The sequence below is a fragment of the Erinaceus europaeus genome, chromosome 4 (assembly GCF_950295315.1).
Source record: "Erinaceus europaeus chromosome 4, mEriEur2.1, whole genome shotgun sequence".
NCBI classification, from domain to species: domain Eukaryota; kingdom Metazoa; phylum Chordata; class Mammalia; order Eulipotyphla; family Erinaceidae; genus Erinaceus; species Erinaceus europaeus.
The window spans coordinates 131,749,002-131,893,180 of NC_080165.1; positions in this window are offsets into that span (position 1 = coordinate 131,749,002).

Genomic DNA, 144,179 nt, shown 5'->3' on the forward strand with positions numbered 1-144,179 from the left:
AGTCCCAAGTTCAGTCTCCCACACCACCTTAAGCCAGCGATGAACAGTGTTCTGGTAAAAAAAAAAAAAAATTAATATTGCTTACCTGGGTATCTGGAAAAAAATAAACACAAAACAATACCACATGATTAATGAGTCTGAAATTTCTAGCTTCATGAAAACAAGCTTGCAAGTCTTTTCTTTTGTCGTTTTGCTTTGTTTTGCACCAGACTCAGCGAATTCAGTGAAAAGGGGGGGGTATAATATGATGGTCTTGCAAAATCCATTTCTATAATTATGCAAATTGTATGAAATTATTCTGGATAGTCTAGGGGATACTATAAACAACTTCACAACTAATACTGGAGAGATGAGGTCAAAATCTATAGGAAAGTTTAGAGAAGTATCATTGCTACTATTTCTATATATGTAACTTATAAACAAATTGTAACCAGTAACCATAAGTTGCACAACAGCAACAATTTAGATGAATTAATTTGGTTTTTGATAATACATTTCTAAATATTATGACAAATTTTATTACATTCATAAAAGTAGTATTAAGATTATTTCTACACAAAGTATACCTTGGCTCTTGTTTATAAATGTTCACCTTAGAAAAAAAATTGCCCAAATCACAATAGCATTTGACTAGAGTATGTTGAATACAAAATTAGGTCAAGTGAATGAAGAATTTAAAAAATATTTTCAAGACTACCCTGTGCATATTTCTTTGCAGAAACTGAACTTCTTCATGTTATTGAATATCAAGCAATATGTTGCCTTTTTAAAGGTCTTATTTGTTTTCTACTGTGGACAGGATTAATATTAATTGGTCCAAATCACTTCGATCTTATACTTTGAGGCACATTACATCAAATTATTATTGTTATTATTATTATTATTATTATTATTATTACCTCCAGGGTTATCACTAGAGCTCAATGACTGCACTAAGAATCCACTGCTCCTGTGACCTTTTTTGATAGGACAGAGAGAAATTGAGAGAGGAGGGGAAGATAGATTGACATCTGCAGACCTGCTTCACTGCTTGTAAAATGACCCCTCTTGCAGGTGGGGAGCCTGGGCAGGAATATGGGGTCCTTGAGTAAGTCCTTGTGCTTTGTACTATGTGAGCTAACCTGGGCATCCATCACCCGCTGGCCCCCTATTGTGTCAAGTTCAAAGGAGAGTTTGCAGGACAGTTTTATCAGCCTCTTTTTAATGACAAAAACCCTGAACCTAAAGTGTCTATCTATATTATTGGTAGTAGTGGTAGTGGCAGTGGTAGTAGTAGTATTTGGAATTCCTATGAGTAAAGATATAACTTTCCCTGGCAAGGAGAAATTAATAGTTTTCTGTGTCCTGAAAACAAGGCAAGTGCATGCTCATTATCACAGAAAAGGGAGTCTAGAGCAAAAGTTCCCATAGGAAAAAGCCCGACCTGTACCTTCTGCTGATAACCATACCTCACCAAGCAAAGGGTCATGATAACTAGGTGGATGATAAGTAGGTTAATATATGTAAGATTTTTTGATATATGGTTTGTATGATTAGATCCTGTTTGTGGGTGGGAGTCACATACAACATATCTCATGAAAGCTAGCTCATGAAAGCCATGTCTAACACACATTCCTCATTGAATTGTGTTGGCTAACTTGCTTTGAACTTCTGCTTTCTCTGATGTAACTGTACTAAAAAACAATAAAAGGAGCCCATACTTTTTGTTTGGGCTGCATTTGGGTTTTATCTGTCTGTGCAGAACCTTCCTGGATGTAGTCCCTCTAGCCAAGATTCAAACACACCATTGCATGTGTATGTTTCACTTTAGGGAGATGTCAGAAACAGAAACCCCACATTTTGGCATCCGCATGCTGGAACAAGGATTTGTCTACAGAAGCTTCAAATGCCCTGGGGATAGGGGAACAGCTGGCCAATGTCATTCTTTAAAGGTAAGGAATCCCAAGGAGTTCACAAATTTCATTCTCATACATTCTCATTTGCCAGATCAATTGACAGAGAACATCTATTGGTAGATGGAACCAGAAATGTTCATTCCTGCCCATTTATTTGCCTGGGAAGATTGCCTTTCCCACTGATAACGGACTTACTTAGAAGTTAACAGGAGTAAAGCAGCACCAAGTATCAGGAACTTCTTGTACTGACTCCATTCCTTATTTAATAGCCTAAAAGGAACACAACCTTTGGACTATTCTATTTTTTAAAGGAATTTCTTTGTTTTCTTTTGTTTAATATTTATTTATTAATTTTCCCTTTTTGTTGCCCTTGTTTTTTATTGTTATACTGATTATTGTTGTTTTTATTGATGTCTTTGTTGTTGGATAGGACAGAGAGAAATGGAGAAGAGAGGGGGAGAGAAAGATAGACACCTTCAGACCTGCTTCACTGACTGTGAAGCGAATCCCCTGCAGGTGGGGAGGTGGGGGCTTGAACCGGGATCCTTATGCCAGTCCTTGTGCTTTGCGCCACCTGCGCTTAACCCCTGTGCTACAGCCCGACTCCCTGGACTATTCTATTCACCCCAAGGGGGGAAAAGTGAGAAAATGAAAGAGCTAGATATAAATAAGAGATCCCAAGTGGCATAAGTGTGAGTTTGGAAAAGAGAGACATATGTACCCCTCTTATCCTATGGTCTTGTTAGTGTTTCCATTTTATAAATTAATTTAAAAAAAGAGGAAAAAAAAAAGGCCAGGAGACCTAAGATCTCAATTATTGAAATCATTGCCTTGAGATGAATTTTCTTTTTTAAAATTCTTTTATATGTATTATTTTTTATTATTGGATAGAAACACAGAGAGAAATTGAAATGGGAGGGGAGATAGAGAGGGAAAAACACAGAGAGACACCTGCAGCCCTGCTTCACTACTCATGAAACCTTCCCCCTGCAGGTGGGGATCAGGGGCTAGAACCCGAGTCCTTGTGCACCTAGCCACCAAGATGAATTTTCTTATGAGCACTTTAGTAACCTAAAGACAAGATCCAGAACCACAGATTTTTAAATACACAATGCAGAAGGTGATTGAGGAGTAGTTTGCCAGCTATATCCTATAATTCCTGCTTATTCTATGCAATATTTTCATGTGGCTGTGTTTGAGAGATAGGAAATGAAAACAAGACGTTAACAGTGAAAATTAGCAGCTAACACATTCTAATGTTCTGTATGAACTAAGCACACTGTTATTTTTATTTTAAAACTTGATATTAAATTATGAAGTTTAATATAATCCCTATACTTATCTATTTTAACTCTAACAAGCACTAATAAAATTATTGTTTCTAAATCATTTTACTATTGTAATGCGTAAAAGTTTCTGAAGTAGCATAACATTGGCAATTAGGCAGTCTATGCATTATCCCCTCATTCACAATATTTTATATTCATAAAATATGTCGTCCTCACCGTGGGGGTTGGCTTGCCTCCTCCTGATCTTTTTCCATTGAGCAGTATTTGTAAAAGCTAATTAGGCCAACAGGATGGGAAAACGCCTCTCTCACCAGCACTAATTTCTCAGGCTGCACACATCCCACAGGGACAGTCTAAGATACGTGCTCTTTTAGAGAGGCAAAGTATTAAATCCACTAGATTACCTAGGAGAGAAAAACCAGTTTGTTTCTACACTAACTGAGGTTTCTCTATTTGATTAAATATACTTCTGGCAATCAGTCATGGACAGGACCTGGAAACAAACAAAGTCATTTGCTGGAGAGATGAGGTGACAGATGATACAGTAAATGGTCTTTACTAAGAAACCATCAGTGGCAGGGAGACTGCAGATGAAAGGACATGGGGGAACTAACAATGACATCAAGAATGATAAAATGAACAATATTCCTTACTCAACAAATTTCCTCAGAATGTCCTGTTAAACAGTGTGAAGTCTGATATGGTGCAATGCAAAGTATAAATTAAACCATACCTGGAGATGGGAAGTAGAGAGGTCAAATAATTTGACCCTTTCTGTGGCAGATGCTTAGAGAAAAACATGGCTTTGTGCTTCAGAATAACTCAGCAAGAAAATGACAAAATGCAACATATTTAAGTTTAAAATCCCTTTCCTCCTTCTCCCTCTTCCCCCCTCCCCCTCTCTTACACACATACACACATACACTCTTAAGGGCTACTATCACTAGAACCAATAGCTGGAATAGGAAGGAAGAATTACTGAGATTGGCTTAAGTGAAGTCATTGGAACTCAACCTAACCCAATTCCATTTTAACATCCACATTCACTCCAAATCAAATGTCCTATTCACAAGTCAATGAGAATTATTCAAGTCAAACCAGCTAGAGTCTATTATATGCTACATTAACTTTTACCAAGTTATTAAAACAGAAATGCCTCATATCCATACTGTGTTGTGGTTAAGGCCACAAGGGGGAAAATGAAAATGAAACCTTCTGCCACTCTCATCAGAAGTCCAGTACATTACAAAAAAAAAAAAGAATTTTTTCCTGAATTTGAGATGACTAATCTGAAAAGTGAATTAGTTGTTTGTTTCAGTGCTGTAGTTGTCAGTTCAATCCATAAGTTAGTAGCAAATGTATATTTCTATCTTTCTATTGATCTCTACATAGTCATTATGTAATGTTTTTCCCAAATAATATTTTCTAAAAATCATACTTATAAATATAAAAATGAATTTTAATTAATTAATTTATTTATTGTATAGAGACAGTCAGAAATCGAGACAGAAAGGAGTGATATAGAGGGAGAGAGATAAAGAGACACCTGCAGCCCTGATTCACCACTCACAAAGTTTTTCCAGTGCAGGCGGGAAACGGGGGCTCAAACCAGGGTCCTTGCACACTGTAACATGTGCGCTTATCCAGGTGCACCACCACCCGGCCCCTAAAAATGAAATTTTTTATATTTATTTATTTTCCTTTGTGCTGACCTTGTTGCTTTTTATTGTTGTAATAATTATTGTTGTTGTTGTTAAGTGTTGTTAGTGATGCCATCGCTGTTAGGACAGAGAGAAATGAGAGAGGAGGGGAAGACAGAGAGGGAGAGAGAAAGATAGACACCTGCAGACCTGCTTCATTGCCTGTGAAGCAACTCCCCTGCAGATTGGGAGCTGAGCCAGGGGCTCGAATCAGGACCCTTAAACCAGTCCTTGTGCTAGAAATGAATTTTAAACCATAATTATGTGTTATTATATCAAATGGAAAACATATCACAAACTTTCCAAGTTGGACAAACAATCAAACATCATATGTGAGTCAGAGATATGGCATGGTGGCTATACAAAAGATGTTGATTCTTGAGGCTCAGTCCACCATCAGCAAGATTTGAGTAGACTTATACACTTCTTTCCACCCTAAAATTCCCTATTTTCAACTTCTTTATGCCTACTTTTTGGTTCCTGTTTAATATTTTGTCCTGTTTTCCTAAAAGCAGAGGAAGAGAAACCCAAAGATCTCAAGAGAAGAGGCAAGGAAACTTAAAAGACAAGTATACATCTGTCTTGTGCAGGGCTTGATATTCCTGCTCTAAGGGTACAAGGCTACTGAAAACACTGTAAAAATAACAACCAGGAGTCTGGCCAGAGTATTCCCTGCCATAAGAACTTCCGGAACACTGACCCTACATGCTACCTGCCTTTTAACTCTCAGTCACCCCAGGTTACAAACTTCTTGTCTCCTGCAATGACAGGAGCCTTTGCCTGTTGCCCGGCCTCAACATTTGGCACCCTAAAGGAACCAGCTACTGAACACACAGGGAGTCTTTTGGATTCTTCATTGAAACTAGGTCAACCAAAGTTCTAGTCAGTGTCCTCTCTGACACCAGAGTCCCATGGGCAACAGTTGTCCACCACAGGAATCTTCAACTGCCCCGAGACCCAGCTCTTCAAGTATTCATCACACTGAGTACCTTCCTAGCAGACACACACACACACACACACACACACACACACACACACACACCCCTAATATCTGCATAAAGCAATGGTATTGAAAGAATGAAAAACCTTCACACAAGTGAATGGATATCAAAAAACAGCAGGTACATTCATACTTGTATGAAAGTTTTCCAGCCTATTTTTGTTCTGTCAGGGGGAAGTGAGTCTCCTGCAGGAAGCATATGATTGTGTCATGTTTCTGGATAGACATTCCTACTCTGTGCCTTTTGTATTACTATCAATGTATCTTCTCAGCAGTCTCTATCTGTTTTGCATATTTTACTCAGCCATCAAAAGGCACAGAGACATTGAAAGAAGAAAGGGAGAGAAGGGGCAATAGAAAGACATGTGCAGCACTGCTTCACCACTTACCTGCAAGTAGGGACTGGGGGCTTGAACCTTGGTCTCTGTGCATGGTCTCTACTGGGTGTACCACAGCCCCAGAATATATATTATTCTCAAGTCCACATCAAGCATTCTCATGAATAGAGGATATGCTAGGCCACAAGGTAGCATCAATAAATTCAAGAGCATTAAAAACATTTCAAGCCCCTTCTCAGATCACAGGGGAATTAAAGGAGCATTCAACAGCAAACAGAAAGTTACCTAACCAACGCAACGATTGCCACCTCAACATGCTTCACCTCAGACTGTGTCCAGAGACTTCACGTGTGGAATGACAACCCTTCAGCTTCATTACTCAGGTGAGACCTTTCCCTTTATAGTACACTCTAATTTCATCTCAGGTGGTTCACTTTCTAACAAAGTCCCATAACCTAGATATACACCAGTTTCTGTGAGAGAGAGCTTATGTGCACACGTATCCATAAAATACTGCAAAATATATACCTGAAAGCAGAAGTACGCTAGAGTTTGCAGTGAGTACCTCCCTAACACTTCCTCTCCACTATTCCAAGCTTTGGGTCCATGATTGCTCAACAATTTGTTTGGCTTCATATGTTAACTCTCTTTTCAATCACCAGGTTCCAGATGCCACCAGGATGCTGGCCCGGCTTCCCTGGATTGAAGACCCCAACAATGTGTCCTGGAGCTCAGCTTCCCCAGAGACACACCCTACTAGGGAAAGAGAGAAGCAGACTGGGAGTATGGACCGACCAGTCAACACCCATGTTCAGCGGGGAAGCAATTACAGAAGCCAGACCTTCTACCTTCTGCAACCCTCAATGACTCTGGGTCCATGCTCCCAGAGAGATAGAGAATGGGAAAGCTATCAGGGAAGAGGGTGGGTTATGGTGATTGGGTGGTGGGAATTTTGTGGAGTTGTACCCCTCCTACCCTATGGTTTTGTTAATTAATCCTTTCTTAAATAATAAAAATAAAGAAAGTTAGAAAAAATTCCAAAATATGGAAACTGAACAGCACATCACTTAATAAATACTGGATCAAAGAGTAAATTAAAATTTTCATAGAAAAAAATTAAAATATCCCTGATGACCATAGATGTTAAGATACTAGACAAAATTGTTTATATATTTTATTTATTTATTTTCCTTTTTGTTGGCCATGTTGTTTTCTTGTTGTAGTTATTATATTGTTATTATTGATGTCATTATTAGATAGGACAGAGAAATGGAGAGAGGAGGGGAAAACAGAGAGGGAGAGAGAAAGACACCTGCAGACCTGCTTCACCGCCTGTGAAGCGACTCCTGTGCAGGTGGGGAGCTGGGGGCTCGAACCTAGATCCTGATGCTGGTCCTTGCGCTTCAGGCCACATGCACTTAACCCACTGCACTACCACCTGACTTCCATTAGACAAAATTTTAACCAACAGGAAACAGCAGTGCATTAAAAAGGTCATGACCAAGTGTGTTTTTTCCCCAGGAATGCAAGGTCTGTTCAATATATGTAAATCAATAAATGTGATTCTCCTATTAACAAAAGGAAAACCAAAAATGACATAAATATTTCAATAGATTTAGAGAAAGCCTTTAATAAGATTGAGCATCTTGTAATGACCAAAACATTAAAAAGAATATGGAGAGATGGGACATTGCTGGCACTAGCTGAGTCTATATAAAGCAAACTCATAGCCCATATCATGTTTAATGGTGAGCAACTTAAAAAGTGTGCTCATCAATCTGAAACAAGGCATGGTGTCCCACTATCACCATTACTATCCAATATAGTTTTATAATGTCTAGCCATATAAATTAGGCAAGAGAATGGCACTAAAGGGACAGAGACTGAAAAAAGAAGCGCACGTGGCGCAAAGCGCAGGGACCTGCATAAGGATCCCGGTTCAAGCCCTCGACTGCACACCTGCAGGGGAGTCTCTTCATAGGCAGTGAAGCAGGTCTGCAGGTGTCTGTCTTTCTCCCCCCCCCCCGTCTTCCCCTCCTCTTTCCATTTCTCTCTGTCATATCCAACAACAACAACATCAATAACCACAACAATGTTAAACAACAAGGGCAACAAAAAGGGAAAATAAATAAATATATATATAATTTTTTTAATGACAAGAGTAATAATAACCACAAGAACAGTAAAACAACAAGGGCAACAGAAGGGGAAAAAAAGCCTCCAGGAGTAGAGGATTTGTGGGGCAAGCACTGAGCCCCTGCAATAACACTGGAGGCGAAAAAAAAAGAAAAAGAAGTGACACTGTCACTATTTCTAGAACATACATATATTATATACACACACATATATACATATACACATATATATGTATATATACATATATATTTGTGTGTATGTGTATTTATGCATGTATATATTCCAAACTAATCTAGTAGAAAATCATTGAACAATATAGTAATCTAACCGGCTACAAAATCAGTATACAAAAATCAGTGGCAAGCTTCTGTTCAAACACTAAACTAGAAGAAGATATCTGGAAATAATTTCCTTTTACTATAGTAGACAAAAACCAATAAATTATTTAGGAATAAAGTTAACAAAGGAGGTAGAAGACTTGTACCTCAAGTTACTTACTACTCAAGGAAACAGAAATACAAAGATATCCCATGTTCATGGGTTGGAAGAATTAACACAATAAAAATGACCCAGAGCCATATACAGATTTAATTCCATCTTATCAAGATACCATAAAATTTCTTTGAGGGGATAGAAGAAAAGCTAAAAAAGTTTATCTAGAAACAGAAAATACCTAGACTTGCCAAAGGAATCTTGAGATAAAAACAAGACTAGAGACCTCAAATTATGCATGAAGTGGAGAAAGGAGACATAAAAGTTGAGATGGAAGGGGGAAATAGAGAGGGAGAAAGAGAAACACGTACAATACTGTTTCACTGCTTGTGAAGCTTCTCACTGTAGGTGTGGGCCTGGGTCTTTACACACAGCAATGTATGTACTCAACCAGGTGTGCGGCCATCCAGTTTGCTTGCTTGCTTCCTTCCTTCCTTCCTCCCTTCCTCCCTTCCTCCCTTCTTTTCTCTTTCTTTCTTTCTTTCTTTCTTTCTTTCTTTCTTTCTTTCTTTCTTTCTTTCTTTCTTCCTTCCTGTCTGTCTCTTTCTTTCTTTTTCTCCCCCTTTCTCTCTCTCTCTCTCCCTCCCTCCCTCCCTTTTTTCCTTCCTTTCTTTTTTTATTTCTCTATTTCTGCTTTCTCATTATCAGGTCCTCACTGCTTTGGGATGATTTTTTTCAGATTTGTAAACAGAAACAGAGACAGAGAAATAGGAAAGACATCATGTGGTGGAGACCTGACTTAAACCAAGTGAACTCTCTTGTTCCTCCTACAAGAAAACTAAACCAGTACCTAGGACCGTCCCTAAGTCCCACCTTTTAATAAATACCATCACCTGGCATGTTAGATTTTCAATATGAATTTTAGGAAGGTGAAAACACTCAATCTGTAACGATATGTATGAGAAAGTCACTCTTTCAAATGTATAAAATATTCAGGTGTATATTCTCTCAACACTTTCATTCGGCAGAGAAAATATTATATCCTTCCTAAAAATAAGGAGTGGGGTGTGAGAAGCTAAATGGGAGGTATGCATCTAACAAGTATAAAACAAAGTCTAATTTTCTGACTCCTCCAAGATTTAATAACATATGAACAAGAATGAACCCTCAAGGCACTACTTTATACTTCTTTAGTTTTTGATCCAGTTTTTGCAGATGAAATAAAATTTCTTTTATCCTTATTTTGTATTTCTTATACTTATTTTTTTAATACTTAACTATCTTATTCTTCAATACTGATCATCAGAGATGCCCTGTAACCAACAGAAATTAGGATTTTTTTTTCATCTTTCAGTGATGGTGTGAAAGGCCCAGTAAATATTTGTGTTGAACTGAATGAGTCTCAGATTATTCACCAGATATTTTGCAGCATGGAGGAGCGAGCTGAAAATAACCACTGCAGGTCAGTGAGAGGTTTTGTTTAACTGAGAAAAATCTATGGGCATTAGTTTCATCCCATTTTAGTTAGCATTTGTTTTATTTTTTTTATCCTAATTATAACTCATTTCATTCTACTCAACTAACATGCAGAAATTTTGCTATTATAGAAAATCTAATGGGGTCTTCTACTCCTGCAAACATTCAGTTTTACTGTAATGCACACAACTGTTTCACTGGAGATTATAAATTTAAAAAAAAAATTATGTTATATCTTATACTATGTTTGGTAAGCAATTATATTCACTGAAAATTCAAGAAAAAATTATTGAATTGTTACATGATGGAGGAAAATCCTCAATTAGTAATTCAGTAATTTGAATATTCTACATAATGTGAAGGTACAAATGCTGACACAAAACATCATATTTAATGTTTGTGTTCATGAACTTGAAGGTTGGTCATGTGAGGCTTTTTATGGTCAACACTTTCCATAGTAAATAATTCATAGTTGGAAACACATGCTGACTAATTTGATGATGCCCTAAATAAAATTATGTTAAGGGTTTTCTCCAACAGTTCCCAGCTAAATAAAATCACTATTGGACTTTCTTCCACACGGCTTCTTCCATTTCATTTTTTAATGTGACTGTGCTTTTCATTTTATTTAATTAATCCTATTGAGGGCCATATTTACTGCTGCCACCTGAGTGAGGAGGTATGAAGAGACAGACTTTTACAGTCATTCTTGGCTCAGAATTTTCTTTTCAACATTAGCAGCATATGTGCACTGCTGGCTGCTGAAGATCAAACCCATCTGCTCAAATAGTGAAAAATCTTCAGGGAATTTGGTTGCTTCCTTGCCTTAGGGTTTATGTGCCATAAACTGATGTGTGTATATGAAAAAGCTCTAAGACCTTTGACATTACTTCCATTTCACCTAGATGAAAGTAGGAGTCTAAATTCCTCCTGAAAAGCTGTTCTTCAGTATGTGTCAAAATATGCTAAGGAACAAATTGATGATGATTTTTGTTGCCAAGAATAATGCTAGCGGTGCCTAGGAAACTTAGTTGAATCCTAAAGCTCACCCAGGTGAAAATAAACACCTAATGTGGGGAAAAGAGTTCAAGTCAAACATACGTTGTGAACACTTATTCCAAAGGAGCTTAAATCTCCTGTGAAATTACATGTACTTCCACGGGTAGATCTCTATCCATAATAGAAAATTGCCATTAAAAAGAAGCAGGAAAGAAATAGAGAAACTCTGACTCCTGACATAGAGAGAAAGCATTCCCAAATTCCTAACATTAACATTCCTAAACAGTAGGAAGTTACTACTAAAGTATTTGCGTATGTTTTACACATCCAGTGAACAATGTATATAAGCCAATACATTCAACTAAAATGTATTATTAAATAGAAGTGGTTTAAGATCTAAAGACTATAAGGTAGTAGTACAGTTATGGTACTTCAGACCAATCTACCTAGTCACCATGTCCTGCACCTTCACCAATTTCTCATATCATTTCATCTTCAAAGTAGACCTTCTAATAACTATGCTCCACTTCTTTTAATATAAATTGACATTCCATTGAGTCCAGTAATGAGAAAGAGCTCTCTTCATAGATACATACTTAATATTCATACTATTTGTTTGATCATATTTGCTCAGAACTCACAGCAAAATCCATTTTGATGCATGTAGTAATATATTCCAAGATTCTACATCTGTACCAATAAACCCTAAGTAGACTAGGAAAAGACCTGAGATTTAAATACCTATGAAGATACACAAGGACACCAAAATGCATAATGCCTGGATATTTCTAAATCTCTTTAAAGTACATAGAAATATTTTTACTACTCATATGCAAAATAAAACACTGTCACTTGCAACATTGATGGAAGTGAAGAGGGTCATACTATATAATTTTAGTAAAAATGAGAAAGCTACGTATCACATGACCCTAGGTATATGTGAATGAAAGAGAGGAAACAGACACATGCAAATTAAAACTAACTCTTGGATCTGGATCTTAGAACTGAGGTTGCCAAGAAGTAAGGGGTGAAGGTGGAAAAGAAAAAGATCTGGGTTATAGCTGAAGGACAGCTTACTTTGATGGTGTGTTGACACATTTTGAAAAGGTACAAAACTGTGCCCCTGAAACATATACAGGTCTTAATTACAAATAAATAATGTATGTGATTATTCTGTAAGGTCTATATGTGACTCATATAAGCCACCCATATGTTGGAGAAGTAGGAAAGAGATTGTAGGTTGGGGAATAAAATATCTGGAACTACTAGCAGTAATATTGTTCCCAACATGTTATTTTTGATTTAGTAATTCTTTATTAATGACAACACAGTGCTTCTACTGTCTCAAAACAAATAATATGACAATTGAAGTAATTGAGCACATTAATACAATTCTACACAGTATCATTCAGGGGTCCACAGAAACAGGATCAATAGGAGGTGGCAGATGAGATTAAATAGATAGATAATGACAAAGAGAGAGAAAGAGAAAGAGAGAGAGAGAGAGAAAAGGAGGGAGAGAGAGAGAGAGAGGAAGAGGAGAGAGAGAAGGCAAGAGGGGGGGAGAGAGGGGAATTTATTGTGTGGAATTGGTGAAATTTGCTCATAATAATGGATTCATGGGAAGTCACACCATCTGTCATTTACAAGGTGGAGATCCAGAAAGACTGAAACACAGTTAGCCTGAGAGTTAAAACTCAAAATTTAATCAGCTGATTCAATCCCAGTTTGAAGGTATGAGAATTTCTCTGTACTCTGCATTTTGTTCTTAATTAACTGTCAATGAATTGAGTGATCAACCAATTTGGAGAAGACAACCTACTTCTACTGAGTCTATTCAAACACTAGTCTTACTTGGAAACAATTTCAGAAATGATGGTTAATCTGGGTACTCTGTAGCTACTTGGTTAACTGTAGCAGTCACATTCCATGCATTTTTTTCTAAAATGTCCTGGTTCTGTATTACATGATTTCTGGGAGTAAATGTTGGATTATCCCCCACCTCCACAAATACACCAAATACTGAACAAATTTCCTGACAATTATTCTTTCCAAGTAGACCAGTAGCTCTCAGAAAAGGGAAGAAAGAAAGGTAGTTCAATTATATAGCCAAGAAAGACTAGAGATATTAAATAAAACTATTAAAAAGATGGCATGCTTCTCTCAAGTCATACCAACTGATACTGCATCTGGTGATCCCAGCCTAATCAATGCAACCAGTACCACCTCAGCATGCTTCACTTCAGACTGTGTCCAGACATGTCAGGCAGGGAACGTCAACTCTTCAGCTTCATTACTCTCCCACCAGGTTCCAGATGATGCCATGATGCCAAGCCAACTTTCTTGGACAGATGACCCCACTATATGTCTTGGAGCCCTGTCTGCACAGATTCCTGCCCCACTAGGGAAAGAGAAAGACAGGCTGAAAGTATGGATCAACCTGCCAACACCCAGTTCACTGAGGAAGCAATTACAGAAGTCAGACCTTCCACCTTCTGTACCCCATAATGACCCTGGGTCCATACTCCCAGAGGGATAAAGAATAGGAAATCTATCAAGGGAGAGGATAGGATATGGAACTCAGCTGGTGGGCATTATGTGGAAATGTACCCCTCTTATCCTATAGTCTCTTTAATATTTCCATTTTATAAATAAAAAAGATGGAAATAGATAGCAGTTGACTGAAAGAATATACATTTTGGAGTTAAAGATTGCTAGGTTTTGGCAATGGATAAATATTGGTACCTTTAGCTGAACTTGAGATAACAAAATATACACAGATATTATAAGACATATATCTTTAACTCTCTTAAACTAAAGATGCTTTGAAACATTCACATGAAAATGTTTACTGCCAGGACCAGCGGCCTGGATTGTATAAAGCTCTTTGGCAAAGCCTTTTCTTCTGAAAAACTTAAAGTCTTCTTCCTGACAGGTGTTGAACTGGCTCCCATGTGTCTTTGAAAATGTAGAGTAGGAGAAGTTCATGGAATCTCCTAGTCTGACAGATCTGTACATCTAATTAGGTAGTTTTAAAGGGAACTGTTGTTAAATCCTACTTGCTTAAGATCATTGGTTAATTAAGAGTTTGCTTCTGTTTAAAGGAGTTACTTTTTGTGTTCCCTGCCAGAAGTCACTACAAAGAGAACTACAGATTAGTGAGTATATCCCATTCTTTGCACTGACATCCTGGACACTATGAGAGACCACAAATAAGACCACAGCAAACTTAGTTCATGAACACATGTGTCAAGTAAAAAAAAAAAGTCCTGTGAATTTGAGGTAAATGATTAATAAGAAGCATGAATAAATGTGGTCTGATTTGAGTAGTCTTTCATATGAGATTAAATGCCTTAAATGCTTAATTTAATGCCTAATAACCAGAATTGATTTAATCCATTCAAACTAATATCTATTCTGGGAAGCCAAAATGGGTTACATGTTAGTTTTATCTGATACAGAGGTAAGAGAGAAAGCATGGGCTCTTTGAAGGACAAGAATAATTGACACCAAAATGACAAGATCAATACATATAGATTTAAAGATCAATACATATGGATTTATATTTATTCACATAAGGTATAATACAAAGAAGTGATGTATTTTAATATACTCTCTCACTTGAGGAGGACAGATCCTGAATGCAGCGTAGAATGTTCCTTAATATGACTACAGAACTCAGACCTACAGGGATGCAAAGGTTACACAGGCTCGTATGCCAAATATGAGACCCAGATCAGATCTATGGGGTTTATAGTTAACAGCATCTATATAGTTTTCCCATTTTGGGAGCTACTATTTTCAGAAAACTGATCCAGTTTTCTGACACCATATGCCTAGACAATACCTGACACTGTCAACTCTGACACCATCTTCCCAGACAATACCTGTAGCCCACCTGCATGTTAGCTGTCAGGCTCAGACAAAAATTAGTAAAGTCATGGGCCCCTTGGAATATACCTATAATAGACCTACTGGCTTTTTCCAAAATGGAGACCCCCAAATATTACCTGTGCTATTCTTACTTTTAGGCTCCTGACTATTAAACAATTTTTTCTGCTTTATATTTTAATGCTTTTCAGCCACAAAGTTGCAGATGCTACTACGACGCCAACCTGACTCCCCTGAACAGAGGACCTCACCAATATGTCCTGGAACCTTGCCTCCCCAGAGCCCTACTTCATTAAGAAAAGATAGAAACAGGCTGGGAGTATGGATGGAACTGCCAATGCTCATATCCAGCAGAGAAGCAATTACAGAAGCCAGACCTTATACCTTCTGTACCCCATAATGATCCTGGGCCCATGCTCCCAGAGAGATAAAGAATAGGAAAGCTTCCATTCGAAAGCTTCCATTGGAAAATGGAGTGGTGGAATACAGACCTCTGGTCACAGAAATTGTGTGTTAATTGTACCCCTCTAATCCTATGGTCTTGTGGATCATTATTAAATCAATAAAAAAGTGGTATCTTTCTCTGAACTGTTTCTCTTAGTATAATGTACTCTTTTTCAAATGACAGGAATTTTTTTCCTTATGATCTACTAATATTCTACATATACATACATGGATTTGCTATGTATATACATGCATATCTATACACAGAGATGGACACACACACACACAATCTTCTTTATTCTTTTTCTGTTGATGATCATGTAAGCTATTTCCCGATGTGGCATACAGTGAATAATGTTGCAATAAACACAGGAGTGGGGGTATCTCATTAATATTCTTTTTTTCATTTTATATATAGTAAGAAGTGGAATTGATGGATTATATGGTAGTTCTATTTAGTAGGACCTTCCATACTGCTTTCCATGGTAGATGTATAAATTAATAGTTCCATGAGCAATGCACAGGGGCTCCCATATCTTCAAGTTCTCTAAACATTACTTCTCTCTCTCTTTTTTTTATGATAGCCAGTTTCCTGATGATCAGTAACTTTTCATGAATCTTTTACTCATGTGTATATCTTTTTTGGAAAAAAGTCTACTCGGTTCTTCTAAACATCTGAAGTTTTACTGTTAGATTATTTGCTCTTGGTTTATAATACATTTTAAACTATTTTGGATACTAAACCACCATCATATATATAATATGAATATACTTTGTTGTCTTTTAATTTTGTGGTTTCCTTTGTTGTACAGAAACTCTTTGGTTTGATGTAGTGATGTGTATTTACTTAATTTTTGTTTTTTTGATATCAAATTCAAAAACATCTTCAAGACCACTGCCAGGGAGATTCATCTTTATGTCATTCCCTGGGGAATTTATGGTTTCAATTTATGACAGAGCTGTGTGTGTGTGTGTGTGTGTGTGTGTGTGTGTGTGTGTGTGTTTCAACACAACTCAACTCTAGTTTATAGTAGATTGAACCTGAGACCTTTGATGCTTTAGGAATGAATGTCTTTTGCATAACCATTACTCTTTCTCCTATTCCTTGTGCTCAAGTATTTATTCTATTATAAGGTAAGTGTTGTGAGAAACAGGAGAGAACATGGATAGAATATTCACTACAGAAATCTACAGGGCCAACAAACATAAAAAAAAAAGCTCAAAGTCACTGATTATAAGCATAGGAGAAATACAAAAAATCAACTGAGATACCACTTCACTCTTGTGAGAATATCATACAACAGAAAGGATATTAACAACAAATGTTGGAGAGGTTGTAGTGGTGGTAGGGGGGGAGGAAGAATCCTTCTGCACTGTGGGTGGGAATGTAAATTGATCCATTCACTGTGGAGAGCAGTCTTTGGAACTCTCAGAAGATTATAAATGTGCATAACCTATGACTCAGCAATTCCACTCCTGGGATAAATCCTAAGGAATCAATCACACCCATCCAAAAAGGTCTGTGTCTACCTATATTCATAGTAGAACAATTTGTAATAGACAAAAACTAGGAGCAACCTAGGTGTTGAATAACAGATGAGTGGCTAAAAAAAGCTGTGGTATACTTAATGGAATACTTCTCAGCTATTAAGAATAATGATGTCACCTTCTTCATATCATCTTGGATGTTGTTAAAGAAATCATGTTAGGTGTGATGATCCAAAAAGAGAAGAATGAATGGAATGATCTCATTCACAAGCAGAACTCAGGAAACAAGGTCAACAAGGGGAAATGTAAAAGTAAAACATGGATTGGTTTAGTGTACTGCACCAAAGCAAAGAACTCTGGGAATGGAGGGCAGAAGGAAGTTTAGGGGCTTACATGTCCTGGTACATGATGATTGAAATAATTTGGGGGTGAGTGTGTTTTCCAGATGCCTATCTTGTCAGAAGCAGTAAAATAAAGTAATTTGTAAATATATAATATTTCTCAGTTTTCCAGATAACAACCTAACCCCACCCCCAGGTCCTGAAATAAATTATTTGAAAGTTTAATTAGTAATGAGATGTTTACATATACTCAAATTACCTCATCACAAAAGACTCATTAATTGCAAATGGAATAAGAATAATTTACAATGGAGATATATATATGTTAGCACCTTAAGTGATCAGTTCAGATATCATCAATATTAGGATAAAGTGATGTTGTGAGCCATGGACAGAATGTCATGTGATGAGCACAGACTTATGTCTAATGGGAATAATGTAGACAAACTAAATTGAGATATTTTATATTCAATATAATCTACCTCTACTTTTTAAATACTAAGGAGGAGTTATTAGATTAAATTAATCTATAGACATAAGTAAATATGATGCATTAAGGAAATAAAAACACTTGACTGATATTTATTTTGCTTCATCTTTAAATGTAGCATTAGAACATATGACTATTCCATATGAATTATCCAACATGCCAAAGCAAAGCAGATTACAGAGCTATCTTTGTTGGAAAAATAAAAATTCACTTTTTTCCAATAGCATTGTTTACAGAACTGAACAGTGATACTTATCCTACAAACATCTAACTGTATATCACCTATAGAATATTTCTGGCCCTAGAATATAGACAAAAGAATCAAGACAGAAAGAAAGAATCTGTAGGGGCAGGGTTCAGGTGAAATGGGAGAGTACAATTTGGCCAGAAGTATACCTAATAGCTAGGGCTAAGCCAAAGTGACTTTTGGATGGGGTGTTTTATTTAATTGATGGCACTCTTTTTCTTGTGAAATATAAAACAATGTTATCTTCTGACTATAAAGTGCTTAAAATAGCTAAGGGGGTGTTAAACTATAAACCAGAGGCGAGTGGTGCAGCCTTGAAATTAGAATAGAATAATCCAGATAAGGATCTGACTAGGCAATCTAACGACATAATGAGAACTTCGTGACTTTGCCCACTGATCCAGACTTCATCTAGGGAGAAATAGATAATTTCCTTAAATCTATCCTCAGACTGTTTATGCAGCCCCAATCATCTTAACTCCTTAAATCTACTTTACAGAACAGCAATTTTCTCAAAAATAAAGGACTTGAATGAAATAAAGCAATAGGCCTGAAAGAAATGCATCATAGCCTGACACACCTGGCAAACCTGCTCAACTTTATGTGAATATTTATATGAATATTCTAAGTGAATAGGATGACAATATGCACTTTGTTCTCTCAGACTAACACTGTGAGGAAGAATAGGAGGTGTGGTAAGTTACTCCTGGAAGGAATAGGGGAGACAATTTTGCCTGTGTTTTTAGACTGCTTGTATAGTTTCTGACTAGAGACTAATTCTGTTTTCAAAACCAAGTTTTGGTAATAATTTACCAGCAAATTGTATACTACATAGATATTTATTAACTGATATGTTAGTCTAATCAGAATTCAAAGTTCAGAACAACTTTCTAAATCAGAATGTCAACAGTGAAAATTCAAGATTAGATTAAAAATGTATTGAGGCATCCTGGGATTCAATCAATTCAATCCTTCTCTTAATGTTTCTCATCTCTTACGACAGGCATAATGATTTCATTCTTCTTCTAGCGTTTGCCCTCCTTCCGTAGCCAGTCAACAGCGTCAGGTTGAGCCTGATGTAAAGTTTCGAGACCTCCTTTGAATCTGGAGAGGTGGCAGTCGTTGACTATGTGGGTCATAGTCTGTCTGGAGCCGCAGGGGCAGTTCGGGTCGTCTCTGGCTCCCCAGCGATGGAACGTAGTGGCGCACCGGCCATGGCCTGTTGGATAGCGATTGAGGAGGGCCCAATCATAACGTGCTAGGTCAAAGACGGTTTGACGCTTGCAGGGGTCTGTAATGAGGTGTTTGTTCTTTACCTCAGCTGACTCCCAACTCTGTTTCCAAGAGTCTGGAACAGAGAAGTTCAGTAGGGGACCAGATTGGGTGACGAGACGTCAAGCGTTGGACAGGGTGGGCGAAGATATCCGTGTATATTGGCAGGTCCGGTCGAGCGTAGAAGTGGGAAATGAACTTAGATGATGCCGCATCCCGACGAATATCTGGCGGGGCGATGTTGCTAAGAACTGGCAGCCATGGAACCGGGGTGGAACGGATGGTTCCAGAAATGATCCTCATGGAGGAACATAATTTGGAATCGACCAAGTGTGTTGTTGTGGTGGTCTGGTGTCGGGCTGCACCGCGGAGAAGAGAGCGGACGTCCAGAGCAAAGTGGTACACAAATCTTTATTATAGGATGGGGGGGGGTTGTTTCAGACCACGTGGAGCCAGCCGGCAATAGCCGTCCCCACTACCTGACCACGGGGGGAGAGCAGGGAGCGAGACCTCAGAGAGGGAGAGCTGAGAGTCCAGAGAGTGGGGGGGGGGGTGAGGGGGCTTTTTATTGGGCGACAACCAGGGGTGACGTGTAGGGCCAGGATTGGTTGAAGGGGGCAATGCTAGGGTTTCACGCGGAGCGTAGTGAAACCTGGGGGCGGAGACTGCATCAGAATAACTCCTCAGCAACACAAGTGGACATGGGGGCTACGGAACCATACTGCGGCACAGTATTCTGCAGTGGAATAGCATAATGCCAGAGATGATGATCGTAGTGTGGAAGCGCTTGCGCCCCATGAGGAGCTGGCCAGTCTTGCAATGATGTGATTCCTCGCGCCCACCTTTGCTGCAGTTTTTATGAGATGTTCGCGAAATGACAGAGTGCGATCGAGAGTAACGCCAAGATAGACTGGCTGGGCTTCATGCCGGATTCTCGTATCGTCAAGCTGCACATTAAGCTCACGCGAGGCCGAGGCATGGTGTAGGTGGAAAACAGATGATACCGTTTTTGCAGTGCTAGGGATTAGTCGCCATTTTTTACAGTCATCAGATATCAGAGACATGTCTTTCGTGAGTTGAGTGTTTCCTCGAGGATGTCGAACTTGGATGCCTGAGTTGCACAGCAGATGTCATCGGCGTAGATGAACTTCCTTGAAGAAGTTTCTGGAAGGTCATTGATGTAAATTGATCCACTGGAACTCTGCTCTAACTCAATGGTCTCCTAATTCAGTGTTCCTCATCATGTAAGAGTCTGTATACTATAAGTTAAACGGACTAAGTATGCCACTTTGACTAAAATTCAGAATATCACACACAACTAAGACTAGATTTATGAAATTTCTGAATAAAACATCTCATTTCTAAATTAAACTCCAATATTGTTTCACTCCTTCAAGCAATGTGTGTTCCTAACAGTATAAAATGGTGAGTGCATTTAATTTCATTACTCTTATGGGCATTATGTAATGGGAACAGAAAGAAAGGAACACTTTATTTCTGATGTGTATTCAAGCAAACAACTCAATGATATCACAGGAAAAGCCATGTATTAAAGCTGCAACAAGGGCTAATCTAGGAAATGGTAATTGAGTGTTTTCCTTCAGGTACACATTTCTCCAGAGTTGCAGTTTATGAATTTGCTTTATTTGAGGTTTTCTTTCAGTTTTGTTGCATGATTTGGAAAACTTCAAGCAATTATTTTTATATAGCCAGTTTGAAAACCATACATTTTTGTTCTAATCTTTGAAAACATACAGAATTGAGAAAAACAGAGCTTTCTCCCCCCCCCCCAATATCATCAGTTGCAGAATTACATGGTTCTATTCATTTAAAGCCATCAAACCATATGTGACTCAGAAGATTGTTTGCTGTTTTCTGCTAAGTCACATTATGGAGCCAGACAACTTCCTTTAGAGTGTGACATAACTATTGACCTGAATATATGGAGATTTAAAACAGTCCTCTCAACAGATACAGATGGACTCACACCCAGGCAAGTGGGAGGAACTCATGAAACCAGCTGTCTAGAAGTGAATGACAGATTCTCCTGGACTGATCTCTTCTTCAGTATGAGATAAAATTCTTCAGATGGTAGCCTAACTTATATTTAGCAGCTGCAGTAAGTTTTAAAATTCTATCATGAAAAATGTAATTGCACATTACAACACTTAAGATACATTCTTCAAAAATTACTGGAAGCGACTGCTAGCAAAGGGTCGGGGGTGATCTTCAGTTATTTATAAGAGGGGGCACTGAACAAAGTTCAAGATTTAGAGACAGGCAAACACTTCAATGTTAAATTTTCTACCTAAACTGCAACCTCAGCTTATGCTTTTGTTCTCTCAGGGCAATTAAAAACTACAGAATCACTGCTAGCAATCAGTGTTATAATATATGAACAATAGGCCTATCTGTGATACCCAATAATTGGTAGATATTTATTTTTAAGAGGGTCAAATTCATCTTGTTATCAGTTAACTCATATTACCAGGTGTCATATTCTCTGTAAGTTAATGTATAACTCAAAGACTGATAGTGGGTTATACTTAGCTAAGTTAAAAACAATTCTTATTGAAAACATTTCACAAGTGAATCCAGAAATAAAAAAATAAAGAACTTAGCCTGTCCACTCACAAACAAACATTGATACAACTGAAATATCCCAAATAAGATGTTTCTGAATATTGTCTAGAATGCAATTGCAATTAAGCAAGCTGTAAATCATAAATCTCCTTTTCATTTTCACTTGCTTCTATTTATTATAAGAAAAATAAAACATGGAGTCAAAGTATTTTAGAACTGAAGATTAAATGTAGTAGTATCTAACAGACTCCTTCATTTTACAGATGAAGAAACGAAAGCACTAGGAGAGAACATGAATTCTACATTATCTTAATACTGGAACCATGATTAGAAATCAGGTCACTGAAACCTCACTGCAATTTTTATTCCAGGTTACACTGTGTCGATTTAACAGAAAGTATGGTAAGATTCTTTGATGTTGTCTGTGAAAACTGTGGGCGGGGCAAGCAATGGCTCACCTGGTTAAGCACACAGACTACCAGGCACAAGGACTAGTTTCCTGGTCTGTGGGATGGCTTCAAAAGCAGTGAATGAGCTCTGCAAGTGCCTCTTTCCCTCCCCCCCACCCAATTTCTCTCTGTCCTGTAAAATACAAATACAGAAAAGGAAAACAAATAAAAATGAAACAAAAAATTGAAAAAATGGCGGCCAGGAGTGGTGGATTCATAATGGTGACTCCGAGCCCCAGTGATAACCCTCGAAAAGGAAGGAAGGAAGGAAGGAAGGAAGGGAGGGAGGAAGGAAGGAAGGAAGGAAGGAAGGAAGGAAGGAAGGAAGGAAGGAAGGAAGGAAGGAAGGAAGGAAGGAAGGGAGGGAGGAAGGGAGGAAGGGAGGAAGGGAGGAAGGGAGGAAGGAAGGAGGGAGGAAGGAAACTCATGAATTCTAAAGTAGTAAATGACACTAGGATCAATATAGCAAGTGCAAACAAGTGAGAAACACTACAATCAATATGTTAAAGAATTAATATCACCCCCTTTCAATCTGTTGACATAGCTTCTTTGTGCTATTTTAACATAAACACTAGGTTCTAATGAACTTGGTATTAAATTCAAGTTGGCATTAAAAGCATGTTTGGAGAATGAGGAGTGGTTCACTAAGTAAAGTGCACCTCTTCCATTCATGAGGTGCTTGGCTCAATCCCTAGCACCACACAGGAACTCCAAGGAGACTATTAAGGATGAAAATTAGAGAAACTCCATGAATAGTAACATAGTGTGCTTTGGAGTTTCTCCCCACCTTCTCTAAAAATATAGAACTAAAAATTGTAGGTCAGCTTAGTAACCCAGTGGTAAGGTGCAAGCTCCAGGCTTTGGCTCCTTTTCCTGACATAACATATATACTTTTTAATGTGTTGGCAAATAAGTCACTCCAAGATGATTACAAATGATTATCTTTAACAAATTAAAGATACTGGATACAATTTCAATGAGTTCCACTTTTTGAAAAAATTTTCAGTTGTGTACAAACATACCAATACATCTTTTTTTTTTAAAAAAAAAGCAGAGCAGATTAGCTTCAACACAACAGCTACTTAACTGGTATGTGCTTAAGTTTGTACTTCATTTATATTATTATAGTGATATCGGCTATATAATTAGTGTGGGATTTAATTGAGATAGTAGATGTCTTAGAATAGGGCCCAAGCGCTGGCTCACTTAATAAGCACACACTTTACTATGCATAAGGGTGTAGGGTCTAGCCTTTGCTCCTATGTGTAGTAGGAGTGGCAGAACAGTGCTATAGGTGTGTCTCCTTCTCTCTGCCTCTCTCCATTCCCTCTTTCCATCTTTGTTTCTCATCCTCTATTAGAAAATAACATACAATAAGCAAACAAACAAACAAACACCCAAAATTCAAAAAGGCTGCCAGAGTAGTAGAGTCTTTGTATAAGTCACTGAGCTCCAAAGATAACCCTGGTTGCAAAAACAAAACATAAAGACACATAGACTGAAAGCATAGCAGAAAAATTTAACAAGCTCTAGATGCTACTGTTATTGTTCAAATTATCACTATTATCATTACCTCACATTAGAAAAATAAATAATATTCACATATAAGGACATTAGATTTAATAATTTTTCCTTCAATTTTGTGAACATAGTTCATCCATGTAAGGTCCCCCTGTCACCTGAGAGGATGATGCTGCAAACTGAACATAATTCATGTGGTGCCAGACATCATCCATAAATATATTAAAATCAGGGAAAAAAGCCCTTAGTCTACCTTTTTTATTGTTTTGTTTTTGGACTTAAATGCTCAGTAGAAAGTGGCAACTAGTACTCACTTTTGCTTCAAGAAACACTTACTGTCTTTGAAAAATCCTCTTATTCTTTTATTATTAGTATATTTCCAAATAAAAAAATACTTCCCAGTTCATTTGCCTAAAAGCAAAAATAAACATAAAAAGAAAAACTTGTAAGAGATTCAAATAAAATTAGAAGTAATTTGAACACAAGAAGTTCCTACAACTGCAATTTCACTTGCTTTAAATGGTTATGTGTAACTTTTTCATTTTAAGTAATATAAACTGAAAAATCCTTTTTGTATTTCCTACTTTACCCATAACTGAATTACATATTAATGAAAATATAAACTAATCTAAGTATAAAAACACTTCATAAACTAGTTTTAAAGTCATGGAAAAAATTACATTAGTCAAATATTTGAGACTATAACATTTCTTCAGGCTAGCTCTTTTATCCTATGTGTACTTAGTGACAAAAAACTGAAAGAATTAAGTCCTATTTCCTGGCCAAGACTTATAATGTGTTTATAATTCTTTGTCACCTCTAAGTGGACAACTATTGGGTATTCATCATCCACACATTACTGTAGTTAATTACCCTGGAGGCTGTGCTAAATAAAATTCACTTTCAATGCATTCACAACAGATTCAGAACACTAAGATTAATTCATTTCTCAAATGCAGTGTCCATTTATTTTTAAAGATAAAATTTCAAAAGTTAGATCATAATATAAAAACCCAAGGTCATGGTTGAAATTACATTAAAAATGGACTGACTGAATATACACAACCTATTATTTTTAATTCTGTGCATTTATCCATAACCAACTAAAATTATATAATAAAACTTGGAAATAGAATCATCTATTTAGTAGGTGTTGATATAGTATAATATTTAGACAAATCCATTTAGCAAATGTAACTAATATCAATATGACAGGGAAAAATAGATGGAATATTTTAAGTTCTTTAATTGTCTAGTTTTTATTTCTAAGTATATATTCCTTTAGTCTAAGAATTTAATATGTCAAATTTGTAAATTGATGGACTACGATGCTGAGCTTAAATTGTTAAAGTATTTCTAAAAATAAAGTTTTAAAGTACTAACTTACTTACAACCTTAGACCACATAGACCAGAACCATTTGCTCCTGTCAGTATCTAAGATATTGTTACTATTTGACATCATTAAATGACATAAAACATAGTGAAGACAAATATCTTATGGAAAATCCTAACCATGGAATTTTCAAAGAAAAAACAGACTCTCAACTAATTTGGTTATAATAATTATTTATTACCTTTTTAAACTCTAAGACCACAAGGAACCTTCCCCATTCTTTTCAAAATATATCTTTTTCCCAGTCCTGGAACCTCTGTGACTTTGCTTGTATTTCTTGATACCTTTCCTCTAGATTATCCTTTACGCTGTCATACTGCCTCTATTGACCTCAACAAAATCAATGCAACCACTGTCCCCATGCCATTTTATTCTGCCACTACCTCTTTGCTTTGGATTGTATATAGAGGCAGCAAACTTGAGATGTTAACCTTCAAAGACCAATAAACTGGTGAGGCATTTCCTAACACATGGGACTACTTAGTTCCATTTCAGATATCACACTTTCCAAAAAAGTTACAGACCCTAGATATAGACTAGGGCTTAGGGGACTGGGTACATGTATACATGTATCCATAAATTAGGGACAATTATATATGTCAAAATAAAAATGCTTAATAGGCTTCTATGATTAGACAGAGACATAATAAACTTGGCAATCTGGTATAATAACTTAAAGAAGGTACCATAAATTGTCTAATATATATGTATTATGTATCCCTAGATACTCTCCTCTCCTACCTACTACCTCACTTCCCTCATTCTATCTTATTCAGCTAACTACATGAAGGAAAGATATAACTGATAATCTCTAGAAGAAAAAAAGGATATAATTGTCTAAGAGATATATAGGCATATACTATACACACTACACACACACACACACACACACACATATCTATATATACATATATACTAATGGATAATTATTGTCTCTATGACAACCTTTATTAGAATCATAAAAAAAAATGCAATAAAACTCAAGGCCAACTTAAACCCAAATAAAATCCTAGGTGTGTTTCCTCTCAAATTTGAGGCCAGACACCATAGGCCAATTTGTATACAACAAATGACATTCAATGCTTTAACAACTGGGAGAAAACCCAAGCTCATCAGCATAAGAAGAGACTACAAAAGCTGGAAAAGGGCAAGTGACAGGCTCACTAAATGATGGTCTCTTTAGTCACTACCAGGCCACCCCATCACCTGAGGCCCAAGTCAGGGAATCATAGGATTCTCCCACAGATACTATGGGTCTAGACCTCTAACAGACCCCTTTCTCCACCATTGCTGGTCACTTCCATCAGGAATGTCATCATAAGCCTTTTGGTGGCTCTTTTGAGGACCATGCCCCTATATGACTGTCCCACTTGAAGAAGACTGGTCCTGAAATGTGTGCAGTTTAGAATTTCCCCAGCTGTGACTATGAACTGTGACTATGACCTCAGACTGATAGGGAGTTGGAGGTTACACAGGCTCCTGCAATAAATATGAATATATATGGGCCTTGAGTCAGATTGATGTGGTTCCCTGTTCATTGTATTTATAGCTTTTCTTCAAGTTTGGGAGCTACTTTCTGCCCTAATCCAGTTTTATAGTTTGTATTCTCAACTCTGACTGTATATCCTTAGACAATAATTTTAGCCCACCTCCATGTCAATCATCAAGTTCAGGCAAAAAAATCACTAACGTCACAGGCCCCTAGGAAAAACAGAACGCCTAAAATAGAATTCCTATCTTGTTATTCTCATCTTTTCTATTCCTACTTTCTTATTCCTATTTATTATTTTGTCCTCCCTCATAACTTACTGTCTTTCAGACTCCAAGTTAAAGATGCTACTAGGATTCCATCCCAAACTCCCTGGGCAGATAACCTTATCAATATGTCTTAGAACCTCACCTCTCCAGAGCCCTACCCCATCATGGAAAGACAGAAACAGGCTATGAGGATATGAATTGACCTGCTAATGCCCATGTCCAGCAGAGAAGCAACTTCAGAAGCCAGACCTCCCATCTTCTGTACCCTGAAGAGAATTTTGTTCCTTACTTCCAGACAGGGAGAAATGATAGGGGAAGATGACTAAGAGGCTCAGAGCTCCAATTTCATCAGGACACAAAGAGAGAAGAGGAAAAAAGGAAGGACATTTAACCATAGTGATAGGTGTAGGTGTGACTTAAAATGGAATAGAAGACAGGACTATAGGAAAAAAATGGGCAAAAATGTATATGGATAGACAGTTATATAAATAATAGTCAACCTATATTTGTGACCTTGGGAAAACAACTGTAATTTCCAGTGGAGGGAATGGGGATACAGAACTCTGGTAGTGAGAATAGTATGGAATTGTACCCCTATTATTTTGTAAATTTCTAATAAAAAGATTAACACTTATAGATTCTTTCCTCACCTAAGAATTTGAGAGAATAAATTTCAGAAATTCCTGAAAATGCATTTACCAATTTACAAAGTGGATTTCTTAAATCATTATTACAAATGCTGAATATCTACTGTCAGTTAATGGTTTCCCTGGTAAATTCAGATAAATCTTCCTTTTCCATTTACCCAAGGGCATGTGCCTTAAGACAATATCTAAACTCAACTGTATTGCAAAGACAATCTCTATGTTCTTTCCTCCTTGATTTTAATACTTGAAATTGTGGAAATATAAGAACCAGGTTGATGGGATGAAGGTACACATCTTACAGAAAATCAATTTATCTTTATAATTCTTCCCTGTGTAGTATCACCTTCCCAGTAATCATGGAATTACCTGTCATGGCATTCAAGACTCCCTTTAGCTGAAGATTTACCATATTCCTATCTATAGCTCACTGTCCAATACAATGAACTTTCTTGCTTCTAAATCTTCAATCACATTGTTCCTTCATTCTGAACCTTTCCTCAAAACTTTCAATGCACCAAAAGTTTGCTCATCTTTGAAGTTTAGATGAAATACTAGTTTCTTTATAAATTTTACAGGATATTCCCAGTCTGGATGTGTGTTACCTCACATAACATTTATTATTTTCCTGTACTAGGCAGTGTAGTTTTGTCAAAAGAAAATGATGCTAAATAACACAACTAGATGGAAATTTTCTGATACTTATATCTTTCTTAGATTTTGGATGAGTAAGATAAGTCTCAGTAAAGAGAATATCTACTTTTCCATGCTAATATGAGGATTAGTATTAGTGTATTTGTCAAAACTGCAAATGTATTAGAGAGTTAAATATAGTTCTCATACTACTGCAACCTCCATCCTAACCCTCAGGATCTTTCTGCATTTTGAATAGTTCAGAGATGTTTGGTTATAGTACATTTCAAAGACATAAACACTGAGTTGAGAACATTCATACATATATGAATGTGAAACTGTGCCTCTGAAATCTTAAAATTTCATAAACTATAAATTACTAATAACAGAAATTTTTCAAAAAAAATAATGAAGAAATACAGATATGAGAAACTGCTACTGCATGCCTTGGAAAACCACAAGGTTATCCAAGGTCAATCAGTAATTGCTAGCTTGCCTTTATCTAAGGGAAGGCCAAAATGCCAAGGTAACACCAAACGCAGCCAACTGAAGAAGGAGCCAGCTGTGATACATCATTCACTCTGACTATCAGGCTCCCACTATCTTTGTAGCTACACTGAAGTTTGATAACAACAATTTAATGATTTATAGTGTCAACCAGGAACTTTTTGTCATTTAGTCATCACATCTTTACAATCCCCAGGGAATCAATCACAGATCAAATTAAACAGAATAGTTTATTATCAGAACATAAAGAGTCTCAGGGTCAAATATTTCACAAATTAAGTGACAGGAAAAAAAAAAAGATCACTTTACTGTTCCTATTAAACATCTCCCACAATAGAATAACATGTCTTTAGTCTACTAAAAATAAAATACCAATAACCACTGGATGTATAACTTCTGAATAAAAATTGGCCTTTGATCTCATTTCTGTGATGCGATTTTCAAAACAATAACATGATTTCTATTTGTGATAGCAAAGAGAGAAATACTGATAATCAAAATAAGAGAGATTAAAAAATGTTAAATAAGCACATAGAAAACTCCCAAAAGTGAATTGTAAAAAAAATACAATTTCAGAGTACTTAACAATAAAACCATACAGAATTTCTTCTCTGGTAACTCATAAATGAGACATGAGATACTTTTAATGGAGTGCTGGTGACACACAAGTCTTTCTATATGAACTATGAATATTGTTCTCTGTTCCCAAACATTCAGTCCAGAAAAACTGCTGGCTGGTGTTCACCTGTGAAATTGAGTGTGCACCCAATTCAACCTCCTTAAGACAGAATGAAACACTGTGAATGATAAGAGAGTGATGTGAATTTGTAAGAAATGCACGTATGCCATTGGAGTCTAATAGAAATATTTTAACCACTGGCCTGAATCCAATCTGCACAGTAATTTAATAGACTATCAACCACAAATGCAATCCATAAGGCAAGAAAATTGGTACCAAATGCAATAGGTGATTTTCTTGGAATGGGATTGGTAGAATCAAACAGATCTATATAAAAAGGGAAGTTACCTTCCAACATCATACAGTTGGAATTTTCAGTAAGAAAAAAGTAACCAATCATATCCTTGTGATGTATTGCTCTGGGATGCCTTTGATAAGTGCCATGAAACCTAAAAAATCTGGAAATTTTTTTTTTACTTTAGGCACAATTATTTTCTTTCCTACAAAATATTATAGAAATTCCATGGACAAGAACAGCAGGCTAATATATTTTTAAGAAAAATCATGTATAAATCTATATGAATAAAATTGTTTTCATTCAGACCAATCCATTGTAGTTTGTATCACTTAGATATAATTTTAGAATTCTAATATTTGGAAATATTTCCAGAATTATTTAAGAAGACTTAATGGAAATTCATCGCATACATTTATTTTTAAATTTCTATATTGTCTTTATTTATTTAATTATTTATCATATAGAGACGGCCAGAAATTGAGAGGGACGGGGGTAATTCAGAGGGAGAGAGACACAGCACACCTGCAGCCCTGCTTCACCACTTGTGAAGGTTTCCCTTGCAGGTGAGGATTGGGGAATTGAACCTCGGTCCTTGCACACTGTAACATGTGCACTCAACTAGGTGTGCCACCACCCAACCCCGATCTCATGTATTCATAATCACCATTCAGAGAACATAAAATCTGACTATGAATAGCTCCATTCTAGTTCTACTATGTTTAAATATTGAGGGTATCTTATAAGGAGAGTAAAAAAATATATAGAAGAAAGTAATTTTTCCATTATGCAAAAATGTAAAGACCACATAGCCTGGTTTATCTAAGTGGCCTGGAATTTTCTAAAAGAGATAGAAATAAATTAGGAGACCTAAATGTCCCTTCTAGCAGAACGTTATATTATTTTGCATCACATATGCATTATATCTTCTATGTAATAAATGGCAGAAAATACTAATCTCCAGGTACTATGTTTAAAGAAAGTTATTTCTGCAAACTACATGATTTCACTTATTGTGCCCTCACTAATAAGCCATGTGTCTACAGATGCTTATAAAAATACAATAAATAATCACGAGATTTTGTTTATATACAAAATGTTCATCTTGCCATAAAGATCCAAAATATTAAAAACAATTTTTAAAAATTCAACATCTTTGGGCTGAGTGGTGGAGTGTTTCATTGAGCACACATATTACAAGGTACCAGGACCCAGATTCAAACCCCCATCCCCACCTGCAGGAGGAAAGCTTTGCAAGTGTTGAAGAAGGGCTGTAGGTGTGTGTCTCTCTTCTTCTTCTCTATCTCATCCTTCCCTCTCAATTTCTGACTGTCTCTATCCAATAAATAAATAAATAAAGATAAAAAAAAAAAACAAAATAAGGCCAAGATGGTGACTTGGAAGCACTACTGGCATGAACTCCAACAATGGCTGGAAACGGTAGGATTCCTGGCCTTCAGCAGGATGGGGAACAAGGGGTTCTAAGCATGACACCAAGGAGGTGACTATAGCTCAATTTGGGTTAGGAAATAGAGAAAAAAGAAAGTAATTTTTTTTATTATTCCCGAAGTGAACCCCCCCCCATAACTAGACACGGGGGGCCAGAGAGTTGCTCCTAGCAGGCTAGCTGACTGAGCTTTTTTCTTTACCAAGATTCCTGGCTCATCAGAGGTTTCATTATAATCCTGTTCCTTTCTGAATCACTTGGCCCTTTTTCTTTCTGTCTAAATGGCCAGTTGGAGCTACAAATATCTGACCAAGCAGAGCCTCACCCCACCTGAGAAAGACTGCCTGGAGGTTTCTATTTATTTATTTATTTATTTATTTATTTATTATTTTTTTAACAACAAGATGCATCTGCTTATGGGGTTTGAGGCAATCTGGTGCCATCCAAGCTGAGGACAGGACAGGTTTATTTACTCTGTTCTATTTCATTATTAATATTATACATATGTGTATCACTTTTCCCCCCTCCTTCAGGTTGACCAGAATTAATTCTTAGTGTATTTTCCATTGCTAGGTGACTGGGTGTCTTATCCATTGCGAGAAAAACTTGTTTCACTCTTCCTACCTTCTCTACCCACACTCCCCCTTCTCCCTTCTCCTAGCTAATTAAAAAAAATAGATAAATAATAAAAAAAACCTCTTTCCTTTCACTGCTCTATTTTTACTGTTTTTTTCTTTTCTTTTTTTCTTCTCTCTCTCTCTTTTCTCATTATTGTCTTCCTTTCTTCCTTCCTCCTTCTTCAGCTTTCTGAATTCACTGAGGCTCGTTTGTGAATTATTTTGGGGAAGAAATCGAACTCAGAGTGGACTCTTTTTGTGTGTGTCTCTGCTCGACTTCCCTTTCTTCTCTTGCTACCCATAGAATATACAGTGGACAGTAGATTTGCATAATTGTCTATTCTTGCTATCCCTTTTTCATTTCTCTTTCTTCTTCACTTGGATTTGGTTGCTTTTTTTCTCGGACTGGAGACATTGTTTGGCTAACTGGTATTGACTAAACTGCTTCAGTTACTATTGTAATTTCTGAGGTTGTTGATTGCATTTATCACAAAGGGATTTAGTATAGCATGGCTTCTTCTCAAAACACAACAACTGAGGAACAACAGAAAATAAAAATAAAAAACACATCAATAAAAAAATGGTTAAACCAAGAGCAAATAAAACTCGTACTACAATGAATGAAGACAAGAACCCAGAAGAAACTACAAATCATCCAGAAGTAATCATAGATAAGAAAAGTATGAAAGCAATAATAAACTTATTAATCACAGAAATGAAAACAACATTGGAGGAAAGGGCTAGCAGTATTAGGGAAATGACAGATGAGACCCTCAAGGAAAATACTAACTACCTTGAGGTAATTAGAGAACTAAAAGCTGAAATAGCTGAACTGAAGAAAGAAGCTGAGGAAAGGGAAAACAGACTAACAGAAGCAGAAAACAGAATTAGCCAGACAGAGGATGAGCTAGAGAAAACTAAGAAAGAGGTGAAAGAGCACAAAAAGAGATTGAGAGACACTGAAAACAACAACAGAGACATATGGGATGATCTCAAAAGAAGTAACATTCATATAATTGGCCTGCCAGAGGAAGAAATAGAGGAAGGGGAAGCAAGCATTCTAGAGGAAATTATAGAAGAAAACTTCCCGGACTTGAATAACAGAAAGGACATCAAGATTCAAGAGGTCCAGAGAGTCCCAAACAGAATCAATCCAGACCTGAAGACACCAAGACACATCATAGTCACAATGAGAAGAAGTAAGGATAAAGAAAGGATCCTAAAGGCTTCAAGAGAAAAACAAAAGGTCACATACAGAGGAAAACCCATAAGACTATCAGCAGATTTCCCCACTCAAACTCTAAAAGCCAGAAGAGAATGGCAAGATATCTATTGAGCCCTGAATGAAAAAGGGTTTCAACCAAGGATAATATATCCTGCTAGACTTTCATTCAAACTAGATGGAGGGATCAAAACCTTCTTAGAAAAACAACAGTCACAGGAGGCAACAATCACCAAGCCTGCCACAAAAGAGGTTCTAAAAGACCTCTTATAAAGAAGAACATCACTATAATACTTTCAACATATCAGAGCAAATAAAATTTTATTGAACAATGGCACTACAATAGATTAAATACATAATATCAATAAATGTCAGTGGCTTAAACTCACCCATCAAAAGGCACAGAGTGGGAGGATGGATCAGAAAACATAACCCAACCATATGCTGCTTTCAAGAATCCCATCTGACCCAACAAGATAAACACAGACTTAAAGTGAAAGGATGGAAAACTATCATACAGGCTAACGGACCACAAAAAAAGGCAGGAACAGCCATTGTCATCTCTGACACAATAGATTTTAAATTAAATAAAGTAATAAAAGATAGGAAAGGGCATTACATGATGATTAGAGAATCAATCAGCCAAGAAGACTTAACAATTATTAACATCTATGCACCCAATGAGGGACCATCTAAATACATCAAGCACCTACTGAAAGAACGTCAAAAATACATCAATAGTAATACAATAATAGTGGGAGACTTTAACACCCCACTCTTACACTTACACAGATCAGCGAAGCAGAGAACCAACGAAGAAACAAGAGAATTAAATGAAGAGACGGATAGACTAGACCTCTTGGACATTTTCAGAGTTCTCCACCCCAAAAAACTGGAATACACCTTCTTTTCAAATCCACATAACACATACTCAAGGTTAGACCACATGTTAGGCGACAAAAACAGCATCAATAAATTCAAGAGCATTGAGATTATCCCAAGTATCTTCTCAGACCACAATGGAGTAAAACTAACATTTAGTAAAACTAACATGCTGGTGGGAATGTAAATTGGACCAGCCTCTCTGGAGAGCAGTTTGGAGAACTCTCACAAGGCTAGAGATGGACTTTCCATAAGACCAAGTAATTCCTCTTCTGGGGATATACTCCAAGGACTCCATAACACCCAACCAAAAAGATGTGTGTACACCTATGTTCATAGCAGCACAATTCATAATAGCTATAACCTGGAAGCAACCCAGGTGCCCAACAAGAGATGAGTGGCTGAGAAAGCTGTGGTATATATACACAATGGAGTACTATGAAGCCAGGTGTCCAACAACAGATAGTGGCTGAGCAAGTTGTGGTATATATACACAATGGAATACTAGTCAGCTGTAAAAAATGGTGACTTCACCGTTTTCAGCCGATCTTGGATGGACCTTGAAAAAATCATGTTGAGTGAAATAAGTCAGAAACAGAAGGATGAATATGGGATGATCTCACTCTCAGGCTGAAGTTGAAAAAGAAGATTAGAAAAGAAAACACAAGTCGAACCTGAAATGGAATTGGAGTATTACACCAAAGTAAAAGACTCTGGGGTGGGTGGGTGGGTGGGTGGGGAGAATACAGGTCCATGAAAGATGATGAATGACATAGTGGGGGTTGTATTGTTAAATGGGAATCTGGGGAATGTTATGCATGTACAAACTATTGTATTTACTGTTGAATGTAAAACATTAATTCCCCAATAAAGAAATAAATTATTTTAAAAAAAGCAACAAAAGGGAAAAAAAAAGAACAATGAACCCAACTTCTGTGACCCATCAAGGACAGAACTAAAAGGAATTATGTTAAGTGAGCTAAGTCAGAAAGATAGAGTATAGGATGATCCCAATAATCAACAGAAGTTGAGAAAGAAGATCAGAAAGGGAAACTAAAAGCAGGATATGACTAAATTGAGAGTAAGGCAACAAAGTAAAAACCCTGTGGTGATGGGGAGGGTGGACATTTGGCTTCCCGGGGCAGTGGGGGGGGAGGGGGTGGGTGGATGGAATGGGACACAGTCTTTTGGTGGTGGTAATGGTGTTTATGTACACTCCTATTAAAGCGTAGTTATATAAATTGCTAGTTATTTAATATGAGAGGGGGAAAAACTGATTGTATGTCTCAAAGTTTTTAAAACACAGACTGAGTCTTTTTAATACATAGGCTGAGTCTTTGATATGTCAACTCTCTTAAAAGCCTAGACTAGGGATAACAAAAGCAACTGGTGGCACAGCTATATACAGGATACGGGGTACTGTACAGCAAACCCTAACAAAGGGATTTTTCAAAGTTAACCCAATTACCAAATAATGTGATGATAACAATAACTATCCATTGTCTTCTTGAACCCTAAGACAGCAGGAACCTCACATTTCCACTATAGAGCCTATATTTCCCCCAGTCCTGGAACCTTAGGGTGGGGTCCACTTTCCCATATGTTTCTCCCAATTCATATCAAATAATTTTGCATCCGCCCATCTCAACCTAATCAATGCAAGGAGTGCCACCTCAACATGCTTCACCTCAGACTGTGTCCAGAGACTTCACGTGTGGAATGACAGCCCTTCAGCTTCATTACTTGGGTGAGACCTTTCCTATCATAGTATTTTCTAATTCCATCCCAGGTAATTCACTTCCTAACAAAGTCCCAAAACCTAGATTTAGACCGGGTTCCATGAGATAGAGCATATGCTCACACATATGCATAAACTAGGGCAAAATATATACCTGAAAGCAGAAGTACACAAGAATCTGCAGTGAGTACCCCTTAACATTTCATCTCCACTACTCCAACCTTTGGGTCCATGATTGTTCAACAATTTGTTTGGGTTTTTATGTTAACTCTCTTTTCAGCCACCAGGTTCCACATGCCAGCATGATGCCGACCAGGCTTCACTGGACAGAAGACCCCACCAATGTGTCCTGGAGCCCCGGTTCCCCAGAAACCCACCCCACTAGGGAAAGAGAGACACAGACTGGGAGTATTGATTGACCAGTCAATGACCATGTTCAGTGGGGAAGCAATTACAGAAGCCCAACCTTCTACCTTCTACAATCCACAACAACCAAACTCCCAGAGGGATAGAGAATGGGAAAGCTATCATGGAAGGGGGTGGGATATGGAGATCGGGTGGCAGGAATTGTGTGGAGTTGTACTCCTCCTATCCTATGGTTTTGTTAAGGTCTCCTTTCTTAAATAAATAAAAAATAAATAAAAAATAAAATAAAATATTCAGTATATTGTATATCAACTCAAGCATCAAATGTATATCTATCAAGTAAAAAAGTTATGACTTAATATTCAGAAGATAATAAAATATTCTCTGATACCATAGTCTGCATTTTATATAAAGTGAAATTTTAATCTGTTACACATAAAATCAAATATTCTGAAAAAGTTTGTTATGAAATAGGAAAGTAATTTGTAAAGAAAAGAAATAATTTAGATTAGAGAAAGAAACACTTAACCTGGGTATCCGGATTATGACACACTCAGTTGAACACATGTTCCCATGTTTAAGGTCTCAGGTTAAAGCCCTCAGTCACCACCTGCAGGTAGAAACTTCATGAGCAGTAAAGAAGTGGCACAGGTCTCTCTATCTCCCTTCCATCTCAGTTTCTGTGTCTCTATCCAATAAATGAATAAATAATACTAAAGTCATGGGGCCTTTGGAGCATCCCTAAAATAGACTTCCTAGTTTCTTCCCACACAAAGACCCTTAGTTCCACCTGCTCTATTCTTACCTTTACATTTCTCATTACTAAACAATTTGTCCTGCTTTATATTTTACTGCTTTTCAGCCATCAAGATGCAGATGGTACCATGATGCCATTCTAACTTCCCTGGGCAGATGGCCTCAACAATGTGTCTTGGAATCTTGCCTCCCCAAATCCCTTTCCCACCACGTTAAGACAGAAACAGGCTAGGTTTATGGGTTGACCTGCCAACATCCATATTCAGCAGAGAAGCAATTATAGAAGCCAGACCTTCCACTTTCTGCACCCTTTAAAGAATTTTGGTCCATTCCCCTAGAGGGATAAAGAGTAGGGAAGTTTCCAAAGGAAGGGGTGGGATATGGAACTCTAGTAGTAGGAGCTGTATGAAATTGTACCCCTTTTATCCTACAATCTTGTTAATCATTATTAAATCACTAATAAAATAAATAAGTGCCTTAGTTCTAAAAGAATATTAGAATTTACAAGGTGTGTATGACTTTATGTGGATAAATATGAAAAAAAAACACTTATGATGTGGAAAACCATCTTCAAATTTTCATGGTATTGAAAGGTAGGCAATGAGACATGTTTTATCAAAGATGAACAGTAAAAGAGATAAGACCAGAGAAATGGGTGAATAGTAGATCACATAGGGGCTGGTCTCAATGAATAAAAAAAAAAAAACTGAAGAGTTTTAAAAAAGGGTAAGACCTGACCAAAATTCATAAAAAGTTTATTATTCACATGGAAGGGGCAAGGATGCGAACAAAGAAAGATAGTGAGACTGTTGAACCACTGACATAATGCAGGTAAGACTCAGTGACACTGGAGATGAAAAACAGGAAGCTCAGAACTATGCCTTGTGTGGTGTAGAAGTTTAATGTCAGAAATTAAATATCAATTGCTTCTTTATGAGCCCAAGTTGAAAAAAAATTACAAAAATAGTTTGAATTAAATGCTACTTAGTAGTAATGTACAGAAAAGAGTAAATAGGGCAGTTTAGTTTACAAAATTTTTCACACAATTATCTACCAAGAAAGCTTTTCTAATTTCTAGAATACAGTCTAATGAATACAGATTCATGTCACAGGTTTCAATTGCAATTAATAACCCACTTGGTGGAGTTAAGTTCATAATTTCCCAATTCAAAATGAATTTACTTTTATGTGGTTACTATAATCTAAAGGCTTCAGGGAATTACAACAAAGAGAATGTACTTAGGTGGATAAAGGTAAAATAAGACAAATTATTTACATATATATATATATATGTATATGTATACAATGACAAAAACAATCACTGAACAAGATTTCTAATGTATTTTAAGCACTTATCCTTGAAAGTGTATAGGGATTTGGGCACATTAAATTGAAGACAGTTATGTGCAAATGCCCATATCAATAAAAGTGAAAAAGGTTTGAGCAATGTTAAACATGGTCTTTGGGGATAAGCTAATTAGTAAACTAGAGAGTTTTGAAAATCTCAGATGCCATCTTTGAACTGAAGAAGTCATCTACTAATGAAGTCCCCAGAGGGCTAAAAGTCTAGATCTGGCAGTATGTGTATTTCTGTACCTGAATTTCAACGATGTTGATACATTAGAAACAATGTGAGGCATTACTCTATAAAATAAAGGAGGGTAAAAATGCTCACGGTACCATAAACTAGAAGTGTCCCATTTAACTTCTCTGTTATAGCAATGCATATCAAGCAATCTAATGTAAAAGAAGTACCCAACACACAGAAAGGAAAATTGGTATTAATAGCACAGGGAGGATAGTTTAGAGTGAGGAGAATAATCAAGTAAATCCAACTCTCTAACTCATTTACATACTATAAAAGAAAAAGAGGTGGATTTGGCTATTTAAATAAAGTCTGTAGACTGAAATAAAAGGTTATATGACTAAACAGAGTACTATTTCAACTGGGATATTTTTAAAACAGCAGAGATAAAACAGATACTTAATTTGTGAATCTAAACAGATCACTCAATTGTCTTATTTTTGATTAGAGGGAAAGTATTGTCCTACCAGCAGGCTGGACTCACTACTTATTCACAAACTAAGACTGCCATATTGGTACTTTGTTAAAAGAAAAAAAAAAAGATTTGAGCCAGGCCTCCACCAATTTGAATGAAACTTTGATTCTATGATCTCTTTCACCCTCCCTCTGCCTTGGCCTTTACTGTCTCTACAAAATAGATGAAAAATGAAACAAAAAACTCCAATTCCTATACTTCTGTAGCATAATAAAATTATAATAAAAGAAAAGATAGAGATAAAATTTTAAAATAAATTAACAGCAGATGCAGTATCATGCTGGGCTAGCTTCACAGGCAGGAGACAGATTACCAGGGACTCATGGCTGAGCTGGACACAGTTCAATCTTTATTGATGAGCGAGAATGCAGTGCAATCTATCTAATCTCTCTTCCTTAGAAAATCCTGTCCTTTGTATCTCCTGAGGCAGAAGTGTCAGATCGGAAGAAGAAATACGTAGGACAGGGGGTGAGGAGAAGGAAAAAGCGTGTGAACCAGTGGGGATTAAATGGTGGAAAACAGGCTGTGACCAGGAGAGGGGGCGGAGTGGAAAAAGAGCTTGAACCAATGGGGATTAAACCAATGCGGGTCTCAAACAAAACAATAATTATGTAAATAGACAACAGCGTTAAGCAATGCAAGCAAACCTAACATGATGATCAAAACAGAAGGGGGTCTTAGAAGCAGAAGTAGAAGCAGACCAACAGTATCAAACTAATTCAATGCAACCAGTGTTATCTCGCCATGTCTCAGTTCGGACTATGTCCAGAGACACCAGGCTTGGGATGTCAACCCTTCAGCTCCAATACTCTGGTGAGACCTTTCCAAGCTCATGGGACTCCCTAGTTCTATCTCAGGTGGCACACTTCCTAACAAAGTTACAGAACCTAGATAAAAACCAGAGCCCAAGGGATAGAGTACATATACACAGGTATCCACAAGTTAAGTGAAAATATATTCCTTAAAGTAGAAGTATGCAATAGTCTGCAGTGAGAAGACTTAGATAGGCTCAGTAAGTCCAGTAAATGAGTGATAAGACCTAAGAAGATATCATAAAGTACTTAATCAAATATTTCCTATTTAGGCCTAGATACCCTCCTCTCCTATCCCCTACTTCACCTCATTCATCACTCTAAGTCTATTCTTGTCAGGTAAAGTAATCATTATAAAAGTCGGATAAGCGCAAGAGACTGGAATACTTTAATGATGGCCCTTTTGGTCATTACCAGGCCACCCCATCATCTGGGGCTCTAGTGAGGGAATACTTGGATATAATGAGCCTAGACCTCTAATAGATCCCTCTCTCCACCATCACTGGTCATTCTCAGAAGGAACATCATCATAAGATCTTTGGGTCCTCTATAGGACCTTGCTCACAATGTAGAACATCCTCCGACAACTTACTCTGCCACTTGAGGAAGACTGGTCCTGAAATAAGTGCAGTTTAGAATGTTACTAGCAGCAATCATGGACAGCAAGCTCATACCAACAGGGATGCAGAGGTTACATAGGCTCCTGAAATAAATAGGAGTAAATAAAAGAGACATAGGTCATATTAATGAGATTTACAGTTAATGGTATTTATATAGTTTCCTCATATTTGTCATCTGCCTGATCCAGATCTCTAGTCCTATTCCCTACTCTGACACCGTCTTCCGAGATAATCCACCTGCATGTTAGCTATTGGACTCAGATAAAAACTACTAGGTCATGGGCCCCTTGGAATATACCTAAAATAGACTTCCTAGCTTCTCCCCACACAAAGACCCTTAGTTCCTTCTGCTGTATTTTTACCTTTAGGTTCCCAATTATAAAACAATTTGTCCTACTTTATATCTTACTGCTTTTCAACCACCAAGTTGCAGATGCTACCATGACTTCATCCTGACTTCCTTGGGCAGATGATCTCACCAATGTGTCCTAAAAACCTCTCAATTCCCAAGACCCCTACCCTACTAGGTCAAGATAGAAACAGGTTGAACACCTTGATCGACCTGCCAATGTCTAAACTCAATGGAGAAGCAATTACAGAAGCCAGACCTTCCACTTTCTGTACCACATAAATAATTTTGGTCCATACCCCCAGAAGGATAAAGAAGAGTGTAACTTCTAATGGAGGAGATGAGATATGGAACTCTGGTGGTGGGAATTCTACCCTTCTTATCCTACAATCTTGTTAATCCTTGTTAAATCACCAATAAAAAATAATTAACATATGATTTCCAATTGTATTAATAATACATTAAGCTAATTAGCACATATATCCTTATTCTACCCACACCTTACTCCAGAGAGAGAGAAAGAGAGAGAAGTGAGTGATGGCCAGTCAGACTAATAACAGAGAATCAGAAAGTGATGTTAAGTAGTAAGATTTAGGAACTACAGAATATCCATCTATCTTCTACTAATATTTTTTATAAATAGTTGTAACTTAGGTCTACAATTCTATCTGAAAATTAATTACCTGGAGGGTGGTCCAAGTGCTAATGCTATACTCTTTTTAAATTTTTTAATTACTATATCCTCTAGATAGTGCATTTGCCTTACTACATACTTAACCGATTTTCGAACCCTAACACCGAACACATTGGAGGAAATTGTGGTGCTGTGGTCTCTTTGTCTTTCTCTCTCTGTGTCTCTTTCTATCTGCAAAAGTCAACTCTGAGCAATGAAATCACAGTGATGACAGGAAAGAAAGAGAAAGAGGGAGGAGGTTTCCTCTGACTTTAAATAAGTCTCAATCAATTACACTTTAGTGCAATGCAGTTTTTTTTTTTAACTCCTAACACTTTGCCTATGGCTTTAAAATTAAGGAATCAGAATTCATGAAGTTATTGTTTTCGATGGGTTATGTTGTTTTCACCGGGTTGGCTTCACTGGCGGGTAACAGAAGACCAAGGACTCATGGTTGAGCTGTAGGCAGTATCTCTTTATTCATGCAGGACACAGCACAATCTAAGATGAGCTAAGCTAAACTCAAGGTACTCTAAAACTCACAATGCTGTCTTTATATATACTTGCCAATAGGGTGGAAACAGGATGTGACATAGAGAGGGTGGAGAGAAAAGTGACTGGTGAAAATCAGAGTGTGACAAGGAGGGGGCGGAGCAGGCGAGAATCCTATCACTGAACCATCAATGCCCTGGAGGGAGTGCTTTATGTAAATGTAAAAGTGATTTATGTAAATAGACCAAAGCTTTGGATGGGATTAAATCTATCCCTATATAGGCATATGGTTAAGCAGAAGCCAGGGGGAGCTGGCATACTATCCAAAATCTCCCCGTTTCTTTTTACCTAATGGCCATTGTGGGGTGAACAGAAACCTATATCGTACAGATGTTATCAAAAGAACTGGCATAAGACATGGAAAACAAAATAGGTGAGCAGCAATAACCAGTATGATGCCAAGGGGAACGTTTCTTGCCTCAAAGGGCAAGGCCTAGCAGGCGAAAGGGCATTTCTTGCCTCTGGCAGTGCTTCATGCCTCTGTGGGCATAACCTAATAAGAAGGGGGAGTTTTCTGCCTCTGGGGAAGAGCCTGCAGGCGAGGGGACATGGTCTATAAAGTCTCAAGGCAATTGGCTGAAGTTAGTCTTTGAGAAACACAGCAGCGTGTACCAGTAAGTCCGATGGAGGTGTCAGTCCAAAGTAGCTGACCACAGAAGAAAATGCCAGAGGATGAAACGCTGCACGTCTGTCTCAATGGGGAATGTCGGCCACCAGAATTCTGCTTTTCTGTAGAGAGTGAGCTTTGGAGTCTGTGAATCTGTTTCTTCAGGTCGTGCCAGGTCACCTTATTGGTTTCTGGGGGTGTGTTGTAGTCATTCCATCTTGTGGGCGATGTCAGAGAACAGGATCCAAATGGATTTCCAGGAATTCCATTTGAGTGGATGCTTTTTCATGTGAAGACTTGACAGCTGAAATTCACTTACTTGTCAAACAAAACTTGTAGCAGATTAGAAGTTTACTATAATTGATAACTCCATTATAATTGGAAGTCCTTTCTAGTATGATTTTAAGGTTGTTTAAACAGTTTAAACTCAATAAAATGTGGAAAGGTAAACAGAAGAACCACGGTTAAAAGCCTCAGGCATGAGAATAATTAACATAATCATTGCACTATCTGCCCCACCCATAACTCATACAGTTTTCAGGATTAAACGTTTCAGATTCATGTCAAGACGTAAAAGAGAAATCAAAGGAGGGAAAAAAATAATTTTTTGGATTGTTTCTGGATGTCTCTAGATATCATGGCTGCGTCCAGCATTTTTTTTTAAGTCAATGTCAAACAAAAATTCAGTCATTCAAATCATTCTTTTATGAAATGCAACTTGAACCAGATTATCAAGATCTCACCATGTAGGATTAAGAGTACCCGGAGGGCGTCCTAGTCCAAAAAGCTCCTCGAAATTCCATTTAGGGTGCTTCTGACTGTTCCTGCTGGATTGCTTCAGGCACCCATTTTTAAAAGTGTCTTCCCATCAAAGAAAGAATCCAATCAGGAGAGTAGAACTAACCATGTGTCTCCATACTTGGGAACTGCCAGGGTACTCGAGAATGTTCTTCAAATTAGAGCAGTCCTTCTCCATGGGAAACATTCGAGAAGAAGTCCAGAAAGTCCCAGGGGAAATCCCCATGCATATCCCAAGGTCTACAATCACGGTCATAAAGAACCAAACTGTGACCCAGAGCAAAATGTAGTCCTTTTCCTCAGGAAACATGGGAGAGGGAATCCAGAAAGTCCAAGGAGAAATCTCCGTGCATCTCCCAAGCTCTATGATCCCAGTCATAAGAAACCAAAGTTCCCAGTCAGGGAACCGAAGTGTGGCACAGAGTAAAATGTTCCAGAGACAGAGTAACTGTCTCATGATGAAACAGTAGAGGCTTTGGCAAACCTCTTCATAAGTAGAAGAGAAGACCATACTGCATAGGTAGGCAAAGTCTTCACTTATCTGGGAGTTGCGTAGGTCCAGTCCCACGTTGTAGTGCCATATGTTGTTTTGCGCGGGTTATGTTGTTTTCACCGGGTTGGCTTCATTGGCGGGTAACAGAAGACCAAGGACTCATGGTTGAGCTGTAGGCAGTATCTCTTTATTCATGCAGGACACAGCACAATCTAAGATGAGCTAAGCTAAACTCAAGGTACTCTAAAACTCACAATGCTGTCTTTATATATACTTGCCAAGTAGGGTGGAAACAGGATGTGACATAAAGAGGGTGGAGAGAAAAGTGACTGGTGAAAATCAGAGTGTGACAAGGAGGGGGCGGAGCAGGCGAGAATCCTATCACTGAACCACCAATGCCCTGGAGGGAGTGCTTTATGTAAATGTAAAAGTGATTTATGTAAATAGACCAAAGCTTTGGATGGGATTAAATCTATCCCTATATAGGCATATGGTTAAGCAGAAGCCAGGGGGAGCTGGCATACTATACAACATGAAGGGAGCCAAAGGAGTAACATATAAGCAAGTAACACATGATATGCATGTGTCATAACTTAGTAAGAATTCTGTGCTTGCGAACCCATGACTAGATGGGAAAAAAGTGACAGTGGTACAAAGCAAAAGTTAACTTATATGTTTTTCAATTTCTGCCCCCAACTGCCCCTGGATCCCACTGTATCTATTATTTAAACCTTTCTTTGAATTGCCGTATCTTCCATTATGGCAGATACTTCTTAAGGTCATATGTAGGTTATATCTCTATTTCTCTAATATTTTGTCAGAGCTTACAGAGTTGTTTAATCTTAAACAGAAGTGCAAACATTGATTAAAAATAGAATCATTGGAGATTAAGAAATTCTTTAAAAAAACACTTTCTAAAAATCTGAAATGGTAGAATGAAGAAAACTGCTGATGGTTTAAATACTGTAGGAAGATTAAGGAAACTAAGAAATATTTGAGAGACAAGGGAAATATTTGGGGTTGTATTATATAGAAAAAGGTATCATAGTTTTTTTCTTCTTGGAAGGGAAATGATAATTATTTGAACAAAAGTAGTGTTAGTGTAGTTATAGGATAATGATACAGATAGCAAGAAAAATATAGAAAGCAAAGGGGCAAAGTCATCTGAGACAACACAGTATTGTCATGCATCTCTTGCAGTAAAAGACTTGAGCTGCTCTTAAAGTCTGATAATAGAGAGAGAAAGGCAACCTTTAAATGCTTTTCATGCCCTCCCTCAAGACAAAAATTTTAAAGAAATGAATTGAGTTTATTCTGTACAATAATAGAAAATTCAGTTTGGTTGATTCATTGCCTTTAATTTTTCATATTTCTCTGTGTCAGTTGCAACAATTAAAATCATATGAAGGTTAAATCCTGTTCATTTTAAAGTGCTAGTTTTGCCTTATTTGTAAAAACAATTTAAGAAAAATCTCATTTTGCTTTAGGCCAGCTAGATACTAAAGGGAAAAAACAACACAGTATGCAGTATAAATATTATTTTTCTAGACGATGTATATAAGCAAATTGACCTAAAATCTTACTGTACAAGCTTTATGTAAAAGCTAAAATTACCCCTATTAGAATATATTATACTTTAAAAATTAAACAGTGTGTCTTCTAAAAGAATACGTAGTTTCAATTATCACTTCCTAATCCAATTTTAGTACTAACCACTTTTTCTTTTTCGCCACCAGGGTTATTGGTGGGGCTCAGTGCCAGCACTACAAATCCACTGCTCCTGGTCACCATCCCCCCACCTTTTATTAGATAAGACAGAGAGAAATTGAAAGGGGAAGGGAAAATAGAAAGGGAGAAAGACACCTGCAGATATATTTCACTGCTTGTGAAGAAACTACCCCACCCCCCAACAGCTGGGGAGCCAGTGGGTCAAACTGGGATTCTTGTGCAGGTTTTTTTTTTTCAGTTTAATACTTTATTTATTTATTTTTTATTTAAGAAAGGATAAAATAACAAATCCATAGGGTAGGAGGGGTACAACTCCACACAATTCCCACCACCCAATCTCCATATCCCACCCCCTCCCCTGATAGTTTTCCCACTCTCTATCCCTCTGGGAGCATGGACCCAGGGTCATTGAGGGTTGCAGAAGGTAGAAGATCTGGCTTCTGTAATTGCTTCCCCGCTGAACATGGACGCTGACTGGTCAGTCCATACTCCCAGTCTGCCTCTCTCTTTGCCTAGTAGGGTGGGTCTCTGGGGAAGCGGAGCTCCAGGGCACATTGGTGGGGTCTTCAATCTAGGGAAGCCTGGCCAGCATCCTGATGGCATCTGGAACCTGGTGACTGAAAAGAGAGTTAACATACAAAGCCAAACAATTTGTTGAGCAATCATGGACCCAAAACTTGGAATAGTGGAGAGGAAGTGTTAGGGAGGTACTCACTGCAAACTCTAGTGCACTTCTGCTTTCAGGTATATATTTTGCACTAGTTTATGGATACGTGTGAACATATGCTCTCTCTCACAGAAACTGGTGTATATTTAGGTTTTGGGACTTTGTTAGAAAGTGAACCACCTGGGATGTAATTAGAGTATACTATGTAAGGAAAGGTCTCACCTGAGTAATGACGCTGAAGGGTTGTCATTCCACACGTGAAGTCTCTGGACACAGTCTGAGCTGAAGCATGTTGAGGTGGCAATCATTGTGTTGATTAGGTTGTGATCAGCAGATGCAATATTATTTGATATGGATTGGGAGAGGCATACGGAAAAGTGGGCCCTATCCAAAGGTTCAAGGACTGGGGGAAGGAGAGGCTCTATAGTGGAGATGTGAGGTTCCTGCTGTCTTAGGGTTCAAAAAGACAATGGAAAGTTAATGTTATCATCGCATTATTTGGTAATTGGGTTAACTTTGAAAAGTCCTTCTGTTAGGGTTTGCTGTACATTACCCAGTTTGTTGTATATAGCGGTGCTATTGGTTGCTTCTGATCTACTTGGTCTAGGCTTTTGAGAGAGTCCGCACATCAAATACACATCCTATATATTAAAAAGACTCAGTCTGCGTTTTAAAAACTTAGAGACATACAATTAATTTTACCCTTCTCATATTAATTATCTAGTGATTTATATGACTACACTTTACTAGGAGTGTACATAAACACCATTCCCACCACCAAAAGACAGTGACCCATCCCTCCCACTCACTCCCACCCCCCACTGGCCCAGGAAGCTGCATGTCTACCCCTCACCACAGGGTTTTTACTTTGGTGCCCTACTTACAATTTGGTCAGGTCCTGCTTTTAGTTTCCCTTTCAGATCTTCTTACTCAACTTCTGTTGATGAGTGGGAACATCCCATACTCATCTTTATCTTTCTGACTTAGCTCACTTAACATAATTCCTTCTAGCTCTGTCCAAGATGGGTCAGCGAAGGTGGGTTCATTGTTCTTGATAGCTGCATAGTATTTCATTGTGTATATATACCACAGCTTTCTCAGCCACTCATCTGTTGTTGGGGACCCGGGCTGCTTTCAGGTTTTAGCTATTATGAATTGTGCTGCTATGAACATAGGAGTACACACCTCTTTTTGGCTGGGTGTTTTGGATTCCTTGGGGTATAATCCCAGGAGAGAAATTACTAGATCATATGGAAGGTCTGTGTCTAGCCTTGTGAGAGTTTTCCAGACTGCTCTCCACAGATGCTGGACCAATTTACATTCCCACCAGCAATGCAAAAGGGTTCCTCTGTCCTCACAGCCTCTCCAGCATATGTTGCTGCTGTCCTTTTGGATGTATGCCATTGTCACAGGGGTGAGGTGGTATCTCATTGTTGTCTTAATTTGCATTTCTCTGACAATCAGTGACCTAGAGCAGTTTTTCATATGTTTGTTAGCCTTTTGGATCTCCTCTGAGGTGAATGTTTTGTTCATATCCTCTGCCCATTTTTGGATGGGGTCATTTGCTTTTTTGGTGCTAAGTTTGCTGAGCTCTTTATATGTTTTGGTGATTAGTTTCTTGTCTGATGTATGGCATGTGAAGATCTCCTATTCTCTGAGGGGTCTCTTTGTGTGATAGCTTCTTTGGCTGTGCAGAAGCGTTTAAATTTTATGTAGTCCCATTGGTTTGTTTCTGTTTTAGTCTTCCTTGCAATTGGGTTTGATCCATCCAATATGTCCTTGAGGTGTATGTGGGAAACTGTGTTACCAATGTTTTCCTCTAAATATTTGATTTTTTCTGGTCTAACACCCAGGTCTTTGATCCATTTGGAGTTGATTTTTGTTTCTGGTGAAATAAAGTGGTTCAATTTCATTCTTCTGCATGTTACAACCCAGTTTTCCCAGCACCATTTATTGAAGTATCCTCCTTATTCCATTTAATGCTTTGGGCCCCCTTATCAAAGATTAGATGTCTATAGTTGTGGGGGTTTATTTCTGGGCTTTCAATTCTGTTCCACTGGTCTGTGTGCCTATTTTTGTTCCAGTACCATGCTGTTTTGATGATGATGGCTTTATAATATAGTTTAAGGTCTGTGAGTGTCATGCCTCCATTTCTGTTTCTTTTCCTCAAGATGGTTTTGGCAATTCTAGGTGTTTTCAGGTTCCAGAGAAATGATTGTAGTGCTTGTTCTATTCTCTTAAAGAAGCTTGGTAGAACTTTGATGGGTATTGCATTAAATTTGTATATGGCTCTGGGGAGAATATTCATTTTGATGATATTTATTCTTCCAATCCATGAGCATGGGATATCTTTCCATTTCTTGGCATCAGTTTCTATATCCTTGAGTAGCACCTCATAGTTTTCAGTATATAAGTCTTTCACTTCTTTGGTCAACTTTATTTCTAGGTATTTTATTGATTTTGCTCAAACTTTGTGCTTATCCCAGTGTGCCACCACCTGAACACCCAACCAACTTTTTCTTAATGGTTTTACTTCTTTATCCTTCATGACATAGGGTGTATTTTTTGTTTTACTTCCCCTTTTTACTCAGCTTTCTTATCTATAATTATGTTTTTCTATCAATTCTTTTCTTTCCTATATCTTTGTTTCCTTCTTTCCATACATTGATTTTTGACTTAAACTTCCAGTCACAAAAACAAATAACAACAATAGAACATCCTAGTCTTTTCAAAGTAATCTGATTCATGTTTCCATTGGTAACTATTGGGTTGTCCAAAAAAAAAAATTGCTGACATATTTTTGCAACAAGATATGTCACAACATTTTCCTACAACCCAATATTTCCAAATCATACTGGTAAATAAAAATCAAAAATGTGTTCTGGAGCTCTTATTCCCCAGAACCCTGCCCTACTACGGAAAGAGAGAGATAGGCTGGTAGTATGGATCAACCTGTCAATGCCCATGTTCAGTGGGGAAGCAATTCCAGAAGCCAGACCTTCCACCTTCTGCATCCCACAATAACCTTGGGTCCATACTCTCAGAGGGATAAAGAGTAGGAAAGCTATCAGGGGAGGGGATGGGATACAGAGTTCTGGTGATGGGAACTGTGTGGAGTTGTGCCCCTCTTTTTTATGGTTTTGTCAATGTTTCCTTTTTATAAATAAATTAAAATAAAACAATGCTTCCCATAGCTTCAGAACATCAACTGACGATGCTCTGCATCCTAGCTTTCCATTTTCTCCTCTATGTCCTTGAGTAGAATGCTTTTGAGTCAGTTTATTCCTTCATTCATTTTCTTTTGAATTTACACAGTTTCCTTTTAATGAAGTATTAATCAGTGTTTTTTTTCTCCAGAATCAGCAAATGTTACTGATTTTTTTTTAAAGGTGGAGCTCCATTATTTCAACCCTTCTTCCATGAGTCTCTCCCTAGGTTTTGTTTCCTAAAACATTTGTCCTTCTAATAGCCATCTAAATGGAAATTACTTCCCAGGTCCACTCAAGTAAAATTTATCTCAATGTTTTATTGATTGTTTGATTGACTAATTGATTGACTTAATAATCTTCTTCTAGCATTTGCCCTTCTTCTGTAGCCAGTCAACAGCGTCAGGTTGAGCCTGATGTAGAGTTTTGAGACCTCCTCTGAATCTAGAGAGGTGGCAGTCATTGACTATGTGGGTCATAGTCTGTCTGTACCTGCAGGGGCAGTTCGGGTCATCTCTGGCTCCCCAGCGATGGAACATAGCAGCGCACCGGCCATGGCCTGTTTGATAGCGATTGAGGAGGTCCCAATCATAACGTGCTAGGTCAAAGCCGGGTTGACGCTTGCAGGGGTCTGTGATGAGGTGTTAATAATGATCGACAAAACCATAGAATAAGAGGGGTACAATTCCATACAATTCCCACCACCAGATTTCCATATCCCATCCTCTCCATTGGAGCTTTCCTATTCTTTGAATGGGACATAAAGTGTAGGATAGGGAGTCAGGCAGTAGAGCAGTGGGTTAAGACCACGTGGCGCAAAGCTCAAGGATCAGCATAAGAATCCAGGTTTGAGTCTCTGGCTCCACACCTGCAGGGGAGTCACTTCACAAGTGGTGAAGCATGTCTGCAAGTGTCTACCCCCTCTCTGTCTTCCCCTCCTCTCTCTATTTCTCTCTGTCCTATGCAAAAATGATGACATCAATAACAATAATAACTGGGAGTCGGGCTGTAGCGCAGTGGGTTAAGCGCAGGTGGCGCAAAGCACAAGAACCGACGTAAGGATCCCGGTTCGAGCCCCCGGCTCCCCACCTGCAGGGGAGTCGCTTCACAGGCGGTGAAGCAGGTCTGTAGGTGTCTATCTTTCTCTCCTCCTCTCTGTCTTCCCCTCCTCTCTCCATTTCTCTCTGTCCTATCCAACAACGACTACAACAATAAAAAAAAAAAAAAAACAAGGGCAACAAAAGAGAATAAATAAATAAAATAAATATATATATATAAAAATAAAAAATAACAATAATAACTACAACAATAAAACAAACAAGGACAACAAAAGGGAATAAATACATATAAGGGAATAAATACAAAACAAAAAAAAACATGCTTTAAAAAAGTGTAGGAGAAAACAGAGTTCTCAGGAGTGAAAAATCAACTTGGGCAATTTAGAGAGAGAAAATTCTGCAAAAAAAAAAAAGTAGAATAGTAGGAAGTCATTACTGATGTAAAAAGTGAGGAATAGTTACACATCCGTACTAATATAAAGAAAAAATCTACAGTTGGGAGACACCAACATATTCATATAAGGAACAACTGATTATATGCCAGCAATAGTAGAATAAAGAAAAGGAATATCAGAGAGGAAGATGGCGGAAAAGGCAGTTGGAAAATCACACGTACTTTAGGCAAGTAGATTGTAGATCTACTAGAAAACGAAAAGACTTGTTAAAGGACCTCAGTAAAAAAAAAAATATATATATATATATATATATATTATGGGACTGGGTGGTGGCACACCTGGTTGAGCACACATGCTACAAGGCTCAAAGATCTAGGTTCGAGCCCCTGGTCCCCACCTGCAAGGGGAAAACTTTGCAAGTGGTGAAGCTGGGCTACAGGTGTCTCTCTGTCTCTCTCCCTCTCTATCTCCCACTTTTCCTTTTCTGTCTCTATATAATAATTAAATAGAGATAATATATTTTTTTAATGCATGAGTGCTACATTTGTTTTTCCAAGTGTTGGGGGAGGCTAAATTCGGATGGACATCTTGGGGGGGTGGAGTTTTATAGATAGAATGTCTACATTGTATTATGGGAGGGAATATGCAAAGCCCCTACACCAATGAGCTTCCTGGAATGACCAAGTGCTTCTGTCCAATGGCAGCGATCAATAGTAGAAGGGCTAATCTGCTCCCATGTAGGATCACAACAACCTATACATGTGTTTGCCATTGTGAAGTTGAGAGAAGGGCATTGTTTGCTATTCAGTGAAAGTCATTCCACCACTCCTACAAGTAAAAACCATTTTACCTGGTTCATGGGGCTCCACTGATTCTTTGTGGAAACTGCCATGACAGACCCTGAACTAGAAAGCTTGTAAGGGTTTCCCTAGGAGATCTAATACTCCACTGGGCCTAGGTACCCACTTTCCCTGGAGTTCCTTGACCATCAGAGCTTTTTCAAGAGTAGAAACCTATTTCCCCAAAAGCAGTGATTTGTGGTGCTGGAAATGTACCTGTTAGGGGTGGGAGAGTTCTGCACATGCTATCATGGGGAGAGAAAAAAATTGTACCCATATGTCAACAAGTGAACTATATACTATTAATGAACCAGCAAAATGATAAAAAAAAAAACATGCTATAAAGGAACAGATGAGAAATCTCACAAGCAAATTAAAATAATTTAAAAAATAATAAATTGTGGGGTCTGGGCAGTGGCACCCCTGGTTAAGTGCACATAGTAGTAAGCACAGTGACCTGAGCAAGGATTAAGGTTCAAGCTCCAGCACACCACCTGAAGAGGGGACATTTCACAAGCAGCAAAGCAGATCTGCAGGTGTCTATCTTTCTTTCACCTTCTCTATGTCCTCCTCCTCTCTCAACTTCTCTGTCTTATGAAATAAAATAGGGAGAAAATATGACCATGAGGAGCAGTGGATCTATAGTATTGGAACCAGGCTGCAGTGATAACCCTGGAGGCAAAATAATAATAATAATAATAATAATAATAATAATAATAATAATAATTTATGAGTGTAGGGGCCAATTGGTGGAACACCCAGTTAAGTTCATACACTACCATACATAAGGATATGGATTCAAGTCCCTGGTTTCCACCTGTAGGTAGAAAGCTTAGTGAGTGCTGAAAGAATGCTGTAGGTCTCTCTCTCCTCTCTACCTATATGTATCTCCTCTCACTGTCTCTCTTTGTCCTATCAATAAAGAAATGAGTAAATTATGAGTGTAAACATGTAAGTAGAAAAATTAATGTCATGACTAAATTATTTCAACAGTAGGTTGCAGATGACAGAAAAGAATAAGAAGAAGCAAATCCAAAATAGATCAATAAAAATTATTAAATTGAAAATGTAGGGGCTAGGTGGTGGCACACCTGGTTGAGCACATGTATTACAATACACAAGGATCCAGGTTCAAGCCCCCAGTCCCCATCTGCAGAGGGGAAAGCTTTACAAGTGGTGAAGCAGGGCTGCAGGTGTCTCTCTGTCTCTCTCCATCTCTATCATCCCATCCCTCTTGATTTCTGTCTCTATTCAATAAATAAAGATAATAAAAAAAGAAGGTAAAAGAAAGAAAATGTAATATAAGAGTCCAGGTGGAGACACACCTGGTTAAGTGCACACACTACAGTGGGCAAGGACCCAGGTTCAAGCCGTTGGTCCCCACCTATAAGGGAAAGCTTCACAAGTGGTGAAGTCCAGCTGCAGGTGTCTCCCTCCTTCCCTCCCTATCTCCCCCTCCCTTTTAATTGCTCTGTCTCTACCCAATAAAAAACTAATAAAATTAAAAAAATAAGAAAATGGAATGAAGGAAAGTAGCTAAATCTTAAAAGATTGGGGGGAAAATACTAAGTGTATACATAATTCACTGCATATTTTCTCAGTATGTAAGTGAAACGTCAAAAGGAGAATTAAGTAGGAAGAATTAAGTAATGAGTCTAATTCATGGGATTTCGGTGGTAGCACAGCGGGTTACGTGCACATGGCGCAAAGAACAAGGACCAGCAGAAGGATCCCGGTTCGAGCCCCCGGCTCCCCAACTGCAAGGGAGTCACTTCACAAGCGGTGAAGCAGATCTGCAGGTGTGTATCTTTCCCCCTCTCTGTCTTCCCCTCTTCTCTCTATTTCCCTCTGTCCTATCCAACAACGATGACATCAATAATAATGACAATAATAACAACAACAATAAAACAACAAGGGCAACAAAAAGGTAGACATGTAGCTTCCTGGGCCAGTGGGGGGTGGGAGTGGGAGGGAGGGATGGGTCACAGTCTTTTGGTGGTGGGAATGGTGTTTATGTACACTCCTAGCAAAATGTAGACATATAAATCAGTAGTTAATTAATATGAGAGGGGGAAATCAATTGTATGTCTCAAAGTTTCTCAAAAGACAAACTGAATCTTTTTAATATATAGGCTACGTATTTGATATGCGGACTCTCTCAAAAGCCTAGACCAAGTAGATTAGAAGCTTCCAATAGCACAGCTATATACAAGATACTGGGTACTGTACAGCAAACCATAACAAAGGGACTTTTCAAAGTTAACCCAATTAACAAATAATGTGATAATAATATTAACTATTGATTGTCTTTTTGAACCCTAAGACAGCAGGAACCTCACATCTTCACTATAGAGCCCCTACTTCCCCCAGTCCTGGCACCCTTGGATAGGGCCCACTTTCCCGTATGCATCTCCCAATCCAAACCAAATAATATTGCATCCGCCGATCACAACCTAACCAAAGCAACGATTGCCATCTCAACATGCTTCACCTCAGACTGTATCCAGAGACTTCATGTGTGGAATGACAACCCTTCAGCTTCATTACTCGGGTGAGACCTTTCCTTTAATAGTACACTCTAATTTCATCTCAGGTAGTTCACTTTCTAACAAAGTCCCATAACCTAGATATACACCAGTTTCTGTGAGAGAGAGCTTATGTGCACACGTATCCATAAACTACTGCAAAATATATACCTGAAAGCAGGATTACACTAGAGTTTGCAGTGAGTACCTCCCTAACACTTCCTCTCCACTATTCCAAGCTTGGGATCCATGATTGCTCAACAAATTGTTTGGCTTCATATGTTAACTCTCTTTTCAATCACCAGGTTCCAGATGCCACCAGGATGCTGGCTAGGCTTCCCTGGATTGAAGACCCCACCAATGTGTCCTGGAGCTTAGCTTCCCCAGAGACACACCCTACTAGGGAAAGAGAGAGGCAGACTGGGGGTATGGACCGACCAGTCAACGTCCATGTTCAGCGGGGAAGCAATTACAGAAGCCAGACCTTCTACCTTCTGCAACCCTCAACGACCCTGGGTCCATACTCCCAGAGGGATAGAGAATGGGAAAGCTACCATGGGCGGGGGTGGGTTATGGGGATTGGGTGCTGGGAATTGTGTGGAGTTGTACCCCTCCTACCTTATGCTTTTGTTCACTAATCCTTTCTTAAATAAAAAATTAAAAATTAATTAATTAATTAATTAATTAAAAAGAAAAATAAATAAATAAATATTAAAAAAAGAAAACAAATTTTTTTTAAAAAAGAAGAGTCTAATTCATTATAAATTTTGTGGACATCATTGACCCACAAAATTCAGAACTTCAAAGAACCTAATATAAAATAAATATATATATCTGTGAACATTCTAACAAAATTGATGAAATATATAAAAAATGAGAGTATAGAAATCAGAGAAAAATGGCACATTGCATAACAGAAAATCAAAGAATAATTCTTTGTTTTTTTCACTAGGTTGTGGAAATCTGAGGGATTGAACTGAGTAGGATTGAGCTGGAGTAGGACTGAACTAGAGTAGTAAACTTTTTGTTCTTGGTTTCATTTTGATCTTTTACTTACTTATTTTTTATTGGGGTTATTAATTTTTTACAGTTAATACAGTTGTTGTTACACATGTAAAATTTATTTTCTACAAAACAGTCTAACCCTCTACCTAGGTCCTCTTCCACCATCATGCACCAGACCTAAAAGTCCCCCCCCCACCAGATTCCTTTATTTTGGTGCATCACTCCAAACCCAGTCTACTCTGTGTTTCTACTGTGTGTTTGCCATTTCTGTTCTTATTTTTCAACTTCTGTCTATTAGTGAGGTCATCCTATATCCATCTTTCTCTTTCCGATTTATCTCACTTAACATGAGTCCTTCAAGCTCCATCCAAGATGAGGAGAAAAAGGTGAATTCATCATACTTATAGAATAATTGAGTAATATTCCATTGTGTATATATACCACAACTTCCTCAGTCACTCATCTCTTGTTGCTTACACATTTTGAAAAGACTCAAATATATAGGATTATACATAAAAGAGAGAATATCATATCACACAACACAGAAATCCAAAGTATCATGCAAGGCTTCTATGAGCAACTAGAGAACCAGGAAGAAATCGAAAATTCCTAGAAACATAGAACCTTCTAAAATTGAACCAAGAGGAAATAGAAAACATGAACAAGCCAAAGAAATTGAAGCAGTTGGGAGTCGGGTGGCACAAAGTGCAACAACTGGTGGCTTAAGGATACTGGTTCAAGCCCCTGTATCCCCTCCTGCAGGGGAGTCACTTCACAAGCTGTGAAGCAGGTCTGCAGGTGTTTATCTTTCTCTCCCCGTCTCTGTCTTCCCCTCCTTTCTCCATTTCTATCTGTCCTATCCAACAATGACGACATCAACAACAACAACAATAATAATTGCAACAATAAAACAAGGGCAACAAAAAGGAATAAATAAATTTTAAAAAATAAACTGAAGCAGTTATCAAGAACCTTCCCAACAACAAGTCTAGGGATAGCAGCCTTCTGAATGTTTGAGTTAAATAAAATTGATCAGTAACATGCCAGTTAAACTATTCTTGAAAATGAAGATAAAGAAATATATTCATATTTTAGAAACCATAAAGAATTCACTGCCAGCAGATCTCTATTATAAAAAGATCTTAAAATTCTTCACATTTTAAAATATATGGCAACATTAGTACCTGTAAGAATGACAAAAATTTACACACTATATAATTTATATGGCTTCCAGAAAAGAGTAAAGTATAGTGACTGAAAGCAATTCAGTGTACCAAGATAGTGTGAGAATTAATAGCAAAGAAACATGAGGATAATTTGGAAGATAAAAAAGTTAAATTTTGTGAAAGCCATATGTATGTATGCATTTTTCAAAGTTAGTTATACTGTGAAGTTATTATTGGTGATTTTATTTTATCTTAAGTATAAAAATATATTGATAGAGGGACTATGCCATTGACTTGTAGACAAAAACAGATAGTCACTGTTGTAATATAAATATACATTTTAATCATATCCATATATTCTAGTACAGTCACATTTTATATTATTACTTTATATTATTTTACTAGAGCACTGTTCAGGTCTGGTTTACAGTGGTTCTGGGGATTGAACCCGGGACTTCAAAGCCTCAGGCATCAGCTTTTCTTGCATAACTCTTATATTATCTCCCCTACCCTATATTATTTCTCTATATACCCTATAGATATAGGTATCATATATATGTATATATCAACTTTGTTTTTATGAATATGGATTGGGATAATTTTCTGCAATATTTCTTATAAAATTAGAGCATAATAATTATTTCTTATAAATAAATATTTCTTATATATAAATTATTTCTTATAAATAAATATTTCTTATAAAATTAGAGCATAATAATTCAATATACAAAGTTATTTTGTTAATGCTGAATTACAAAATGTACACAATAATTTGCAAAAGGATGTAATAAAAAACAGTAGTGCCAGATATTCCTGAATGTGAATTCCAAATCCTCTTTTTGTAGCTGTGAAACTTGAATAAGTTAGTAACTTTAAGCTTATATTGATTTATATGTTAATTAAAGATATTATAAATGAAGGCTTCCCTGATTCATAGGGATGCTGTGAAGATAAGATACAAAAAATATCTGTAGACTACTTAGTGAATTACCTAGTGTAGAAGTTATACAGTGTGACCAGTTTTGCTATTCTCAATATCAGAATAATCTAGAACATTTTGCACCATGTTTGATGGTGAGATGAAAATATTTTAACATGTGACAGAACACTGGCATTGTGCTATGGGAGAGAGAGAGAGAGAGAGAGAGAGAGAGAGTGTTAAAGAAAGTGAGAGAGTCTCCTCAGCTCTCATTTATGATGGTGCTAGAGATTGAATTTGGGACCGTGGAGTCTCAGTCATGAAAATATTTTGCATAGCCACTATGCTAGCTTCCCAGTTCAGTGTTACAGTTCCTAGACCTTTACATTTCCTAGAACTGTCATGGTAATTGCCACAGAAGAATCAGTGGAATCCCAGGAAACTGGTAAGATGATCTTTACTTATATGAAAGATAGAATGACATGTAGGAAACCACAGTAATCTTTGACTGATTATCTCAGATTCCCAGTGCTAAGCACTTATTTGCAAGTGTTATTGTAATCCATCTGCTATTTCTCTCTGTCGTATCCAATAAAACAAAAAAGAGAAGAAGGAGAAGGAGAAAAAGAAGGAGGAGGATGACAAGGAGAAGGAGGAGGAGCAGGAGGAGGAAGAGGAGGTGGAGGAGGAGGAGGAGGAGGAGGAGGAGGAGGAGGAGGAGGAGGAGGAGGAGGAGAAGAAGAAGAAGAAGAAGAAGAAGAAGAAGAAGAAGAAGAAGAAGAAGAAGAAGAAGAAGAAGAAGAAGAAGAAGAAGAAGGAGTTTATTTATAGTGCCAGCACTGAGCCCCAGCAATTACCCTGGAGACAACAAAACAAAAATAAAGTCATTGGGATCCTACATGGCAATAGACTGACCCTTTGGCCTCTGTGGTTGGTCAGCAGTGACTGGTCATTCCAAGATGCTCCTTTGCATAGGGGCTTATCATAGTCCATACCATAACAGGATGTGCACATTCTGTTCAGGAAGTCATTCTCCCCAAGGCCTCCATTTGACTTTAGCTTGCCCCTTACACCAGGATTCCAAAGCCCTCTCCACTTCTTTATTTCCCCTCCTTCCACAGGGTACTTTACTTTGGTACAAAATACCCAGTCCAAGTTTCACTTGATGTTTCACTTTTCTTTCCTTGTTTCTTAATATCTACTGAGTGAGACCACCTAGTATTTGTCCTATTTTTGGTTTATTCACTTAGCATTATTTCTTAACTTTCCAATCAAGATGAGGCAAAGTGTTGGGCTAGCATCGTGAGGGAGAGAGATGACCCTGGAACCAAGCTCATGGCAGCAAGCAAATCAAATCTTTATTCATCCGAGCGCCTCAGAGTTGGCCGGGGGCACACCTGGTTAGGTCATGTGGTGCAAACAGCAATGGCCTGCATCAGCCTCTTGGTCTGCATGCCCACCCTCCTCCAGCTCAGGACATGGAAGAGACAAGATGGAAATGGAAGTGGCTTGACAAAACCATACATGGTTAGGAAAGGGGTGGAGAAAGGCAAAGGGGGCTGGGAATGGTATGGACCTCCCCAGCAACTGTTGTTAGGGGTTCAACTGGTAAGATTAGCAATGCCCTACGGGGAATTAGGAAGGAGACCTTTAGTCATTTGTAAGACTAAGCAGAAGATATATATATATATATTAAAAGGACAGGCCATAGTATCAGGGAATGCAGGGTGGAGCAGGCTTAATGTTTTAAGGAATGCCAGGCTCCCGGAGGTGGGAAGATGAAGGATGTTTTTGTGAGGCAGGGAAGACTTACATGGCCACCAAACTTTTGAGGTTCATGTGTCCCCCCTTTTGCTCAACCCCTCCGTAGAGAGAGAGACTTACCAGGTCTGACTCACCTCTCAAGTCAAGCCCTGCCAGGCTCCACGACAACCTACAACCTCCCTACAGCAAAGAAAATAGATTCATCATTTTTTAACAACCAAGGAGTATTCATTGTATGTATCTATATCACAACATCATCTTTCTATTTTTTCAAAGACTGGATTGATTGATTTTTGTTTGCATAGAGTGTCAGACTGGGAGTGAAAGAAAGGAGAGACACCTGCAGCAGTATTACACAATCTGTGGGTTTTTTTCTCCTATAGGTGAGGACCTGGGGCTAGTTCCTGAGTCCTCAAGCACGATAACATGTTGAGTTCTACTGGATCAGTTACCACCCAGCCCCTACCACAACTTTCTTAGATACTCATCTATCATTGGACATTTGGGTTGCTTCCAAGTTTGGGCTATGACAGATTGTGCTTTTATGAACATAGATGCACATAGATCTTTTTGGGTAGCCCCCACCCCCTTTGGATAAGTGTCCAGAGAAGAGAAGATAGCTGGGTTATAGGAAGGTGCATTGCTAGTGTTCTGAGAATGTCCAGATTGTTTTTCAACAAAGGGTGAATCAACTTACATTGCCACCAGTGGTGTAGAAGTGTTTCTCTTTCTGAGTTCACTGCCAACACTTGTTGTTTCTACCATTTTTAATATGCTATCTTCTCACAGGTGCAAAGTGATATCTCATTTTTCTCTTTATTTGCATTAATCTTATAATCAGGACTTCAGCCTTTTATAATATGTCTATTGGTCCTCTGGAGAACTACTTTGGTGAAGATTGTGTCTATTTCCTCTTCCCATTTTTAGTGTGGCTGTTTATATTTATTTTTCTTGATGAATTTAGTGAGCTCTTAATTTTTTTATAATATGTCTATTGGTCCTCTGGAGAACTACTTTGGTGAAGATTGTGTCTATTTCCTCTTCCCATTTTTAATGTGGCTGTTTATATTTATTTTTCTTGATGAATTTAGTGAGCTCTTAATTTTTTGATTATTAATTATTTATCTGATGTGTGCCCTGTAAAGATCTCCCATTCTGTAGTGTGTCTGTTTTGATGACTATTCACTTTGCTGTATGTAAATTTTTCATTTTGATGTATTATAACTGTTTAATTTCTGGTTTTGTTTACTATTGGACTCAAGTCTTTGAAGATATTTCATAAGTAAAGACTATGAAGTGCTCTACCAATATTTTCCATGAAATACTTCATGGTTTCTGATCCAACATTCAAATCTTTAATCCACTTGCAGGTTACTTTTGTATGTGGTGAAACTTCACATATGGTGACATGTGAATTTTCTTTCATCTGAATGTTTCAACCCAATTTCTCTGACATCACTGCTTAAGAGATTCTCCTTTCTCTGTTTAATGTTTTTGACTACCTCCTATCAAAAATTAATTGTCCATAGGAGTGGACAACTGAGCTTTTCATTCTATTCAGTTAGTGTCTATTTTTTTTCCAGTGCCAGGATGTTTTGATTACATTATAGTTTGAGGTCAGGAAATGTGATGCCTCAATGTCTTGCCTTTTTCCTCAAGTTTACTTTGAGAATTCTAGGTATTTTCTCAGTCCAGATAAATTTTGGTAGACTTTTTGTATTCCTTTAAAGAAAATGTTTAGGATCTTAATAGGGATTACATTAAATCAATATGTGGTTCTAAGTTAATTAATGTTAATGTTCCAATACATGTGAATGGTATATCTTTCCCTTTCTCCTTTTAACTCTATTTCCTTGAATAATGACTCACAATTTTTGGTATGCAAATCTTATTTTCTTTAATAATGGGTTTTTTAAAGTCATATTTCTGATTCTGGGGAGCAACTGGAGAAAACTCTAGCCATGAATTTGGATTATATAAAGAGTAAATATTAAGATACAGGCATTAAATAATTTTTCTTTAGTTCCTTTAATATGTTGGTACACTTTGAAGTGACTATCAAATAAATCTCACATCCACATTCCAGAATTACTTAACAGTAACTACTTTTACTTTTCATGATTATTTGTTGCATCTGAATTTTTTTAGAGACAGTTTATTATTTATTTTTTTGCAAATACATTTATTTCAGTTTTGTAGGTTCATATTAGAGTGAGACCATGTGGTTTTTCACCTTTAACTTATTTTCTAAGTATAATCACTTTTAGGTCTATCCATTTTTGTCTGGAAGAACCTAAAATCCACATTTATATTACATAAAAGTATATATACCATGACTTCTTTTTACCCTAGGGTAGCATTTTAGATGGATAATTTTCTTTTCTTTTAAAAATATTTATCCATAATTATGAGAAAATAGGGTTATAATTTCACACCATTGCCTCATCACCAGAGTTCTGTATCCCCACTCATCCCCACTCCCTCTATTGGAAACTACAGTAGTTATTATAAGGTTGGAGATATGGGTACATATATATATATGTATCCATTTTTCTAAGGCCCTGTATTCTTTTCCATTCCAAGTCACACCTACACTTATTACTACTTAAATATCCTTCCTTTTTTCATTTTCTCTCTCCAGGTCCTAATGGAATTGGAGTATAGAGTCCTCTGGTCATCCCCTCCCATCATTTCTCTCCTTTTGTAAGTATGGACCAAAAATTCTTATAGGGAGCATAAAGTGAAAGTTCTGCCTGTTTTTATCTGCCCCTAGTGGGGTAGAACTCTGGAGAGGTGTAGTTATCTTCCCAGAGAAGTCAGAATGGAATTATGATAGCATTCGCAAATTGGTGGCTAAAAAGTGGTAAGATATAAAGCAGCACAAAATGATTAATGAACTCCAAAGAGTAGGAATAGGACAAATTTTAGGGTAGAAAAGATCTAGGAATTCTACTTTATATATGACTTGGGGGGGGCTATGACTTTTGTAGTTTTTGCTTGACTTTAATAGCTAACATTGAGGTAGACTAAAAACGTCTGAAAAGATGGTGTCAGAGTTAAGAATAGGTCTAGAAGGTTGGAATAGGGCAGAGTATCTCCCAAACTTGAAGAAAATCTGTCAGCCTCATCCAGGGCCCATATTTACTTATATTTAGCACAGGATCTTACATAACCTCTGAGACCCTTTCAGTCTGAGCTCACAGTCCATGGTCACAGCTAGGAACATTCTAGGTGCACTCATTTCAGGACCAGTCTTCCTCAAGTGGCAAGGGATGACCCAAGATCCCTTTAGTGAGTGAGGCAGTCCCTACCTTTGCTACTTTATATTGAGGACAAGTTTCTGGAGTGGCCTAAAAGAAGGCTTATACTGACATTGATGATGGAAGTGACCAGTGATGGTAGAGAGAGGAATCTATTAGAAGTTTAGGCCTATCATATATGTGTGGGAATTCAACGATTCCCTATTGAGGGCTCAAGATGATGGGGTAGTCTGGTACTGACTAAAAAGGCCATCATTGTGAGCCAGCATCTTGCCCTTATCCAGATTTTATAGTCTTCTCTTTATTTGGCTGGCTTAGACTTTCTTCCAGTTGTTAAAGTGTTGAATGTCATTTTTTTCTATCCAAACTGGTATTAGGCTTATGGGGTCTTCCTTCTTTGGAGCTTTCTACTAGATTGCCAAACTTATTGGATTAAGTTTAATTGATTAGAGAATTTATGATGCCTTCTTTGGGCCATTCTGCTAGGATCCCTGGTTTATTAGGTCTAAGTCTAATCATGGAGGGCTATTAAGTATATTTACTTTAAGGTATATAATTTCCCCTTGCTTATACATATATGAACACCTGTACCTGGCACCCTACCACCTAGCCTGTCTCTACTGTCTAACTTTGTGAGATAATGTGCCATCTGAAATCGAACCAGATAGTCACATGTGATAGGAAAGATTTCACCAGATTAGAGGATTGGGGAGGTTGATATATCAGGCTTGGCATCTCTGGCAACTATCTACAGTAATATGTCAGTTTCAGCATAACTTGGCATGGCCGTGCTTTTAGTGTTGATTTAGTTGAGATTAACAGAGGGAGTATGACAGTAAGGAATCAGAGGGAAAAAAAAAACACCAGGAAATACTGGCATAGTCCAAGAGGTGCCAAAGTAGTAGAAATAAGGATCTTCTTATGTTTTAATTTTTTAATATTTATTTATTTATTTAATTTTTTGTTGCCCTTGTTGTTTTACTATTATAGTCGCTGTTGGATAGGACAGAGAGAAATAGAGAGAGAAGGGGAAGACAGAGAGGGGAGACAAAGATAGACACCTGCAGAGCTGCTTCACCTCCTGTGAAACGACTCCCCTGCAGGTTGGGAAGCTCGGGACTCAAACCGGGATCCTCACGCAGGTCCTTGCACTTCGCGCCATATGCATTTAACCAACTGTGCCAGACTCCCTGAAATAAAGATCTTAAAGAGAATGGGAATGGTCCCTCATAGTCTTACAAAGAGTTTAAAATAGCAATAGTTAATTATTATTATTAAAACAAATTATCGGGTTTTTTTAAATTAAAATCCAAAGGTTAAAATCTACTGTAATATACTTGACCTCACTATTTTTTTGTGCTCTATAGGAGTATCTTCTAATCACTGTGTCTTAGATACTGAGAGGGCCAAATGATTTTAATCTATTTGGTCTAAAGTTGTAGACAACTTTGATATTTATGTGTGTATGCGTGTGTGTGTGTGTGTATGTGTGCATGTAGATACTTATATACAAATGTATTTTTAGAGCACCTCAAACAATTTAAACCCTGTGTCAGAATTTCATCATCATACAAATATGAAACATTAAACACTTAATCTAAAAAGATATTCATATGTTTTATTTTCTTGCTTTCCAACTGCTTAGTGTACTTTCATTGAAGTTCTTTCATGTTTTCTAACTTCTTAGAGAACTTTATTCAGTGCTCTTCTTTTGTGTTTCCTAACTCCTTAGTAAAATATTTTTTTCAATTTTTTCTTGAATATGCTTCTCCATACTATGCTTAGATTCTTGCAGAGTCCTCATAATGAGATTTCTGTAGTCTTTTTCTGATAGTCTCTTTATGTCTACAACTTCCTGGAGTCCTTCTGTTTAATTCCTATCTGTCCAGTTGTCCTATCTGGGCATGTTTAGTGATTTGTTTCTGCATTTTTTTGTTTACATATTTATTCTGTTGGTTATAGTTGTCCAGCAGGTGGTGCTATTGTTGTGATCACTAGGCTTCACTTTGTTTATACATTACATGGTGAAGGGGTAGGGGCTGGTATTGGGGTTTTTTTTTTTTGGTGTTTCCTTCACTTGTTTTGTACTCCATTTGCTGTGTATATATGGTTTCTCTGTATGATTTCAGCCTGAAACCAAGCGCCAGAGGTTTGCTGCTGGGCTACAGCTGTACTTATAGAAGCAGGGTTCACTTTACCATTTAGCTATCACTGTTGCCCAGTTATTGTGTATGTTTTGGTGCCAGACTAGACTCCTTTTGTTCACAAATGCTTCCTGCTTTTTTGTTGGGTCCTTTCCTATAATTCAGTAGGTTACTGTCCCTGAGGTCATAGATTATTAGGTCATAGTATCACTTCTCTCAAAGCCAGCACTGTATGTTGCTTTTAGTACTGCTATGCATAGACAGAAAATGACATTGTGCTCTGATGGAGCTTTAAATTCTGGGTGTTTGGTTTCAGTCCCACACCCTCTCTGACCACAACCATGCAGGCAAGCTCTCACCTGAGGCTGTAGTGCTTCTGGGGATGTCTCAGTTGTGGTTGGTGAGCTTTGTTAAGTTCTATAGTTTTAGATAATTATTGTTTCCAGGAAGAGTCTGTTCTGTTCATCCTTACTCCATGGCCATGCCTCCCAGAAGTCCTCCTATTTCTTTGACTTATTCATTATTGGTTGAAACTCAGAATTTGCAGATATGGTATAGTGCCTCCAAATTCTATCCTGTTCTTCCAAAGATTACTATGCTTTTTTGTTTGTTTTGTTTTATTCCGCAGAGACTAAAATTGCAAATTATTTTACCACATCCATCTTTTTCTTTCACCTTCACTTCACTTTAAGGTCTAGCAGTTGCAATAGCTAAAATATCTGGTATGTTCTTATGCCTTTCTGCTGCTACATTTTCAGCATGACTTCTTACGGTTCATCTTATAAGTGTCAATCATCTGAAAATTTAGACAGAGCTATGGCCTATGCTTTTTGTTATTCTCTTTCTTCCAGTGAATTCACTAATTTCTAGTCAATGTGTTTGCTGTGGGCCCTGCACTCTGACACTTAAGTCTTATTACTGAGAGGACTGAGCATTGCTGAAGAATGTACTCAGTTAAAGAAAGCATCAGACTTAGAGATCTGCAACTATAATACTCTGTATTTTATTCTCTGGTATTCTAATCTCTCTTTCATCATAACTGATGGGTTCTCCCCAATACATGAGTAATTTACCTGTCAGCAAGGTATTTGGAAATTTTGTACATTGGAAAACAGGGTTAGTTGTATATTATGCTTCTTAGAATTTTCGTTTTCTTTTTTTGCTTCCAGGGTAATTACTGGAGCTCAGTGCCAGTACTATGAATTCACTGTTCCTGATGGACATTTTTCTCCATTTTATTGGATAGAACAGAGAGAAAGTGAGAGAGGAGATAGACAGATGGTGAGAGAGAAAAAGAGAAAGACATGCAGACCTGTTTCACCACATGTGAAGTGCTCCCCTCCCACACAACTACAGGTGGGGAGCCAGGGGCTGTAACCTGGATATTTGTGTGAGTCCTTGTGCTTCATACTATACACAATTAACCAGGTGCCCCCATGCAGCTCTCCTATGCAGGATTTTCCATCTTTAAGTTTCTGGCTGCTGTGCCAGTCTTGCACTCTGATTTCTAGCACACTTAGCCAGTTTCTACAGCCTTAAGGGAGGACAATAATTTAGATTAGGGAATAACAAACTCTAAATTATTACCAATTTCAGCAATAATTTCATGAGTAAACTATCTCTAGGATTTGAGGGTTTTTCATTCATTTTTACAATTTCTGGTGTGTTTATATAGTTGCTGTTTATGTGAAATGTTTTTCCATGTTTATAGCTCTTGATCTGTGAGTATAAGCACATCACTCCCTGCCTTTCTAAAATTCTGTCATTTGCCTGACAAACACAAGTTTGAAAGATCCTTCCAAAAATTAATTATAATTAGTTGTAATACAGCTGGATTTCATTTAAGATACATTTTATTATGATCAATAATCTTAAAGATACTCTTTAAAATATGCCTAACTGCTTTAGTATGTCTTGATGTAATGTCTTTTAAAAATATTATTTATTTATTTATTATTGGATAGACACAGATACAACTTGAGAGGAGAGGGGGAGATAGAGAGGTAGAGAGACACCTGCAGTCCTGCTTCACCACTTGCGAAGCTTCTCCCACTTGGTGGGACACTCGGGGCTTGAAACTGGGTCCTTGTACACTATTATATGAGAGTTTAACCAGGTGTACCACTGCCTAACCCCGATGTAATGTCTTTATAAATAATAAATATTAAGGTGTTCTCTCTTGCAGATCACAAAAATAAGTAGACAAAAAAGACACACATTTCAAATTCATATCTTGGGTTACCCTGTGTTATTATATAGAGAGGAGTAGTGGTATAGTTGTAATGGGATGATCAATAAAATAACCAAGTACAAAATATTCTTAGGATAGAAAGTCAAACTATTTAAAAGTTTAAAAACATGAGATTATTTAGGTCCTGAATGGTTGGGATCTTTTGCTGTTTCAGACATTATATAAATAAACATTAGGTAATGAAAGGTTCTCTGTGAAACAATCAGTAACAATAAAGGGACCATTATATCTTGAAGACTGAAAAATATAACCTTTCTCTTCCATAGAAATATTTACCAATCAGTTCCTGCATCAATCTCAACTCACTTTTCTGAAGTCAGAATAGAAGACTCACTGCTTGGCCTATACTGCCTTGTTATACCCAGAGAATCAATCAGTTGGCCACCATCTGTTCTTGAAAAGCATTCTATCCCTAAGACTCTACTGCAGGGGCTGAGTAGAGAGTAGGCTGCACCTGTGGGTCTCTCTCTTTCCTCATCCTGAGTGAAATTCAAATCAAATTCTTGTTTTGTTTTATGAGTCTAAATGTCAAGAGTGCTTAATTTGATCTGCTTTACATATGTTAAGAAGGGAATTAGAAACTCTATTAAGGATTGAATGCTAAGAGTTTTCATCAGTGACTGGAGTCTATCTTGGCATCACTTTTTCCACGTTTATAAGTTGCTTGGAGATTATTAAATCTATATTAATATAACAAAGACAAAAATAATCAATAGCAGAACGTTTTTCTGCTATTCCTTGATCCTTGGTATACTCAAACTGGAAAGTTGAACTTTGGAAACTTGTGGTGAGAAGTGGGCTATAATTTAAATGAGATATTTATTCTATAAAATGTCAAAATAAATACTTTCTTTGTCCCACAAAATTTAGCATTTATTTCCAACTTTTAAAAAATGTCATGGGAGTTGGGCAGTTGTGCAGCGGGTTAAATGCATTTGGTGCAAAGCGAAAGGACCTGCGTAAGGATGCTGGTTCGAGCCCCTGGCTCCCCACCTGTAGGGGAGTCGCTTCACAAGCAGTGAAGCAGGTCTGCAGGTGTCTATTTCTCTCTCCTCCTTTCTATCTTCCCCTCCTCTCTCCATTTCTCTCTGTCCTATCCAACAATGATGACAACAATAATTACTACAACAACAATAAAGCCACAAGGGCAACAAAAGGGAATAAATAAATTAATTAAAAAATGTCACAATAAGCTATGATTGTTCTTAGGGTAGAAAAAGAAATATTTAACTTTATTTAGGTAACATGGTTGACTCTGCAACTATGGGAATGTCCTTAGAAAAGACAGAAAAAATAACTATTGAAGAGGATGTGAACAGAAAAGGACACTCCTATTTTGCTGGTGGGGATGTAAACTGATCCAGCATTTACAGAAAACAGTTTGGAGAGTCATCAGAACATTAAAAATGTATCTAACTTATTGATCTAGCAATCCTTCTCCTGAGAATATACCCAGGGAAAACTAATTCACCTATCTGAAAAGACTTATTCTTATTCACTATATTCATTGAAGCATGGTTTGTAATACCCCAAACTTGGAAGCAACCCAGATACCCAATGGCAGATGAATGGCTAAAGAAGTTGTGGTACATTTAACCAATGGAATGCAATAAAGCTATTAAAAATGATGAGGTCATTTCCTTGATGTATCTTGGTCAGGTGTTGAACATACCATGTAGAGTGTGACAAACCAGGAAGAGAAAGATCAATATCAAATGATTTCACAGGTAGAAATTAAGAATAAGGACAGTAAGGGAAAAAGTAAGGTAAAACATGGAGTGAGCATGGTGTACTGCACCAAAGCAAAGGACTCTGTGGAACAAAGGAGATGGACAAAATGAAGGGATATTTGGCTCCTGGTGTGTCGGCTAAACACCAGTCAAGGGGAGCTGAAGATTATGGTTATATATTGAAGACTACACGGTAAACCATTACCTCTCCAATTAAAAGAATTTTTTTGGATGACTTACTTCTTAGTAAAAAAAAAATGTGTGGGCATTAAAACATATATGCATATATTTATTCATAAACTATGTGTCTATTTTATTTTGCTAATGTATAATATACATCTAAAACATAAAAAGAAGTTTTAAAAGTGAAGCAAAAATAGTTCTAATATTTCCTTCCTGAAATCCAGTAAATCGTGCACTTTTGTTCAAGGTAGTTGTTAGATGGGTCTTAAAAAGTCTTAATATTTCTACATTTTATTTGTACAGATATAGTACTCATGTATGACCTCTTAAGTTATGCTCCAGGGCATCTATCAATGACTTTGTCCCTGGATTCACTGAACCTATTTGCTGAATTTATCTTGCTACTTAATCTTTTCCCCAAATCAGTAATAATTGAAAAGATTACATTCTCTCTTCTTTGATTAGTGAAGATAGCTTTATAAATTTGGAGACAAATTTCACAGTTTTGACCTCTTGGCAGACCTGCTGAATAAACACAAACCTTATTTTAAATCCAATATACTATGCTTTTGTGTCTTTTTCACTACTTTATTTTATTTTTTATTAGTGAATTAGTTTTAATTCACAAAATTATGAGATAAGAAAGGTATAATTCCACACCTCTTCCACCACCAGAGTTCTAAGTCCTCATTCCTCCACTGGAAGCTTCAGTGGTACTACCAAGGTCACAGACATGGGTCAACTACTATTTCTGTACTCTCTCTATATTTATATATATTTGCCCACTTCTTCCACAGTCTTGCCCTCTCCTCCCCTATAAGTCAAGCCTCCACCCACTAGCACTTATGAATGTCCTTTATCTGCCTTCTCTCTCTGGGTCCTGATGGAGTTGGAGTTCAGAGCCCTCAGGTCATCTTCCCCCTAACATTTCTCCCTCTCTAGGAGTATGGACCAATATTCTTTATAAGGTGTAGTAGGTGGGAGTTCTGGCTTCTGTAATTGCTTCTCTACTGAACATGAGTGTTCACTACTTTATAAGGGGCACTGTCATTTACATTAAGTAAAAGAAGAATTATTGCCATTTATTAAGTATTTACTTTGGGTTACATGAGCCATTACTGTATTCAGTCCTAACAACATTATGGAATAGATACTACTATCCCTCATTTAGAGACTAACAAGCTACATACAAAAAAAAATCTTGTATTTTATTAACACACCACACAGAAGAAGTCAAATTCAATAATAATAAGAACTTGTTATCACATGCTGGGCTAGCATCACGGGCGGGAGAGAGGATCCAGGAACCAAGCTCCTGGTGGTAGCAATACAAATCTTTATTCATGCGAGAGCCCCAGAGTCTGGAGTGTGTGCAGAGGGTTAAGCCATGTGATGCCAGGCGCAGTGGTCGGAGCCTGTCTCCCTGTCTGCACGCCTGACCTTCTCTAGGTCAAGATGCAGAAGAGAGATTAACCAGAAACGGAAGTGGCTTTACAATCCCATTTGTAGTTAGGAGAGAGGTAGGGAAAAACACCTACCCAGCAAAGGTTGCTAGGTGCCACTGCTAGGCTAGCAATACCCTGGGGGGGGGGGTGTTTAGGAGGGAAACCTTTAATCATTTATAAGACAAAGCAGAATATTGATATGTAGATAATAATACTAGCATGGAAATAGGGTGGTTTGTGGGCCCTGCCAAGCTCAACTACATCTGCACAATTTCCCAGCAATCACATGCCAGAAGGTTTCCATATCCCAATTGTGGTCTCAAATGTAAAAATTTTCTTACATCCTACCCATCACCTCATACCCCTATAGGCCTGTGAAGATGTTATCTCCCATGTTTCTTGGCACTTTATGTGACCATCTAAGCACTTACATTCCTATAATTGAAATACATGTGCATGTTTATGTGTGCGTGTGTGTTATTTCCCACCTTATTGTAAAATAATAGTTAAAAATGAATTGTTATTTTTGGTATATATATATATATATATATATATATATATATAAGTTTTATTTCATATCAACAGATGTTAAATTTAAAGATGGGTTTATTTATATGAGAAAGGTAGAGACAGAGAGACCACAGCATCACTCTGGTATATGAGATTCTGGGAACTGGAATCAGAACCTGATGCTAGTTTCATATATTAATCTTACCTGTTACCTTTACTAATATTTAACATAGCATTAACTATTAATATTTTAACAAGTTTTCAGTATCCTGCCATGTGTTTGTTACATGATTGTTTTAAACATCAGATATTAAACTAAAATATCTACAATTCCATTTCAGGGAAGTATACTATTGTACATCCTCACATGATAAATATCAATAGAATCAAACTTCAGGTTGTATTGTACCCTGAGATGAAACTAATGAAGCAACTGAGCAATCTAGAGTGAAGTATAATAGACCGATGTGGACATCAGTATGCTGTATCTATGTCAAAGAGTAAGGACACAGTACAAAATAATTAATTTAGAAAAGAGGCCTGGTGTGGCTCATCTGGTTGAGTGCACATGCTATATCATGCAAGGACCTGAGTTCAAGACCTGGTCTGCAGGGGGAGAGCATCACAAGTCGTGAAGCAGTGCTGCAAGTATTTCTCTGTCTCTCTCCCTTATCTTCCCCATTCTTCTCAATTTCTGGCTGTCTCTATACAATAAATAAATAAATATTAAAAATTAATTACAAGGGAGTTGGATGGTAGCGCAGCAGGTTAAGTGCATGTGGTGCAAAGCGCAAGGACCTGCGCAAGAATCCCAGTTCGAGCTCCTGGCACCCACCTGCAGGGGAGTCCCTTCGCAGAAAGTGAAGCAGGTCTGTAGGTATCTATCTTTTTCTCTCCCTCTCTGTCTTCCCCTCCTCTCTCCATTTCTCTCTATCCTATCCAACAACGACGTCAAGAACAACAATAAGAACTACAACAATAAAACAAGGCCAACAAAAAGGAAAAGAAATATTAATTTTTTTAAGTAATTAAGAAAGAACTTTCCTAAAGACATAGACGGTGTTCAGAGACATCAGGTGTGGAATGTCAACCCTTTGGCTTCATTACTTGGGTGAGACCTTTCCTTTCATAGTATTCTCTAATTCCATTCCAGGTGGTTCACTTCCTAACAAAGTCCCAAACATAGATATAGACCAGGTTCTGTGAGATAGAGCATATGTTCACATGTATCCATAAATTAGGGCAAAATATATACATGAAAGCAAAATTACACAGTAGTCTGCAGTGAGTCAGTATAAAGTTCCTAATGAAATAGTGTCTGCTTAGACTTAAATACCCTCCTCACCTACTTCCTACTACACTTCCCTCACTCATTCTAAAGCTAACCTTATCAAAGCAAGGACTGCAAAGCTGAATAAAGGCAAGAGACTGGCATACTTTAACAAATGACACTAGTCACTATCAGGCCATCCCATCAGCTGGGGTCCTATTCTGGGAGTCCTGCGATTGCCAAACAGATATGATCGGCGTAAACCTCAAATAAATCCCTCTTTCCATTGTTATCAGTCATCTCTATCAGGAACAACACAACAGAGCTCCCCCATAGGACCTTTCCCTCAACTTGGGTCAACAATGGTAGAGAATGTTCCATCCTCCTCCTAAGGGAGGCTGGTCAACATACTCTATGCGACACCTGAGGAAGATGGGTCTTGATATTGGGAAAGCTTGGAATGTTCCTACTCATGACCACAGAATGTGAGGTTGGATCTACAGGGATGCAGAGGTCACATAGGCTCATAAACTGAATATGGGCCCCAGATCATATCAAATCAAAGGGGATTAACAACAATATCAATACCCTTTTCTCATATTAGGGAGCTACTCTCTTCCCTGATTCAGTTTTCTGGTCCTTTATGCAGCCATGACATCATCTTCCCAGACAATAACTTGGATCCACCTGCATTTCAGATTTCAGGCTCAGGGAAAAAAAAAAAAACTACTATAACCACAGGCCCTTTGGAATATAACTAAAATATGCCTATCTACAAAACAGAGACCCCCAACTCTTCATCTGCACTATTCCAGCCTTTGGGTTATTGATTAGTCAACAAATTATTTGGCTTTATGTGTTAACTCTCTTTTCAGCCACCAGATTCCAGATACTAGCATAATGCCAACCAGACTTCCCTGGACAGACAACCCCACCAATGTGTCCTGGAGCTCTGTTTCCCCAGATCCCTTCCCCACTAGGGAAAGAGAGAGACAGGCTGGGAGTATGGATCAACCTGTCAACTCCCATGTTCCATGGGGAAGCAATTACAGAAGCCAGACCTTCCACCTTCTGCATCCCACAAAGACCTTGGGTCCATACTCCCAAAGGGTTAAAGAATAGGAAAGCTATCAGGGGAGGGGATGGGATACAGAGTTCTGGTGGTGGGAATTTTGTGGCATTGTACCCCTCTTATCCTATGGTTTTGTTAATGTTTCCTTTTTATAAATAAAATAAAAAGTGGTAGGAAACTGAGAAATGTTATGCATGTAAAAAATATTGTATTTACTATAGAATGTAAAGCAATGATCCCCCAATAAAGGGGGGGGGAAGGAAATAAAGAAAAGTGGTAGGAAGGAGACTACCAAGAGGGTAGAGGAAACTTTTGAGAATTATGGATATATTCATAATCTTGACTGCTGAGGTACTGTAAAATGTGAATATATGTCATGACCTATCTGATTGATTATTGTCGACATATGTTAATTATACCTTAATAAAGCTATTTTTAAAAAATAATGCAAGGTTTCTTTTTATTTTTTTATTTTTATCAGTTCATGAAAAATATGCAAGCAAAATATATTTCAACCCTTCACATATTAAGAGAGTATAAATCTATTCATTTGCATATACTAGAGTGTAAATCTATTTATTTTAAAAAATTAACCTTTTGAGAAAAGATCAAATTGCATTCAGAAACATTCCAATGAGTTTGGATTTCAGGAATCAATTTCAGTAGTACTGTGGTACTACAAGGTAAGCAGAATGAACTGACATTGACTTTGACTTATGTAATTGAAAGGCTAAGGTCTTCATATGCTGACCCACCCAAGTTGGAATTATGTTCCATGTTTGCAACTTGCAGGTTCTGGTCATTTCCTGCTTTAGCAGTCAGCATTTTCTGTTTTGGAACTAGAAGACTAGACTGTTACTAGACAGCTGCTGTCATCTAGAGGAAAGTATCACATATACAGTATATTTCTGAGTAACATAAGCACAGGAATAACTGAAAAGGAACTCAACATTTTCCTGAAACCTTATCCTGCAAAAATAGAAGATTCCACTTGATTACATTGATCTCTGTCAAGATACATGACTTGCTAGTTTCCGGGGATGAAAATAATATTTTTCAGACTTATGATAGAACATAGGCAATTGCATTCAAGATGTGTAGTGAGAAGGCAGCTAAAGTTTACACTTTCTCCTTCATTTTTAAATAAGTGTGTGCAAAGCTGACTTCTCCATAATGAGATTAGTTTGGGAAATTGTTAAATGGTCTCATTTCCTTGCCAAAGAGCCCTCAGAAATTCACAGCTCATTAGAACCTTCAGAGTAGTTAATAAACAAAGCTTGGTATTATTACCTAATTAAAATATATCTCATTTTAACTTTTTATTACCCACCATTAAGATTCTTCTGCTACAAAGGTTACATAAAAAATATTATTCTGCTTTATTTTAATTGCAAGTTTCACAGAGTAGTTCTTTCATATCAAAACACATAGAAACAGCAGAAGGAGAGCCATGTTTCCCACTCTCTGTTCAATTAAATAAGCTTCAAAACAATTTTCTGAATGCAAAGTCACCTAAGAAATCTCTCTCAGAATTTGTATTTTAATAGTTGCCCCCTTCCTACATTACTAAATAATAAATGCAGATCACAATTTGTATTTAAAATTCATCTATCAGGGCATTTTATGTGGCCCTATTATTCTTTCATTAGTACATTTTGATACTGCAGAAGGAGCATCAGGAAAGAATCTAAGTTTTATTCTCAGCTTCTATCATCTTATGCAACTTGGAAGTAGCTTCTTATTTTCCACATCCCATTTTTTCCCTTTAATACATGATTATAGTAATGACTTATATGCATACCTCTTAAAGTACTTCAAAGGAGAAAATGAAATTAACTCATAAGAACTTAATAGACTTGTTTTATTTTATAGATTATTCTTATGTTTAACTGAACCTTTCAGAAGTGATGACTACTTCATCCTTACTCACTGGGAGACAGGGTAGAAGAGGACCCTTGTATTTAAATGGCAGTATATGCTTTAAAAGCTCAAATAATTGCAGCCCGAGAAGTGTGTATTGGGTGTGTTAGGTCTTGACTTTTATGAAAGGATTTTGGCGACAAGAAACAAGGAGGGAGGAAAGATAATGCAAGTTGAGTGGTAACATTAGCCACTAACCAGTGAAAATGGCTGTGGCAAAGCAAGGTATATGATGGATGCGTCTGATAATTTCAATGACCATAAAAGAATCACTACAGGAGGATATAGTAGAGAGAGTATTGTAGAGTATTGGAAATATGACTCTCTCTCCAAGAACCGTGTCTGTAGCTTGAAGAGACTATAAAAGCAGAGTCAGGGAGTCAGGTGATAGCGCAGCCAGTTAAGCGCACGTGGCGCTAAGCACGAGGACTGGTGGTAAGGATCCTGGTCCAAGCCCCCGGCTCCCCACCTGCAAGGGAGTAGCTTCACAGGCAGTGAAGCAGGTCTGTAGATGTCTATCTTTCTCTCCCCCTCTCTACCTTCCCCTCCTCTCTCCATTTCACTCTATCCTATTCAACAATGATGACATCAATAACAACAGCAATGATAACTACAACAATAAAACAAGGGCAACAAAAGGGAAAATACATAAATATAAAAAATTATTTTAAAAAAGTCAATTTGGGGATTATAACAGAGATTCTGATTCTATTTGAGGAATAGTGGAAGAAGGATTCTCTCACCTGTCTGTTTATAGTGGTAGAAACAGTTGAAGAGATAAATTGTGTGAAAGGAAATAGTAAGAGAGGAAACTTGATTAAAAAAATATTATCTTTATTTATTGGATAGAGACATCCAGAAATCAAGAGGGAAGGGGGTGATAGAGAGGGAGAGAGACAGAGAGAAACCTGCAGCCCAGCTTCACCACTCATGGTTTCCCCTTCAGGTGGGGACCAGGGGCTTGAACCCAGGTCCTTGTGCATTGTAATATGTATGCTCAACCAGGTGCACCACCACCCGGCCCCTGAAAACCTGAATTTATTTAATTTTATTTCTTATTTCAAGAACATTTTAAATTTATTTATTTATTTATTTTATTTGATAAGACAGAGAGGAGTTTAGAAGGAAGGGAAATAGAGAGGCAGTGAGGCAGGGAGACACCTGCAAGAATTGCTTTACCATTTGTGAAACTTTCCCCTTACAGGTGGGGACCAGGGGCTTGAACCCAGGTCCTTAAGTGTTGTATTATGTGTGCACTTATCCAGGTGCACCACCACCTAGTCCAAAACCTAAACTTAGAGTGGTGGTAAGGCAGAGGGTCGAACTGGTCTCAAATTTCTCAAGGGGATGCAGTGGCACTGTGGTTATGTCTGAAATACTCAAATAAGGTTGGTGTCATGAGAGCTTAGTAACTGGGGAGGAGGTCACCATAACCTACATGGACTGAAAACCCTGTATTCCTGAGGTCAGGGTGATATTTGCATATAGTCTTGTTAAATATTGATAGAAAGTTCTAGGAACACTCTTCAGAAATCCCTGCCCAAGAAAGAGAAACCTGTAAAATTTGGTGTTCTTTATTTCCTTACTTAGTGGTAAAAGTAGCATCCATACCTCTTAGTTAAGAGTACTCTGATTTCACTGTGAAAAGGTAGTCCCCCTGCCCTCAGAACTTGGCATCCAGTAATAGGTGAATGGGCCTTTGGCCTGGAAGACTTCATTATCGAATTCTCAAAGTTTGTCACTTTATGTGAAAATATTACTTCCTGTTTCTGACTCAGTATGTAATCATAGTTCTATCTGACCTCTGCCACTGAGTCAACAGCCCTTAGACAAGGCTCCAGTTCACTTTATTTAAGAAGGTAGGGCTAAAGGAAAACAATCTTCTTCCACTGCAGCTTGGGCAGTGAATATAATGCCTAAGACATTGCATAGGGCAGAGAGCCCTAGATTGCTTCAGAATACATCTACTGGCCATGGGAACTAACACATTGCAAACAGCTGGATCTTATGCAAGCTTTCTCATTTCCTCCTGTAAGTAAATATTCTCCCTCGTATTGGCCACATATAGTTTGTTCTCAGTGACCTCAAAGAATGTGTTCATCTCTTTCCTGGATGACAAATAATGTGCCGATCTTATTCCTGGATAACGTTTTATGGCCTCTTAATCTTGACTGCACACCCTGACCACACAGTTAATGATAAAGAACTCTCTATAGATTAATCATGACCTAGACTTACCGAAATTTCAGCTTAGCAGAGGATGTTAGCTTGAAGATCAAAGGGGCCTCATTTTAAAATATTGACATTTAACGATTTAGAGAATTTCTAACTCCACAGCGATTATATAAAATGATAAAAAATTAAACAAGATTGACAAACCCCTAGCCAGACTTACTAAAAAAAAAAGATGACTCAAATTAATAGAATTGTAAATGATACAGAAGATATCACAAATGACACCACAGAAATCCAGAAAATCATGCAAAATATCTATGAAGAACTAGAAGCCACCAAGCTAGAGAATCTGGAAGAAATGGAAGAATACCTAGAAATATATGCCCTTCCAAAACTGAACTAAGAAGAACTACAAAACCTAAATGCAAAAGTCACAGACAAAGAAATCGAAACAGTTATTGAGAATCTCCCCAACAACAAAAGTCTTAGACAAGATGGCTTGAAAAAAACATTCTGCAAAATCTTCAGGAAACAGTTAATGCCTATACTCTTAAAGCTTTTGCACAATATTGAAGAGGAACACTCCCTTCCACCTTCGATGAAGCCAGCATTACCCTGATACCAAAAGCAGATAGGGAAACAACATAAAAGGAAAACTACAGACCAATATCTCTGATGGACATAGATGCCAAAATATTAAACAAGATCCTGGTCAACCGGATACAGCAGTATATCAAAAACATTGTTATCACAACCAAGTGGGATTTATCCCAGGAATGCAAGGCTGGTTCAACATACCTAAGTCAATCAATGTCATTCACCACATCAATAAAAGCAAAGCCAAAAACCACATGATTATCTCAATAGATGCAGCAGAGAAAGCCTTTGACAAAATCCAATGCCCATTCATGCTCAAAACACTACAAAAAATGGGAATAGATTGGAAATTCCTCAAGATAGTGAAGTCCATATATAACAAACCTATAGCCAACATCATACTCAATGGACAGAAGCTGAAAGCATTCCCCCTCAGATTGGGGACTAGATAGGGCTGTCCACTGTCACCATTACTCTTCATAGTACTGGAAGTTCTTGCCATAGCAGTCAGGCAAGAGAAAGAAATCAAAGGAATACAGATTGGAAGGGAAGAAGTCAAGCTCTCACTATTTGCAGATGATATGATAGTATACATAGGAAAACCTAAAGAATCCAGCAGAAAATTACTGGAAGTTATTAGGCAATATAGCAAGGTGTCAGGCTACAAAATCAATGTATAAAAATCAGTGGCAATGCATCATGCAGACACTAAATCCAAAAAAGAGGATACCCAGAAATTAATCCCATTCACTGTAGCAGAAAAAAAAAACAATAAAATACCTATGAATAAACCTGACCAAGAAGTGAAAGACTTATATAATGAAAACTATGAGTCATTATTCAAGGAAATAGAAAATGGTACCAAGAAATGGAAGGATAGCCCATGCTCATGGATTGGGAGAATTAATATCATTAAAATGAATATTATCCCCAGAGCCATATACAGATTTAATGCAATACCCATCAAAGTTCCACCAAGCTTCTTTAAGAGAATAGAACATAAACTACAATCATTTATCTGGAACGAGAAAACACCTAGAATTGCCAAAATAGTCTTGAGGAGGAAAAGAAACAGAAATGGAGGCATCACACTCTCAGATATCAAACTATATTATAAGGCCATCATCATCAAAACAGCAGGGCACTGGAACAAAAATAGGCACACAGACCAGTGGAACAGAATTGAAAGACCATAACTAAACACCCACACCTATCGACATCTAATCTTTGATAAGGGAGCCCAAAGTATTAAATGGAGGAAGGAGGTCCTCTTCAATAAATGGTGCTGGGAAAACTGGGTCGAAACATGCACAAGAATGAAACTTCTTGTACTAGTGTTTGCCCTTCTTCTGTAGCCAGTCAATGGCTTTGAAAGTGACTGGGATCCATGTGGATTCAGTCGGCTAGGAAGGATCGTCAGTTTCCCCAATGAATGGGTACTCACAGGATGCACCATGAGAAGGTCGATCCAGTGCATTCCAAGAATGAAACTGAACTACCTTATCTCACCAAAAACAAAAATCAACTCCAAATGGATCAAGGGCCTGGATGTCAGACCAGAAACTATCAAATACTTAGAGGAAAACATTGGTGGAACACTTTCCCACCTAAATCTCAAGGACATCTTTGATGATACAAACCTAATTGCAAGGAAGAATAAAGCAGAAACAAACCATTGGGACTACATCAAATTGAAAAGCTTCTGAACAGCCAAAAAAAACTATCACACAAATATCACACAAACAAGGAGACCCCTCACAGAATGGGAGAAGATCTTCACATGCCAGACATCAGACAAGAGACTAATTGCCAAAATATACAAACAACTCAGCAAACTTAGCGACAAAAAAACAAATGACCCCATCCAAAAATGGGCAGAGGATATGAACAGAACATTCACTAGATAAGGGATCCAAAAGGCTAAAAAACACATGAAAAATTGCTCCAGGTCACTGATTGTCAGAGAAATGCAAATTAAGACAACATTGAGATACCACCTCACTCCTGTGAGAATGGCATATATCAAAAAGGACAGCAGAAACAAATGCTGGAGAGGCTGTGGGGACACAGGAACCCTTCTGAACTACTGGTGGGAATGTAAACTGGTCTAGCCTCTGTGGAGAGTAGTCTGGAGAATTCTCACAAGGCTAGAGATGGACCTTCCATGTGACCCAGTAATTCCTCTCTTGGGGATATACCCCAAGGACTCCATAACACCTAACCAAAAAGATATGTGTACACCTATGTTCATAGCAGCACAATTTATAATAGCTAAAACCTGGAAGCAACCCAGGTGCCCAACACCAGATGAATGGCTGAGAAAGCAGTGGTATATATACACAATGGAATACTATGCAGCTATCAAGAGCAATGAACCCACCTTCTCTGACCCATCTTGGATGGAGCTAGAAGGAATTATGTTAAGTGAACTAAGTCAGAAAGACAAAGATGAGTATGGGATGACCCACACATCAACAGAGGCTGAGAAAGAAGAACAGAAAGGGAAACTAAAACAGGCTCTGATTAAATTGAGAGTAGGGCAACAAAGTAAAAACCCTGTGGTGAGGGGGAGGGTTGACATTCAGCTTCCCCGGTGGTGGGGGGTGTGGAGGTGGGTGGGTGGGATGGGTCACAGACTTTTGGTGGTGGGAATGGTGTTTATGTACACTCCTATTAAAGTGTAGTCATATAAACCACTATTCAAGTAGTATGAGAGGGGAAAATTGATTGTATGTCTCAAACATTTTAAGCACAGACTGAGTCTTTTTAATACATAGGCTGAGTCTTTGATATGTTGACTCTCTCAAAAACCTAGACCAGGAAGAACAGAAACAACCAGTGGCACAGCTATATACAAGATTCTGGGTATCATACAGCAAACCCTAACAAAGGGATTTTTCAAAGTTAACCCAATTACCAAATAATGTTATGTTAACAATAACTATCCATTGTCTTCTTGAACCCTAAGACAGCAGGAACCTCACATTTCCACTATAGCCTATATTTTCCCCAGTCCTGGAACCTTATGGTGGGGCATACTTTCTTGCATGCTTCTTTTAATTCATACCAAATAACATTGCTTTGCTGATCCCAATCTAATCAATGCAATGAGCACCACCTCAGCATGCTTCACCTCAGACTGTGTCCAGAGACTTCAGGTGTGGAATGACAACCCTTCAGCTTCATTACTTGGGTGAGATCTTTCCTTTCATAGTATTCTCTAATTCCATTCCAGGCGGTTCACTTCCTAACAAAGTACCAAAACCTAGATATAGACCAGGTCCCCTGAGATAGAGCATATGTTCACACGTATCCATTAAACTAGGGCAAAATATATACCTGAAAGAAAAAGTACTCAATAGTCTGCAGTGAGTACCCCTCAACACTTCATCTTCAGTACTCCAGACTTTAGTTTCATGATTGTCAACAATTTGTTTGGCTTTGTATGTTAACTCTCTTTTCAGCCACCAGGTTCCAGATGCCAGCATGATGCCGAGCAGACTTTCCTGGACAGACAACCCCACCAATGTGTCCTTGAGCTCTGCTTACCCAGAGCCCCACTCTACTAGGGAAAGAGAGAGGCAGGCTGGGAGTATGGATTGACTAGTCAACGCCCACGTTCAGCGGGGAAGCAATTCCAGAAGCCAGACCTTCCACCTTCTACATCCTGCAATGACCTTGGGTCCATACTCCCAGAGGGATAAAGAATAGGAAAGCTATCAGGGAAGGGGATGGGATATGGATATCTGGTGGTGGGAATTGTGTGGACTTGTACCCCTCTTGTCCTATGGTTTTGTTAATGTTTCCTTTTTAAAATAAATAAATAAAAATCCTAGTGTTATAGCAACTGATGTAAAATTTTTTTTTTCACTTCCCAGGTTATCACTGGGATTTGTTGCAAGCACTACAAATTAACTGCTCCCAGGGGCCATTTTTTTTCAATTTTATTGGATAGGACAGAGAGAAATTGAGAGAGGAGGGGATATCGAGAAGGGGAGAGAAAGACACCTGCAAACCTGCTTTGCTATTTGTAAAGCTTCTCCCCTGCAGGTGGGGAGCAAGGTATGCAACTGTATCTCTGAACAGTTCCTTGTGCTTAGTACTATTGAATGGAATTAAGGAAAATACAAAATAGTAGAAAGATTTTCTGAAGCATTAATAATGTCACAAGAGTCATTTTATTTAAAACAATATAAAGATTAATGTAACCCCGATTACAGTCTCTATAAACTTCTTCATAGATATACAACAATAACAAGACCTGTATCTTTTATGGAAACATAGAAGAGCCCAAGTAGCTAAAAAAAAAAAAAATCCTGAGGGGGAAAAAAAGTGTGTAAATGCAGGGATTGTGCACTTTGATTTCCAACTATACTATACGAGTATATTAATCAAAGAAGTATGGCATTGGAATCAATAAACAGGTATATAGAACAGTTAGCTATGATTTAGGGCCCAGCATTAAAATCACATATACATGTAATATAATTTATGGCAAAGGGACCAAGAGTCTACAGTAGAGAAAGGAAGGCCTTTATCAAAAATGTTGCTAGAAAAACTAGACAACCAGTCACATGTTAAGCCACACACAAAACAAAAATATTTATATTTTTTAAAACTTTATTTTATTTGACAGAACAGAGAGAAATTATCAGGGAGAAGAGACAGAGAGGGAGAGAGACAGAGACATACCCACAACACTGTTTCAGCACTCCTGAAGCTTTCCTCATTCTGGTGGGGACCAGAAGTTTGAACCTGGGTCTTTGTGCATGATAATACATGCACTTAACCAAGTTCCACATCCCCACTCCCTCAGGAATATATATATTATAAATAATAATATATATTCTAAAATTTTATCAAAATAAAGACTGGAATACTCTGACACCATAGTAAACATAAAAGAAAACTTAGATTTTTGAGATGGATTTTAGTGATGTCTTTCTGAATTTATCTTTTTTAAAAGCCTTTCTATTTTTTATTTGTTATTGGATAGAGACAGCGAGAAATTGAGAATGAAGGAGTATATAGAGAAAAATAAAGACAGAGACACCTGCAGCCCCGCTTCACCACTGGTGAAGTTTCCCCCTTGCAGGTGGGGACCAGAGGATTGAACCCAGGACCTTGTGCAGTGTAATGTGTATACTCAAGCAGGTGCACCACCACCTGGCATCATTGAATTTACCTTTACCAGCAAGAAAACCAAAGAAGAATATAAGCAAATAAAACTGCATCATACTAAAAACTTCAGCAAATGGAGCCATTATTAAAATTATTGGATAGTATAGTAAATAAAATAAAATTTCAAACCATTTATAAGACAAAACATTAAGACCTGAAATATATAGATTGTTGGTGGGTTTAATGGTTTACAGTATAGTCTTTAACACACAGACACAGCCTTTCAGCTCCCCTTGACAGGTTTCTAAAAAACATACCAAGACCCCAATGTCCCTTCATCCTGTCCCTTTCTCTCCTTCTCCAGAGTCCTTTGCTTTGGTGAAATAAACCACACCTAGTCTGTGCTCTACCTTGTGTTTCCCATTCTGTCTCTTATTATTGAATTCCACCTTTAAGAGAGCTCATCTGGTACTGGATATCTTTCTCTTTCTGGCTATTCTCAATCAACTTCAAGTTCTGATCATGCCTTCAAGTTCTGATCATGATATTGCAAAGGAGATCACCTCATAACTTTTACTAGCTGCATAGTATTCCATTGTAAATATTTACCACAACATCCTTAGTCATTCTTCTGTCATTGGGTATCTGGGCTGCTTCCAAATTTGAGCTACTATAAATTGTGCAGCTCTGAACACTAGTGTGTATAGAGTTTTCTAGATAGATTTTTTTTTCTTAGTAAATTCCCAGAAGAGGAATTGCTGGATTATAAGGTAGGTCTATACCTAGAGTTATAATGAATCTCCAAACTGTTTTCTATAGGGGTTGGACAAACTTCCATTCCCATCATCAATGTAGGAAAAACCCTTTGTCCACACATCTTCTCCAACAGGTGGTGTTTCTGTCTTTTCTCATATATGGAATTCTCAAAGGTGTAAAGTTGATTACTCTTTAATATCATATAAGAACCAACTTGGGGGGAGGGGTAGATAGCATAGTGGTTATGCAAACAGACTCTCAAGCTTGAGGTTCCAAAGTCCCAGGTTCAATTCCCTGCACTACCATAAGCCAGAGCTAAACAGTACTTTGGCAAAAAACAAACAAACAAAAAAACAACTTAGTAAATCCAAGACAGAAATCACCATTACAGTTCTGAGAACTCTGTTGTTTAGTGTTATTACACTCCCTCTGCAACCAAACAAGTTGTGTTGCTAAAATCCCAACAATCCCAACAGAAATACTTAATTCACTTTCCCAGTAAAATAGTGTCATAATATTTAGTATAATCCTTTTAGCAGAAGTATGAAATAACTTCCATCTCCAGGTTTGGGAATCCTATGAGACTTTAATTATTGTGTTTATTCAATGAATAATGTAAATAAACCAAGAAACTATAGGAAAACAAAAATCATCAGTAAGCTGAAAATTATAATTGCCTTTTGAATTCATCATATTTTAATTTTAAGTTAACTTGATAATAGCATTATAAATAATTCTAATTTAAAACATAAGCAATTTCAAATATTCTTTTTTTGTATTATTATTAAAATTAATACCAAACACCCTGGTTAACAATTCTAAGTAGCCAAATTGACTTTCTCTAAAATTCTATTTAAGGGTTAGATATTTATAATCTGTGGTTTCAAGCATTTATAGTGTTCTCTCAATATTTTTCACCTTAAAGCATTTTTTCAATTTCCTGATGATGTCCTTTATTAAAAGCTCAATAATTGAATTTCAGCAGCAGAGGCTGTGAAATACTACATTACATATCTGCTACAGGCATAGCTGTTGAAGTTCTTTGTGGATAATACACACTTTAGAAAATTATTTTTCTATTATTAGAAAATTTTCAAACTTTTTTGTTCCTCAGAATGTGGTGATTAGGTCAAATATAACCTTTGGAAAATTTTCTTCTAATAACGACTTTTAATACATATGTATATAATAAAGATACATGTTTTTTAACCACTGAATGCTACTGTCTTGAGCGCAAATTAGATACTATGAAAAATAAAAGAAACTTTAAGAAGGAAAACAATACTGAATAACGTAAACAACCCTCATGCAAGTATGGATACAAAGCCTCTTTTCACAAAACATCAGTTTAGGCTCTAGCCATTTTTATCTTCATCAATGTAATGTAGCTATTGTTTCAAATGTAAATTTTATTTGGGTATGTAAATCATTTATTTGTTCAAGGAGATTGGAAAGAGTAAATATATAATCCTGAAAAGTTTGTATAATGACATAAAGTGTATAACCAACATATGAGATATTTGAGATTTGTTATAAAAAGGTTATTTTTTAATTATATTATTATTTTTATTATTAGCCATTTAACTGGGGTTTACAAAATTTGAAAGTCTATATTTCCACATCCATATCTATGTATTTAATTCGCACCAACAAAGTTTTGTACCAACTTTTCCAACTGATAATCACCATAGTTTGCACAGTGTAATAAGAGACTATTTGGTTACTCTTTGCTTTGAGATCTCTTTGTTTATTTATTTATTTGATTCAATAATAGTTTGCAAGAGGGTAGAGTTACAGGTGTATTGATCCACACTGCACCCACCATCAGGAGGTTCTTGAGTACAAATAAGTAACACAGCTATTTACTAAAATCTTAAAGAGGGTCAGTTCCTAGAATTCAACCAAAATATGAGTGTGTATTATCTGCTACATGTGAGAATCACAAAGGGTTTCTGCATATAGCTTAGGAAGGATAGGCACTGCAAACACACACACACACACACACACACACACACACACACACAATTTTTCATACCTATACAAAGTGGAATTGAACTGTGGGATAGAACATCTTTGACCCTTCCTCTAAATATCATTCTTTTATTGTTGTAGTTATTATTGTTGCTGTTATTGATGTCATCGTTGTTGGATAGGACAGAGAGAAATGGAGAGAAGAGGGGAAGACAGAGAGGGGGAGAGAAAGATAGACACCTGCAGAACTGCTTCACTGCTTGTGAAGCGACTCCCCTGCAGGTGGGGAACTGGGGGCTGGAACCGGGATCCTTCCTCAGGTCCTTGCATTTTGTGCCACCTGCCCTTAACCCACTGTGCTACCTCCTGACTCCCTAAATATTATTCTGTTTCTCACCCCACTCATACCTTCTTTAATATTTATTTGTTCATGTATTCTGTCAGGGTTTTAGTCAACAAACATTAAGTGCCTACTATCCACTTCTTATAAGCATTGAAGATACATGGTAACATATAATCTTTGTCCTTGAAGAGCATTTAATTGAATAATCAAAATATGGGAAAGAAATAAGTGAAGTATTTCATGGAAGTACTTGAATAAACTTATTTAACTGGGACTAATGAGGAAGAGTGAGGTGCTCTCAGTCGCACTCAGACAACAACAGGATTTCTGGGAGCTGTAATACTTTCACTAGACTTTGACTAATGAGTAAAAATTAAAGAAAAAAAATGAGGACAAAGATATTTCCATGAAAGCAACTATAATATTCATGGATAAATAAAAGTTTAAAGGGGTATAGACTTGGTATACATATTTAGACCTATTTTGACAGACATACATACAATGGGATATCATTCAGTCATGCAAAAACAAGGCCACACGGCCATTTGTAATACACTGGAGGACCTTGAAGACATTGATCATGGTGAAATGTCAAAGACGAATTATTATTGTAGGATTTCACTTATACATGGAATCTAGAAATAAAATTTCAAGTTTAGAAATGAAAGAGATACAATTTAGATTGCCAGAGGCAACGAAAGAATGAAGAGGATGGGATACAGAACTCTGGTGCTAGGAACTTTATGGAATTGTACCCCTCTTATCCCACAATCTTATTGATCATTTTTAAACTACTAATAAAATACATTCAACAAAGATACCACACTATCAACACCTTAATCTCAGAGACTTCCATCCTTAGAACTGTAAGGAAATAAATTCCTATTGTTTAAAAAATACACACTTAAAGCAGACAGAGATGCAAAAAAAAAAAAAAAAAAAAAAGGAAACTACAGACCAATATCCGTGATGAACATAGATGTTAAATATTCAACAAAATTCTAGCCAATTGCATACACGAATACATCAAGAAGACCTTGTACCATGACCAAGCAGGTTTTATCCCGGGGGTGCAAGGTTGGTTCAATGTACATAAATCAATAAATTTAATCCATCACATCAACAAATATAAAACTAAAAATCATGTGATCATCTCAATAAATGCAGAGAAAAACTTTTGATGAGGTCCAACATCTTTTCATGATTAAAACTTAAAAAAAAATAGGGACAAATGAAAAATTCCTCAAACTAGTTACATCTATACACAGTAAACTAACAGCCAACATCATACTCAATGGTGAAAAACTGAAAACATTTCCTCTCCAGTCAGGTACAAGGTAGGGCTGCCCACTTTCACCACTACTATTCAACATTGTTTTGGAAGTACTAGCTTCAGCATTATGCAAGGATAAGGAAACAAAGGGATACAGATTTGAATACAAGAAGTTAAATTATCCCTATTTGCAGATGACTATCTCAAAAAGAGTCCAGTAGAAATCTCCCAGATATCATTGAACAATATAATAAAGTGGCAAGCTAAAAAATCAATATACAAAAATCGACGGTATTCCTCTATGCAAATACCAAATAAGAATAAGAAAAGATAGAAAAACCAATCCCCTTCACCATAGCAGCAGAAACAATTAAGTATTTGGGAATAAAACTAGCAAAGGAAGTAAAGGACTTATACAATGAAAACTATGAATTACTTTTCAAGAAAATAGAAAGAGATATAAAAAAAAATGGAAAGACATGAGTCCTTAAACATTCCCCAGAATTCAGCTTTAGGACATGTGCATCCCAGAAGAATACAAGAAGATGTGGCAGGAAAAGAGAAACAGGGAAAAAAGGGTGAAAAGGGCCATATTTCTGCCAGATAATTCCTGAAATAACTTCCAGTAACCACAAGTCCTTTCAAGTTTATATCTTATGCTATATGTCTATCATATGCTGATGACATCAGCATTATACAGGGCATAGCCTTCTTTTTGTTTATTAATAAGGCATAACATATTTTATTCACAACAGGAAAACTGTTGTAGTAGCCCTCACCATGAGATCTTTATTAATTTTCTTTTATTTTTATGTATCTAAATGAAAAAAATAGATGTTAGATGGCTCTATTAGTCATCTCTTAATATTTTTACATCAAAATATCCTGCTGTGTGCACTAAACCTATACTGTGGTGAATTCCAACAATCTTAATAAACCTAGCAACATTTTTTCTGTAAATAAGAATGTGTACAATGCTGAGGATACACAAAATGCATAAGACTCTCAGTGAATCATAACTATTTATGATAAGAGCAATGAAAGTTTAGAGGAGACTGGCAAGAGACAAGACTAGAGAGAGAACATAATGTTAGAATGAGCCCATGAGCAAAGTGCCAAAACATCATGATGAAATCTATAAAGCTCAATAGAAATGTTTAAGCAAGACAATTTCAAAAAACATTACTCTTAGGCTGTGTGGAGAATATTTTGGAAGTGCTCCAAATAAAGATTAGGAGAATGGTTAAAACAATTCTACAGTAATCCAGGCAAAAGTAATAACAATAATAGCAGCTAACATTTATGGAGCATGCATTATGTGCTGACTTGTGTTTTAGTGCCTCATATGCATTAGATCATTCAGTCCCATGATCATCCTACAAAGAACACACAGTTCTTATTTGTATTTTAAATATTATTTTTTAAAACAAGAGCAGATAAGTAACACGTCATGGGCCAAATAACCAATCAGCAAAAAAGTCAGAATTTGAACACAAGCTTATTTAGCCAGGGATTTCATCATGTTCTAGTAAGTAATGGATGGCCTTGAGGTTGAATACTGGAAATGTACTAGAAAGCAGTCTAATTGAAATGTTGCTATTTTGTGAAGCTAGGCATTCTAGCCATCAAAACAACTACTAAGATTTTTATTTTTAGAAAACAGTTTTCACAAAAATTTAAGGAGTTTGTTAAAAAGAATTCAGAAGAATGAAATGTTTAGGTATAATTTTGACAACAACAACACCAATTCCTTACATTTCTACAAATAAACCACAATATTTTACTTAGTCTATGCAGTTTGATATCTCACTTTTAGTAACATAAATTAAAAGAAAAAGGAAAAGGAAAAAGGAAAAAGGAAAGCATCTCTTTAAGTGGCAAAGATACAGTTTACCAATAGGGCACAATCTTGCCAAGTACAAGGCCCAGGTTAGATTCCCAGAATCACATGGAAGATACTATGGCACTACAAAAAGTCTTTTATCTAAATGAAAAAAGTAACCTGGAATAGTGAAATCACAGGGTATGACCCTGACTCACCCTCCCCCCACATCCCAACACCACACACGCACACACACGCATTTCTCTAAATGTAAGTTTAATATTGTTTTTCTAAATTAAAAACAATTAAAGTTTATTTCTTTGTTGCCTGTAGTCGTGGGATGAATTCTCCCACATCACCCTTCAGTCTTCCTGGAAATCACACTGAATTTTGAAAAGAACATGGGATGTTTTCATTTTTGTTTAAAAGAACATTCTTCCTAAGGGAACTAAAGCGATATGAACACAAGCATCAGTAAAGCTACTATGGTCTTCCTTGAGTACTGATGCCTGCATTACTTTTATTTTCATTTTTTTTTAAGATCTATTTCTATTTCTGTGTGCTACTAAGGATTATGATGTTTGTTTTTCCAAAGCAGATCACAGTGTTTCTTCTTTATATTGGTAATTTTATAAAACTTAAATTATAGAGTTTTATAAAATAAATGCTGTTATTAAAAGAAGGTTTCAGTATCATAATAAAAGCCCACTAATTTATATTTCCTGGTGATTCATTTTGCTGCATTTCACTTTCTTTATAACTCAAAGCCAAATCTGTTTAACGTTCATATTAAGACAAATATATTGTCAGGAAAGCATTGAATATTATGGTATAACATTTAGAATGAGTTACCAATAGCTATACCTTTTTATTTCTTTTATTCAAACACTTGAGAAGCTCTGGTTACCAAAATGTACTGCACTGCACCTGGAGATATGATATCCTCATGGATTAAAGGAAGGTAAATTTGTAAGGAAACAAGTTGCACTTGTGAAATGATTGCTAACTGAAGGGTAAACCATAAATTTTAAAAGCTAGTGTATTGAAGTGGGTAGGAATCCTCAGATGACACATGAAGTATGTTGACACCAAAGAACAGAGAACTTATAACTCAAATAAGAAAGATAAAAACTATAAGAAGAAGAGGGAATAAAGGGGGAAAGAACTTGTGAAATACATGGAAATGTTCAGAACCATGGAAACTAAAACGGTAAGCTATAAACTAAATTCTGTTCCTGAGCACTCTCCTCAGCCAGGGTGCAGATGGGTCTGAGGAATGGTGTCTCAATCTTCCTCTCTCATCTCCCTAAACAGCTTTAAAATTGTATCTCATACCACTATCATAAATGATTGACTAGTGCCCTCTCTACAGAGCTAATCATCTTCTATCTCCCCGTGATTGTAAACACTCCCACCTTCTTAGTATCCCTTAAAACAATTCATTTTATTATTTTGATCATGTTTTTTCTAGAAGTAATACCGACAGTTCCTTAACCTCTATTATTACTCTTTTCTGTACTTCCTTCACTTTTTTTAAACTATAATTTTCTGGTAATTAGATCTCCCAAACAAAGGTATTATTTATTATTCTAATTGTGATTGTGTCTCTGTCCTATAAGGAAGCACTGTTCCCTCCTGCTATTTGATGTTTCCATAGACATCTCTAAAATCATAATAACAGTCCTGTGTACCATCACATTTCAGTTTCATGTTTAATTTGTTTTTCTCTATTACCATAGGTCTTTTTGACAATATTATTTCCAGGTTATTCATCCTCTCTGAATATTTTGTTTTAATTATTTTTTCAAGACATGTTAATCTATGCCTTTCCACAGAGAATTCAGCTTCTTGTTCTTTGTTCATATTTCTTGTCATAAGAAGACCATGCTCAGATTTTTAATACTCTATTTAGTGTTTACATTGCCTCTATTGAGAGGGCTATTTATGAAATACTTTCAGTTATTTATATTTCCTTCTTTAATCATTTTCTTGCCAATTGTGAAGGGTGATCAGTTGGTATAACTATTTCATCATTTCTCTTTAATACTAAACATAATTATAAAGAACCCTCCTAATTTTCATTTGTAAGCTCCTTCCTTACCAGGAAAACTATTTAGATCAATAAACATAGTTAAACAACAAATAAAGATGCTAAAAAATAAAAAAGCTCAAATTTTTTAATTGCAGATAAGAACTGGGAGTAAGCATTGTAAAGTAATGAAATATAATATTTTATATCCTTTGCATTCAGGAAAATATTCACAAACATGCTATCTATCTGCCATAAACAAGCTATATTTTCTATGATATTGAATACTATTTTTAACTTAAGGTAATCTTATCAATTGTTTAATAATAGTTTATTAGATCACAGGGGTATAGTTTCACACCATATCCATCATTAAATTAAAGAACTATTTTCAAACAAGCATCAGAGGACAGCCAAGAAGGCCAACAGTAGAACCTGAATTGACTGTCTCCTGAAATCACAGTAAAACTACACTAGAAATTTGAAAAATCCACACATAAGCCAGTCAGAAAATCAGTAAACTGAACTTCCAAAGCAGGGAACAAAAGTATAGCTTTTGTATAGCGAGAAAATCAGTAACTGAAGGAAAAAAAAAATACCATGTAAAAATGAGCTGCAACTGTCGACTCTAAACTATTAACATTCTGCCTCAAGAAACCATTAATCCTCCAATAATAAAATTTTCAAAAGACATTTCTAAGATGTGGAACTGAATTGCATCCTGATTCCCAGGCAATCCAATTCTGTGATCCTGTATTTAAGACACAACAGAAGATAAGAAACTATAGAATATAAACCTGTCAGAGTGACCAGCAAGTGCCATTTTGATGACTTCTCACAACCTTGATTTTAACAACTATTCAATACAATATTAGTACTCATTTTCTTAACATACTGTGAGATCAAATTCCTGAGGAGAGTTCCATCTATGCCTAGCAAAGATTGGGCTGTCAGAAAAATCATGATGTCTTTTGCACACAAAAATACGTCATAAATTTTCCAACAACTCAACAGTTGAACTAAAGATGGAGAGTTATTTATGCAGGGTAATTAATTCTCGCAGATTAACCATGCACCTGTCTCTCCATACTTGACTACAAGTAAACCAAGCTCCTACAGCCATCAACAACCCTAGAGACCTCTAAAAATATAGCCAGCTATTGGAGAAGTCCACTGTCTACTATGCTCCCTTGAAGATCTACAACCTGCCAGAGTCCTCCCTGCCAGACTCACTATGCTTATCTGTTGCCAGGTGGGACTGAGTCCCGTATTTCCTTTCAGACCCTTCCATGACAAGGATTCATATCCAAGCCCAGTTCTATGTGACTTCAGGATCCTACTGACTTCTGGGCTCTCATAACCATATGTCTGGTCTTGTTCAAGACTAGAGTTCATTACGTAAAGGGAACCAGACACACATGACTTTAAGCAACCATCTGCTGGCTCTCTCAAGCACAAAACTTTAGTTACTGCTAGGAAATCACCATTGAGAATTTCTGTTTGACACCCAAGCCTACTCAACTTCAATTTTACCACTTCTAGAAAGAATTTTGAACCTCTGATGGCCACAAAGGTTCACTCCTACATGCGCCCCTGGTACAGGCACTCATGGAATATCAGACATAGTGAGGAGACAAAAGAGCTCATGCACACTGATAGAGAAAATCAACATAGAGATTTGTAAGATTTCTAAACAGAAAAGCAATGGTTTTAATGATGTTCACTAAAATGAGACAACTTTAAAAAGAAAAAGAAAAAGATATTTAAATTAATCTAGACCAAACAGAAATCATAAAGCTAAGTAATATAGTGTCTGGGACCAGAAGATAAATCAGTGGGTATAGTGTGCACCATACCATGTGTGAATCCACATGCTCAGTCCTTGCCCTCACAGAGAAAATGGACAACACCAAGAGAAATTCATGGGTATTATAATGGTGATTTGATTTGATTCTCTCTCTCTCAGCATATGTGTATATAGAACCAAAAGGGCAGCAATGATGTCACTGTGCAATATCACACATGCTAATGGTCAATAATTCAGACCCCATTGGCACATTAAAAATAATGCAGAAGAAATCTAAACTCAATATTCCAGCACAATTATAGAAACCAAAGACCAAACCAGCGAGGAAATAGTGTAATGAAAACCATCAAAAAATAAAATCAGAAAGAAAAATAAATGAAGAACATATGAATATAATGGTTCAGCATCAAGAGAAAAGATACCTTTGTGTCATATGGGTTCTTAGATAGAGAAGAGAGTGGAAGAGTCAAAATTTTTCTTTGAATAAAAGCTATCTGAGAGTTTTTCCAGATTAAGAAAAGAGACATTTATCCAGATGCAGGAAACTCAAAGAATCTCAAAGTGAGTCCAAACAGATACACATCAAGAAACATTATAATTAAAACAACAATGATATAAATAGAATCCTGAAAGCAAGCAGAAAAAAATAAAGTCACAAATAAGGGAATTTTCATTAAAAAGTGTCTGTGTGAAGCAACAGCAGTAAATTTTTTTGACACAAAAAACAGTTCTGCAATGAGTTGTACTACTTCTCCTGACTTCTTATACTCCTAACTTTGAATTATTCAAAAATTGGCTAAATGATACAGTGGTCTAAAATAAATCCCTGGTTTCTTATGGTTGCAACTAAGAATTCTGATTAAAAGGAGCTTTGAGTGTTCGTTAGAGATCTTTCTTATAATTGGAAATTTTTCACCTGCATTGCAGTTTATAAAGTAAAGGCAACTCCTCAGAATGGTTATTTCTGTCGTTCCTTACCTTCTGGGAATTCCTAAGAATCTTTTTCCTGTTCCTGCTGAGGATTCCTCAAATACTCACATGGGTTTCTTGCTTAGTGTCTAGGGAAATTCCAATCTGGAAGTTCTCTCATTCATTTTTATTCTTCAGTAAATTAAGGGAAAAAAAACTTCACACCAGTCAAATTATGGGAGTGTAAGTTGAACAAATAAAGGCACCAAAATGTTGCAACTATCAGAGAAAAAATTCCAATTTTAGCCTCTCCTGATATATTTTCAGTGTTATTAACACCTATTTTCTATGACCCCTCAAACAGCCTATATAATCTCGAATGAGAATCATATTTGAATGCTACACAACTAGAGGGATATTATCTGAGGTATGGCTGAATTCCTATCAAGTCCTCTCCTGGTAACTTGAAGAGAGAAGAGGAAGCAACCTGTTCCTGATTCCCAGGAGGCCAGGGATAAGATAGAGAGCAAGTCAACTATTCTGGCTAATACCAAAGTCTCTGCTAGACTCTCTGCTGTTCCAAAGACTACACATTGAAGGGAAGCTAAGAATTTCATAATCAGCTCTCAGAAAGTTAATTTGTATATCTTGCTTAGGTGGTTTGTAACTTTAATTTGGGATATAAAAGTAAATAGCATGAGATTTTTTTTCATTTTCTTTTACTTTTTTCATTTATTTACTTATTTTTTATCAGTGATTTAATATTGGTTTACACAATTAAAAGAGAGCAGGGGCACAATTTGCACACCATTCATACCACCAGGCATGCAGTTATTTGATTCTCAAGTCTCTGACCTTTACAAAAATGCAGATAAAGGACTTCAATTAGCATTCTGTTTGGTATAGTTCATCACATTATATTTCCTGACCTAGCCTGATCTGCTCAAATCCTTAAACTATCATATATCTGCTTCCTTTCGATTCACTGAACTCAACATTTAGTTTACTATAGTGCTTATTTTCCCCCCAAGGGCCAGTTCAAATGTTACTTCTTTTATGATTTAATAATCTTTGTAATAAATTTCTTGTACCCAATACAAGACTCTCAGAAAAAGGCATATACTGCAAACACATTAGCAATGTTTTACTTCTTACTTTGCTTATGGCAAACATCACTATTCACTCTTGGTATTCATTCTGACTAAGCTATTAGGTAAAGCTTCTTGACACAACTCTACAGACAAGTATTATTAATAACTATTACTGAAGCATGATGTGGTGTCTATTCCAAACTCCTGAATTGCTACTACAATTCCTATAAGTATATCCCAACTGGTAATTTAAAAAGTTCAGGAAGTATATATAATTTATTTTAATATCCCCATTGCCTAAGACATGCAATGTTTGATGCTTTCTATAATAATTACTTTTAGGAGGACTTAGTAAAACTAGTCTTTTATAACAAATATATACAATGATTATAATGTATTTTAGTTTTTAAATCAAAGGCAAATAACTTTATCTTTTTATGCTGTATGTATTGATGGATGGATGACTTTGTAGGTTACTGGGTGGTGTGGGTCTGGGAAAGTTCTAAAATTTTCCTATTCAATTAATGGTGATTGTTCCTTGCTTTACTCCATTTAAGTGTATGAGGAATTTTCACAAGAATGCTCTACTCTTAGGTAGCAAGAGAAATATTGGTCAACAACATACTTTCTTGGCTTGCTTTTTTTCTTCTTACTTATTATTATTATTATTATCATTATTATTATTGCTTTCTTATTAAGAACCAAATTCACAAGACTTGCAAGGAGGAAGCTTCTGGAGTAGTCAAGCAAGTATTTCAGGTGTTACTTGGTATATTCCCCTCAATCTCTCCCTCCCTCAATTTCTCTCTGTCCTATCAAATAAAAAAAAAAGGAGGAGGAGAATAGAAAATTGACTACCAGGAGCAGTGGGTCAGTCATGCCAGCACTGAGCCATAACATAATCCAGATGGCAGTAAAGTAAATGTGCTTATTTATTTTAAAAGACCCAAATTATCAGTTGACTAACAACCTACACATTACATTCTATCAAATTAGAGACAAAGTAAGTCAAATGGGAGGGAAGGGAGTAGTAAAAGGGTTACTGTGAGGCTCACATGTTGGTTGAATAGATTACTTAATAAGGTGGTGGTACACCTGGTTAAGAGCACATACTAGCAAGCTCAAGGACCTAGTTCAAGACCCCACTTCCCACCTGTAGGGGGTATGACTTATAAGCTGTAAAGCAGGTCTGCAAGTGTCCATCCTTCTTCCGTTCTCTCTATCTCCCGATCCTCTCTCAAAGTCTATTCTAATAAAAATTAGAAAGAAAAGAAAAAAATGGCTGCTAGGAGTGTTGGATTTGCAGTGCCTGCAAAGAGCCCCAGCAATAACCCTAGTGGCAATGAGAGACATGGACAAATGAGAGAGAGAGAGAGAGAGAGAGAGAGAGAAAGAGAGAGAGAGAGGAAGGAGAGAGAGAGAGAGACCCAGAAATAACCCTAATGGCAATGAGAGACACGGACAAATGAGAGAGAGAGAGACCCAGCAATAACCCTAGTGGCAATGAGAGACACGGACAAATGAGAGAGAGAGAGAGAGAGAGAGAGAGAGAGAGAGAGAGCACTGAGCAAAAACAGGTAGACAGTTTAATCAATGCAGTCGGTTATAGAATTTGGAGAAAATAACCTGTTAAAGTTATATTTGAGAGATAACTGATAAAGAACCGAAGCAGCTAGGACCTACTCTAATTACTACAGTCAAAGTTAGGAAAATAATGAAAACTATATAGAACAACAAAAACAATCTCAAATTTCATCCAGGTTTTTTTTTCCATAAGCCTTTCTTTAAATAGTGGAAATAGGCAGGTATGAGGGAAGATAGTGGACTGAGAAGCTGCTAGTGGCTTGAGCTCTGACCACATCTTCTGGAAACAGTAGGATTTTCTGCCATTAGTAGGCCAGTCAATAAGGGGTCCTAGCGGTTACACCAAGGAGGTGACTATAACTTAATTTGGGTGAAGAAATAGAGTAGAAAAAAAGAGAACAAAAAATTTTTTCCTTTTAATTATTAAGCACACCACCTCCTCCTTCCCCCCCCCCATAACCAGTCCCTGGGGACTAGCTCCTAGCAGGCTCCCCTGCTGAGCTTCTGTCTCTACCAAATTCCTGTCCCAACAGGGAGTATCATTCATTCTAAGTCTATACACTTCTGAAAACTCTGGCCTTTTTTCTTTCTAAGTATCCAACCCCCCCACCTCACCCCGCATAGCTAATTAAATAATTAAAAATAAATAAATAAATAAAAATCTTTCCTTTCACCGCTCTTTTATGACTGTCCTTTTTTTTATCTTTTTCTTTTTTTCTCTTTCTTTTTTTTTCTTTTTCTCATTCTTGTCATCCTTTTTTCCTTAATCCTACAGCTTCCAAAGCCACAGCCCCATCCCCCACACTACCAAACAGTGTGCTTTTTTGAATTCACTGATACACATTTGGGAATTATTTTGGGGAAGAATTCTGACTCAGAGTAGACTCTCATTATGAGTATCTCTGCTCAACTTCCCTTTCTACTTTAGCCACCCCTAGAATATACAGTGGATAGTAGATTTGCATAACTGTATTTCACCTATCCTTGTCTAGTCCTGATGTTTTTTTTTTTTTTCTCTTTCTTAACAATCAGCTGCCTCTGATCATGAGCTTTGAGGTAATCTGGGACAGGGTTTGTTTTTTTGTACCCTGCTCTATTTTATTATTGATATTATATAAAGGCATATATCTTCCACCCCTTTAGGTTGATCAGAATTAACTCTTAGGGTATCTTTCATTGCTAGGGTAGTGGGCATCTTATGTATTGTGGGAGGAACTTGTCTCGTTACTCCTACCTCCTCTACAGACTCTCCCCTCCCTCTTCCTCCTACCTAATTAAAAAAATTAAATTAAAAATAAAGTAATAATAAAAAACCTTTCCTTTCACTGCTCTTTAATTATAGCTCTTTTTCTTATCTTTTCTCGTTTCTCACTCTTGTCTCTTTTTTCTTTTTTTTTTTATCTTTTCATACACTGCTTCTATCCTCTTCTTTGCCTTTCTGAATATGTGAATTATTTTGGGGAAGAAATCTGACTCAGAGTGGACTCTCTATGTGTGTTTCTCTCTAGTTCCTTTTTCCCTCTTGTTACCCCTAGAATATACAGTGGATAGTAGATTTACATAACTGTCTATTCTTGCTATCCCTTCTATCTTTTCTCTTTTTTCTTCACTGGGATTTGGTTTCTATTCTTTCACAGACAGGAGAAATTATTTGGTTAACTGGTAGTGATTAAACTGCTTCAATATTTGCTTCAGTTGCTACTGTAATTCAGGAGGTTAGTGAGTGCAATTGTCATAAAGGTATTTAGTACAGTGTTGCTTGTACTCAAGACACAACAGCTGAGGAACAACAGAGCACAAAAAAGAAACACATAAATAAGAAAAATGGTTAGATCAAAAACAAATAAAACTGCTACTCCAATGAATGAAGACAAGAGCCCAAAAGAAACTACAAATCAGCCAGAAGTAACCATAGATAAGAAAAGTATGCAAGCAATAATAAACTTATTAATCACAGAAATGAAAACAACATAGGAGGAAAGGAATGGCAGTATTAGGGAAACAACAGTTGAGACCCCCACTGATTATCTTGAGGCAATTAGAGAACTGAAAGCTGAAATAGCTGTAATGAAGAAAGAAGCTGAGGCAAGGGAAAGCAGACTAACAGACGCAGAAAACAATTAGTCAGACAGAGGATGAGTTAGAGAAAACGAAGAAAGAGGTGAAAGACCTTAAAAAGAGATTGAGAGACACTGAAAACAACAACAGAGACATATGGGATGATCTCAAAAGAAGTAACATTCGCATAATTGGCATGCCAGAGGAAGAAAGAGAGGAAGGCGAAGCAAACATTCTAGAGGAAATAATAGAAGAAAACTTCTGAGACCTGAATAACAGAAAGGACATCAAGATTCAAGAGGCCCAGAGAGTACCAAACAGAATCAACCCAGACCTGAAGACACCAAGACACATCATAGTCACAATGAGAAGAAGTAAGGATAAAGAAAGGATCCTAAAGGCTGCAAGAGAGAAATAAAAAGTCACATACAAGGGAAAACCCATAAGATTATCTGCAGAATTTCCACTCAAACTCTAAAAGCCAGAAGAGAATGGCAAGATATCTGTCGAGCCCTGAATGAAAAAGGGTTTCAACCAAGGATAATATATCCTGCTAGACTTTCATTCAAACTAGATGGAGGGATCAAAACCTTCTTAGACAAACAACAGTTAAAGGAGGCAACCATCACCAAACCGGCTCTGAAAGAGGTTCTAAAAGACCTCTTATAAACAAGATCATCACTACAATACTGGCAATATATCAGAGCAAACAAAAAAAATTTTTTTTGAACAATGGCACTACAATACATTAAATCCATAATATCAATAAATGTCAATGGCTTAAACTCACCCATCAAAAGGCACAGAGTTGGGGGATGGATCAGAAAACATAATCCAACCATATGCTGCTTGCAAGAATCCCATCTGTCACAACAAGATAAACACAGACTTAAAGTGAAAGGATGGAAAACTATCATACAGGCTAACGGACCACAAAAAAAGGTGGAACAGCCATTCTCATCTCAGACACAATAGATTTTAAATTAAATAAAGTAATAAAAGATAGGCAAGGACATTACATAATGATTAGAGGATCAATCAGCCAAGAAGATTTAACAATTATTAACATCTATGCACCCAATGAGGGACCATCTAAATGCATCAAGCACTTAGTGAAAGAATTTCAAAAATACATCAATAGTAATACAATAATAGTGGGAGACTTCAATACCCCACTCTCACTTTAGACAGATCAACAAAGCAGATAACCAACAAAGATACAAGAGAATTGAATTAAGAGATTGACAGAATAGAACTCTTGGACATTTTCAGAGTCCTTCACCCCAAACAACTGGAATACACATTCTTTTCAAATCCAAATAACACATACTCAAGGATAGACCACATGTTAGGCCACAAAGACAGCATCAATAAATTCAAGAGCATTGAAATCATCCCAAGTATCTTCTCAGACCACAGAGGAGTAAAACTAACATTTAACAACAAACGGAAAATTATTAAAAGTCACAGATTTGGAAACTAAAAAACATACACCTTAAGAACCACTGGGTCAGAGACTCACTCAAGCAGGAAATTCAAATGTTCTTGGAAACTAATGAAAATGAAGACACAACCTATCAAAATATTTGGGACACAGCTAAAGCAGTACTGAGAGGGAAAATTATAGCCATACAATCACATATTAAACACCAAGAAGAAGCTCAAATGAACGACCTTACTGCACACCTCAAGGACTTAGAAGAAGAGGAACAAAGGAACTCTAAAGCATCCAGAAGGACAGAAATCACTAAATTTAGAGCAGAAATAAACAACATTGAAAATAAAAGAACCATACAAAAGATCAATGAAGCCAAATGTTGGTTCTTTGAAATATTAAACAAAATTGACAAACCCCTAGCCAGACTCACCAAACAAAAAAGAGAGAAGACTCAAATTAATAGAATTGTAAACAATGCAGGAGATATCACAACTGACACCACAGAAATCCAGAGAATCCTGTGAACCTTCTATAAAGAACTATATGCCACCAAGCTTGAGAATCTGGAAGAAATGGAACAATTCCTAGAAGCATATGCCCTTCCAAAACTGAACCAAGAAGAACTACAAAATCTAAATGCACCAATCACAGACAAAAAAATTGAAACTGCTATTAAGAACCTCCACAACAACAAAAGTCCTGGACCAAATGGTTTTACAAACGAATTCTAAAAAACTTTCAGGAAACAGTTAGTACCCATACTTCTGAAGCTTTTCCATAAGACTGAAGAAACAGGAATACTCCCTTCCACCTTCTATGAAGCCAACATCACCCTGATACGAAAAGCTGATAGGGACAGAACAAAAAAGGAAAACTACAGATCAATATCTCTGATGAACATAGATGCCAAAATATTAAACAAGATCTTGGCCAATCAGATACAGCAACATATCAAAAAGATTGTTCATCACGACAAAGTGGGATTCATCCCAGGAATGCAAGGCTGGTTCAACATCCATAAGTCAATCAATGTCATTCACCATGTCAATAAAAGCAAAGCCAAAAAACACATGATTATCTCAGTAGATGCAGAGAAAGCCTTTGACAAAATCCAATACCCATTCTTGCTCAAAACTCTAAAAAAAATGGGAATAGAAGGGTAATTCCTCAAGATAGTGGAGTCTATATACAGCCAACATCATACTCAATGGACAGAAACTGAAAGCATTCCCCCTCAGATCGGGGACTAGACAGGGCTGTCCTCTGTCACCGTTACTCTTCAACATAGTACTGGAAGTTCTTGCCATAGCAATCAGGCAAGAGAAAGGAATCAAAGGAATACAGATTGGAAGGGAAGAAGTCAAGCTCTCACTATTTGCAGATGATATGATAGTATACATAGAAAAACCTAAATAATCCAACAGAAAACTACTGGAAGTTATTAGGCAATATAGCAAGGTATCAGGCTACAAAATCAATGTACAAAATCAGTGGCATTTCTTTATGCAAACACTAAATCTGAAGACGAAGACATCCAGAAATCACTCCCATTTATTGTTTCAGCAAAATCAATAAGATACCTAGGAATAAAGTTGACCAAAGAAGTGAAAGACTTATATACTGAAAACTATGAGTCGCTACTCAAGGAAATAGAAACTGATACCAAGTAACAGAAAGATATCCCATGCTCATGGGTTGGATGAATAAATATCATCAAAATGAATATTCTCACCAGAGCCACATACATATTTAATACAATACCCATCAAAGTTCCACCAAGCTTCTTTAAGAGAATAGAACAAACACTACAATCATTTATCGGGAACCTGAAAATACCTAGAATTGCCAAAACCATCTTGAGGAAAAGAAACAGAAATGGAGGCATCACACTCACAGACCTTAAACTATACTATAAAGCCATCATCATCAAAACAGCATGGTACTGGAACAAAAATAGGCACACAGACCAGTGGAACAGAATTGAAAGCCCAGAAATAAATCCCCACACCTATGGACATCTAATCTTTGATAAGGGGGCCCAAAGGATTAAATGGAAGAAGGAGGCTCTCTTCAATAAATGATGCTGGGAAAACTGGGTTGAAACATGCAGAAGAATGAAATTGAACCACTTTATCTCACCAGAAACAAAAATCAACTCCAAATGGATCAAAGACCTAGATGTCAGATCAGAAACAATCAAATAATTAGAGGAAAACATTGGTAACACAGTTTCCCACCTACACCTCAAGGACATCTTTGATGAATCAAACCCAATTGCAAGGAAGACTAAAGCAGAAACAAACCAATGGGACTACATCAAATTGAAAAGCTTCTGCACATCCAAAGAAACTATTAAACAAACAAAGAGATCCCTCACAGAATGGGAGAAGATCTTCACATGCCAGACATCAGACAAGAAACTGATCACCAAAATACATAAAGAGCTCAGCAAACTTAGCACCAAAAAAGCAAATGACCCCATCCAAAAATGGGCAGAGTATATGAACAAAACATTCACCTCAGAGGAGATCCAAAAGGCTAACAAACATATGAAAAACTGCTCTAGGTCACTGATTGTCAGAGAAATGCAAATTAAGACAACACTAAGATACCACCTCACTCCTGTAAGAATGGCATACATCAAAAAGGACAGCAGCAACAAATGTGGAAAGGTTGTGGGGACAGAGGAACCCTTTTACATTGCTGGTGGGAATGTAAATTGGTACAGCCTCTGTGGAGAGCAGTCTGGAAAACTCTCAGAAGGCTAGACATGGACCTTCCATATGATCCAGTAATTCCTCTCCTGGGGTTATACCCCAAGGACTCCATAACACCCAACCAAAAAGAGGTGTGTACTCCTATGTTCATAGCAGCACAATTCATAATAGCTAAAACCTGGAAGCAACCCAGGTGCCCAACAACAGATGAGTGGCTGAGAAAGCTGTGGTATATATACACAATGGAATACTATGCAGCTATCAAGAACAATGAACTCACCTTCTCTGACCCATCTTGGACAGAGCTAGAAGGAATTATGTTAAGTGAGCTAAGTCAGAAAGATAAAGATGAGTATGGGATGATCCCAGTCCTCAACAGAAGTTGAGTAAGAAGATCTGAAAGCGAAACTAAAAGTAGGACCTGACTAAATTACAGCAGGAACCTCACATCTCCACTATAGAGCCTCTACTTCCCCCAGTCCTGGAACCATTGGATAGGGCCCACTTTCCCTTATGCCTCTCCCAATCCATATCAAATAATATTGCATCTGCCGATCATAGCCTAAACAACACAACGATTGCCACCTCAATATGCTTCACTTCAGACTGTGTCCAGAGACTTCACGTGTTGAATGACAACCCTTCAGCTTCATTACTCGGGTGAAACCTTTCCTTTCATAGTATACTCTTAATTCCATCTCAGGTGGTTCACTTTCTAACAAAGTCCCAAAACCTAGATATACACCAGTTTCTGTGAGAGAGAGCATATGTTCACATGTATCCGTAAACTACTACAAAATATATACCTGAAAGCAGAAGTACACTAGAGTTTGCAGTGAATACCCCCCCAATCCTTCCCCTCCACTATTCCAAGCTTTGGGTCCATGATTGCTCAACAATTTGTTTGGCTTCGTATGTTAACTCTCTTTTCAGTCACCAGGTTCCAGATGTCATCAGGATACCGGCCAGGCTTCCCTAGACTGATGACCCCACCAATGTGCCCTGGAGCTCTGCTTCCCCAGAGACCCACCCTACTAGGGAAATAGAGAGGCAGACTGGGAGTATGGACCGACCAGTCAACGCCCATGTTCAGCGGGGAAGCAATTACAGAAGCCTGACCTTCTACCTTCTGCAACCCACAATGACCCTGGGTCCATGCTCCCAGAGGGATAGAGAATGGGAAAGTTATCAGGGGAGGGGGTGGGATATGGAGATTGGGTGGTGGGAATTGTGTGGAGTTGTACCCCTCATACCCTATGGTTTTGTTAATTAATACTTTCTTAAATAAAAATAATAATAATATAATAATAAATAAATAGTGGAAATAGCATAGGGCTTATTGCTAGACCACCTATTCTCTCCAGAACTCATGGAAGTAACAGAAAAATAAAAGAGAGGGAGAGAGAAGGGGAGAGAGTGGGCAGGGGGAAGAAAGAAGAAAAGTAAAAACATAGAAAAGCAACAACAACAATAACAACAAAATACCTTCTTGAAAAATAGTCTACTTCTTCTTTTAGCGTTTGCCCTTCTTCCGTAGCCAGTCAATAGCACCAGGTTGAGCCTGATGTAAAGTTTCGAGACCTCCTTTGAATCTGGAGAGGTGTCAGTCGTTGACTATGTGGAATCAAAGTCAATGTAAGAAATATCTGGATAGTACTTAATTTTCCTTGCTAACAGAGTTTATTCAAATATTCTCTCCTTTAGCATATCTCAAAAAGACTCACAGCTTAGGAAATATTTTTGGCACAAACTCCTACCCTTCTCTCATTTGCTTCTCTCCCACACAGAGTACACATAATAATTTTGACATTCATTATAAAAAAAAATCATCCCACAACATTTCGATTATATACTTTAAAGTGTAATGTAGTTTTTTGATTACTCTCCCTTGCTTGTGTTCCTACCTTTTTTAAAAAAATATTATTAGTGTACAATACTCTTTTAAGGATAGATCATGCTCCCACCAAACTCATTATTTTAATTTTTGGGTCAAAATCACCAACCAGTATTACTAACATCTGCTTTATAAATAAAATATATTAAGTGGGAGGGGTCAGGCAGTGGTGTGGATTAAGTGCACATAGTACAAAGCACAAGGACCCACACAAGGATCCTGGTTTGAGACCCCGGCTACCCACTTGCAAGGAGGTGGCTTCAGAAGCAGTGGAGTCATTCTGGAGAAGTCTTTCTTTTTCCCCTCTCGACCTTCCACTCCTCTCTCAATTTATCTCTGGCTTATCCAATCAAACAGGGGTGGAGGAATGACCTCCAGGAGCAGTGGATTCATAATGCTGGCACTGACCCCCAGCAATAACCCTGAAGGCAAAAAAAAAAAGTGTGTGTATATGTGTGTGTGTGTATTACATATATTACATTACATATATACAATAATATACATATGCATATATAAATTTGTATTTAGATAGTGCATTTTATATTGTTTATATCATTGTGCCATTTAAAACTTCCCTCATTTAATACTTAATGGTCTCCACATTAGGGAGAATATTTGAACTGATATATAAGTTTTAGAGATTTCACAAATCATCATATTTTTTAAAAAAGATAATTTTCTTTTCCTAATATCCTTGGCTTACACAATTATTAGTTTTAAAAGTATGATTTCATACTTCTTCAAAACTTGTCATCACACAATGCCCACAACCAAAATACTAATATTTCACTACCAAAGTCACTGGACCCCTTCTACCCTTAGAATCAAATCTCCCCCCACTTCACCCCACCCCCATTCTCCTTAATAAACTTGGTTCTAGGGTCTGAATCCAAAGGTTAGCTTTCATTCAACTTTATTGTCCCCTTGCTGTATTTATTTATATCATATGAGTGAAATCACTCAGTATTTTCCATTTATGTAAGTCCAGCAAGTATTTCATATAGGATCTTTTCCTGGTGTGTGTGTGCGTGTGCGTGTGCGTGTGCGTGTGCGTGTGCGTGTGCGTGTGCGTGTGCGTGTGCGTGTGCGTGTGTGTGTGCGCGCGCGCTGGGACTATGTAATGCATGGTTTTACCACAGCTGGACCACATTTACATGTATATACATATGGAAAGAGGAAAAGAGGGTCAGAGGGAGAGAGAGAGAGGACATAGCCTGGAGCTTTTCCCAGAGATGTAAGTGAACAGCCATTATAGACATTCCATCTTGTTCTCCACATATATACTTGTACCAGAAGCCTACCAAATAGAGCTCTGGGAAAAGATAAAGCTGTTATGCAGACCCTGGGAAAAAGGCACTGCTTAATGATTCTATATTGAAATACCAGCATAGGTGAGACATTCTTCATAAAAAGACTTCTTTCAATCAGAAAAAACAATCTTGTGGCAAGACCCCTTTTAACCAGATGGGTAACCTTAAGACAAGACCCCTTTACATTAGTCAAATAATTATGTAACTAAACTCCTTCCGACCCCATTGGCTTTTATAAACATGGAGGAATCCAAGCCTAGAAAAAAAAAAAAGGAAGATATTTGAAATATGACTATTATCTTCCAGTTCAGCTAGGAATCTAAAACTAATCGGTTCTTGTTACATAATCCTAACCTTTTGGCTGTCATTTTGAATAGTGAGTAGTGAACCTTTGATTAATAACACCATATTGTGCCAAAACTTAACCTGGGTCACATGCATGGCAAACCATGCCCCCTACCTGGTGAGATCCATTTCTATCCCCACACCACCACTAGTTTGTTGGTTTGTTTGATTTCTTTCCTCTATTCTAAACTCCAGCTCACTACATCAACCCTGGCTTCTCTTTTTAAGCTGGTGTATATTTTAGTTCAATGATATATGATTAATCTCTGATTTCTGTTAGGATTTCATTCATATCTTCTCACATACTCTATCAGAGTTCATTAAAGTTTCATTTAATTGAAGCTTCTCATTTCAGTGAGCATGTTAGAATAGCTTTGAAGTCTTCTTTAGGAAGTTTACTTTGCTCTATTTATTGATTTTGGAGTTTTTTTTTTCAAGATGCTATCTCAATCTATCAATAAGTGTAATTTCCTCTGTCTTATTATATTTGATGCCACAAGAAAACCTAAACCATGGATCTGTCTTTGAGCAAGTCTGGGAATTTAGTCCCTGGCTAAAGCTCTTGTAAATCCAAGTAGCAACAAAAAGAGATTACAGTTGTTCTTCAGGGGTACAGACTCTGGCAAGGGAATGTTCCTCCTCAAATCTGCCAACAAGTTCTATTACAATGGAGACTGAATTTCTATATAGTAACCACTGAGCAGCTGCACTCAGAAAGCTACTGAAATCCTCAGGAAGGCCGCCACCCCAATTCTGAAACAGTATATAGCTTTTAACTTTCACTATTGTAAACATAAACTACTGTGGACAAAGGAAAACCCGGTCTCTCTCTATTTGACTTTTCTGTGCCCCTCACCAGCAATTTTTTTTTATGATCTGAATAATCATCAGTTACTTGCTTCCTAAATCAGGCCAACAGTTTTTGAAAAAAATCTCTTTAAACATATATACTATCTCTAAGAATTTCAGAATATATAAGGAAGTACAGAACAGTGAATCTTACATTCATACTAGGAAAGCTAGTTTGGATTCACAATAAATGTAGTCAGTGGATGCTGCATACAGTGTAATCTCAAAATGAAAAGAAATATAGCAAGACATCAAATTGGACCTCTTTTAGATAAAAGATAAATGTGCTGAAAACTAGTAGATATGATTTATTTAGTTATAGAGTTTCCTTCCTCCCTTTTTTTTTTTTTCCTTCAGGATTATTGCTTGGGCTCAGTGCCTGCACTACAAATCCACTGCTCCTAGAAGCCATTTTTTTCCCTTTTGTTGACCATATTTATTGTTTTATTATTGTTGTTATTGCTGTCGTTGTTGGGTAGGACAGAGAGAAATTGAGAGAGGAGGGGAAGACAGAGAAAGGGAGAGAAAGACAGACACCTGCAGACCTGCCTCACCACTTGTGAAGTGACCCCCCTGCAGGTGGGGAACCAGGGGCTCCAACTGGGATCCTTGCACAGGTCCTTGGGCTTTGAGCCATGTGTGCTTAACCTGCTGCTCTACTGCCTGGCCCTTTTCTTTCTTTCTTTCTTTCTTTCTTTCTTTCTTTCTTTCTTTCTTTCTTTCTTTCTCTTTCTTCCTTCCTTCCTTCCTTCCTTCCTTCCTTCCTTCCTTCCTTCCTTCCTTCTTTCTTCCCTTCCTCCCTTCCTTCCTTTCACTGCCCAACCAGGCTTTGTTGATGGCACAGTGATAATTTTGGCTGCTTCAGGTACGCCAATTATTTTTTCTCTATCTTTTTCCTTTCTATTTTATTTGATAGGACAGAAAAAAATGAGGGGAGGGAGATAGAGAGAGGGAGAGAGACAGATTACCTATAGATCTGCTTCACAACTTGTGAAGCATCCCTTCTGCCATAGAGTGGAGAGTGAGGGCGTGAACCCTGGTCATAGTGTATGGTAATTATGTGTGCTCAATTGAGTGCACCACTAACCAGCCCCACACTCCAAAGTTTCTTTAAAACTACACTTTGACCTTATTGTGAGTTCTAATTTAGCTCTGTATACTCAATTGTTTATTCAGTAATTAGCTGCTACTGGGTGTCAAAAGAGAGTTGTAAAATTTAAAAGACCACTCAATTGTTACTTCAGTAATTAGCTGTTGCTAGGTGTCAAAAGAGAGTTGTAAAATTTAAAAGACCACATCAATAACAATGGAAGTGTAACATGCCAGAAAATGTAGTGATGGTTTCATTTGTCACAGAAAATTAGAAAGGTTATAAAAGGATAGTAATATATATTTATTTATTTATTGGGTAGAGATAGATAGAATTCAAGAGGAACGGGGGACGGAGGGAAAGTGACAGAGACACCTGTAGCACTGCTTCACCACTTGCAAAGCTTTTCCCCTACAGGTGAGGACCAGAGGCTCGAACCTGGGCCCTTGAGCATTGCAACATGAGCACTCAACTAGGTATACCACCATCCAGCCCCTACTAATATAATAATTTTTTAAAGTGACATCTTTGGAGAGAGAACTAGCTGTGGGACAGTGAGTAAATTCATAAGGGATCACTCCTTACCTTTGAAAAGTTATGTTTCGGAGGCTGAGAGATGACTCACATACTGTGAAGCAGAAGGACCCATTCAAGGATCCTGGTTCGAGCCCCACCTGCAGGGATGGGGGGTACTTCACAAGTGATGAAGCAGATATGCAGGTATTCCTCTCTCTCTCTCACTCTCACTCTCCCACCTCTCTAAATTTTTCTCCTATCCAATAATAAATTTCTTTTAAAAATGGGGGGAAAATGGCTTCCAGGAGCAGTGGATTTGTAGTGCTGACACTGAGCAGTAACCCTGGAGGGAAAGAAAAAAAAGAAAGAAAAAGGAAAATTATGATTAAGGGTTTACTACTTGTTTGACTTATTGTCTTATTATAGTATTAGAAACCTTGCAAAACTTTATTGTGAACATGAGCCACTGAAGACAATTAGTCTATAAGATAAAATAAGCACAAATCCTTATGTACAAGTCAGACAATATCAGAAATTATACTGCTAGAAAACTACCAACAATTTACTACAGTGTACTCCTCAGAGACAATGTCATATTGTTAATATTTATAATGTAACGTTACCACCAAAGGTAAAAAAAAATGCAGTTCATCCTTTATTGCTATTACAACAGTCTATACAGGGTAGTATATTAGACTTATCCAGCAAAAGGGAATAAATGATAGAGAAAGAAGGGTAGGAGGTTAAGAAATCAAATCATGGGAGTCGGGCTGTAGCGCAGCGGGTTAAGCGCAGGTGGCGCAAAGCACAAGGACCGGCATAAGGATCCCGGTTCGAGCCCCGGCTCCCCACCTGCAGGGGAGTCGCTTCACAGGTGGTGAAGCAGGTCTGCAGGTGTCTGTCTTTCTCCCCTCCTCTCTGCCTTCCCCTCCTCTCTCCATTTCTCTCTGTCCTATCCAACAACGATGACAGCAACAATAATAATAACTACAACAATAAAACAACAAGGGCCACAAAAGGGAATAAGTAAAAAAAAAAATAAAATAAAATAAAATAAAATAAAAAAATTAAAAAAAAAAAAAAGAAATCAAATCATGTAATTGTGTGAGTTGGCAAGACAGAAAATTCCAGGGCAGACCTGCAAGTGAGAAATAGCTAGAAATTTTTTAAAAATTCTATATAACAATCTTGCAGAATATTTTTTATTAAGCCTCAGTTTTTGCCTTTATTCCTTTCTACTGACCCAATGAAGAACAGCAACAACTTTGTGAAAATCTCCTTTACTTAAAGTCATCTGATTATAAATGTTAACTACATCTCAAAAATTCCTTCACTGTACATTAGTGGTGTAATAGTGATTATGGCTGCCTTCCAAAATACCTTCACTGCACCATCTAGACTAGAGTTTTATGCAGCAATTAGGCACTATAGCCTAGTCAAGTTGATACATAAAATGAACCACCTCAGAGCAACAAAAGATAATCACAGGTCTACATTATGAAGTCAAAAGGTATCTTAGATATGCAGGTGGACCCAAGTTATTGTCTGGGAAGATGATGTCACGATTGGGAAAAGGACTAGAAAGCTGATCAGGGAAAAGAGTAGCTCTCAATTATGGGAAAGGTGTATACATATTGTAGGCTGTATATTTTTATTTTTTTACCAGAGCACTGATCGGCTTTTTCTACGTACACCTAGAACATGATGGTGTAGTAATATCTAGGCTGGGAGGTTAGAGTTTTATATGAAAAACTGAGAAATCTTACAGATATATCAACAACTGTATTTACTGTTGACTATAAGCCATTAATCCCCTAATAAAAAGTTAAAAAAAAGTTTTATGACTCTATGATAATCTATCATGGTATCTATATATTTGATATATTTGATTTTTCATGAATACCAGTTTCTTACTTTTTTTTTTTAGTTGAGAGAGGTTGAGAGAGAGAAAGTGACCTCAGGACCAAAATTTCTTTTAATGTGATGGGGGTCAGGCTCAAAATCGGTTTATATACATGACAAAACTACATATTATCTAAGTGAGCTATTTTGCCAGGCCCAGAATTCTTTAAAAGGGTAATTTTTGCCTATTTTCTATTTTTGCTTCTACTACATTCAATTACTTTAGGTTGTTTTAGTTTATATATGAGACTATTTTTTTTATTTACATTTTCTACATCAGTTTGCAGAGGAACCTGATTTCCTCCCTCCAGGACATCAAGGGAAACTTGTCTCTATACTCTGATTAATGCTTATAATATTTCCATTTTATAAATGAAAATGAAAAACAATTCTTACAAGCATCTGGATTTTCTTTTCTTATACTAATTTTCTACACTCAAATACTTTTAAGTCTTCTTAAATTTACTTGGTCCCTGGACCTGACCCCAAATAGTTTTAGCTTACTTTTTTGTATCTATATAATTTCATGACATAGCTTGTTTTCATATACAGGGAATAGAGAATAGAGACAAAGACAGAGACAGAGAAATTGCGAGAGAAGAGGAAGACAGACAAGGATAGAGATACCTATAACACCTCTTCACCACCCATGAAGTTTCCCCCCCATAAGTGGGGACCAAGGTCTTGAACTTTTGTCTTTGTTCACTATAACATATATTACCTATCCAGTGTACCACCATTTATGCCTCAAACTGGTATTTTTAAAAAGATGATGTTTAGAGGGTTAAGAACATGGATGTTGGTGGGTCCTGGTGCTTGATGGTGGAAAAGGATTTAGATTGAAGGTGAGAGTGTTTTGCAGATACCTATATATACCAGAGAGATAAGAAATCATTCCCATATGTCAACAGTTTTACTATAAAACATTAACCCCATTATAAAATGTTTAAAAAAATATCATGCTCTCAATTGCATACAGAATAAAATGAAGGAAAACATAATAAAACTAATCCAGAAGCTACAGCAGCAGTCCAAATTAAAAAAAATAATAATGATAAGCACTACTCTCTAGGACAGTATCAGTAAAAGTGAAAAAAATCTATTTTAAGGTATATCTTGTTAAGTAGAGCAAAAGTCACCATGTATGATTGTTCTGGTTGTAAACTATATAAGCGGGCCACAGATAAGAGAACACCACTGATCTTGTAGACACAAAGGTGCTATATGATTCCATCCAAAAAGAGTTGTTGATAGGTGGATGAGTAGGATAATGTTGAATGTAGTATCAAGGGAAAGTCATGCCCCTACTTAAAATACTCTATTAATTGCATTTCTCTAATTATTACTGTACAAACTATTGAGAAGTAGTTTTGATAGTGGAAGGAGATGGATATAGGATTGTTTTGCATAAGCTTGGTTGGAGACGTCTGTTAGATTACCAAGGGAGAGGTGTTAGGTTGGTGGTTTGAATATTTGAGTATACAGTTCAGAGCAGAAATTAAAGGATACAAATGTGAGAGTAATCCATTAATACAATATATACATAGCACAAAACTGGTTTTGGTTTCTTAGGAAGCAAGAAATCCCTATTAAAATTTCTATTAAATAAACCCTACAGGGAGTCGGGCTGTAGCACAGTAGGTTAAGCTCAGGTGGCACAAAGCTCAAGGACCGGCGTAAGGATCCCAGTTCAAGCCCCCGGCTCCCCACCTGCAGGGGGGTCGCTTCACAAGCAGTGAGGCAGGTCTTCAGGTATCTTTCTCTCCCCCTCTCTTTCTTCCCCTCTCTCTCCATTTCTCTCTGTCCTATCCAACAATGATGACATCATTAACAACAACAGTAACTACAACAACAAGGGCAAGAAAAGGGAATAAATAAATAAATAAATATTTTTTTAAAAAAACTATGAAGCTGCAGGGTTGACATCACAGGACTATAGTCTTGGTCACAGTCCAAAGTGAAACATATAGAGGTGGTACTGGAAGCATTATTAGGTCAAGATCAGCAGATGCAGTGTCAATTATATGGGTTGAGAGATGCCTGCTGAAAAGTGAGTCATGCCGCAGAGGTTCCAGAAGTGGAGAAATATGGTTTATTATTATAACCAATTTATTTGGAAATTTGGTTGACTTTGGAAGTCCCATTATTAGGATTTTCTGTATCCTACAAGACCTCACCATGATTTATGTCAATTAATGCTATTTACATATAGCTGCATCAAATATAGTGACACAGCTAGTTGCTTTTAGTTTCTCTGATCTAAGAATAGAGTTTATTTAATATTTTTAAAAGTCATTATTAGAAATCTATTAACAATTTAAGCCCACAATTAAAATTTAATCAGTTTAAGCCTTAAGTGTGTAGATTAAAGGAAGATACACTCAGAACTGGGGTCTATGCATCAAAAAGTTTGAGATATTTAGTTTATTTTCCCCTCTCATATTGATTAATACTGAATTATAAGACTACAAATTAATAACTTTGGCCCACCTACATGTTAACTGTCAGGCTCAGACAAAAATTAATAAAGTTATGGGCCCCTTGGAATATACCAAATAGAGCTACTAACTTTTTCCAAAATGGAGACCCCAAATTTCATCTGCTATATTTTTGCCTTTAATTTCCAGATTACTAAATAATTTGTTTTTCTTTATATCTTAATACTTTTTCAGACACCAGGTTGCAGATGCTACTATGATGCCAACCTGACTTCTCTGGGTAGACAACCTCACCAACATACTCTAGGACTGCACCCCCTCTCCAGAGCCCTTCCCTACTAGGGAAAGACAGAAATAATCTAGGAGTATGGCTCGACCTGCCAATGGCCATGTTCAGTGAAGAAGCAATTATAGAACCTGGCTTCTGAATTCCATAATGATCCTGGGTCCATACACCCAGAGAGATAAAGAACAAATAGAAAGTTTTCAAGGGAGGGGAACTATAAAACATATATATGAATAGCAGAAGCACTCCTGAGGAAAATGAAGAAAAATGGAGGCATAACAATTCCTGACTTCAGTTTATATTATAAAGCAACAGTAGCTAAAAGTGTTGCAGTGGAATAAAATGTATATATGAAGGAATGGAACAGGATAGAGAGCCCAGAACTAAACCCACACATGTACGGGCACATTATACATGATGAAAGGACCAAAACTGCCCAATAGGGAAAAGAAAGTTTCTTTAATAAATGGTGTTGGGTGAAACATATGTAGAAAGATTAAACTAGACTGCCTCACATTATGTACCAAGATTAACTCAAAATGGGCCAAATATATGGAAATTTGACCTGAAACTATAAAATACATATATTTTAAAAATAAAAAAAAAAACTTCGAGAGAGAAATGACATTGTGTAAGGACCTATTCTATAAAATTCTGCATTCAAAAATTCCAGAGAAATAGGGTGAAATATGGGTAGAGGACATGAGATCAAAGTAAAGAATTTGATGTTAAAATGGGAAAAACTATAGCATGAGAGCACAAATGAAAGAATTAAACATGAAGAAGGACATGTCTTTAATTACAAAAGGCAAAAAAAAAAACCAGATGATTAAATACACAGATAAGCTTTTTCATTTGGAGATGGGAGAACAAAGTATTTGCTTTCATATGATTAATGTAATATGGAGAAGATTATCAGCTCAGAATGTGTGACACCCATAAAGTATGAGAAGCTTAAGGATAAAAAAAGATTTTAAATAATCATTGCAAATAATGGTAAAGCAGATTAATTACAGAAACCTCAAAGTACTGGTGAGTACTACTAGGTAATAGGCTTATAATGATTAATGTAAACATGTTATTCTAGGTGTGTGATATTTCCCCCTAAAATTATAGGTGCAGCATTGTAGAGATGGAAATGATAGATGATTGGAACAAATGACACTAGAGAATTTCAACTGCAAAGTATAGCAAAGGAGTTTTGAATATAAACAAGGAGAAAATAATAAACATGAAATATAGGCACTAAATTGGAGGTGCAAGGATATGAGGGGAAAATTGAATGATAGTTCTATGTAACTAAAACGTGTATGTGGAATACATTCCAAGAGGTGCTATTTTGAGCTGGAAAAGGAACACATAGAGGCTGGATTGTAGCACACAAGGTTGAGTGAACATGTTAAAATGCACAAGGACCCTGTTTCAAGTACCCAGTCCCCACCAGTAGGGGAAATCTTGAGTGGTGAAGCAGGTCTGCAGATGTCTCTCTGTCTCTATCTCTCCATTCCTCCTGATTTCTGGCTGTCTCTATCCAATAAACAAATAAAGAATAATAATAATAAAGAAAAAATGCATATTACAGTCAGAAACAAAAGCAAAGAATGAAAGGAAGCAAAGACAAAATCAGAAACAGCAAAGCAGAAGCTCCTGGTCCTGAAAATCAAAACAATATTCTTTAAGTTGGATTAATATGGTAGGATTGCAGAGAAATGGTGTGAAAGGTTTTTGCATAACCACCATGCTATAATGCTGCACAGTATATTCTACATGTGATATAGTCTCAGGAAATTTTCACTGTTCAAGATACAGGCATAGATTATCAAGATGGAATGTTGAGGATTTTTAGGGTAGGTGTAATGAAAGAACAATTTAAAAGAAACAATATTATCCTTACAAAATTTTGACTATTCAATAATATTATTATAGAGAAAAAGTAGTAACTTGTTTCTCACTGTATTTAATACTGCCTGTTTCTAGGTTCTCTCCGAGAGAGAGAGAGAGAGAGAGAGAGAGAGAGAAGGGGGAGGGGGAGGGGGAGGGAGAGGGAGAGGGAGAGGGAGAGGGAGAGGGAGAGGGAGAGGGAGAGGGAGAGGGAGAGGGAGAGGGAGAGAGAGTGTTGTATGCTTCACATTGGTTTTGGTCTCACCACCGCCCCCCCCAACCCCCCCACCACCACCCGCCTCTGAGAAATTGTGGTATGGCCCCTGCTAGTTTCCGGACCCTCTTCTCCCTGCCCCCAGAACCCCGACAGACTTCAAGAGTTCTGGCATGGCCTCCGGAAGAGAAGGATGCAGGACAGATCTGTGTGGTGATTAGTTTGGTTTAGTTTATGAATCGTTGTTCGTGAATAAAGAAATACAGTTTCACTGCCCAGCCACGTGTCCTCGAGTCTTTGTCTGCTGCTGGAGCCCCTGAACATTAACGACGAGAGAGAGAGAGAGAGATATTTAATAATGATCAGCAAGCTTGTGATATAAGAGGGGTTCAATTCCATACAATGGCCACCAGCAGAGTTTTGTATCCAATCTCCCCATAAGTCTATAAATTAATAGGAGTATATATTAATACCATCCACACCACCCAAGGTTCAGTGTCCCTCACCTCCTACAGTGAAGTTAAAACTCTACCGTTCTCCTTCTTATATTTTATTTATTTGTTTGTTTTTACATAAGCACTGGGTTCAGTAAATGTCTTTCATGGTTGAAACTACTCAATGTACTTTATAATGATAAGCTTCATTTAATTTTGGTTAGCAAAATCAGATGTTTTCTTCAAAAAAATCAATTTAAAACTCTTTTTTTTGAGAGTTTAAATATAGACTTGAATACAATATATTTGAATAGTCATCTGACAATTTCCTCACACTTTCAGAATCTAAAAAGCCATGTTCAGACCCTACAATCGGGTACATCAAATTCCATAATAACAAAACTAAAGAGCACCCTAGGTAGTCCAAAAGATATAGTTATAAAACAACAAAAATAAAGTTCTAATTTACACAGCAGGCAGTAAGTTCATGAAATTTATTCTTATAACTGGTTGGAGCAAGCTAAAAATATGGCTTTCAATAAATGTGTAGATGTTAGCTTCATAATAGGTTACTAAAAATATTTGAATGGTTGATATATAGTCCTGACTTTTCTGAAGTTGAAAGTAAGAGGAATTAAATTGATTTTCACCCCTGGAAAATTCTTTATGCCTCTCAAAGAAAAAGCACTGGATTCAATAGAAAATAGTCTGAAGAAGTGGGTTCACTTCTTTTCTGATAACATTGTTACAAATATAAGCAAAGAAACATATAACACAAATGCTAGTCATATTAGCTAACTTCCACAAGATTTTTTATTTGACATTGCCTATTTTTCATTTACTAAATAAATCTTTATCAAAAATATTTCCCTGCATGTTCGATGTCAGGAGGAAGCAAAAAAAAAAAAAAAAAGTAGAGTCATGGGTCCCTGACAATATGCCTAAAAGAGATCTACTAGCATAGTGTTTTTCAGACACCAAGTTCAACCTGACAGTTCCCTGGGAAAATGATCTCACCAATGTATGTACCCTGGAGCCCCACCACCCAAGACCCCTGCCCCACTAGGGAAAAATAGAAACGGGCTGGGAGTATGGATCCACCTGCCAACTCCCATGTTCAGCGGGGAAGCAAATACAGAAGCCAGACCTTCCACCTTCTGCACCCCATAATGACCCTGGGTCCAGAGAGATAAAGAATAGGAACGTTTTCAAGAGAAAGGATGGGATACAGAACTCCGGTGGTGGAAACTGTGTGGAATTATACCCCTCTTACCATATGGTTTTGTCAATATTTTGATTGTTTAATTTTATAAATATTTTTTAAAAGCTTAAAAGAAACAATTCCCTTATTTTTAATACAACCTATTCAAATAAGCATTATTTCATATATATATATATATATATATATATATATATATATATATATATAATTCCAGGTCTTTTAAATTTATTTTATTTTATGGAGAGAAGAAGATACAGAGGAAAAGATTGAGATACCAGAGTCCTACTCAGTGCTGGCTTCTGGTGGTGCCTGGTATTGAACCTGGGGCCTCAAAGCCTCAGGATTGAAATCCTTTTGCACAACCATTACGCTGTTTCCCCAGATAAACTACCAGATTTTTGCTGGGACTCTAGGCCTATACTATTTTATCCTCCTGGACTAACCTCAAAAAAATTAAAATCTTCCATATGATGGTTATTGTAAGGAGTGTGGGAGTAAATTATTTAGGTGGTGAGTATGATGTGAGACTATATTCCTATAATCCCTTAATTTTATAAAAATCTTTTAGAAAGAGAGGGACAGAGACAAAGAGGAGAGATACCACAGCACTGCTTGTGAAGCTCGCCCTATGCATTACGCTCCTATATTCCCAGGTACTCAAATCTGGGTCTTTGCACATGGTGAAGTGGTGTCTGTACCAGGTAAGCTACCTCTGGATCCCCTCCCTTCCAGTCATTCTAAATAAAAGTTTTTCAATGGAAAGACAAGAGATGAGAGAGAGAGAGAGAGACAGAGACAGAAAAGAAGAAGGAGGAGGAGGAGGAGGAGAAGGAGAAGAAGAAGAAGAAAGAGGAGGAGAAGAGAGAAAGAAAGAAAGAAACTAAGAAAGAAAGAAAGAAAGAAAGAAAGAAAGAAAGAAAGAAAGAGAAAGGGGAGGGGAGGAAGGGGGAGGAGAGGAAGGGGAAGGGAAGAGGGGAGGAGGGAAGAGGGGAGGGGAGGAGGGAGGGGAGGGGAGAGAAGAGGGGTAGGGAAGGAGTGGAGGAGGGGAGAGGGGGAGGGGAGGGGAGGGGAAGAGAGGGGAGGGGTGGAGGAGGGGAAAGTAGGGGTGGAGGAGGGGAGAGGGGTAGGAGAACGGAGGGATAAATAAAGAGAAACACATATTTAATTTCAATAAAATATAAATTAATTAATTAAATAAAAATTATTGTAAATACAATATGATTTAGTGGATTTTCTATAAATAAGGGTACTAAATTATAACCTTGATTTTTTTTTTCAGGACTGAAGAAATATCTTACCTGTCAAAACATGTGCCTTGCCAGTCTCACTAGTACTTTATGCATGCTTGAACAATTCACTAGAGTGTGTCATAGCATCCATGCAGGGGAGTATATCATTTTAAGTTCTGCAAAGTAAGCATCACAAGCAAAAGGGATCTATCCCAGAGATGAAAGGGTGTTTCAATACATGAAACTCAATAAATGTAATTCATCACATTAACAACAAGAAATACAAAAACCTGTGATTATTTCAAGGGGCACAGAGAAAGCTTGTGAAAGATCCAGCACGTTTTTCTGATCACAACTTATAAGAAAACATGGGAATGAGTGGCTGATTATTCAGTCTACTCAATTCTATATATAGCAAACCCACAGTCAGCATCATACTTAGTGGCAAGAAATTGGAAGCGTTTAATGCATTCATTTTATCACAATTTATTTAACCAAAAATGATATTGTCTCTTTTTTTATATCTTTGTGCTCTATAACCTCATATGTACATTGTGAACTTCTTAATTTTAAGTTTTGAGTTTGATCAAGGCCTTACAAACATTTTTGTTCTCTTATACTTAATTCTATGAAAATCTCTTTTTTTTGGCTGGTTAAATAACACATTTGGGAAGGTTCCTGCTCTACCATTCACACAACCCAAGTTCAAGTCCCTGGAGGAAGTTTCAGTGCTGCAGTGTCACCCTCTTTATCTCTCTGTCACTCCCTTGACCCCAAGCAGGGAAGCCCTGACTACAGCAGAAAATTAACTAATCAATCAACAGGAAATCTTATCTTGTTATCTTCTGATACAACTATGAACCTTTTGACCCAAATTCCAGCTATCATATTTAACTTTCAGTAATTTTGTAAATGCAATTTCCTTCCAAATTTATTTAAAATCATTTCCTAGAAAATACAAAATACTATTTTTATGGTTACATTGACCCTACTTCTTCAGATTTCATTATTTTTTATTAGTGATTTAACATTGATTTACAAAACTATGAGATAACAGGGGAATTATAATTCCACAGCATTCCCATAACCAGAGTTCTGTGTCCCCATTCCCTCCATTGGAAACTACAATAGTTCTGCCAAGGTCACAGGTACAATCACAATGACTGTAGATTTCATTCTTTTTTATTGATTTTGATTCATATCACATTTTTTTGTTTCAATTAGACTTTGGTAATTCTTGAGTATTTGCTTAGCTTTGCATTTAAGCTTCTGTAGTCTTTACTTGCTTATGGCTTTGTTCAATGCAAGCTGTCTGTGGCAATTTGAGGAAACAAGCATGATTTTGCTGTTCTGAACTTGTATTTTATTTTTCTTCAGTCTCAAGGAAGAAAATAATTTTCATTTTTGCAGGTCAATAATTTTTATTGTCATGTTCTAACTCTCTGATCAAGTACAAACATTCATTGATTTAATCTCAGTACAAATGACCATATTGCCTGCAGCATAGCACAGTCAAAAGAGAAAAAAATTAATACGCCTACATTCTCCAAACACATTTTTATAGATTCTTTGAGCAGCCACTTCTATTCTCTACTCATGCTTATTCTGAGAAGGCTGGTCCCCAAAAAGCAATCCTTTCTTTAAGAACTGATAATGATTTTACACTCTTTCACTCTAATTCAGGATAATTTCTGTCATTTTAAAAATTCTCGGTGGCCGGGCAGTAGCGCAGTGGGTTAAGCACACATGACACAAAGCCCAAGGATGGAGGCAAAGATCCTGGTTGAGCCCTTGGCTCCCCACCTGCAGGGGGGTCGCTTCACAAGCAGTGAGGCAGGTCTGCAGGTGTCTGTCTTTCTCTCCCCCTCACTATCTTCCCCTCCTCTCTCAATTTTTCTCTGTCCTATCCAACAAGGACAGCAACAACAATAATAATAACAACCAAAATAAACAACAAGGGCAACAAAAGGGAGAAAGTAGCCTCCAGGAGCAGTAGATTCATAGTGCAGGCACCATGCCCCAACAATAACCCTGGAGGCAAAAAAAATCTGAATATAATTATATTTATGTTAATGAAAATATATATTTCTAATAATACTAAATGCAACAATGTGATACATTTTTACTAATCCATCAGCAAGTAGAAATAGTAGTTTGGGATTTTCTTTCTTTCCAGCTCAACAATTGGAAGAGTAGTAGAATATAAATGAACTAAGTCTACCATTTTGTTCAAATCTTACTCAGTAGTATTTCACTGGTATAGATCCAAATCCATCCAATACATTTTCATCTCTGAGTCAATCTATAGTTTCCTGTTCTTTTTTCCTTCCTTCCTTCCTTCCTTCCTTCCTTCCTTCCTTCCTTCCTTCCTTCCTTCCTTCCTCCCTTTCCTTCCTTCCTTCTTTCTCTCTTTCTTTCTTTCTTCTCTCTCTTTCTTGATACTTTTTTTGTCATCACCAGGATTTCACCACTGGTTTCACCATCTTTTTCAGATAGAGAAATACAGAAATAAAGAGGAAGTGACACTAGCACTGACACTTGTCTAGTACAGTAGGGGTCAGATTTGAACCTGAGTCACGCACTGAAGAACAGGTGTCAAAGTCTTCCACAGGAAAAAATGTAAAATGGATGAAGTACCTAATAATCAAGGAAGCTGATGTTTTTAAAGCATTTTATTTAATAATCTTCATTTTAAACCAGTATTCCTTTAATTCATAAGTCTTCATAAGATGTACTTTACAATGCTTAATTGCTATGTCATTCAAAGACATCAGGCTTATCTGTTTACATAGCTCATCTATTTACTTACCGAGCTGTTTACTGAGGTGTGCCATTTTTTTTCTTTCTAAATAATTAGCACTTGAAGTAATACAAGCATCTTGATTTATTTAAAAATAAACAAACACAGGTATACTACCCACGCCAGCCATCTTACCAGTCTTTCTTGCACTCATGTTCCCTCATTTGACTGTTAGAAGTTATTGTGTGCTTTAATAATTATGTAGGACCCATCAATCACAATACTCCTTTAAACATTAATACAACTTTAATTAGTTAAAAAAGCTGTGACTCTTTGATGTAAATACAACAGTCAATTCTAGGAATGTCACCTTACAAGAACTATGTGATGTGGCTGTCATAATAGTTCACTAGAATAAAGGACTGCTTTGCCATTTGCAGGACCTGGGTTTGAGCCAACCCTCACTACACTGAAGGAAGTCTCAGTGCCATGGTTTGTCTCTCTCTTCCTTCCTTCCTTCCTTTTTCTCTCTATCTCCATCTTTCTTTCTGCCTCTCTGTCTCTAAAAGAAAAAAAACGTAAAAAGAACTATATAATGGTCTTCAGAAAAGTCTCAGTGAATTCTTATTGAATCCAGAGACTGGAAACTCTATGCCTCATTTTAAAGGCTATCTTAGCCAAGTTAGACAGCATACTTATTTATTCTACATATGATAAAAAAAAAATTAGGGAGTTGGGCGGTAGCTCAGCGGGTTAAGTGCATTTGGTGCAAAGCACAAGGACTGGCATAATGATGCTGGTTTGAGGCCTAGGCTCCCCCTGCAGGGGAGTCATTTCACAAATGGTGAAGCAGGTCTGCAGCTGTCTATCTTTCTCTCCCCCTCTCTGTCTTGCCCTCCTCTCTCCATTTCTCCCTGTCCTATCCAACAACAACTACATCAAGAACAACAACAATAAGTACAACAATAAAACAAGGGCAACAAAAAGGGAATAAATAAATATTTAAAAAACAGATTTATCTGTGTTATAGAATAACTGCAATGAGTAAATAAAATTCCCAGGAAATCTCCGTTTTGAAATGTGATGACAAATGTTAAACTTATTATTTCCTCATCACAAAAGAGCAATACCTTGTCAGTTATGTAACATACTCTACAATATCAAAGCTCCAAGTTGAGTTTCTGCCTTTCTATCTTATTAAGAAGTGTAAATAAAACATATATAACATGCTATTCTGTATTAGAAGTATCCTAAGACAAATACTAAACATAAAATTATGTATGCAGTAGACATAATATTGAACTATTCATATTTCAAAATCAAACTGATATTAAAATGGAGCTAATTTGGAGATCTCACACCTTAGAAATTTTATTTAAAAGTGGAGTTCACTCAGAAATTCAAATTTGTGGTTACTATAATCTTGAATGTTTGTTTTACCATTGCTGTCCTACATCATAGTCCTTTCTAATATTTAGTCTGGACACTACTTATTTCAAAGTATAGAACATAAGCGTCATACATTATGTAATAAAAATCAAATCAGATAAAAACTCAATATACATTTATTATTATTAACAGTATTTATTTCAACAGATAAATAAAAGAATCTCAGAGTTATAGTTTTCTGGTAAGAAAATGGCAACAAATAGTATTATTACTACTGTAGTGTATTTTTGGTAGTGGCAATGAAATACACAAAACAATACTTTCTCTGTGTCATAAACCATGCATAAATAACTTGCAGGAACTCACAGTTTAATCACAAGTAGGTTTACACAAATATTCAGTTTTCAGTCTGACAAACAGCATCAAAAACTATCATCATTACTAGTTACATGATAAATGTGCTAGTAAAAAATGATATGTTAAGCTCAAAATAAACAGAACAAGGGAAGGAGTCTGTGGATTTGATATGGGAGTGGTCAGGGAAGAAGACTGTCAGTAGAATTGTTGAATGTTATAAAAACAAGTCACCCAAATGAATCTCATAGACTATCAGAACATATAGAAGACAAGCCACACTATCAAACTCCCATGAAGATTTATTGAAGAATGATAGTAACATATTATGTACCACTTGACACCTAGATAATTCTGGCATCCAGAACATGTACTTTAGCAGTTAAAAGTCTATACATAAAAGGTGGATAAACAACATAGCTGCTAGTTGTAATATACATGACTGGTTGCTTTTTAAAAATATTTATTTATTCCCTTTTGTTGTCCTTGTTGTTTTATTGTTGTAGTTATTTTTGTTGATGTCATCATTGTTGGATAGGACAGAGAGAAATAGAGAGAGGAGGGGAAGACAGAGGGGGGAGAGAAAGACACCTGCAGATCTGCTTCACCACCTGTGAAGCGACTCCCCTGTAGGTGGGGAGCCGGGGGCTGGAACCTGGATGCTTATGCAGGTCCTTGTGCTTTGTGCCACGTGTGCTTTACCCGCTGCACTACCACCTGACTCCTAATTGCTGGGGTTTTTTTATAGTAAGGTGGCAGACTACAAAATCAACATACAAAAAAAAAAATCAGTGGCTCCTGTATTCAAACATCAAGCCAGAAAAAGATATCTAGAAAAATCATTCCACTCAGTATAGCAGCAAAAAGCATTCAAATATCTAGGGGTAATCTTAATGAGGGAAATGAAATGTGCTTGTTTTGAAATCTATGAGACTCTTCACAAGAAAACAGAAACAGATGCAAATAAATGGAAAGACAACCCATGCTCATGGATTGGAAAAATTCAAACTGCCAAAATGACTATTGTATCCAGAGCCATATACAGACTTAATGTAATCCCTATAAAAGTCCTACCAAATTTCTTTAAGAGAGTAGAACAAAAGATACAAAAATTTATCTGGAGATAAAAAATACCTAGGCTAGCCAAAGCAATCCTGAGAGAAAAGAGAAATAATGGAGGCATTCTGCTTCCTGAACTCAAAGTATACTAAAAGGCCACTATAATCAAAACAATCTGATACAGGAACCAAAATAGACATACATATTAGTGGAATAGAATTGATAGCCCAGGAATTAGCCCCACATCTAAGATCACTAAGTGTTTCCAAAGGGGAGCCTGAATCATCAAATGAAAAAAAGGAGAACCTATTCATCAAATGGCCTTGGGGAAATTGGATTGAAACATGCAGAAGAATGAAACTGGACCAGCAAATTTTAATATAGTCAAAAGTTAACTTCAAACAGATAAAAGATTTAGAAGTTAGGCTAGGAACCATCAAAAACTTGGAGGAGAAAATAGGCAGAACTCTCTTCCATGTAAGTTTTTACAACATCTTCACCTATACAAATCCAACTGCAAAGAAAACAAAAGCAAAAATAGACCAATGGGTCTATAACGAACTGAGAGACCTTTGCAGGTAAAAAGGGAATCACTGGGGAGTCGGGCGGTAGCGCAGCAGGTTGAGCACAGGTGGCACAAAGTGCAAGGACCTGTGGAAAGATCCCAATTCGAGCCCTTGGCTCCCCACCTGCAGGGGAGTAGCTTCACAGGCTGTGAAGCAGGTGTCTGTCTTTCTCTCCCCCTCTCTGTCTTCCCCTTTTCTCTCTCTGTCCTATCCAACAATGACGACCTCAACAACAACAATAATAACTACAACAATAAAACAACAAGGGTAATAAAAGGGAATGAATAAATAAAGTAAAAAGGGAATCACCGCTGTAACACAAAGACACACACACACACCCCCAAGGAAAGGGAAAAATATTTATGTGTCATATATCAGATAAAGGACTGATAACCAAACTACACAAATAATTAACCAAACTTTTTAAATAAAGATTTTATTTATTTATTCATGATAAATGATAGAATAGAGAAAGAACCAGACATCACTCTGGTACATGTGCTGCTGGGGATTGAACTCAGGACCTCATGCCTCTGAGAGTCCAGTGCCTCCTCCACTGCTCTACCTCCCGGACCACATTTCACCAAATTTAATAAAAGCAAGCAAACAAACAAAAAAACACAGGGAACAAAAGTAGTGGGAGATATGAGGAGAATCTTCTCCAAAGAAGAACTCGAAAGGGCCAACAGACATATACAAAGTGCTCAAAGTCACTAATGATTAGGGAAATGCCAGTAAAAACAATGAGCTAACACTTTACACTGTGAGAACTGGCCTGTGTGGAGGTGCACTTGGTTAAGTGCACATGTTATAATGTTCAAGGACCCAGGGTTAAGCCCCTGGTTCCCGCCTGTGGGGCGGGGGATACAGGGAGCTAGAGGGAAGCTTCAAGAGTGGTGAAGCAATGTTGTAGGTGTCACCATTTCTCTCTCTCTCTCTCTCTCTATATATATATATATATATATAGAGAGAGAGAGAGAGAGAGAGAGAGAAATGGTTTCTCTATATATTTTTCTGTCACTCAATTTTTCTGTCACTATCTAATAAATACAATTAAAATTAAAAAAGGAAAGACAGAAATACCAGATTTTGGAAAGGATATGGTAGAAAGGCACTCTTTTACATTGCTGGTGGTATATAAATTGGTCCAAGCTCTATGGAAATCAATCTGGAGACTCATTGGAATACTAGGAATGGACCTTCCTTATGACCTAGCAATCCCTCTCCTAAGAACTTATCCAGGAGAAACAATAACAGCAACAGCAACAACAAGAAAAACCTCATATATAAACACATATGTTCACCTATGTTCATAGGGGCACAATTTGTAACAGCCCACACTTGGAAGCAACCCAGATGCCCAAAAATATAAATGAAGAAAGTTGTGGTACATCAAAAGAGGACCATGCAGAGAAAGATGTTAAAAAAGATGAAGACAGCTCCATCGCAATATCCTAGTCAGAACTCAAAGATTTTATGTTGAGTGAGACAAGTCAGAAAGAGAATGATCAAAACCAAATGATCTCACCTATAAGTGTTAAAGAAAAAGTACAGTATTGTCTTCTTAAACACTAAGACAGCAGGAATGCCAGCTTCCTCTATAGAGCCTATATTTCCCCCAGTCCTGGAACCTCTAGGGCAGGTCTCACTTTCCTGCAAGCTTCTCTCAATCCATACCAAATGATACTACATCCTCCTTTCCCAACCTAATCAACACAATGAGTACCACCTCAGCATGCTTCACTTGACTGTCCAGAGATGTCAGACATGGAATGTCAATCCTTTATCCTCATTACTAGGGTGAGACCTTTCCTTTCACAGGATTCTCTAAATCCATTCCAGGCAGTTCATTTCCTAACAAAGTCCCAAAACCCAGATATAGACCAGGTTCCATAAGATAGACCATATGCTCACATGTATCCAGAAATTAGGGCAAAATATATACGTGAAAGCAAAAATATACAATAGTCTGTAGTGAGTCAGTATCAAGTTCATAATGAAATAGTGTCTACTTAGACTTAGATACCCTCCTCACCTACTTCCTATTACAATTTTCTCACTCACTTCAAAGCTAACTTTATCAAAGCAAGGACTGCAAAAGCTGAATAAGGGCAAGAGATTGGCATACTTTAATGATGATGACTCTTTAGTCACTATCAGGCCACCCCATCAGCTGGGGCCCTATTTGGGGAGTCCTCAGATTCCCAAACAGACATGATGGGCCTAGACCTCAAACAAATCCCTCTCCCCATTGTTACTAGTCATCTCTATCAGGAACAACACAATAGACCCTTTGTGGGCCCCCATAGGACCTTCCTGTCAAGTTGTATCAACAATGGTAGAGAATGTTCCATCCTCCAAAGGGAGGTTGAACAATATACTCTATGCTACACCTGAAGAAGATGGGTTGATTTGGGGGCAGCTTGGAATGTTCCTACTTATAATCAAAGAATGTGAGCTCAGATCTACAGGGATACAGAGATCACATATGCTCCTAAGCTGAATATGGGCCCCAGATCACATCAAATTGATGGGGTTTACAATCAACAATATTTATACCCCTTTCCCATATTTGGGAGCTACTTTTTTCTCTGATCCAGCTTTCTGGTCCTTCTGCCAGCCATGACATCATCTCCCCAGACAATAATTAGGATCTACCTGCATATCAGATTTCAGGCTCAGGAAACAAACAAGCAAACAAACAAACAAAAAACACTAGTATACCCACAGGCCTTTTGGAATATAACTAAAATAAACCTACTAGTTACCTACAAAACAGAGATCCCCCTCCAAACTCTTCATCTACATTATTCCAGACTTTAGGTTCATAATTGGTCAACAATTTGTTTGGCTTCATATGTCAACTCTATTTTCAACCACCAGGTTCCAGATGCTAGCATGATGCCAACTAGACTTCCCTGGAAAGACAACCCCACCAATGTGTCCTGGAGCTCTGCTTCCTCAGAGTTCTTCCCCACTGGGGAAAGACAGAGACAGGCTAGAGGTATGGATCAACCTGTCAATGCCCATGTTCAGCATGGAAGCAATTACAGAAGCCAGACCTTCTACCTTCTGCATCCCATAATGACATTGGGTCTATACTCCCAGAAGGTTACAGAATAGGAAAGCTATCAGGGGAGGGGATGGAATATAGAGTTCTGGTGGTGGGAACTTTATGGAGGAGTTGTACCCCTCTTATCCTATGGTTTTGTCAATGTTTCCTTTTTAAAAATAAAAAAATAAAATAAAAGGATAGTGAAGGAGAACATTAGATAAAGTGTGGACCAGTATGGTGTACCACACCAAAGCAAAGGACCCTGTGGAAGAAGGGACAGGGACAGGATGAAAATGACACTGGTGTCCTAGTATGTCTCCTAGATACCAATCAAGGAGAGATGAGAGGCTTTGTTTATGTGTTAAAGGATATACTGTAAGCCATTACCTTCCCTCAGTAAATATATAATCTTTTTTGGCTCTAGGGTTATCACTGTGATTCATTCCTGGCACCTAGAACCCACTGTTCCTGGAGGCCATTTTTTCCCATTTGATTGAGTAGGACTGAGAAATAGAGAGGGTAGGGGGAGATAACTAGAGAGAGAGAAATATAGACACCTGCAGACCTGCTTATGAAGCATCTCCCCTACAGTGAGAAGCAGGGAGTGGTACCTGCATTATTGAGCAGGTCCTTGCACTTAGTACTGTGTGTGCTTAACCAGGTGCACCACCACCCGGCCCCCAGAAATAAAGTTCTTTTAATTCTAACAGACAAAGGAGAGAGACAGAGAGAGACAGAGAGACAGACAGAGAGAGAGAGAGAGAGAAAGCATTTACTTACTATACTTTTCAAAGGTATTTCCTCGATGTATTTCTAGATGTTTTCAAATACCATGGTTTGCAGGTTCATCAGGATTCCTGAGTTCAGTTCTAAAGACCAAAACTGGCATCCTAGTTTTACTTACTGCTAGCCCTTTAGTAATAATGATACTAACTCATTAGCAATTATTACCACTATTATAGTTTTTGAGTGCTTACCGCTATACTATTGTTTGCTCCTTGGCTTTCATGTACTTGTGACTCCACTGCTTCTGGTTGAACTATTCAGATAGAGAAACAGAATAAGAGAGATACCACTGTACTTTACTTTCCCGTGATATCATGGAACTATCGTGTGATGCCAGGACTCAAGCCTGGTTGGTGCACACAGCACAGGAAGTCATGTGGCCTGCTCAGTCAGCTATCTTCTGGCCCCAGGTCTTACTGCTTGACTTACACAAATGTCTTTGCAAAGTTCGGTATTGCAGTTGTTTGTTTTTCTTTAATCATGATAACCCTACTTTTGTTCTGGTCAGCCATGTGATTCCTCTCATTTTAGACTTTCATTCTATAACTCTTAACTCCTCCAGCTATACAACAGTACACTGAACAATACTTTTACTTTCCTAAGGCTGCTGTCCAAGTGAACATCCATCAAGACTCACACTCTGCTCCTCTCTCCAGTGAAAACTTCTGAGATCAAGTTCTCAAATGTTTTTTTTTTTAGATTGAATGATTTCTATTGGTGGTTTAATAATGTTTTACCAAGTTATAATATTTCAGCCCAGATGTTTTTATCTTATCCTTTATTATATCTTTCTACCAACTCTTTGTCATAAATCTTAAAGAAAATTATTTATTAAATCATAGATTTAATAAATAATTATACCAATTCTAATTATACCAATTCTATGTTTGTCAATTAAATTTTTCAGATGGAATAAAACATATAGTGCAGATTTCCTTATCTCTTTAAAAATACACACCATTCTAAAATCACCTGGAATAAAATGAGACTTAGATTTTTCTGAACACTATAATGTGTGCATACATGTATGTATTTATATTAAAGGCCTATTCTTATTTTCCTGATTTTATTAACCTTGACATTACATTCTAGACATTACACATGAAAAACATTTGCCCCAGAACTTCACCCTTCATTGAGACCAATGGATTTTATTCATGTCTAGTCTTTAGAACCAACTGAAAACTTTTTAAAGAAATGTCAATATCCAGAGCTAAAATGTCATACTGAATATAGAGCCCATGTCTAAGATTTTCAAAGGACTACAAGTGACTGCAAGATACACAAAGGTTATAAACCACTACTTTAGTGTTCCATCTGTGATTTCTCCCCCAAGCCTGCCCTTCTCTGCCCTCACAATACATAACAGTTCTCTTGTGCGTATCTAATATCCAGTACATTTAGAAAATGTAACTTTCCTCACCTGCAGGGGGAAAGCTTTGCGAGTGGTAAAGCAGTGCTGCGGATGTCTCTCTATCTCTCTCCCTCTCTATCACCCTCTCCCCTCTCAATTTCTGGCTGTCTCTATCCAATAAGGATAATAAAAAAAATTAACAACAACAACAAAAAAAAATGTAACTTTAAACACTTCTAAGAGTGTTCTTGCTCTACTTTGACTTTTCCAAACAAAAGAGTATCCGAGAGAAAAATATTTCTAAATATACAAGGAAATGTATAGTGAAAGTTGCAAAGAATGGCACATCACACTATTTCTGGCATCATCAGTCATTGTAGCATTGCTTTCACCTGTCCTCTACTTTGCTACACTATCACTCAGAGGTGCCTGATGACACCCCTGTATCTGGCCTTGAAGGTCAGCTCTGAAAGCAAATTATTTTACTTTTTAGTTTTTTATTGGGGGGATTAATGATTTATAACCTACAGTAAATATAGTTCTTGGTACATGTGTAAAATTTCTCAGCTTTTTGAACAACAATAGCCCCCCGCCTAGGTCTTCCTCCACCCTCATGCACCAGGACCTAAAAGCCCCCTTCACCTTACCCAGAGTCCCTTACCTTGGCACAATACACCAGCCCAGTCCAAGTTCTGCTTTGTGTTTCCCCTTCTATTCTTATTTCTCAACTTCTGTCCATGAGTGAGAACATCCCATCTTCATCCTTCTCTTTCTTTACCTCACTTACCATTATTCCCTTCAAGCTCCATCCAAAATGAGATGAATAAGGTGAGTTAATCATGTTAATAGCTAAGTAGTATTCCATACCACAACTTTCTCAGTCATTCATCTGTTTTTGGACACCTGGCACAATTTGCAATAGCAAAATTTTTTTTTTTTAATTTTGATTCATTTACTATTGGGTAGGGACAGAGAGAAACAGAGGGGAGGAAGAGACAGAGGGGGAAAGACAGAGAGATACCTGCAGCCCTGTTTTACCATTTGTGAAGCTTTCCCCTGTAGGTGGGGACAACAGAGGCTTGAACCAGAGTCACTGCGTGCTGTAATGTGTGCGCTCAACCAGGTGTGCCACCACCTGGTCCCCGCAAAATATTATTTTTCCTAAGATACAACTAGGATAAGCAAAGATTCTTTTTTTTTTTTTATACAGACAGAGAGATACTGAGAGGAAAGAGAGTAAATAGGGAATGAAGTGAGAGAGATAACTGCAGCACTGTTTCACTGCTTGTGAAGCTTGCCCTCCTACAAGTGTGACAAGGGGCTTGAACCTCATTCTTTGAGCTCTATAATGTGCACACTTAACCAGCTGCATCCCTATCAGACCCAAATTACATCTTTTGTTCTTCTTTTTTGTTAACTTCTTTATTTACTTTATTCGATAGAAACAGAGAGATACTGAGAGGGAAGAGAGTAAATAGGGAATGAAGGGAGAGAGATAACTGCAGCACTGTTTCACTGCTTGTGAAGCTTGCCCTCCTGCAAGTGTGACAAGGGGCTTGAACCTCGTTCTTTGAGCTCTATAATGTGCACACTTAACCAGCTGCATCCCTATCAGACCCAAATTACATCTTTTGTTCTTCTTTTTTGTTAACTTCTTTATTTACTTTATTCGATAGAAACAGAGAGATACTGAGAGGGGTGGGAGAGAGAGAAGGATTGAGAAAGAGAGACTCCCACAGTACTGCTTGAGCCTGGGTCCTTGAACATTATAACATGTGCACTCAATTCAATGAGCGCAACACTGATTCTAAGCATTGGCCAGAAAAACATGTTTACAAAACAATAAGGGGCATTTGAATTCTGATTGAATATTTGATAACAGTAAATAATGATCATGCTGTCTTCTGATGTGCTGACAGTATTGTGCTCTTTTCTTTTTTAATTAAATGGAAGTTTAATGGTTTACAGTGAACAGTTAAATACAGTAGTTTGTACATGTGTAACATTTCCCAGTTTTCCACATAACAATTCAACCCCTTCTAGGTCCTCCTCTGCCATCATACCATCATGTTCCAGGACCTGACCATCCCCCTCTCACCCCAGAGTCTTTCTATAATCATAACCTCACTAGAAAAGTGTTAGAAATGAAAAGGGTAGTAAAAATATTTTATAGCAAATTATAAAAATGTAGACTATTCAAATAAAAAGAAAAGCTTAATTAAATATCACTTGGAATTGCTAGAAGACACAATACCCAATTCCTTTACCTGAGATACAAGAATTATGCTTACCACTTGTGAACATATTCTAGGCAATTAAAAATTTTCCAGGATTCCTATACTCATAACATTATGATATGGCTGTCATCCTAATTTCACCCTTGAGAAAAAAACAGGTGCACTCACATAGCTGAGAAGTGACCTGAGTCATGATACAAACTCTAGTATCCAGTGTCAAAATATATCTTCTTGCTATTATAGAACATACAACACACTAAGCAAGTAGTCTTTGAACATGAGATGAATTTTTTAACCTATTCCAGCTGTTAAGAAACATATTCAAAAACATACAGTCTAATCTTCTCTTGTGAAAACCTCAACCTCACTCCACCTTCCCCATTTCCATCCTATGTCATCTGATGTTTATCAACCCTAGAACCATTCTAGTGTCTTGGGTAACTTCTGGTGTCAAACTTCTGATTTTGAACTTGTGGTTATCTCCTCTGTTCTTCCCACAAACTAACTGGAATTTACAACCATAGTAGTAGAAGCTCAATATAGCTATGACTATAATATCACTTACATAGAGATTATGTAAAGAGTAACAAGAGCTATTCTTACTATACTTGATATTAGTGAGGACTTTCTCTGGCATCATAAGTTTCAAAATAAAATTGTATTGATATTATTTGTTTTCAAAGTTATATTTTTCACCCAAGTTGCCTGAAAACTCCATTTAAACAAGTGTTTAGGTAATGTACTTAAGATCTTAAGTGTGACTAAAGATACAATAAAATGACAATATACATTTCAGTAGAATATGACAGCAAAGCGTAACATAAATCAAAATATGTCCACATGAATTGACTTGGACAAGTATATTTTTGAAGTCTTTTACTGAAGACAAAAAGTAGACAGACCACACAGTATGATGCAATTAGAAAACAACTCATCTGCTATTCAGAATTCACTTGCCAAATATAACATAGTTAAAATGCACACTGTGACCACTATCAAAAGAGAACAAAGAAGAAGGACCTCCTCTTTATGAGGCTGAGAATTCAATCTGAAAAATAAAACAAAGCTTAACAAAAAAAGGAAGAAAAAAAGAAATGAAATTCAAGAGCAAGCTAAGACAAGAAAATACAGAGGGAAAAATGCTTCAAGACTCCTTAGTGTAGTGAGACAACAGACACCAATATGGGTGCCTTGAACAGAGCAAGGAAGACAATTTATAGAAATGTTTGGGAAGCAAAATGCAACAATTCTCATTATTTTGTTTCTGAAAACAATATGGAAACTACAAATGGAAAGGGGTTGGCCATAGCTATGGGAATTTGATCAAGTAAGCTTCCTTAATTCTCTTTGCTTATTAGTGAACAAACAAACAAACAAAAACCTGAAGAGAGAAATAAAAAAGTGAAATTTGGCAGCACAATATACAGAGTAACACTGTAATGACAAGAAAACTAATCTTCAATATCCAGAGACTGCTTTCTTTATAGCCCCTCTGATCCATTTCTCATTTGAATTTTGCAATTCCTTGAGAGTATAAGGCAATTCAGAATCTCATCATTTTCTTCCAGGAAGACATACAAAGGTCAAGACAATAGAACCCAAATCAGTTGAGTTGGTTATAGAGCTGCTTTGAGGGTCAGATCTTAAAAATAACTCTAACTTCCCTTTGACTAAAGGAAGGAAAAGGGTGAGATGGAGGAACTCTGGGCTGCCGGTGCATGATGGTAGAAAGGATCTAAGTTCGAGATAGTGTCTTGGAGACATCTATTATGGGGAAATGAGAGGTTGTACAGAGTAATACAGAGTTCCAACATCTGTATTACAAACTCTTAACCCTCCCCCAATAAAGTGGAAAATATAAAATAATAATAATAAGTAACATTTAGACTACTAAAAAAAGTTGTTAACATAAAGTCGCTTGATAGGCATAAAAATACAGGCATATAGGTATACAAGCACACACTGCAGAAAGTCTTAAGAGATAACATGGAAAAAATAAAACATAAGTGTGCCAATTTTATTTCAATTTAAATCCATAAGGAAACTGTACACAGAGACCTAAAAGAGCTACTTTTGCCACATTATTACTGATTAAGATATATTTTACAGGGTGAGGGTATGTAGCATAATGGTTATGCAAATAGATTCTCATATCTGAAGCTCCAAAGTGCCAGCTTCAATCCCCCATAAGCCAGAGCTGAGTAGTGCTCTGGTAAAAAAAAAAAAAGAAAGAAATATATTTTACATATTATAGATGTATTGATGGAGGAAGAAGCTGAATTAAATAACAAATATACAACTACTAAATATGTCCTTAGAAGTCATGAAATCAAAATTCCTATTTTTTGTTATCTCAACAGCAATCATATGTAAATTAAATATATTTATATTCAAATGAAATAATAATAATCAGTGAATGATAGGCATATAAAAATGTAAGATTTTCTATTAAATATATCATTTGTATAAAGAAAAGTTATAAACTGTTTTCAAATTATTGAAAGTACTCATTTGTTCTAGTTTAGGCATCTTTTTTCACTTATGATGTGAAAGAATCAAAATAAGCCCACATAAGGTATTTGAATTCCGTTACCAGGTAATGTATGTACACTCATTGTGTTTATATTCAAAAGTCAAATGGCAACAAGAAACATTACTCACATTGAAGAGAATGGAAAAAGAATGGGCTTAATTTTTAAAAAGGAGGAGGAGGAGAAACACTTGAACTATGTGGTGTCATGGCACAGAATAACAGAACCCTGTTATACTCAATTTAACAAAAGTTGAACCATGCTAGTTACTGCTACTGCCAAAATATTAAACAAAAATAAGTCAATCAAAATGTGAAAACTTTGATCCCAGTATCTATCAACGTCTCAAAGGCAACATTCTCGCTAAGCTTAGTGATATTTCAACGATAAATGTGTAAAAACTAAACTTTAAATGAACGGTCAATGATTTGGTGACATGATCACTGAGTATAAAAATAATGGATTCAAGTAATCAGAAAACACATATACAAAGTAAAATATATGATTTACAGTTGCTATTACAAATGTTAATTTTAGAATATAGCAAGACATAAGTAGGTAAGTACATAATCTAATGGGTGGTCTATCACCTGATTCTGGACATTAATAGCAAAAAAGGAGGGGGCCGGGTGGTCAAGCAAACAGTACTAAGAGCAAGGACCTGCAGAAGGATCCAGATTTGAGCCTGCTTGCTCTCCACTTGTGGGGGGTGGAGGTGGGGCTGCTTCACAAGCAGTGAAGCAGGTTTGCAGGTGTCTTTCTCACTCCCTCTCTATTTCCCCCTCCCCTCTCATTTTCTCTGTCCTACCCAATAGAATGGGGAAAAAAATGGCTGCCAGGAGCAGTAGGTTCATAGTGCTGTATACTTAGTATAGTAATGTTCGAAAAGAAAGCATCTGTAGTATGCATATTCCCAGATCTGTCACTTTTCTCTGATTACTCACAAAACAAAACAAAAGGGGCCAGGCGGTGGTGCACTTGGTTAAATGCACATGTTTCAATGCACAAGGACCCAGGTTCAAGTCCCCAGCCCCCACCTACTGGGGAAAGCTTTGTGAGTGGTGAAGCAGTGCTGTAGGTGTCTGTCATTCTCCCTCTCTATCTCCCACTTCCCTCTCAATTTCTGGCTGTCTCTATCCAATAAATAAATAAAGATTAAATTTTTAAAAACTATATAGGTATTATTATCTCCAAAATACAAATGAGGAAACTAGATGCGCCAACATCTGAACAGCATGGCTGTAGTCCTGGCTCTTGGGAAATCACAGTTTCTCTGAGCTTTAATTTCTTCACCTGCAATTTAAAACTTGTCCAGTTAAACTTCTATAGTTGTTTTTTGATGTTAATCATGCATAGACTCTACAACAGAGAAACTCTGTGTTTCAGAAAGTACCTCAAAAATATGTGAAATAGTACAGTTACAAAGCCATGTTGACAGAATCAACTTGACTAAAGCAGAATGGATAAGAGCTAATAACCTAGTGTCATATTAAATGTGCATGTAGGTTATGCTATTTTCTCCCTGTATGGTCTTAGAAGAGCTACCTAATCTTGCCTCTCAGTTTCAATATTGGCATACAGTCATGCCTTATCACTTAATGATATTATAGTCAACGATGGACCTCATATACAATGGTAATCTCAATGGGTTATACTATTATAAACTAAGAGTGTAGTAACATATACCTTCTAGGCTTGTGTAAATTACACTCTCTATTTGCACAGCAATGAAACTGCCTAGTGATGTATTCCTGAAAATATATCCTTATAATTAAACCATCTGTGGATGAATATAGTGAGAAAAATGATGATGCTTATCCTATAGAATCATTTGTGAGTACAAGATAACATGAGAATATTCAAAGTTCTTGGGATGTCATCTGTATATTGATTCCCTCTAGATGAAGACCGAGTCTCTGAGCATCTTTACCAAATGGAATACATAGCTAAATGATTTATATATTTAATTCCATTCATATCAACAAGCACATAAAAATGCAGTGCTACAAAGATGAACTGGTGAAATCTCTGCACTTGAAGACTCAGTGTAATGAGAGAAGTAAACTGATAAATAATCATAATAAAAGTAAGAGTGTTATATATTGGAAAATTTCTACTATACTTCAGACAGGAAGGCAAGTATTTAATCAACTCCATTCATTTGAATCATCTCAGTTCTTTAGTTCATGGAAACTAAAGGGAAACATATAGGAAAGTATTTTCTTTTCTCATACTCTTTCTCCTCCTCCTCCTCCTCCTCCTCCTCCTCCTCCTTCTTTCCTCTCCCCTAGCCCTCCCCCTACCACTAACACTACCCCTACCATTACTCCTACCCTGTCCCTGTCCCTACCCCACCCCTTCTCTCCCCCTTCCCCTTATCTTCCCTCTCCCCCTTCTCCTTCCCCTTCTTTATTTGATAGGACAGAGAAAAATTGGGAGGGAAGGAGGAGACAGAGAAAGACAGAGAGATACCTGCAGTACTTGTTTCACTGCTCATGAAGCTTCCCTCTTGCAGGTGGAGATCAGGGGTTCAAACCTGGGCCTTTGCACATGGTAACATATGTGCTTAACCATGTGTGCCATGAACCACCCTAGGAAAGTATTTTCAAACTAAATGATCATAAAAACAGTTTATACTCACAATCTGGTCTGTGTTCTAATTAAAATGGAAATGTAACTTTTATGCTACTATAGGACTATTCAGAAATATACACAATTGATCCATGAACTTAGTTATATTTTCTCACAAAGTAGAAGGATATGTGCTGAACCTTTTGTGTTCTCTTATTAGAATAGTGAGTCAGTATAAAGTTACTAATGAAATAGTGTCTACTTAGACTTAGATACCCTCCTCACCTACTTCCTATTAACAATTTTCTCACTCACTCCAAAGCTAAACTTAGCAAAGCAAGGACTGCAAAAGCTGAATAAGGGAAAAACACTTGCATACTTTAATGATGACTCTTTAGTCATTATCTGGCCACCCCATCAGCTGGGGCCCTATTCGGGGAGTCCTAAGATTCCCAAACAGACACGATGGGCCTAGATTTCAAATAAATCCCTCTCTCCAGTATTACCGATCATATCTATCAGGAACAACACAATAGACCCCGTTGTGGACCCCCTGCAACATAGGACATTGCCCTCAATGTGGATCAACAACAGTAGAAAATGTTTCATCTGCTGAAGGGAGGACGGACAACATCTTCTATGCTACACCTGAGGAAGATGGGTTGATATTGGGGCAGCTTGGAATGTTCCTACTTATTACCACAGAATGTGAGCTCAGATCTAGAGGGATGCAGAGGTTACACAGGTTCCTAAGATGAATATGGGCCACAGATCACATCAAATTGATGGGGTTTATAGTCAACAATATTTATATCCCTTTCCCATATTAGGGAGTTACTTTCTTCCCTGATCCAGCTTTCTGGTCCTTCTGCCAGCCATGACATCACCTCCCCAGACAATAATTAGGATCCACCTGCATAGCAGATTTCAGGCTCAGGCAAAAACAAACAAACAAACAAACAAAAACACTAGTATAGCCACAGGCCCTTTGGAATATAACTAAAATATGCCTACTAGCTATCTACAAAATGGAGGGCCCCCCAACTTTCATCTGCACTATTCCAGCCTTTAGGTCTATGATTGGTCAATAATTTGTTTGGCTTTGTATGTTAACTCTATTTTCAACCACCAGATTCCAAATGCTAGCATGATGCCGACCAGACTTCCCTGGACAGACAACCCCACCGATGTGTCCTGGAGCTCTGATTCCCCAGAGCCCTGCCCCACTAGGGAAAGAGAGAGACAGGCTGGGAGTATGGATCGACCTGCCAACACCCATGTTCATAAGGGAAGCAATTACAGAAGCCAGACCTTCTGCATCTCACAATGACCTTGGGTCCATACTCACAGAGGGATAAAGAATAGGAAAGCTATCAGGGGAAGGGATGGGATATGGAGTTCTGGTGGTGGGAACTGTGTGGAGTTATACCCCTCTTATCCTATGGTTTTGTCAATGTTTCTTTTTTATAAATAATAAAATAATTTTTTTAAATATACAAGAAGTAAAAAAAGAAAAGAAAAGAAAAAAAGGAATTACAAGCCATGTTTTGACAGGTGCCAATTCTTGGAAATCAGTCTTTAATCATGAAACCAATCAAAGACTAAAGACATGTAAGGAGATTGAAGCTGAAACCTCATTTCCCTAGGTTGCTACTATTTAATCAATTTGTTGAATTCAGATGCCTAGACATCATACTGAAAAGGTTACTCTTTTTCTTAGTTCTGTGCTAAATCAGCGAGTATTTCATCTAGATTCATTAAAAATCAAGAGTGTATACTTTTTAGTTCTTTAAAAATGACTCAGTCACATTATCAATATACCACCTCAGTACCATAGCATTTGCACTACAGACATATATTTCTGGGTTTTGCTGGACTAGTTCACTGGCAATTACTAACTACCTCAGACAAAACACAGAAATCTTACCTAGACTTTCATGTAAACCTCTTAATCAGCCCTAGTTCTACAGTTTATCTTATTTTAAAATCTAATCTTAACAAATGTTTATAGTGCTAATCAATTTTCAGGGCATTTCCAGTAGTGCATCAATCAGTTGCCAAGGTTATGAGTAGACTCAAATGAGTAAAAGCAAGAAAACCTTTAGTTCACACCTGAGATTTGACTATGGGTAATCAGTGTGCACAGACTGTTTCTATTTCATTCATCTTTGCATTCACAAATATTCTTAATCAGGAACTTTCAATGCTTCTTGCCTATATTAATTGTTTATTTGGTTTTTCATTTTTTTCTCTTTTTTTTGCTTCCAGGGCTATCATTGGGTGCTCAGTGCTGGCACTCCTGGTGGTCATTTTTTTCTCATTTTATTAAATATCACATAGAGGAATTGGGAGGGGAAAGGGAGATAGATGATAAATAGGTTGATAGATAGATAGATATAGATAGATTGATAGATATAGAAAGACAGACAGATAGATAGATAGACAGACAGATATTGAAAGATAGATAGACAGATAGAAAGATCTATTAAATATCACATAGAGGAATTGGGAGGGGAAAGGGAGATAGATGATAAATAGGTTGATAGATAGATAGATATAGATAGATTGATAGATATAGAAAGACAGACAGATAGATAGATAGACAGACAGATATTGAAAGATAGATAGATAGACAGACAGATAGAAAGACACCTGCAGAACTCTTTGCCACTTGTAAAGCATTTCACCTTCAGGTGGAGAGTGGGAGCTCAACCCAGGATGCATTTACTGGCCCTTGGACTTAGTATTGTGTGCACTTAACCAGGTGTGCCACTTCCTGGACCCTATATTTATAGTGTATTATAAAATCAGATTCCATTATATGTCCACCTATCCAAATTTCAAACTTACCTTCTGACATTTTCCTGTATATTTTATTCTCAAGTGAGTTTCAGGATGATGTTTCACTGATAGTCTACATTCGTACACTGTAGATGGAATCCAGAAAAAAAGAAACAAATACCATACAGGCAGATTTTCTGGTGTTCTTCCTAATTTGAGGGTATACTATTCCTTTAAATAATTTTCCCACTCTAATCCTTATTTTTTGTCTTTTTATTGTCCCACTAAATATATTTTCTACCACTTGTATAAAATACTTGTCATTTCCTGAGCTCAAGCCCACATTCTGCCTTCAGCAGGTGCCTTTTCAAATAAATATATGTCCCTTCAAAAATAAAGTCACACACAGTTGAAATTTTCAACTCTATTACTTATTTTAGCTATTTTATGTTCTCTAAGGCCACTATGCAATTACCTCCACCAGGTTTCTCTTAGTTATATTAAGACTCAAATGGTAAGCTCCTACGCAGATCACTGCTTCACAATTCCAATCTTAAATGGCACTTCCTGTATGAAGCTTTTCCTTACTTACTGTTTTTCTAAGAGTTTCCATAATATTTGCTAATATTTTTCTTTTGGTAGTATCCAGAATCTTCCTTGATATATTAATAACTGCTACCCCAATGAAAAAAAACATAATCTTTTTGAAGGTAAAAATTATCTTAAACTTTAAAACCTCTCAGACTGAATATAGTAATTTTAGATAGCTATTTTAAAGAGAAGTCAGATGTCACACTGTCTTAAATTATTTAGTTCCTGCGTATGCCTTTAATTGTCAAGCTGGAGCTAGTTAACAATTATTTTGACACAGTATATCTGTCCTACCTGACAAAAGATATAAACAAGCACCCAAACTTACCATGAAGGTGTCATTCCCCTAGGGAGTCGGGCGGTAGCGCAGAGGGTTAGCACAGGTGGCGCAAAGTGCAAGGGCCGGTGGAAGGATCCTAGTTCAAGCCCCTGGCTCCCTACTTGCAGGGGAATCACTTCACAGACCTGCTTTACCTCCTGTGAAGCGACCCCACCCCTGCAGGTGGGGAGCCAGGGGGTCGAACCGGGATCCTTATACCAGCCCTTGTGCTTTGCTCCACCTGCGCTTAACCTGCTGTGCTACAGCCCGACTCCCTTTTATAGTATTTTTCTAAATTTTATTGTACAACCTCTGTACCCCTAGCTCTTATCTATCACATAAAATTTTAATTTTTTACCATATTCAGCTACAAAGTTTATAATACCAACTGGCTACCAAACAAAAATAGTTTCTCTCAGACTAAAATTTCAGCATGTAGCCAGTTGTTTGCAAAAAGAAGCAACCCTCTGATTCCTGTATGATCCTGTAATGTAGGTAGAAAATGATGACTTCAGGAGAAAATAGAAGAAAACCAAACTTGGATTAAACTTAATCTCCTAGCATAAGGGCTAAAGATGGGATTTAGGATTTAGTTAATTTAATAAATTAAATGACCTTTTCCTCTACATCAATGTGATCTAGTCAGAGCAGTAAGTTCACATAGTCTACAGTTGTTATTTCCATAAATAAAAAGACCACGAATGTTGAAAACAGATTGTAGTTATAAAATAATAACATATGAAAAAGTATTTACAAATTTTAAGAGGTTATACAATTGAAAAAACAACCAAACAAACATAGACTCTTTCCCTGTGCTTAACCTTTGTTAATGATGCTCCTTTAACTTTCCTTCTCAGCTAGGAGATAATATATCTCTCAAACTAGATATTGGATTCCTAAATTCACCTTTTACTAATTTATGTGAACTTAAGCAGATCATCTCTCAAATTCTACATGCTAGGGAGAATATATTGTATATATTGCTACAGTGCTTTCAGAGTGACAATTATGAAAGTGATTTTAAATTATAAAGCAAAGAAGGAGACATAATAATTGGTATTAAACCACAGTAATTATTATTTATCAAATAAACAGAAAAATTCCTCAATGAAGGCACAGTGCTATATGCCTCACTTCCTGGATTCTTGGAGCCAACTGGAACATTCTATTAGGTCAACAATCGAACTCAAAACTCCAACTAAGAATGCATTCATAAATTGAAGGGTAATTATAAGCACTGGGAATATAGTTAAAAATTAAGTAGTCCAGAAGAGAAAACACTAAGCAGAACCTGGACTGGAGTTGGTGTACTGCACCAAAGTAAAGGATTCTGGGGTTGATGGGGGGAGTGTACAGGTCCTGGAAAAGGATGACAGAGGACATACTGGGGTTGTATTGTTATGTGGAAAACTGAGAAATTTTATGCATGTACAAACTATTCTATTTGCTGGTGACTGTAAAATATTAATCCCTGAATAAGGAAAAAAATGTTAAAAAAAAAGAGGGGGTCAGGCAGTAGCGCAGTGGGTTAAGTGCACATGGAACAAAGTGCAAGAACCTACATAAGGATCCTGGTTTGAGCCCCAGGCTCCCCACCTGCAGGGGGTTTGCTTCACAATAGGTGAGGCAGATCTGCAGGTTTGTGTCTTTCTCTCCCCCTCTTTGTTTCCCCTCTTCTCTGGATTTCTCTGTGTCCTATCCAACACCAATGGCAGCAATAACGATAAGGGCAACAAAATGGGAAAAAAATATGACTTCTAGGAGTAGTGGATTTGTAGTGCAGGCAATGATCCCCAGCAATAATCCTGTAGGCAAAAAAATAAATAATAGAAAGAAAAGAATTGAGAGAGGGAGAAAGACAACTAGGTAGTCGAGTACAAATAGGATAAATTAAGAAGCAGAATCAAGATCTAAGATGTACAGGGTCTCAGATATGGTAGATTACACATTAAATCCTGAGTTACATTTGAAGTCTATGAAAATTTTCTAAGTACATAGGATTTTAGTTGATATTTTATTATCATTTTATTTCTTCTACAGATTTGTTGTTCATATATCAGAATTCAGTTTCTCTTTCTAATTATCTCTCCAAGTCAGTCTTAAATAAAGTAAATGTTCAAAGTGTGGATAAGAATCCACTGAAGCATTGCCACTAAAGTTAGGAGAGAACATTTTTTATCGTCTTATTGGGGCTACATGGCTTAAAGTCCAGTTGTTGAGATATGGGTAGAGTTTCCCATCTCCCTGTGATAATTAACTGTTGGGACTATGTTTAAGCTTGATAGAGCTTAGAGAGAACTCCCCATCCGTAGATGGAGGTCTGAGAAGATACCCTCTTGGTTAGTCTCTCTCAACCGAGGTGAGCAAAGGGGAGAAGCTCAGAGTTAGTTCTTTCCTTCTTGACTCTCAGGCCCACAGAAACCCCAATACTTCTCCCCATTAACTGCAGGCCACATGGCCGCCTACTTTAAGATTCACTTACTCAAAGTCACCTTACCTTCTGATCACAGAGAACACAACTTATCACACACTCCTAGCAGTGCCCTTTGATGTCCTCAGTTTGCATCAAACCTTGCTAATCTTCTCTCTATCTTGCCTTAACTGGTTCAACCCCTCTCCTCCCCTCAAACCCCTTTGGGTAATTAAATGCCTGCATCCGGAGACTAATTATCTTGACCTTTATGTATCTGAATCAATTCTTGTCATACCAGCCCCCTACCATAGGGGCAAGCCGATCTTTAAGAAACCTGTAATTTCTGACATATTTCAATAATTCCCTTTGTTTGGTTTTCTATTTAACTCATGTCCACCTGCTAATAAACGAGACCTGAGACCTGAGACTTAAGATATGAGGTCTGAGCACGCTGCATGTCTCCCTGGTGTCTTTTACTTCGTGTCGTCCCCTGTTGCAAGCGAGAAGGAACCGGTCCTACCTTTCCCCTGGAGATCACCCCGCCAGAGACCCTGACAATTAACCGCAAAATATTCTCATCCCCAACTAAAGTCAATTTCTGCCATCATGCACCAACACCCAAGCTGTCTAGCTTGCCCCTCCCTCCCGCAGAATATTTCACTTTGAAGCAATACATCACACTCAGTCCAAGTTTTACTTTTTATTTTCCTTTCTTGTCCTAAATGCTTCTTAAATGAAATGCTAAGAATTACTTATTTTCTGCTTATTTTCGTTCATGGTACGTTAAAAATCCTCATATGATTCCTGTTTGTCAACTGACTTGACAATAGATAAAAGTGTAGCGTGTGATGTTCTTTCCAAATCCACCTCCCTAGACAGGGCAGCTAGGAAATGTGACAACACCCAAGCAGCCCAGGCAAAGCTCTGACAGGTGCTTGCCCCACTTGGCATAGTCAGAGACCTGAAAGAGAACAAATACACAGAGTGTCAAGGAAACTCCAGAGTTCTACAACAGAAGCAAGGGAGAGCCATGGTTGACTAATGCTGATGGGAGAGCAGTCCCCAGAGGTCAGCAAAACTTCCAGTCAAACATGAGTAGAAGGCCTTTTATTTAGAGTAGGGAAATATAATCAAACCCAGTGAAATTAAATAAAAATATATTATTAAATTTTTATCAATGGA